The 109966-nt window shown below is 41.7% G+C and overlaps 1 protein-coding gene and 1 long non-coding RNA gene across 11 annotated transcripts; both read left to right on the top strand.

Moving 5' to 3' along the window:
• Positions 1–22746: 22746 nt before the first annotated feature.
• INTS6L (integrator complex subunit 6 like) lies at positions 22747–74471 on the top strand. Of its 10 annotated transcripts, XM_019919051.3 has the most exons (19): positions 22755–22930; positions 23134–23219; positions 23361–23438; positions 45194–45343; positions 46149–46238; positions 46455–46638; positions 46898–47026; positions 49417–49580; positions 52057–52209; positions 55996–56128; positions 61580–61674; positions 62639–62749; positions 64958–65176; positions 66215–66338; positions 67694–67836; positions 69451–69685; positions 71425–71796; positions 72673–72766; positions 73491–74471. In XM_019919051.3, exons 2-19 carry the CDS (start codon positions 23148–23150, stop codon positions 73591–73593), a joined length of 2649 nt encoding a protein of 882 aa, XP_019774610.2. In that variant the 5' UTR covers positions 22755–22930; positions 23134–23147; the 3' UTR covers positions 73594–74471. The 10 variants fall into 10 exon arrangements, 9 of the variants coding, with proteins under 9 accessions (XP_019774609.2, XP_033705202.1, XP_019774610.2 ...); XM_033849311.2 differs by having other exon boundaries at positions 22753–23219; positions 72703–72766; XM_033849310.2 differs by having other exon boundaries at positions 22755–23219.
• Positions 74472–75801: 1330 nt separating this feature from the next.
• On the top strand, positions 75802–80517 carry LOC141277665 (uncharacterized). Its single transcript, XR_012329423.1, has 2 exons — positions 75802–78054; positions 78427–80517. It is a non-coding gene; the product is annotated as an uncharacterized lncRNA (long non-coding RNA).
• The last annotated feature ends 29449 nt before the right edge of the window (positions 80518–109966 follow it).

The following is a 109966-nucleotide window of genomic DNA, read 5'->3' as shown; positions in this document are numbered from 1 at the left end:
CAGCAAAAACATCCCAAATCATCTATTTCTCCCCCCCTCCGCTACTCCACCAGGGTACACTAAGAGCCTCCCATGGGAATCCCCTGCTTCCCATCCTGCCCTGCTACAATTTTGGTCTAGACAGCAGCTGTGTGAATCAGATCACGCACTTCCCCCGCGCCAACCTTACACTGGCTTCCCACCACATTCAGGAAGAAACCAGGCTTCTTCCTCTCTCCCACAAAGCCCTGCATGAACTGTCCCCCCCACCCGCACTCCTCATTAGCTGCTCCGCCACGTGTTACTGTGTTCCAGCCTTCTTTCAGTTCAAAAGCACCAAGTTCTTCCTTGACACTGGACACCCACGTTGGCTATTGCATCTGCCTAGAAAGCTCTCCTCTGCTACTCTTTTTTTCAAAGTTTGCTTTGCCAAGGCCTACAGGTCACACCTGATAATGCTTATCATTCCCAATTTGGCTGTGATTTTTTATTTATTTATTTATTTATTTTTGGCTGTGTTGGGTCTTCGTTTCTGTGCGAGGGCTTTCTCTAGTTGCGGCGAGCAGGAGCCACTCTTCATCGCGGTGCGCGGGCCTCTCTTACTGTGGGGCACAGGCTCTGGACGCGCAGGCTCAGCGGCCATGGCTCACGGGCCCAGCCGCTCCGCGGCATGTGGGATCTTCCCGGACCGGGGCACGAACCTGCGTCCCCTGCATCGGCAGGCGGACTCTCAACCACTGCGCCACCAGGGAAGCCCCGAGTTCTGTTTTAGTTTCCCTCTCCTCTAAGGATATACCGACTCTAGGAAATAGCCTTTCTGTTCCTATATAAGAGTTAACCCTCTAGCTTCCTCTCTCTGCTCCTAAGTGGCCCTGCAGAGTCGCTGCTTCCCGTCCCCAGAGTTCTCCAGGGGCTCTGAGCCCAGCGCTGGGCATCTGGAGGGAAAATGGCCTCACACCTCCCTCCGCTCCTTTCTTGGGTGTTCTGTCACTGTGATGTGGGGTCAGAGGTCAGAGGTTAGGCAAGTCCTCCTTCACCTTTGGCCTTGGGGGTCGGGGGTCAAGGCGGCCGGAAGCGCAGGGGCTTCTGGGAAGCGTCTGTGGCTGACGCGGCGCGGCTGTGGGTGCGGCGGCGGCGGCTTCTCCTCTAGCCGGGAAGCGGAGACGAAAGCCCTAGAATAAGGTAAGAAATGCACGCGGCCGCGGACAAGCTGCGCGGAAGGTGAAGCTCGCTCCTTAGGGTCTCAGAGCTGCACGGGGTGGCTGCGGTCCCTAGCCTGTCCTGTCTCATTTCCCACCAGGGAAGCCTGAGCCCGAGCCCTCGATGCTCTCCGGGATGGGGTTGTGCCGCTGCTGCTGTCCCAGTGACAGAGCAGCCCACAAACTCCTGAGGACAAATGCCTGGACACTTTTTTTTTTTTTTTTTTTTTTTTTTGCGGTACGCGGGCCTCTCACTGTTGTGGCCTCTCCCGTTGCGGAGCACAGGCTCCGGACGCTCAGGCTCAGCGGCCATGGCTCACGGGCCCAGCCGCTCCGCGGCATGCGGGATCTTCCCGGACCGGGGCTTGAACTCGTGTCCTCTGCATTGGCAGGCGGACTCTCAACCAGGGCGCCACCAGGGTAGCCCTCCTCTGCCACTCTTCAACTGACTAACTCTCAGACATTTTCCAAATCTGCTGGAATGCTGCTTCCTCAGAGAGGCCTTCCCTGAGTTTTCAATCTGTTAGTATCTCCTGTTATTCATCCTTACAGCACATCACATTCTTTTCTTTCATGGAACTTCTCATGATTTATAGGTATATATTTATTAGTGTGTTCATTTGTTTGGTGTGTGTATTCCCTATTAGAATGCTGTTTCTTCAGGGTCGAGGGCTTATTCATCAAGAAATATTTGGTGAATGAATGGATGCTTTCATCCTGCGAACTACTTTGAAAGGGTTTCATAATGGAGTACTTTGGAGGATGCTATGAAGACTGGATTAGTGAAAAAGACATGGGAATATCAGTAGAACTACTCTGGACAGAATAGAAAGAAAAGCGGTAGTGCGATAGGGCAGGGTATCTGTTGTTTCAGTGAGTGATTCTGGGGTGATTTCTCAGGTGATTCTGGGGCAGATGATCCTAAAGTGGGGCTTATTCTTTAGTTGATGATACAAACACATAATTAGCACTGGGTGCTGGGGATACAACAGAGAACAAGATAGACAGTCCCTGCCCTCACGGAGTTCACATTGTAGTGAGCAAATGACTGTCTAATACAATGCGCTTGGGCTGTAACAGTGGCTCTTCCTACTGCGTCTCCACCCTTGCAATTAGAAGCCAAGCAAGGACCAACAAGTACGACCCTCACCTGATCACGTTGCTTCTTCCTGCCTTCTCACTGTTTTAGAGTGAATCCTGACCAGGTCATTGCCCTTCCTATTTTCACTGTGTTTCCCAACCATGAATGAACAACAAAACTGTTTAGAGAGCTCTTGAAAATACTGACATCCTGGGCTCTCCTCCCTCAGACGTTGTTCTAATTGTTCTGGGGTGTGGTCTGGGCATGTAGACTTTTTTAAATCCCCAAGGTGATTTTAATGTGTAGCCAAGGTTGAGATACTTCATTAGAAAGAATACTGCAAGACATAATAAAGCTTGGGTATCTGTGATTTTAACAAGCCCTCTGCCTTGCCTGAACACTTCAACCCTAACCGGAAGTTCTCCATGTGCAGTACTCTGAGTGCCTGAATGTGCTGGAGAGCTTGTGAAATGCAGACTTCTCGATTCTACACCCAGAGTCTGAGATGAAGCCCATGCGCCTGCATTGAAACAAGCATTCTCCATGGCTCTTAGGCACACGACAGTCCGAGAACCTTGGGTCTTAGAGACTGACCACTCCCACCAACAGTGGGTGCAAAGCCCTGTTCTAGGTGGTGTTGTGGATTACAGAAAGAAAGAGTACATTAAGGACCTCACAACCTAGTAGAGGAGAGGAAAGCTGGGTGTGGATAGCTGAAAGTCAAGGTACAGTAACAGAGATGACATAGCAGAGATATTTAGGTAGAAAAATATTAAATTGCTGATATTCAAATATTTTAAAGATGGGGAAAACTTTAATAGGTCAAAATAGGGCTGGAGTGGGGAGGCCCAGACACCCTCACCAGCCCCCTTTTCTGGTCTGGTGCATTGGGTCTCAGTAGTGTCAGGTTTTAAGGGTGGAGTTTTCATTTCTCTGGGATAAATACCCGAGTGGCATTTATCATGGGTAATATGATGAGGTTTTTTTAAAGTCTTTATTTTTGGCTGCGTTGGGTCTTTGCTGTTGTGCGCTGGCTTTCTCTGGTTGCAGCGAGCAGGGGCTACTCTTCGCTGCGGTGCGCGGGCTTCTCATTGCCGTGGCTTCTCTTGTTGCGGAGCACGGGCTCTAGGCATGCAGACTTAAGTAGTTGAGGCTCACAGGCTCTAGAGTGCAGGCTCAGTAGTTGTGGCGCACAGGCTTCGTTGCTCCGCGGCATGTGGGATCTTCCCTGGCCAGGGCTTGAACCCATGTCCTCTGCATTGGCAGGCGGATTCTTAACCACTGTGCCACCAGGGAAGCCCTATGATGAGTTTTTAAGAAATTTCCCAACTATTTTTCAGAGTGGCTGTGCCACTTCACATTCTCATCCACAATATGTAAGTGATTCAGTTTCTCTGCATCCTGGCCATCGTTTGGTATTGTTACTTTTTTGTTGTTTCAATTTTAGCCATTCTGATAGGCGAGATTTCATTGTTGCTATAATTTATATTTCCCTAATGGCTAATGATATTGAGTATCTTTTTATTTGCTTATTTTCCATCTTTGTATCCTCTTCAGTGAAATGTCTGTTCATGTGTTTTGCCCATTTTCTGATTGAATTACTTGCTTTTTTACTGTTGAGTTTTGAAAGTTCTTTATATATGCTAGACACTAGTCCTTTGTCAGATGTGTGGTTTACAAGTATTTTCTTTCAGTCTGTAGCTAGTCTTTTCATCTTCTTCCCAAGGTCTTTCACACAGCAAACTTTTTTTTGCTTTTTGATGAAGTTCAATTTACTGATATTTTCTTTTTTATTTTTGGCTGAGTTGGGTATTTGTTGCTGCACGCGGGCTTTCTCTCGTTGTGGTGAGCAGGGGCTACTCTCCGTTGCAGTGCACGGGCTTCTCATTGCAGTGGCTTCTCTTGTTGTGGAGCACGGGCTCTAGGCATGCAGACTTAAGTAGTTGAGGCTCACAGGCTCTAGAGCGCAGGCTCAGTAGTTGTGGCACCTGGGCTAAGTTGCTCTGCAGCATGTGGGATCTTCCCAGACCAGGGCTTGAACCGTGTCCTCTGCATTGGTAGGCGGATTCTTAACCACTGTGCCACCAGGGAAGCCCCCATAAAAATTCTAGAATAATCTTGTTTATATTTGCCAGAAATCTTGCTAAGATTTTGAATTGTGTTAAAGCTGTACATCAGTTTGAGGAGAACTGAAGTATTTGCTATGCTGAGTCTTCCAATCCATGAACACAATATTCTCTATATTTATTTAGGTAGTCTTTGATTTCTTGATCAGTCTTATGTAGTTGTCAACATACAAATCATAGTCCTTTACATGCTTTGTTAGATTTACACTTAATTATTTCATTTTTGAGCAATTATAAATGGTATTGTATTTTTAATTTTGGTGCCTACATATTCATTGCTAGTATACAGAAATGCAATTAATTTATATTCTATCTTGTATCCTGGGAACTTGATGAACTTACTTATCAGTTCTAAGAGTTTTGTGGTAGATTCCTTGGGATTTTCTACATAGACAATTATATCATCTGCAAATAGAGACAATTTTACCTCTTCCTTTCTGACCTATATGACTTGTTTCCTTTTCTTGCCTTATTACATTGTAGAGAACTTCCAGTACTATGTTGAATAGCCACAGTAAAAGCAGACATCCTTGCCTTGTTCCCCATCTTAGGGAGAAAGTATTTATTCTTTCCTCATGAAGCATGATGTTAGCTGAAGACTTTTGCAGATATTCTTTATCAAGTTGAGGAAGTTACCCTCTATTTCTATTTTCCGATAGTTTTTTAAAAATCATAAATAGTTGTTGGATTTTGTCAAATTTTGTCTGCATCGATTGATATGATCATGTGATTTTCCTTCTTTATCCAATTATTATAGTGGATTACATTGATTCATTTTTAAAACTACTGACCCATCTCTGGAAAAAAAGTCATTTGGTTAAGGTATAGACTTGTTATATCTCTGGATTCTATTTGCTAATATTTTCTTAAGTATTTTTTTCATCTAAGTTCATGAAGGCTATTGGTCTATAATTTTTGTTTTTGTTTTTGCAACCTCTTTGTCTGGTTTTGATATCAGGGTAAAACTGGCCTCATAAAATGAGTTGAAAAAGTGTTCCTCTCTTCTATTTTCTGGAAGATGTGGTGGATTATTAGCGTTAATTGTTCGTTAAATATTTGGTAAAATTCTTGAGTGAGATCATCTGGGCCAGGAGATGTCTTTTAAGGGAGACTTAAAATTACAGAATCAATTTCCTTCATTGTTATCGTGCTATTCAAATTATCTGTTTCATATTGGGTGAGTTTTGGCAGTTTGTGCTTTCCAAGCAATTGGTCCATTTTATCTAAGTTCTCAAATTTACGTGTGTAGAGTTGTTTGTAGTATTCTGTTATTATCCTTTTAATGGCTACAGAGTCTGTAGTGATATTCCCTGTTTCATTCCTGATATTAGTCATTTGTGTCATCTCTCTTCTTCTTCATTCTTGCTAGAGGTTTTTAAATTTTATATACTCTTTAAAAGAACCAGCTTCTCTTTTCATTGATTTTCTGTAATGTTTTTTCCATTTTCAATGTCACTGATTTGTGCTCTTTATTATTTCCATCATTCTTGCTTTGGGTTTATTTTGCTCTTCTTTTTCTGGGTTCTTAAAATAGGAGCTTGGATTACTAATTTGATACTTTTTTTTTTTTCTAACATAAGCATTTAGTGCCATAACTTTAGTGCCCCTTTAACACTGCTTTAGCATGGTCTCAAAAATTATATGTTGTATTATCATTTTAATTCGGTTCAGTGTATTTTTAATTTACCTTGAAACAACTTCTTTGATCTATGAATTTATTTAGAAGTGTGTTCTATAGTTTCCCAGTGTTTAAAAACCTTCCTGTTATCTTTCACTTATTAATTTCTAGTTTGATCCCATTGTGATCAGAAATCAAACTCTATTTGCCTTCAGTTCTTTTACATTTGTTGAGGTTTGCCTTAGGGCCCAGAGTATGGTCTATCTTGTTATTATGTTCTATGGGCGCTTGAAAAGTAGATGCATTCTGCTGTTGTTGGATGGAGTAGGCTCTAAATGTTGATTAGACCCTTTTGGTTGATAGTGTTGAGTTCTTCTGTATCTTTGCAGATTTTCTGCCTGGTGGTTCTATCAATTGTTGAGAGAGTGTTGAAATTTCAACCATAACTGTGAATCTGTCTATTTTTGCCTTTCAGTTCTATTCTTTTTCTGCTTTACAAATTTCTCAGCTCTGCCATTTGATGCATACACAGTTGGGATTGGCTCTTTTATCATGTAATGATCCTCTATTCCTGCTACTTTTCTCTGTTTCATTGTTCCTGCCTTCCTGTGGTTTTTAAAACATTTATTAGAATTCTATTTTGAGTTATCGATAGTGTTTTTAGTGTATCTCTTTGTACAGCTTTTCTAGTGGCTGCTCTAGGTATTTTATTATGCATGCGTAGTTTATCACAGTCTACTGGTATCATCATTTTACCAGTTCAGGTGAGTGTAGAAACTTCATCTCCCTTTATGTCCCTTTCATTTCCCCCAACTATAATATAATGGTCTCAAATAATTGACAACCAGGTCAAGGTAGTGTTGTAGTTTTTGCTTCAAACATCAGACATAATTTAGAAAACTCCAAAGGAGACAAAAGTCTATTGTATTTACCATATTTTTTGTTCATTCTGTTTTTCTCCCTTCCTGATAATCTGAGACTCCTTTTATTATTTCCTGTCTGTTTATAAAAGTTTCTGTAAACATTCTTTCCCACTGGCATCATATTCTCTTAGTTTATCTTCATCTGAGACTGTCTTGATTTCACCTTCATTCCTGGAAGATATTTTTGCTGAAAACAGAATTTTGGACTGCCAGTTCTTTTCTTTCAGCACTTGAAAATGTTGTCACTTCCTTCTGCCCTCCATGGTTTCTGATGAGAAGTCTGCTGTTATTTGAATTAGTTTTCCCCTGTTGGTAAGGTGTCATTTCTCTCTGTTTGATTTCAAAATTTTCCTTTTGTATTTAGTTTTTATTGTGATTTATCTTGGCCTGAATTTCTTTGGATTTATCCTGTTTGAGGTTTGTGCAGCTTCTTGGAGTTGTAGGTTTGTTTCTTTTGCCAAAATTTTTTGGCATTATTTTTTAAAATATTTTTTCAGCTCCTCCTTCTTCTCTGTTGGGACTCTATTGACATAAATGTTAGATCTTTTGTTATAGTCCAAATGTCTCCATCATAAGAGTTTTTATAAAAGGAAATTTTTATTGCTCTATTTTCAGCTTCAATGCTTCTTTCCTCTATCCTGTCCATTCTGCTGATTGGCCATCAATTGCATTTTTTATTTTTGTATTTTTCAATTCTAAAATTCTTTTTTTTTTAACTTCTTTCATTTCTTTTCTGGGATTTTCTTATTTTTGTTTCAAATGTGTCCATAATTGCTCCTTGAAGCATTTTTATGATGACTCCTTTAAAAGCTTTGTTGGCTAATTCTAACATCTCTGTCATCTTGGTGTTGGCATCCACTGATTGTCTTTTTCCATTATGGGAGAGCTTCCTGATTCTTTGTATGACAAGTGATTTTTTTTAATGGACATTTTTGTATTATGCTGTGAGACTCTGGCTCTTATTTAAGCCTTCCACTTTAGCTAGTTTCTTCTGACACTGTTCTGGCCGGGGAAGGGCAGACATGGCCTCTTTACCTACAGATGAAGGTAGAAGTCCAGGTTCTCCACTTGGCCTGCATTGACACCTAGGGTGGCTCCTCATTACTGTTACGCAGGGATGCTAGTTCTGCCTCTCAGACTCTTCACTAGGCTTCCTTTGACTTCACCCTAAAGGGGGGTCAGGAGCCTTGTTACAGGCTGTGGAGGGTGGAAGTCTAGGTTCCACACTAGGCCTTCACTAGCATGGGTGGGTTGGGGCCACAGTCTTTTCTGTGGGGTTTGGCTGCAGTAGAGCGTTCATTGTCTGAAAGGTTTCTGTCTTGCTAGGCTGCCCCTCTCCTTGTCCTTTGGCTGGAGAGAGCAGGCTTTCCTTGGGGCTTTTCTGTCTTTGCCTTTTCTGCCTGTGTACCCATCCTGGGATCTAGGAGGCAAAAAGAAAACCAAGACAATTCACCATTGTTTAGAGCCTTGCATCCTCCAGGTTCCTACTCCTTCTGCCTTTTTCTCTCCACCTTTCAGTGTCTTCTTGGGTTTGTTTTTATAAAAAATGTCCAGAGTTTTAAACTGTACTTCGTGGGAGGAAGAGGGGAAAGCACATCTACTCCATCTTTCTGGAAATGTGTTTTGAAATTCAGAATTTGGGGTATTTTAAGATGGCAATTGGATGCACAGTGGTTCTCACACTTGAGTGTGTCAGAATTGCCTGGAGGGCTTATTAAAGCACAGTTTTCTGCCTGCATCTCTCAGAATATTCTGATAGGGGAGGTGTGGGGTGGGGCTTGGAAATTTGCATTTCTAACAAGTCCTAGCCAATACTGCTGGTTCAGGGACCACATTTTAAGACCACTCCCTTAGGGATATCTAGCCTGATTATTCTCCATTCTGAATGCCCATTAGAATCACCTGGTAAACTTAATTTTCAAAAAAAGCATGTCCAGTCATCACCTACCCCCCACCCCTCAGATACTTTTATTCCATTGGTCTGAGGTGAGAACTGGGAATCTGGTAGTTTTAAAAGCTTCCCAGACGTGAATGTTCACAGCAGCATTATTCATAATAGCCCCAAAGTGGAAATAACCCACATATGCATCAACTGGTAATTAAAATGTGTTATATCCATACAGTGGAATAATATTCAGCCATGAAAAGGAATGAAGTACTGATAGATGCTACAACATGGATGAATCTTGAAAATATTATGTAAAGTGAAAAAAGTCAGATACAAAGGGCCACATACTATATGATTCCACTTATAGGAAAGATCCAGAATGGGCAAATCCATAGAGCCAGAACTTAGACTAGTGGATGTCAGAGCTGTGGGATTGGGAGAAAATGGGGAGTGACTGCTAATGGCCATGGGGTTTCCTTTTGGGGATGATGAAATGTTTTGGAATTAGAGAGTGGTGATGGTTGCACAATCTTGTGAATATGCTAACTGCCACTGAATTGTACTTTTTAAAAAGATTAATTGTATGGTATGTGAATTATATCTCAATTAAAAAACATTCTTCCTGGGTAACACCTAACACATTCCAACAATTGGCAGCATTATACTTCACATGAAGTTGCAAATGCTGACAGGAGTTACAGAGATTTTAAGTGTCCAGGTAAAGGGTTTGTGTTTATTTCTGTAGATCACAAATTTAGTTTTCTGAATATGTCTGATTAGAAGAATTATCTGAGAGCTTGTTAAAACTACAGAATCCCAGACCCCTTCAATGAAGATTTAGATTCTGGGTCATAATTAGATTCAGGTCTGGGGTGGTGCCTGAAAATCTATCAACAATACCCAGAATGATTTTGATGTTCAAACAAGTTTGGGAAATACAGTCTTAAGTGATGGGTAGCCATTAAAGGTTTTTTCTCTTTTAATTGAAAATTATGTTATTTTCTGAAATGTCTCCTTCTTTCAGCAGCTTATTTGAATAGTGTTAATTTAATCAGAATTTTGATTTACCACAGATGTTTGCCAAAGAGCAAGGAAGTGTTCTTATATTTGAGCTACGTTAAACAATGGGAAATGGTCTGTGTATTTGTAAAGTCCATTTGATGTTAAGTCTAATTATGTCTCTAGTCAGCTCCCACAGTTAACAGATGTGAATTGATGTCAACCGTAATTTTCTAACTGCTTTCTCATTGTTTCCTCCATCGTGTTCCTTTTTTCTTTTATCCATGTGTAGCACGTTTCTAACACTCACACCATTCATGCAGTGTTTTTCTAAGTGAAAAAATCTCTCCCTTTTCTGACAATAATAGAACAAAATTTTTAACTATAAAGAAAAAAACTAAAGTTCTCCATAGACTTGCCTACTTCACAGAAAGAACTATTAAAGCTGTGGTATATGTACTTCCAGACATTTTATGCATATACATAAATGTGAAATCATACTATGCCTTCTGTCTTTTTCACTTAATTTGGTAAACAACTTTTTAAAAATTAATTAATTTATTTTTGGCTGCGTTGGGTCTTGGTTCCTGCACGTGGGCTTTTCTCTAGTTGCGGTGAGCAGGGCCTGCTCTTCGTTGCGGTGCACGGGCTTCTCATTGCGGTGGCTTCTCTTGTCGCGGAGCACGGGCTTTAGGCGTGCGGGCTTCAGTAGTTGTGGCACGTGGGCTCAGTAGTTGTGGCACACGGGCTTAGTTGCTCCGCGGCATGTGGGATCTTCCCGGATCAGGGCTTCAACCCGTGTCCCCTCCATTGTCAGGGGGATTCTTAACCACTGCGCCACCAGGGAAGTCCTGGTAAACAACTTTTTAAGGATTTATCTACCTAATAGCTGTCCAGTATGTATGTATACACCATAATTTGCTTAATCAGTACCATTTTGAGAGACTGAAGTTATAATCCATTTTGTTGCTAATGTGATTTTTTTGGCCTTTGGAATAAAGATCTAAACATTTGAAAAATAAAACCATGAATGTACTAGGAGAAAATAGAGAACATTTTTTTATAATCATGGATTGGGGAGAGCTTCTTAAAACACAACAAACCCAGAAGCCATAAAGAATATGTCAATCAAACTTGACAGCAGAAAAGTTAAAACTTTTAACAGACACCATGAACAAAGTTGAAACACATATCGGGTGTGGAGAAAAGGGAACATTCTTGCACTGCTGGTGGGAATGTGAATTGGTACAGCCACTATGGAGAACAGTATGGAGGTTCCTTAAAAAACTACAAATAGAACTACCATATGGCCCAGCAATCCCACTACTGGGCATACATATACCCTGAGAAAACCATAATTCAAAAAGAGTCATGTACCAAAATGTTCATTGCAGCTCTATTTACAATAGCCAGGAGATGGAAGCAACCTAAGTGTCCATCATCGGATGAATGGCTAAAGAAGATGTGGCACATATATACAATGGAATATTACTCAGCCATAAAAAGAAACGAAATTGAGTTATTTGTAGTGAGGTGGATGGACCTAGAGTCTGTCATACAGAGTGAAGTAAGTCAGAAAGAGAAAGACAAATACCATAGGCTAACATATATATATGGAATCTAAGAAAAAAAAATGTCATGAAGAACCTAGGGGTAAGACGGGAATAAAGACACAGACCTACTAGAGAATGGACTTGAGGATATGGGAAGGGGGAAGGGTAAGCTGGGACAAAGTGAGAGAGTGGCATGGACATATATACACTACCAAACGTAAAATAGATAGCTAGTGGGAAGCAGCCGCATAGCACAGGGCGATCAGGTAGGTGGTTTGTGACCACCTAGAGGGGTGGGATAGGGAGGGTGGGAGGGAGGGAGACGCAAGAGGGAAGAGATATGGGAACATATGTATATGTATAGCTGATTCACCCTGTTATAAAGCAGAAACTAACACACTGTTATAAAGCAATTATACTCCAATAAAGATGTTAAACATACACACACACACACACAAAACACATATCAACTGGTCGGATTAAATATTTACAACAGAATTAAGAGTCATACTGTATAAAAAGCACGTAGAAAGTATTAAGAAATACTGAAAATTCAATAGAAAAATGGATAAAGGATATGAGTCAATTCATAGAAAGGGAAATATAAGTGGCTCATAAATTCTGAAAAAACTATTCAACTGCGCCAATTAAATAAATACAAATTAAAGCAACAATGCAGAAGTATGTTTTATTATTAGCTTTGCAAAAATTAAAAATGATTAATAGTAGCCTGTTTTGGCTGGAGTGTGGGAAAATGGGCACCGACACAGTATTATGAGGGTGAAAATCGACACCACCACATGAGAGGGACAGTTTAGCGCTCCCTGTCAATCCATAATTGTCCACACCTTATGATCCAGTGGCTGCATTTTCTAGGACTCTAATCTACGGAAATGGCACAAGTCCATAAAGATATTTGCACAACAGTACTCATTGCAGCACTATTTGATAGCAAAATGTAGAAACAGCCAAATGTTTTTCAATAGGGAAATGGTTAAATAAATTATGGTGCAATACTGTGCAACTTTTAAAATGAAGTAGAGCTGCATTGTGCTGTCATGAAAAGATAACCAGGAAGTAATGTTGGGTAAAAAACAAAATTGTAAAACAAGATGTGTGCTGTGATCCTATTTTTATAAACAATGTTTTTCAAATGTATCTATCATGTATGTGTATATAACACGTAGCATGCTCTTTCTCTCTCTCACACGCACACACACACACACACACACACACACACACGCCTAGAATACACACAAACACTCACATTTACCTAGAAAAATGTCTGGAATGTAACATAGCAAATGTTAACAGTAATTACCTCTGGTGAGTGAAACATTCACTTTTTTGCACATGTCTGTATGGTAACAAACCTGAATTTGTTACAATGAACAAGCAAAGCATTATTTCTGTAAACATATGTATAGAGAGAGTGTATATATATTTAGAATATATATATGCATACATATATTCCAGATGAAATTATAGAATTCATCTAGAAGGTATGTTTTTGTGAAAGTTGACAGTTTTAGAGCAGGGGTATGAAAATGAGGAGAGCTGGGCTTTAGTTTAATCTGGAGAGAGACAGTACTGAGGAAAAGGATAGATGGCAGAGACACTGTAGAAAGGAAATCTATAGGACCTGACAACTAATTACATGTAAGTGGACAGACGAGGGTGAGTTAAAAATAGCTCTGTCACTGAAAGAACTTGGAGATACCATTAACCTGGGTAGGGAAGCTAGAGGAGCTGATTTTGAAGGGAAAATTGTAACTTCAGAGTCTAGACAGATGTATTAGTTACCTATTTCTCTAAAACTTAGCGGCTTAAAATAACAATAATCATGCATTACCTCTATGGTTGCTGGGGGTTGGGATCTCAGGCTAGACACAGTAGGGAAAACTTGTTTCTGCCCCATGATGTCTGCTGGGAGCTGGAATCATCTGATGGCTCTTTCACTCACATGTCTGAAGATTGATGCTGGTGTCAGCTGGGGGCGTAGCTGGGACTGTCTGCCAGAATACCAACATGTGGCCTCTTCATGTGGCCTGGCTTCCTCACAACATGGTGGCTGAGTTCCAAGAATAATCATCCTGACAGAGAGACAGAGAGAGAGAGAGAGAGAGAGAGAGAGAGAGAGAGAGAGAGAATCGATCCAGGTGAAAGCCATTGCCTTTTATGACCTTGCCTTGGACATCTCCCAGCATTTCTTAATATATATTTATTTATTTATTTGGACGTGCCAGGTCTTAGCTGTGGCACATGGATTCTTCATTGCCGCATGCGGGATCTTCATTGTGGCATAGGGAATCTTTAGTTGCAGCATGCAGGATCTTTAGTTGTGGCATGTGAATTCTTAGTTGGGGCATGTGGGATCCAGTTCCCTGACCAGGGATTGAACCCAGGCCCCCTGCATTGGGAGTGTGGAGTCTTAGCCACTGGACCACCAGGGAAGTCCCTGGCCATCTCCTAGCATTGCTTCCACTGCATGCCATTGGCCAGTGCAGTCACAGCCCCCATCCCCAGATTCAAAGGCAGGAAGCATAGACCCCATCTCACAGTGGGAAGAATATTAGTAACATTATAAGATAAATACATAGATGTGGCCATCTTTGGACAATACAATCTCTCACACTCCATCATATCTTAAGGTGAATTAGACTATTAATGGCTCTAAGTAATGGATTATCACTTTCAGAGAGATTTGTATTTAGCTAAGGACCCCAGTAGTCCTCCATGGCTCAACCTAAGTGAATAAGTCATTGAAGGTGAGGAGGCTACCTCATTAAAAGTGGGAAGCATGATTCGAGGAAGAGTATTTTATCTTATTTTTTTGGAAAGACTTATTCTTTTTTTGTTTGCTTTTGTTTTTAAATATTTATTTATTTATTTATTTGGCTGCACCAGGTCTTAGTTACGGCCCACGAGATCTTTAGTTGCGCCATGCAGGCTCTTAGTTGTGCCATGTGGGATCTAGTTCCCTGACCAGGGATTGAACCCGTGCCCCCCGCATTGGGAGTGCAGAGTCTTAACCACTGGACCACCAGGGAAATCCCCGAGGAAGAGTATTTTAGTCTTTAATATAAAAGGCTCAATATAGAAAGACAACATAAAATTAAAAAGTCTCAAAGTCTTTAATATGGCACACAAGGTTGTCTATGATCTGGTTCTTGCCTAATTCTTAGATTTAATCTTCCAATTATTCCTTAACTCACACCTTAAATACAAAGTATGTCAAAATACCAGGTATGCCAAATTTCGAGAAGTTCATCAAACACACTATCCTAGGTCAGGTTCCCTGGAAGCAGAGCCTGGGAGAAGGATCCAGGTCCTTGCAACTTACTAAAGGAGAGCTCTCAGGAAGAAGGACAAGAGAGAGAGAGAGAGAGAGAGAGAGAGGCAGGGTAGTGCAGGGAATGGAGCTAAGCAAGAATGTGGCCTCATTTGGAGTCTAGCTTTGGCCAGATCCCTAAAGCTGTGAAGCACGAATGACACCACAAGGTGATCCCATTCTGAGGCAAGGGGGCTGTGTCATTGGCTGCAGGTTGGGGGAGGGGAGGCGGGCAGGCTCTGCCCACATGGCATGGAGCCTAACCTCTGGGCCCAGGCATCTCTCCCTCCTGAGGGGAATTTTCCAGAGCAGGGGGAGCAGCGGTGAGCCTCCAGCAGCTTGTGTTCACAAAAGGGGACGTGGGCTGGGCACCAGCAGGGGCCACCAGGCACAGTCACCTGTTTCAAGGCCTCAGAGCCTGGCTCATACTAGTCCTTTATCCTGGGATACAACTGCCTCTCCTTTTCTTCACTGATATCACCTCCTCCAGGACGCTTTCCATGATAACTAGCTGGCTACAGTTTACCCTTCTGGGCTTGAATAAAACCCTGTTACAACTATCTCTCTAGCTCAGCATTTATCACATTGTATTGAAAGTATCTGTTTACATAACCAGCCTCCCTCAGTGGAGGAGAAGCTCAGATGCACAGGAACCACGTCCTGCTCATCTTTTAGCCCCAGGCATTTAGCAGAGTGCCAAGCAGAGCAGGCCGAAGTACATATCCGGGTAACTGAACACCAGGTAAGTGACTTCCTAGGTGACGGTGCAAGGCCCTCCAGCTCTGCTATCAAGAGCTCTTCCGTCCCCACATAGTGGGGGGGGGATGGAAAACCTGTCAATATATTTGGAACAAATTAAGTGATTTATGACAAATAAACTAGCTGTAAAGGTTCTTGCTACACCTAAGTACAAATACAGTTCTACCATTGTTACATTTTAGAAGGTATGCGCTAACGTGGTTTAAATGCTGTCAATTAAAAAAAATAGCCTTAAGGAGAGGGAAGAATTATGAAATCTATGCCTTAGCAGGAATAGAAAAGTTTCTCTTTTTTATGAGTGGAAATAGCTTGGTGTAAGGGCTGTTGAAGAATTTTCCGCAACACTAATCCTCCCCAGAAGTTAAAAAAGAAACTAGAGGTATGTCATTGCCATGCGCTAACTAAGATGCAAAGGGCCTAAACCAAGGGAAAAGGAGTGAGATGAATTTGAGTTACACCTACAAGGTGAAAACTCCCCAGTACCTGATGGCCTGGTGGATGGGGGAGGGGCGGAGGGCTCCAGTTGGCTGTGGTTACTCCTTGTGTGTGACGTGCCCCCTGGAGCTCCACAGAAGGAGTGAGGATGCTCTTGCCTTGTGAGTTCCTCACTGAAGTCCCATACCACAGGGGACATGGGGCAGTGGCCTCAGGGCGGTGAGATAGAAGGAGGGGGGCATCACAGAAGATATGAAAGGAAAAGAGGGAGATTCCACGATTGCCACCCAGAGGCTCCTACCCCCTGACTGGTGACAAGAGGTTATCCAAGTGGCAAAACCCGCTGGGGAGCTTGTCTGGGGGCTGCTCTGGGCCAAGTTTCATCATCAGCTCTTTTTATTTTTAGCCTACGCCACCTCTCAGAGTAACCAGGTCTATAAATGTCCATACCACTTGCTGTGCCTGGGCCCAGGGCAGAAGGGAGCAGCTAAAAAGCCTTGTGCCAGGCCTTGTACTGGAAAATTCGCTGCCCTCGGTTGGCAGATGCCTGGATCTCTGGTGCCCCAGGTTACCTCCTGGGCCACTGCCCTCAGTTCTCTGGGCATCCCACCATAGCCATCACCCCTCACCAGCTCTCCTCCAATCAGGCTTCCTGAGCACAGGCCAAATCAATAGGTGTCAGGAGGCAGATCACAGCAAAGCCAGGTCCCACACAATCCCACAGGATGGGTTATCCAAGGCCAGTCTGTCAGGGAATAAGAGAGCGCTCTCCCAGGCCTGTGGTGCTGCCTGGAGCTGGTGGACTCCCTCCCACCCTCCTTTCTCTCTTCTGGCCCCTCTGCACCCTGCTGGCGAGCTGCTCCCATGCTGGGCTCCTTCAAATGTGTTCAGGCTCTCAGGCACCCCGCACACCCCTCTCATTCTGGTATTGCTCCTGCAGAGTCGGGGAGGGAAGCTTGGGCTCCGGCATTGGGCGGCTGACCACCTGAGCAACCTCAGTTTCCTCCCCTGGCAAAATGGGAAGAAAAATAATAGCCCTTACCTCTCAGGAAGGCTGCCCTGGTACATAGTGCTTAAGAAATGAAGCACTCACGACTCTAGTCAGAGGGGGGCAGCTTCTCCCCACTCGGAGACTTACTTTTACTTTTATACTTCACTCAGCCAGCTTGTGCCCTTGTGTGCAGGGCACTGGGCTTTTTTTTTTTTTTTTTTTTTTGCCACCGCACGGCATGTGGGATCCTTGTTCCCCAACCAGAGATGGAAGCCGTGTCCCCTGCACTGGAAACGCTGACTCTTAACCGCTGGATCACCAGGGAAGTCCCATTGGGTCTATCTTGTTCACTGATGTATATCTGCCTCTTGGAAAAACTCCCGGCACATAGCAGATGTTTAATAAACATTTGTTGAATGAACACACCCCACCCCCGCTCCAAATATGCATCTCTTCCTTTGTCGCCTGTGTCAGCGAGTGGACCCACAGTTTCCGCATTGCCGGATAAAATCCCAACTCCTCAGCAGGGCCTAGTAGGCCTTACATGACCTGATTCCTCTCACCCCCCCCGCCCCGCAAGCTCATCTCTAGCCACCTCTCTCCTCATCCTACTCTCCCCGCACCCCGCTCCCCTACACTCTAGCAATACAGAACTTTCTTTTTTCCATTGGTTTTCTTTCAATGTCTCTCACCATCTGACCACCTCACCATTGCCTGCCTAGAACATTCTCCCTCCTCGCCTGCCCCATTCCTTACCTCCTCGAGCCCTCCTTCACCAGGCTACTTCCTACATTTCCTGCAAGTCATATCCTTCAGGAAACCTTCTCTGTATGTCCTCCTGACCTCTCCAGCCCTTCTAGAATACACGTTCCTTCCACTGCTCCCAGAGCACTATGCATTTCCTCTCTCATAACACTTAATAAAACATTGCATCTACACTTTCGATTATTTTCCCCACTAGAATGTAATGTATGAGGCCATGGACTATATCTATTCTTTTATTTAATGCCTACACAGAGATAACTCTGTGCTAAGCACTTCTGTAAACTCTGTAAATATTAATTCATTTAATCCTCATAACAATCCTACGAGGTACTATTGTTACCGCCATTATACAGATGATGAAGCTGAGGCGGAGTTAAGTAACTTGCCCAAGGTCACAGAGCTAGTAAATGGCAGAGCTGGGATTCGAACCCCCAAATCCAAGTTCTTAAAACTGTTATAACGTGCTGTGTCCCTTGTTCACCAATATATTCTCATTGCCTGTCATATAGAAGGTCCACCCAAGGAATGTTTGAATAAAAGAAAGAATGGCTAAATGAATAAAGATTGTGGAAATAACACAGTCCTTTTTGGGACCAGTGGGAGGAAAAGACTGAGACAGAGATTAAGTCAGAGAAGTTGAAAGCAAATAGTCCAAAAGGGGTAAGGAAGATTCCAGGACAAGTGGCAGGTGATGAAAGGCAAGGTGGCGGGGGCAGGGGAAGCTCAGAAAGGCAAGTGACAAATGGCTCTACAGTCGACAAAGGAAAATATAGAACAGACCATTGGATTTGGCCAGGAGCTGGCCCCTGGGACCTCAGAGTAGTTTCCAAAGAGTGCTAGGGAGAGAAACCAGATTGCATGGCCTTGAGGAGGGAGTAGATGGTGGAATTTGGAATTTGGTAGGGGGTAGTGATCAGGTTAAGTAAGGTCTTTTTGTCAAGATGCGGTGATTAGGGCCTGCTTAAAGGCAAGAGGTAGCAAATCTTTGGCGAGTGAGAAATCAAAACAGCCCTCACCAAAACAGAGAGTCTGTTGTGTGGTGGTGGACCGCCCCAAGGCCAGCCACAAGAAATGGAAACATGCACAAAGCATGCTAACATTTGTTGTGAACAGAATGAAGGCCAGGAGAGCAGTGCTTGATAAGAATTCCTTCCTCAGAGATATCTGGTAACCTCAGACACGAGGTACAATAGAAAGGCCTGGAATGAGGGGCTATGGTGAAGTATTAAAGTGAATTGATTTAGAGGCTACGAGTGGAAGAAAAGCAAAAAAAAAAGAGTAGAGACATGAAGAGAAAAGAGGAAACTATTTTCAAAAGCTCAGGAGTTCAAAAAAGCAGGAGAAAACCAGAAAGAAGACAGGGACATTGGTGTAGGTCATAGAGCTGCGGCGAAAAAAGAATTCTGTTAACTGGCCAGAGGTGGCAGCGAAAGTGGGCCTGAAAGTTGGAAGCTGCAGGGGTTCTGCCTGGGGGCGGGGGCGCGGTCAGCTCCAGGGCTTGGTCTGAAGGGGCCTACTGGGCCCCAAATCCCAAAGACCCTGCATTCACAGGGACAGGGAGCTGCTGGGGTGGGGTGACAGGCAGGGCCGGGCACCCCGAGGAAAGGGGCACCTGGGAAGACGATGAAAGAAGGGCAGCCATAGCACATGCAACTGTTTCTTTCAACAACAATTGATTGAGCTGGTACTTGGCACCAGGCATTGGTTATAGGCTCAGCCTGCTCTCCAGGAGTTTACATTCCAACAGCAGCAAAGCCAAAGCACAAGTCAACCTATAACAAGGGGGGCGGCGCTGATATTCTGTAGCAGAGAAAGATGTAGAAAGGGCTCTGGGGGTCTTAGTGTTGGTGTGTGTCAAAGAAACGCATAAAAGTACCCACCCCAGCATAATGCAGGGTTTACTTTCCCCTAGGAAGTGAAGGAGAGGCTTCAGGCTAAGGGCTTGGAATTTGGTTTAATCTGAATAAACTCGTAAATCCACCAGATGGTTATTTCTTTTATTGGGGTATAGTTGATTTACCATGCTGTGTTCGTTTCAGGTGTACAACAAAGTGAATCAGTCATACATATACATATATCTACTCTTTTTTAGATTCTTTTCCCATATAGGCCATTATAGAGTATTGAGTTCCCTGTGCTATACAGTAGGTTCTTATTAGTTATCTATTTTATATATAATAGTGTGTATATGTCAATCCCAATCTCCCAATTTATCCCTCCCCCCGGTTATTTTTTGTATATTGTCACTTTTGTAGTTTATAATGAAGACGTGGCTGTTGTCCCACTGGAGCACTGGGTGACTAAGACTGTGCTTCCTTAGCATTTTTTGGAAAACTGTTTCAATAGTATTCACCTTGGAGGGTTTTTTTCTTTTTTCTTTTGGTAAGTTTGTAATTTGTATTTGGGATACTTTGTAATTTTTAACATAGCCTCTTTCCTGATTATAAAAGCAAAGCATACTCATTGTAAAAAGTTAGGGGAAAATTGTAAAGAAGATTTTAAAATGTCATCTTAAAATACTGTCTGTGAAGACATAGAGAACAGACTTGTGGTTGCCAAGGGGGGGGGATGGGAGAGGGATGGACTGGGAGTTTGGGGTTAGTAGATGCAAACTATTACGCATAGAATGGATAAACAGCAAGTTCCTACTGTATAGCACAGGGAACTATATTCAATATCCTGCAATAAACCATAATGGAAAAGAATAGGAAAATGAACATTTATATGTATAATTGAGTCACTTTGCTGTACAGCAGAAATTAACACAACATTGTAAATCAACTATACTTCAAAGAAATAAACAAACAAAGAAATAAATAAACACTGTGAACTGGGGAATATCACAGTCCATACACATTTATAATATATCATATACATAATACATAAATATTATTTATATGTTTATAATTAAATATCTTGATTATATTTATTATATAAATAAATATATGTTTGTTTATAAATATATGTGTGTGTATATATATAGCTCCTAATAGGAAATCTTGTATTTTTTCACCAAAGGATAGTCTAAACAAGCAGTCAACCCCATGCATGTGATCCAGTGGGCTGAAAGTGCTATATTATGACTTGGAGTTGACTTCAACAAAAACTGTGAATGAGGCAGAGTTTGTTTCCAGGTAATAATCTCATCCCCACCTAATGCGAGGCAGAATTCTTAGATGGTCCCCATGATCTCCCCTGCGTGATGTTATGTCCTGTGTAATCTTCTCTCCTTGAGGGAGTGTGGGTAAGATCTGTGACTTGCTTTTAGTCAATAGAATATGGCGAAGGTGACGGATGGCACTCTCATGATTAAGTTACATCATATAAGGCTCCATCTTAGAAGACTGCAGTGAGTGATTTTCCTGTTGGCCCTGAAGAAGCAAACAATCATACTGTGAACAACCTATGGGAGGGAGGTAAGTGCAGGTGGACCGGAGGGTGGCCTCCACCAAGCAGACAGCCACAAGGAAATGAATTCTGCCAACATCCATTCAGGATTCAGCTTCACCTTGGAATCTGATTCTCTCCCACTCACACCTCCAGATGAAAACACAGCCTGGCTGACACCTTGATTGTGGTCTTGTGAGACTAAGCAGAGAATCCAGCTACACCATGCCTAGACCCCTGACTCATGGCAACTGTGAGATAACAAATGTGTCTTTTTCATCCTTATTTCCCCATTAATTCCCACCAGCTGTATCCCAGATGGGTCTGAATTGTGCTATACATGTTAGTATCTCTGGCTGAATTTTTGTTCCCACCATTCCTTTCAATCCAGAATCCCTCCCTTCCTGCTAAGTGCCTCATCTAGGAAACCTTCTGAACTTCGAGACCACTGGACCATTGCTTCCACTGCATTTTTTTTTTTTTTTTTTGCCACACCACATGGCTTGTGGGGTTTTAGTGCCCTGACCAGGGATCGAACCCAGGCCCTCGGCAGTGAGAGCGTGGACTCCTAACCACTGGACCACCAGGAAATTCCCCCACTGCACTTTTTATTTGCACCACTTGTTTGTCCCTGATTCATACATTGCTATATGGCCTCTTCTGAAATCTTATTTTTATGAAAATGTTATTGAATATGGATTTTATATATATTACAAGGAACATATCAAATGAAGTTGTAAACTCACTGAAGTTCAGGATTCCACGCTGTGCACAGCATACTGCTGGGAATACACACCTCCATATTTAAAATTCGAGTTACATGAAGCAGTCAGCCAAGCGTGATTGGCCACTCATTGAGACTCTCCGTAGAGCCAGACCTGAGAACATCCCTCAGTGTTGTCGTCATCTCCCTGAGCTGCACTTTCCTTTACTGAAAATTGAACATAATGCCACCTACCACAATTATTTCAAAGACTAAATGAGACTAACGTGGGTGGCTGACACTTCATAGGTGCTCAATAAATGTGAGATGAATCAGAATCCAGGATGGCAAACCTTCCATGTGTAAAGGCTGCGCAGACACAACAGTGGGTGGAATTATCACAGGCAGGGCAATACTTCAAAGTGCTCAATGAAACTGAAGAAGCTTGTGCACACAAAAGGCCAGTTTAGGTAACTGTGTTTAAGTTTTAGTTTCCTTTCTCAGTAGATATACGCGGAATGCAAGGCCAGCGACCGACTTACAAACACTGATCAAGCGTGGGGAGGGATCTGAAGGAATGCGAGTAGGTCTTGCCAGGAAAGAAGTTTGCTGCTTCTGAAATGTTTTGGTCTTAGCCACTGGCAGGATTGATCGATTGCAGTTAGCAAAGCGTCTTCTGTACAGCCTGTCCAAGCATCTGTTTCTGTACCTCTGCACAACTGTTGCTCAAATTCACTCTTCCTTTCGAATTATCATCTTTGAAGAGCAAGAGAAAAGTCCATCCAAACCACCCTACGTATCTTAACAGCTTCCAAGTCCTTTAAAGGAGGGTCCTTAACATTTCCCCTTACCCCCTGCCTGGGTTCAAACTTCAACTCCCAGGGTTCGCCCAAGTCCCTCCCCTTGCCCTGTCATCTAATGAATATGCAAATAACATATAATTGGCAGCCAATGGCGTGGGTTCTGGTCACATGGTGCCCATGGTAGGTGAGCGGACAGAAGTTGTGTGTTGGTGAACAGAGACAGCTCTCAGTCTGGGGCGAGCGCTTCATTGAGCTTGGACCGATGCTCGGGCAATAGTCCCTGCGGCGGCAGCGGCGGCGGCGGCAGTAGTGGTGGCAGAAGAGAGGAAGGGGGAGGGCCCCGAGGGCTACACACGCTCACACTTTCAAGTTCCCTTGGAGGGAGAAGAGGTGGGGCTGCAGAAAGAGGAGGCCAGGAGCAGTTCCATCTGTCCCGTCCCGTCTCCCCCTCTTACTCTTGCTCCCTGCACCCTGGCTCTGCGAGAGTTGAGGGTTCGGGTGGCAGAACGCGGCAGTGAGGGCAAGAGGGCCAGGAGAGTGGGGACCGGAGCCAGGGGTACGGGGGAAGATGCCCATCCTGCTGTTCCTCATAGACACGTCCGCCTCTATGAACCAGCGCACTGACCTGGGCACCTCCTATTTGGACATTGCCAAAGGCGCTGTGGAGTTATTCTTGAAGGTAAAGGGAGGGGAGGGGAGAGATGGGGAGAGTTCCCTAGGGATGGGGGTGGTGGTGGATTTAGGTGCTTCTGTAACGTTGGTATCGCCCCCTCCTCCCCCCTTCCCTTCGCGGCCCCCTCCGTCATCCCTCGTCCCGCAGCTGCGCGCCCGGGACCCGGCCAGCCGCGGAGACAGGTACATGCTGGTCACCTACGACGAACCCCCGTACTGCATCAAGGTAAAAGGGCCATCCAGGGGGTGGGCCGGGCGGGAAGCGGGAGCCGGTCGGCCTGGGCAGCCGAGCCCCCCTGCCCCCGCCCGAGGCGGTCCTGCGTCGCCTGGCGGGGCGGGCGGGGCGAGGTGGGGGCGAGGGCGGGGGTGAGTGGCGCCTCCGCGGCTTCCGAGGAGCTGCGGCGCCGGGGGTCGGGGAGGGGGCCGGGGGAAGGGCGGCCCCGGGGAGAAAGCGCAGGAGAGCCGGGCCGGTGGCGGCGACGAGCGCAGCCGCCTCGGAAGATGGCGGACATTTTGCTTTTGTATGAGCCGGAGAGGGAGACCGAGGGCGCTGCTGAGATGGAAAGGAGGGAGGGGAGGGAGGAGAGGGGAAGGAGGGCCCGAGACCCGGAGGGAGGCTGCGGGCGGGCCCGCCCCTTCGGGGCGCACCGCGCGCGGTGGAGGCCGAAGGGCCGGACGGAGCCGGCGACTCCGCCCCGAGGTGCTGCGGGCTCGCGCGCGGGTTTTCCTGGAGCCCTGGCTCCGCCCCCGGCCCCTCCTTCCCCCCCTCCTCCCTTCCTTCGCCGCTTCTCCTCCCCCTCTTCCTCCAGCTCCCCTCCCCTTCCTGCTGAGAGCGTGGCAGAGCCGGCCGCCGGCCTTCAAAGATTAGACTACTGCTTTTGCGCTTCTGTGGTCTCTAACCCACCCCCACCCAATGGAAAATCAGTCCGCGGAGCCAGCCTCCCAACCCCCAGGCCCGGAGAAACTCTTTTTACTTCTTCTCCGGCATCGGTCCGGTTAAGCCCGGCTCTGTTACCTTAGCTACTGTTAGTGTTTCATTGGCGATTCCACCCAAGCCGCGACAGGGTGGGGCGGGGAGATGCAGAGTCTGAACCCGCGGGGACAGAGCTTTTTAGGGACCTGGCCTACCTACTGACATCATAAATTAGGTTTGTGTTAGTCACGTAGGGATTTGTCCAGGGAAAAGAAAGGAAGGAAGGGGAGGACTCGCTGAGCGCGGTTACAATAGTCAAATGCGATGACTTGATCCACAGGGTTCTGACCTACAGGAGAGAAGTAGGGAGCACTTCACCTCCCTACCCTTGTCCTAATGGTGAGGAGATAAAGAACTGCTTTGCCTGCAGTGGCCCGATAAAATAGAACTCAGACTATTAAAGCAACCTGCATAAGAGTCCTGCTTGCATATTGAAAATTTTAAAATACATCACCATAATCCTTGACGTCTTTCGCTAGATACCCTCTTTTTCTCAGAATTCTCTTAACAGGGTCGGGGAGGCACTGGATGTGTTGTAATCCGTTTTAGCCGAGTGAGGTGTTTGAAAGAATGGAACCTACCAAACTGAATAGTTGGCTATAGAGAGCGTTCCTTCAGAAATAAAACCAGAGAGGCTTTACTTTTGTAACTCGTAGCTTCGGTTAACAGTTTGATTAGTAGGTTCCCCTGAAAACCGGTCTGGTTTTGATGCTTTGTTTTCCGTTTTTGATTTATCTATTTAGAAAAATGGAGCAAGTAGACATCTTTAAGAATGCCATAAGCTTTTTAAACATGTCAGTTTCCTACAAGGGTGTGACCATTTTTTCCACATAGAAAAGCAGATGTTTGTCCATCCTAAGTATGAAAGTCTATACCCTTTGAGTACTAATACAGATAAGAACCCACCGTTTGTAGTGTGGCCATTTGAAATCCTCCTTAATTTGAAGTAGTTAAAAGGATAAACTACAAAGCAGTGTGCCTTTTTTTTCTTGAAAGGAATAACTTATTTAACATTTTCCTGAATGCCAAGACTCATAGTTTAAACATGATTTTTGATCTATAAAACTTTTATGGCAATATTTACAGAATCTTTGGAAAAGAAAAAGAAAGTCTGGCCACCTTCTTAACAACCATCATTACAGCTTTTTACCTAGCATTGTAATCATAATGTACATATTACTTTGAGTTCTGCCTTTTCCACCTATTTTGTCCTGTGAATTATTCCCGGTTGCCACATAGTCTTCATACTTAAAATTTTTAGTGGCTATGTAACTTATCCATGGTATTTTAGAGGCTCCAGATAGTTCTGTGAACAGAGGGGAAAAGTTGAATTTTGTTTTTAGTGGAAATTTCATCTGTCAGCTCTTTTTATCTTGCCATCTTCTACACTACATTTTTTCCTAAAGTAAAAAACCTTCTTCCAAGCTGACTTTGATCTTTCTCTTCTTATGCAGGGCAGGTGTGGGAAGATACTTTGTATAATACTTTCAGTTGCTAATCGTGAGTTATCTTCTTTAGTCTTCTCTAAAGTCATTCAGGTTTTTCCATTTTAATCTTACATGATAACTACACGTGCTAGGGAATGGTCAATGATCTTAATGATGTTCTTGTCATTTTGCTGTCTATACCTGAATTTCTAATGATATGCCATATATTTTTTTTTTAAACTATTTTTTTTTTTTTTTTTTTGGCGGGCCTCTCACTGTTGTGGCCTCTCCCGCTGCGGAGCACAGGCTCCAGACGCGCAGGCCCAGCGGCCATGGCCCACGGGCCCAGCCGCTCCACGGCATGTGGAATCCTCCCGGACCGGGGCACGAACCTGCGTCCCCTGCATCGGCAGGCTGACCCCCAACCACTGCGCCACCAGGGAAGCCCAGATATGCCATATTTTGGTAGCATTTTCTTTCTGTGAGTCCCTTTTGGTCACTCCCTGCTGCCCACCCCCGTCCCTCCCCTCAGCATGTGGTAACTATTTGTTCTTTTGCTTTTAGGATCTAGCCATTTTGGAAGGTCTGAAATTTTAGAACATTTGGTGAATTTTTCTTAAAATTTAGTCTAATCTTTCACTTGCTAATAGCTGGGAGCCATAAATGTCTGTTTTCTGTCATACTGATTATCAAATAGGTCTTTATTTGACTGTCAGCAGGCGTCTTAGTTGCTACTTGAAACTGCACTCTTCGCTAGGACCCTGAGGTCCTTTCAGCAAAGTGATGTTAGATAGGGTTTTATTTGTTAACTTGTTTTTCTGCAGAATAACGTGAAGTGTATTTTTGGATTTCTGTACAGTTGGAGGGCCATTGTTTATCTCTTGTCAAAGTAACTGCCTACTTATTTCTCAGGTCTTGGTTATATCCAACTCTAAACACTGCAAAACCAATTTTTTTTTCCTAGTAGAAGATTCAGTTCTGCTGGTGGCGTAACAGGCGTGAGTTGTGCATTTGGTTGGAAGGTTTTTTTCCTAATAGGCGTGGAACTATTCCCAGTATATCCACTTACAAGCTCTGACAATAAATCTTGTTGTGAAAAGTTACTGTGACTGGAATTCTTCACTAAAGTATACTGTTGAGCATGTGAATATAGTATTTCACCCAGGACTTAGTAGCTTCTTACTGCATACCCCTTAGGACATGGCTATGTGCTCTTTTAAAATTAGTCATACCTGTAACTTGCAGTCAGCTGGGCATGGATGGAATTAAGTTTGATTTGGGGAACCATATAAAAAGCATATGAAATGCAAGTATTTTGTGCTACATCTGTTTCAAGTGTTGCTTTGTAGACAGGTTTTATACATAGTGTCACAAATGTTAACACTACATTTATACAATGGTATCTTTAGTGTACACAGCTGGGATGAAGCCTTTTAATATTTTTAAATTTCCAGTGTATCCTTATAAGACTAATACATGGTTTTAAGAAGTGGGGTGGGGTTTTTTTTTTTCTTTTTCTTTTTTTGGTATAATAATTCTTAATAGTTTTGGCTGAGGTTCTGCTGTCTTGTATGTTTTGTTTTGCTATGAGTCATAATTTCCTTTTATTCAGTGAATAGCAGAGGTAAGCTTGTCGCTACTACTAACTCTGAGCAAATTGAGGGCACCAAGAAGAAAGTGAGCCGTGAGACTGGAGTAGATAATAAGTATTCAAAATGGTTTGATGTTTGAAGCTACTTTCTTAAAGCGATTTCTTTTTTATTGAAGGAAATGCTTTTTTTCTAAACATAAAACTGAGTCATTTTTCTAGAAATAGCTGAAACACATGTATAAATCATGTACAGACTTTTTTTTAATAAATAGGGAGAGTTGTTTCAAAGAAATATCCCAAGTCTGTAATTTGAAACAGAGAGCATTTGAAAAAGTGCAATTTTCCCTTGAGTGTTGCTTTTTCACATCCTGTAGCCAGCCTTGCTTACTGGTATCTGTGTGCCTTTGTCAACATGTATCAGCAAAAGGCAGTATTTTGGCTTACAGATCTAAGAAGTAAACCTATGCTCTTTAAATGATCTGTGTTCCAAGCATTTAGTGGTATTTTTAACTAAGGCTTAACTTTTTCATATGCCCATGAGTATATTTTATGGGGTTTATTTGGAAAAGGAGTGACTTTTAGGGGAGCCTTTCATTGTGGTTGGAAGCTAAGGAAGTGGTTTTGGGTGAAACAGTGGCAACGTGGCTGGTGAGAACAACTGGAGGCAATGGAAGGTGCATTGAAAACTCAAAATGCCACAAAAGTGGGGCATTGACTTTTATAATTAGTTGTTCCTCCCCTGATCTTGCTTCCTTTTCACCTTCCTCATTGGCCATTTGAAGCGTGTGATGATAGTAATTTTGAAATGAAAAAGGGGGAAAGAAATCATCAACAAAATGAAAAGGCAACCTGCTGAATGGGAGAAAATCTTGTCAAATTATATACCTGATAAGGCGTTAACATCCAAAATATGTACAGAACTCAGTACCAAAAAACTAAACAATCTGATTAAAAAATGGGCAGAGGATCTGAATAGACATTTTTTCAAGGAAGATATACAGATGGACAGCAGGTACATGAAAAGATGCTTAACATCACTAATCATCAGGAAAATGTAAATAAAACCACAATAATATCACCACAGGCCTGTTAGAATAGCTGTTAACAAAAACACAAGTAACAAGTGTTGGAAAGGATGTGGAGAAAAGGGAACTCTCCTCCACTGTTGGTGGGAATGTAAATTGGTGCAGCCACTATGGAAAACAGTATGGAGATCCCTCAAAAAATTAAAGATAGAACTAACGTATGATCCAGCAACTCCACTTCTGGGTACTTATCTGAAGAAAATGAAAGCATTAACTTGAAAAGATATAAGTACCCCCGTGTTCATTGCAGCTTATTTATAATAACCAAGATATGAAAACAACCTAGATGTCCATTGATGTATGAATAAAGAAAATGTGATATATGCATACAATGGAATATTATTCAGCCATAAAAAAGAAGGAAATCTTGCTATTTGTGCCAACACGGATGGACCTTGAGGGCATTATGTCAAGGGAAATAAGTCAGACAGAGAAAGACAAATACCATGTGATCTCACTTAAATGTGGAATCTAAACCAAAACAAAATGAAAACAAAACAAGCTCATAGATACAGAGAACAGATTGGTGGTTGCCAGAGGCAGGGGGTGGAGGGTGGTCAAAGTGGGTGAAGGGTGGCAAAAGGTACAAACTTCCAGGTATAAAATAAATAAGTCATGGGATGTAATGTACAGCATGGTGACCATAGTTAACACTGCTGTGTTGTATATTTGAAAGCTGCTAAGAGAGTAGATCTTAAAGGTTCTCATAAGAAAAAAGAAAAAATGTAATTTTGTGTGACAATGGATATTAACTAGCTTTTCTGTGGTGATCATTTTGCACTATATACAAATATCAAATCATTATGTTGAACACCTGAAACGAATACAATGTTATATATCAAGTAAACATATATACATACATACATAAAAAGTAAATGCTTCCAGACTTCTATCCAACCTGTGAATTAAATATAGTTTACTGGAAAGAATTTTAAGAATGAGGTACTCTGCCTGATAGCTCTTTTTCTTTATGTAAGAGTAGAAGGAGGAATTAGAACTTTAGTGAAAGCTTATATAGAGAACCCTCCATCGGTCATGTGTATACTACTATGTTTATCTGCACTTTTGTTTGTTTGTTGTTTTCTTTTGCAGCGAATAAAATATTTCTTGTTAAAAAAAAAGAAAGAAAAGGGGAGATTTGGGGGTAGAAGACTAGATCCCTGGTCAAGGGAGTAAGTGCTACTTTCACATTAGGTACCAGCTGGGAGATGACTAGGGAGTGCTGAGACAATTATGGAGTCCTGTCTGTTCTGTATCCTAAACCTGTCTTGTATCCATTCATTCTTATTTGCTCCTCCCTTGTTTCAACTTTCATCTGGACCATTGTTTCAGCAGCCACTCAGTTGGTCTCCCTCCTTCTGGTCTTGCTTGCCACTGATTCTTCACCCTCATCACCACTAGATTGCTGATTCTTAAAATAGAGTAAATTCAAAAGTCATTCCCCTACTAAAAATTCTTCAGGGACTCCCCATTATATTTCAGAATAAAATCCAAACTACTTAACCTGGTTTTGCCAACAGTGTCTCTCCACACTCTTCAGAGTCACTTGTCCAGACTCACTCTGCCTCTTGCTTCTGTGCCATTGCATATGTTGTTCCCTCTGCCTGGGACACACTGGTTGGCCTGACATGCCTCACTTCTTCATTCTACATTCTCAAAAGTCATCCTGCCCCTCTGCCCACCCCTACTCCAAACAGTGTAACAACTTCCACTATGATCCCTTAACCCTCTGTCTAGAACTTAACCCAGAAAATGCTTCCTGCTTCTTCCTGCAATCCCTTCCTCCCCTGAAGGTAGCCGTTGGTCTGACTTTTACCACCATTGTGGTGATATGACCAAAATGGTGTTTCTGGCAGATAAGTCTGACATTGGATTGCTACTATAGCAGTCTAGGCTTTCATATACCATGTGTTCATTCAGCACCCTCTGTGGACTGTACTATACTATACTTGGGGCCGAAGGTGACACCAGGAAAGACTTGGCCCAAGGGGAAACTGGAATAGTAAAAGATACGGTCCTAGCCCTCAAGGGTCTTGAGAAGAGTCATTGGAAAAAGGTGACTGGAGAATGTGGATTAAGATACGGGAGATGTCAAGAACAGTGGACTCTGAACCAACAGATTGCAGGTGAGGGAGGGAGAATTGACAGGACCCAGTGATGATTCAGTTTATCCAGTCAAGATTGCAACTAGTTAAGACTGGATCGCAAAAGGGCTTCGAAACCTACAAGCTAGAGTTTGTACATTTCTCCTGGAATGAAGAGCTATGAGGTGGATTTGAAGACAAATAGGATAAGGCTTGTTGTCTGTGTGCTTGCATGGTTATTATGCAGAAGCGTACGTTGAGGTGGGCTGGGGGAGATGAGAGAATGAGAGGTGGGGGAGATCTAAAATATGTAGTTGAAGTTGCCTAGTTTTGCATTAGTGCTGGCCACTTGAGAGCTTTTGACTTTGAGGTTAGGATGGGGGTAGGAAGGGTGGCAGAAGGGCAGGGCACACATAAGGAAAGGGCAAATATTGTCCTTTTCAGTTTGCCTTTGCTTCAGAAATATAACTAGAACTGTTCAGAAGACAGGGTTCTCAGTTTCACAGAGTGTTCCAAAATGGCAGCTGTTCCACGTCTCAGGGAGAAATGTGCTTTCCAGAGAAGGGCAGGACTGAAGGACCCTCTGAATGCGGGGAGGAGGGGACAGGGATGAAGAAGTGAACCAACCGGCTTAATTTAAGTACTTAAATGAAAAACTCTTTGTAAACATGGCTGTCAGTTCCCTTTTACTAAGAATGTAGATGAGAGATCCAGGCAGTCTCTTTGTGTGCCTATTGGAAGGTTGGAACACGCTATCTCCTGGATGCAGTGTTCTAAATGGTGATTAGGTTCCCAGACCTTCCTCCCCAGGAAAGCCTATTTAACCCTTCATGCCACTTAGCCACAGAACTATTGTGTTTGCTATTGTTTCTACTGGGAAATGGAGTTGGGTTTCCAAGGTGCTTTGTTAAAAACACATCCTTTCCCCCCCTTCTTCCTCACAACTCCAGGTGGACTAGTGGTCCCAGAGAGGGGTGGGTACACTCTAAGAGCTCCATCAAAGACGGTGAAGGGCTGAGGTGTCCGTGAGGGTAGGCATGGCTCTTCAAAATATACCAGTCACTCATGTCAGACTGGCTGTATTTGCGCCGTTCAGTACAGCATCCACTAGCCACGTGTGGTTATTGAGCCCTTGAATAGGTGGCTAGTTTGAATCAAGATGTGCTGTAAGTGTAAACTAAACACGGGATTTTGAAGATTTAGTACCAAAAGTATATAAAATATCTCATTAACAATTTTTATATTGACTACAAGTTTAGACAATACTTTTGATATATTAGATTAAATTAAATATATTATTAATCTCACTTGTTCCTATTTTTTAAATGTGGCTACATGAATATATAAAATTACTTATGTGGCTTTCACTATGTTTCTGTTGGACAACAGTGTTGGTCTCTATTTTTTCTTAACATATTTATGATGTTCATGTCCTAGAAATTGTTTCTGAAGGGGGATTCTCCCTCTCAAAGTTCTGTTTTAAGTGAGCACCTCCATAATGGAGTCATTTGTGCATGAGAGGTTATCATACAGTTCAGAGTTGATGGGTTGATAACCCTTGGCCCTGGGGTAAAAATATGAAAGCATCCCATTCTTGTTTGTATTGAAAGCCAGTTTGGTTGCTTAGACTTTTGGATACAGTTGGTGATCCAACTGGTTGGGTTAGAAGTTTTTTTCCTGGGCTAAGTAGAAAAGAATATATATGTGAACTCCTAATGTAACTACAGTAATTCAGAATTCTGTTTGTAATATGTGGTCACCAGTGGCACAAAATGTTCCATGCTTTTAGTGCTATTAGAAATATGTAACATATCCCTTATTAGATTTACATAGCTACTTGGCCTAAGAATTCCCAGGAACAGTATTCATCAAGAGAAGGAGGATAAAGGATAAATTCTTTAGCTTGGCATAGTGTAAAACCTAAGAAACAAAGAGGGGTTTGTATCACTGCTCTTGTTGAAGGGTTTCTTGAGGTTCCCTAGCAAGGCCCTTGTCTTATATCATGGGAAGTCATCAGTAGCATTAAAAGGAGGGGGGAGGTCCAAGTGGGGCCATGGGCGGGCTCCCATGATCATTACTTTCTCTAAGCTCAATCCTCCTAAGGGGGATTACAGGAGTGACAATGTTATTTTTTGTTACTGTAATGGCTCCTATTTAAGGAATAAATACCAATGTCTAATTCTGAGCCTCGGTGAGAGTACAGATACGTTGATGAATAGCATGTATATGATGTGGAACCATTTTGTAGCCCTAGTTTTAGATCCTCCTAAAACCTATCTTATAGTCAAAGGTGTTATCTGGCTTTTACAGATATGATTCGACTTATATCTACTTCCTTATAATAATGAACAATAATATAATAGCTTTCTAATAATAGCAGCTGACATTTTTGAATAATACTTATGTACAGGGCAATGTGCCAATGAATGTACAGTGCTTATTTCATTTATCTTCCCAACCAGCCTAAATCACAGGTACTATTATTATCCCCACTTAACAGATAAGGAAACTGGGGGCCAGAGAGGTTAAGTAACACAACTGAATAGTAACCCAGGTCTGTCTCTATTCCAAAGTCTTAAGTAATGAGCCACTTCACTTTCCCTGTCAATTATGGTAGAATATTCCTTTTAATAACTTCTCAGTGGTATTTTCTCATTATGGTATATGTCCTGGGATCATGCTATTATTTATCGTTGCTTTTGATAGGACAGTGTTTGATACTAGAGCAAGCACTCGATGAATGAAAATGACTACTGCCAGTGTTACCATTTTTATTATTTCTCTGATTCTTTGTAGGTGAATATCATGGTGCATTTGTTTGTGAATCACTTTGGTCTTTGATATCACAGTTATGCCCCTACTCAGGGAAAGAGATGGAGTTGTTGGGACTCTCAGTTGATGGAACTTGAGATAGCTGGGGAGTAGAGGTTGAGTACTGGGGCCTAGGCCGAGTAGGCCCCATGGGAGGAACGGTAGGCTTGAAAAAGCAACACGGTGGTTTTTGGCGATCTAATGGCCTTCAGAAACAGATACATCATCTTCACCCTGTCACTCTCCTGATAAATGTTTCTCTTATAGGGAAAAGAAAGACAGTCAATGTACTCCACAGTAGCCATTTAGTTTCCTTTAATCCACAGCCCGTGGGAGAGGCAGAAGCCATTTTGTTAAAGGCCTGAGCATGCCATACTGCCTTCGCCGAGTTTTCTCTCTCAACCTGTGCCTGATCTAATGGTCCGCTCCCCATTTCAGCCAGATCTCCCATTCTCCTCAAGCCACACCCCTGCCATAGGCAGATAACTTTTCCCCCCTTCCTGCTTAGTTAGGTTGGTAAGGGATGGATTTCAGAGGATTGGAGGTGCTGCCAACTTAGCCACTGGGGTCTTAACCAGAGAAAAGTTACATGAAGGCTTTTGTGCCAGATGTGCCAGATGTTCTCAGAAAAAGTAGAATTCTGTATCTTAAACCATATGTGCGTGATTATCTTAATATATATGTGCCTGTATCTTCAACCATATGCACCTACTCTTTCGTTAGTTATATCCTGCCCTGTTAAGTCGAATAGTTCACTAAACTTAGTACTAAGAACCAAACTCTGGACTTGAATGTTATTGAACAAGACATTTGTTTGTGTGAGTAAGGAGTAGTACTACTGAGGAAAGTAAATATAGTTTATTAAGGTCTTAGGATTTACTATATAGCTACTTGGGCTAATTTACTAATGTTTATTCTTTTTGTCCTTGCCTATATTTGAAACTGTTAATGCTTCTTCCTTCCAGAAACTTATCACCTCCTCCCTTCTGTTTCTCCACCCCTGTCTCTGATAATTCTTTCCCTATCTGCCAAATTCTTTCCCTTGCTGAATGCCTCCTACCTCATTCATGATTTCAAATATTCCTTCTACTCCCCAACTTCAGCTTCTTACCCGGGCATCGCTAGCTGACGACGGGACATCTCCACTTGCCTGTCTCTCCTGCCATCAGCTCATAGTTAGCATGTCAAACAGACCTGCTTATGGCTCTAAAACTATCCCGTCTTCTATATTCCCCATCTTTTTGTCACTCAGGATTGCACAGTGGACGTTATTCAGCTTTGATCCTGTCCTTCCATCTTCTTCTGAGGCCTATCCCTTTGCAATGTCCCTTACATATGTTCCTTCAACTCAATTTCTGCTGCCAGCACTTCAGTCCAGGTCCTGACTTCTGTGCTTTGGCCACTATAGCAACCTTCTTATGTAGTCTTCCAAGTGCTTCCCAAATTCCTACTCTCTACCCATACCAACTGCTAACTTTCTAAAAAAGGTGGTTTCATCATATCACTCCCCCGCTCATAAGCCTTCAGAGACTCCCCAGTGCCTATGGAATCAAGTCAAAATTGCTCAGTCTGCCATTCTGAGCTCTCTAGGACCTGCTCCATGTGTCTGTATAAACGTATTTCCCATCATTTCCCCACAGGAGCCCTGCCCTTCAGCCAGACCTCTCTCTTCCACCCCCTGAGTTTGTCTTCCCACTCCTGATGCCAACTCTTAGACCATCAGTTAACCAAAGGGAGAAGAGAGAGAGAGAGCCAGAGGGACCAGAGGCCTGGGGGAGGAGAGAAAATGAACTGAAAGCATGCCAGCAAGGGTGTGACTTGAGGGGGAGGATGTGACAGAAGGTGCTTTAAAAGCTGTTATAATGATGAGAAGTTGCAGGAGGAAGGGGGAGAGAGCTGGACTCTGACCTTTAGCGGTTGATTAGCCTGAACCAGACCAAGATGTTTTTATTTAAATTGGCCTCAAGATGCTGGGAAGCCCTGCCGTATATTTAACCAGTCCCTCTTTGCCTTTGTCCCTGTGGAAGGGAGCTAGACAGTGGATAATGGGATTCCAGGGAGAATATCTAGTCTTTAATACAGCCATGACATTGGAAAATTGGGGGTCCCTCCTGTTGTATGTCTTGTAGGAGAACGTGCAAGATGTTTGGAGCAAAGTGCTCCTTTTTCTTAAAAGTTTACATGGGTATAGACATTGTAAATTCCATTTCATAGTGAAGTTTTTGAGCTATATGTTAGAAGTCTATTTAAAGTCTTCCTAGGTACTTTCATAAAAATTAGATTTGAAAAAGTGGTCATAGGATAGCCTGTCTGGTAGCTACTGATTAGACACATGACCCTGGGCAAGTCACGTAACCTTTTACGGTGGCAGTTTTCTTATCTGTAAAATGAAGGGATTAGACTAGATTATTTCCACTATTCCTTCTGAAAAAAAGTCAGGAGAGAATTGTATAACTGAAAGGCAGGAAGTGGAATAATTCTGGCTGGGACGTCAGGGGGACTTCAGAATTGCTTTAATTTTTTTTTTTTTTTTTGGCTGCGCCGCATGCCATGCGGAACCTTAGTTCCCCGACCAGGGATCGAACCTGCGCCCCCTGAAGTGGAAGCGCGGAGTCTTAACCACTGGACCTGCAGGGAAGTCCCAAAATTGCTTTAAATTTTAGAAAACAGTTTCTGTAAGTGGTTAAAGTGCTGTATCACGTACCTACTGGTTAAATTGGTCACTCCATCTTATTGGTAAATGCCACTTCATCTTATTGGAGTCATTTCTGTTTGCTGCCAACAGTTTAATGTTTAGCACAGATTCCTAGCAATGGTTACCTCTGAATAGTGGTACTGACAATTTGGTGAAGAGATAGACTAACTTTGTATTTCTGTTGGGATTTTTAACAATGAACGTGCGTTACTTTTATAATGTAAAAAACAGCTCATAAAAAGTTTTTGAGAGAATTTTTTAAAAAGAATTAGTCTGGAGGAAAGAGATGCCGTAAGATCTTTAGAAAGTAAGGAATGGCCATTCTGCTCTCTCCTCTCTTCAACTCTTTCTGTAATGTTTGGGTGGCTTAGTCTCACTCCTGTCCTTGTGTATTTTCCAAGACCACTTTTGTTGATTTTTATCTTGTGTATGTGTTCATAAAAATATCTCCTATCAGAACCCCAAACCTAAGCAATTGAACATGTGCTCAGCACGATAGCGTTTTTTTTTTGTTTGTTTGGTTGGTTGGTTGATTTTTGTTTTTGTTTTTTTCTAATAATGAGTATTGGTCAGTAGCTACAGTTGAAATGGACTGGGAGTGAAAGAGGAAACTTAACATTTATATCTGACCGAGTTTGGTAAATTCTTTGCAGCCCTATGATATTTTCCTTTCAGTAACAGTTCAGTTGCCTCTTGGACAGAGGAGAAAATTTGGTTTCTACATGTTAGCATCCTCTGGTGAGATCAAATTTCTTTTGATCTTACGCTTTCACATGAACTCTGAGAGGTGTGCTACTTCATAATTTTATCTTAATTCCCTTGGGTAAGAATTGAAAAGTCATAAATGAAGTTTGCAGATATTTTAGACTAATCCTGATGATTGTTAATCCACTAAAAAAAAAACACCTTATCCTAGGTATCCTAAAGAGACACAAAATGGTGAACTTTGTGAGGGTGGAATCAAACTGAATCATGTCTTTGCCTGGTTTACTTAAAAATATGTGGTTATGAGAGTCTTTAACCATCTGCTGAAAAAACAATTCAGCAGGCCACAGACTGTCACATAAGTTTCTGCAATATATTAGGGGGTCAATTTCTAAGAATTTTTTTAAAAAGTAGAAGACTCAAGTAAGCTAGATTTCTTTTTTTGTGGTCTTGGCTGGTAGTATTTCCTGAAGCTTGTGGATGAAAATTGGTGGACTGAACCACAGAATGATAACATTCAGAGTTCTCTGGGAGAGAATTGATGTAATCAAATAAAATGGGCTTCGAGTATCTTAGCAAGTTCAGGACACTAAGAAGTGCCCCTGGGGAAGTAAATTTGACAAAAAGGAATCCAAGAGAACTGGATATTCTGTTGTTGTTTTTTTAACATCTTTATTGGAGTATAATTGCTTTACAATGGTGTGTTAGTTTCTGCTTTATAACAAAGTGAATCAGCTATATGTATACATATATCCCCATATCTCCTCCCTCTTGCATCTCCCTCCCTCCCACCCTCCCTATCCCACCCCTCTAGGTGGTCACAAAGCACGGAGCTGATCTCCCTGTGCTATGCGGGTGCTTCCCACTAGCTATCTATTTTATATTTGGTAGTGTATATATGTCAATGCCATTCTCTCACTTTGTCCCAGTTTGCCCTTCCCCATCCCCGTGTCCTCAAGTCCATTCTCTACGTCTGTGTCTTTATTCCTGTCCTGAGAACTGGATAGTCTTAAAACAAGTAATTTTACAAGAGAAAGCTGTATTAGTACATATAAAACACAGAATAATAGAATGTCTCCTTTGAACCTAGAACTGTATCAGTACCTTGAGTCAAGTGAGAAAACCACAAAAAAAGTGAAATCAGACCAAATTGCTACAGTATTAAGGGAAAAATATTGTGTCAGATAGGGTCAGAAAATATAGTGCGAGAAGAGTTTTCAAAGTTGATACAAGAAGCGAGACAATCCTATTCTTTCAATGATATAGCATCTTCCTAATGTGTATTTCACAGTTTTAACAACCTCCTTTATAGGTGCTCTAGCTGTAAACACAATTTAAAAAGACATTTTATATGGAGACACACCAAAAAAATAAAATAAAATAAAATACTAAAAAAAAAGACATTTGAACATATTAAAGTGATTTCAGCTGTTACAGTGTTCTGTTTACCTAAGAGGGCAAGTAAACCTCATCTTATATGTATCAGAATTGGAGTCCATTTTAGTTGTGAGAAGAAAATTCTCGAAGTTGAAAACTTAACTCGCACAAATATTCCATGTAAAGCTAAGGGCAAAGACCAAGGGAAAAGTCATTTGTCTTCTCAGGAGACAGAGTTGATTGGAAAAGCAGGGCTTCTTATTTTTCATGTCATCCTGTCCCACTGGTCACTTTACCAACACAAGAACAGTTTGTGATGACAAAGATGATAGAATGTTAAATTGGAGAAGAAAGTTAAGTTAGTTGAAAAATGCCATTGAAGTTGATTTATTCAAATTGTCTGTGTTGTTGCAGAGCAAGTTTCTCCCCAACTTCTGGAGAGCAGATGGAAAAAGGAAAATAGTTTATCTTTCAACAAGAGAAATGATGGCCCTGCTAAATTTAGACTCTTTGGCTTTAACTTGCAACATCTGGGAAAATACTTAAATCCGTTAATCATCTTGTTTGTAACCACCTAGAAGAGCCCAAGGTTCGGGATAGCCCTCTATATGAGTTTATGAAGGGCAAATATTACCAGGCTGATTTCATTTCCTTTAATAGAAGTTAAAAAGTCTTGTCAAGGAGAGGGAAACAACATGTATTTTCTCTCTGGAATCCAGCGAGGCTTTTTATTCATTGTGAAGGGCTTGCTAACAAGCTAGGAAGCCTTGGATTGAATTGAACTCCTCCTCAGGGTAGGGTCCAAAGAGGCTTTCGGGTGCATGTGCTCAAAATGGGTTAGTGCAGTGGCTCAGCACCCAGTCAGAGGGACAGAGCAAGTGATGCCCTTCCAGTGAGAGGTTCTCTCGCTGCATGTGAGAGAGCCTGGCTTGTGACAGTCTGTAATAGAGAAGGATTATTTTTGCTATTTGAAAAGATTCACTGCCATTCTCTTTCAGGAGCTGTCACCCTAGAGAATTTTAACTATTCAACTGTTTTTTTATTTATACATATTCCATCTATATGGTCTTTTAAGGGGCGCTTCTTCTGTGGAAAGCTAGACGCAGCTGCCCTAAAAAAATGTTTTTCAGTTACCTTGGATGGAGAAGTTAATACCGTGTTCATTAAATCTGCACTATATACTGAGTCTAACACGATCATTTATATTTTGGAAAAGGATTGCAAGTGACCTTCAGAGATAGAGCAGGCGTTTACAGAAAGGGCTGTAACACCACTGCCACATCCTCTTCAAGGACAGTTGATGTGTTTTTATCTCTTTTACTTGTTTATACTTCCTGGTAAGATTTCCTTGGAGGAAAGAGTTCTTCATTTTAAAAAATAAAAATAAAATAAAAATCAATGAATCAGAGAAATGGTCCTGCCGAAATGGAATGAAGTTCAGGAAGGACAAGTGTTCGGGTGCTGAGGTTTGGGGGAGCCATTAAATAACACCCCTACCTTTCCCTCCTCCATTGAAACCAATGGAGAAATAAGACACAGGAGCCCGCCAGAATTCTAAATAACAGCGTTATTCCTGAGGAAAGCTAGACTGGAGGGTATAACTTAGATGTGTGTTCATAAAAAGCTTCCAAATAGTTCACATGTTGACAGACCTCCACTATAGTTCTGTCATAGGGGCAAAACCTACCCTTTAAGCACCATATGGCAGAGAACATACCAGATAAGGACATGGAAATAGGGGTGCAGAGGGTAGTAGAAAATATTTCTTTTAGGCTTTGCCCTTCTGAGGAAAGGAGTACAGACTCTCTCCTTTTTGTGGTGATATGAGTAGGGAATAAAAGGCTAGTGGGCTAGTCCGTAGAGCTGCGGGGAGAACCCAAGTCATTGACAGACTGAAAGGCCCATACTCTTCCTGCTGATATTCAAAGATGTCTTTAGTTGGCTATACAAATTTAAACCAGACCTGAATTAGCATATTTATTAAGATATGAGGCATTTTCTTTCTGTTAGTCAGATTTATATAAAGGATGGATACAAGGTATGGAATGATAGGATATGAAAACTGGAAGGGACCTTAGAGTTGGTTTTCAGTTTTTTCATTGCTTAGGTGAGGAAACAGCCCCAGTAAGGGGAAACGACTTACTCTGGACCACTTGTTTTGCCTGTTAGTTACAGCCAGGATTAGACCAGGGTCTTCCAAGTCCTAATTCACTGCTCCCCACACCCAACTGGTCTGCGTTCTGACATCAGGGAAAGTAGACTTAAACTAATGAAATTTGGAAATTCCATTAAACTTATGAACCTTTAAGCTAGTATAACAAGACATGTCTATGAGGTGAATATGTAGAATAGGTAGAAGAACCTCTAGTATAGTGGTTTACATTGGTGGGTTCTAAAGTTAGGCTACCTGGGTTCAAATCCTGGCTGTGTCATTTATTAGTTGTTTTGACCTGGACAAGTTGTTTATCCTCTCTGAGCCTCAGTGTGCTAATCTATAAAATGGATATAATAATAGCATCTACTTCATGGGGTGGTTATGAGGCTCAGATGAGAAGGATAGGTATAAAATGCTCTGCTTAGCATAAGTGAGTTCCTGACACATAGGCACTGATTAATATTACCTATGATTATTATTTATCATCATCATCATTATTCTCATTTTACTTCTGGGAGACTTTAAAAACTTGACCTGTGAAGACAGTAAACTCTTAGTTTAGGATTTCATTCACCCCAGGTTATTCCTTTGTCCTAAACCTCTGTTCTTTAGTTGTCTCAGGTTAGAAGTCTTGTAATCATCTGTTACTCTGTCTCATTTAGGCCTATGGTCTGTCTGTCACCAAGTCCTATCTTGGTGGTTCAAAATGTTTCTCAATTAACCCCTTCCTCAGGCCTAGATGCCTATTCTAACCTCCTAGCTTATTGTTCCTGACTACAGCTTCTTCTCCAGTCTATCCTATAATTCACTGCCAGACTGACCTTCCTGAGACACTGTTTGATCCTGTTTCCCCCAGCCTTGGAAGCTGTAATGAGCCTATTTTATGCTGAAGCAAGGCCAAGTTCTCCTGCCTGACCTTCAGTTCCCTCTAGATGATCTCTGTCCAATAGATATATAATGCCAGCCATACACAGCATTTCAAATTTTCTAGTAGCCACAGGTGACACTTTTAGTAATATACTTTATTTACCTAAAAGCATTCAAAATATTATCACTTCAACATGCAATCAGTCGAAAAATAAATAATGAGATATCTTCATTCTTTTTTGTTGTCGTTCTAAGTCCTCAACATCCCATGTGTATTTTACATTTATATCACATCTCAAGTCAGACTAGCCATGTTTCAAGTTCTCAGTGGCTGGGGGGCTACTGGATCAGATAGTGCAACTCCAGACTGTGCCTCTCTGACTTATCCACTATCCCCCCAACAAACAAGTCATACTCAAGTCTTACCTCCTCCTGGTCTGTTAAAACAAAATAGAGATGGTAATACCATGCCTATTTTATAGGATTGTCTTAGGCAAATGTGAAGTATGAAAATGCTTTGTAAGCTGTAAATCTCCATAAAAATGTATGGAAGTTATTATCAGGAGTAAAGGTTTTACTGACATGAGAGTAGGATATCTTTGGAGCTACTTGAAATAAAAGACTGTATGAAAGAAGGTCAACGGGCTGTCCTGAATTCATTTATGAAAAAATCAACTGCAAGCAATGAATGAAGAATATAAACATACTTTCTCCCACTAGAACTAATAATTATCTTTTTGGAAGAATTTTTCACATTAATAAGGTTCTCTAGATATTTAAATCACTCTGTAGGCCTTTTTTCCCCTTCAGCATTCTGAGGACTGGGCTTAGGGGCATTAATTCTTCTCTTGAAGGAGCTAAACTGCTACCAAGAAGTTTATTGCTTTGGGTTGTAAATGTAGCCCATACACTGTGTAGTACTGTGATAGGAATACCATTCAAATTTCAAGTATTGTCTAATTCATTGCAAAGGATTGGAATTGACCTAAAATTGAATGCCAGTGATTCAGGTGCAGAAACAATTTGTAAAATGTTTTCAATTCATATTAGAAAAGAAATTTTAAAGAGCAGTCATTCTGACAGATTGATTAGTAACAATTAGGACACATTATTCTAAACACAGATGAGTTATAGGGTGCTTGCTTAGGTGGTACTCAAACCTTATCCCAACCCTTTACCAGATCAAGTAGTTCACTGATTTTTCTTTAGTCATGCCTTGAACTATCTTGTGGCTCTCAGGAGTTCAACACTCGCTGCAGATGTAACTCTGAGTGTACAGTGTAGAAGTTAGATTGCTAAATGAAGCCATTCTGGAAAAAAAAAAGTCAACTTTGTAAAGTGGCTTCTGGGTGAAAGACCCCACCATTCACAGGCTTGCCCAAGCAAGAGAACTCAACCTAATGTATGACCCTTTTTCTCCCTCACCCCTGCCCCTAATTAGCTACTAAATCCTTCTGACTCCACCTCTGAAATACTTCTTTAATCTGCAGCCTCCTCTCCATCCCCGCTGCCCTCGCTCAGGCTTTCATCACTTTTCTCATAAGCTATTGCAACATTCTCCAAACCAGTTTCCCTGCCTCAAGCTTCAGCTTCCCCTCCACCCCACAATTTATTCTCCAACTCCCAGCAGAACGATCTTGCTAAAATACAGATCTGATCATGCCACGCCCCTAATTAAAAACCTCAGGTCATTCCCAGGGCCAACAGATAAAATCCAGACTACTGAGCACAATGTACACAGCACGTTATAGTCAGAGCCCAGCTTATCAGCTTTGCCTCCTGCTGCGTACTCAGAGTGATGATAATCAAATTACTTGCGGTTCCCCAGGAAGCTCCGTCCTTTTATGAACTCTGTTCTCTTCCTTTGCCCTGCCCCCTCCACTCCTCACATCAGTGTGGGGATCCCATGATCTTCTCCTCATGCCATTAGACTTCTTCAAATGCCCCGTCTTCTGTGACAAGCCTTCCCTAACTCCCTGGTCATTTGTTCTTTCCGTCTCCATAACTGCATTCCTTATTCCTTTGCGGCAGGAACTCCTCAAGGGCTAATTCCTCTTGATATCTCCAGCATGTAGCATTCTGCCCAGCATAGCATAGTTGGTCCATAAAAATTTGTTGGATAAATAAAGGAGAGAATTGATGCTATCCCTCTCCCTCACCCGCAGCTGTAGACCTTCTCTTCTACCCCAAATAAGAAAGCTAAGTTTTGAATTCAGTGTGATTTATAATCACCTGCTGATATTTCTAAGTATTTGATTAGGACAATTCAAATCATAATCCTTCCTTTTAACTAAAGTTTAGTTTGTCTAGTTCAGTAAGATTTTCCTTGGGTCACAAGGAATTATTCACATCCTCTACTTTTCCCAGCTACTATAAGTCATATGTACAATCTGGCCAAAGGAATGATACATGGAAAGGTTCTACCTTTAGATCCTTTGACTTACAGGATATGTTAGGAAACACACACACACACACACACACACACACACACACACAGAGAGAGAGAGAAAACTCACATTTAAAAATAATTAATTTTATTTTTGACTGTGTTGGGTCTTCGTTGCTGCACCCGGGCTTTCTCTAGTTGCAGCGAGCGGGGGCTACTCTTCGTTGCAGTGCACAGGCCTCTCATTGCGGTGGCTTCTCTTGTTGTGGAGCACAGGCTCTAGGCGCGCGGGCTTCAGTAGTTGTGGCTCGTGGGCTTAGTTGCTCCACAGCACGTGGGATCTTCCCGGACCAGGGCTTGAACCCGTGTCCCCTGCTTTGGCAGGCGGATTCTTAACCACTGCGCCACCAGGGAAGTCCCTAAAAGCACATTTTTAATTTCACAGAATCCAGACTGTTGGACTAGAAAGGATCTTATCACCTTCACCTTATATGGTTATGGAGGTTGCGTACTGTTCAAGCCTGGGGGGCTCCATTCTCATGGGTCACAATGTGAATGGCTCTCCAGGGTTGTAACATGCACAGCCTTACACGGTATCCCTGTTTATCTAATCCTCTTCATTTTCAGATAATGAAACTTAGGTCCTAAGAGCCGACAGGTTTGCTCAAGGTCATGCATATGCTTCATAGTAGGGTACAGGCAATGGGCCCCTTTTCTGCCTTTCAGTCACTCTGACCCAGATTGCTTTAGGAGGCTATGAAACTAGAAAAGATAGTGTTTGCTATAGTTGTGTGGATAATGGTCTTTAGCTGAACATGAAACTTCAGTCATTTCGTTTAGCTCTGCATTATTTGCGCTAGCTTTCCACCTCCAGCTCTACTGGTCTGGTTGGCATGACTTGAACCTTCAGCATATTACACTACTGCCCACAGGGCTACCAAGACTCAGGTGCCTGTTTGTCCCACAAAGTTGCCAGGCTGTGCTGTCTACTGTCTCCTTTGCTGGCCTATTCCTCTGTGACCTACTGTTAGCTGCCATCTTCTTTTGGCTTCTCTTCTTGGCGTTTTGTGCTGCTTTGTCTTTATAGCCACATTGCTGACTAGTCAACGTGGTCCTTTCCTTCTGTTCTACAAATGATTCAATCAGAGCATGTTGGCTGTTGACCTTGGGTCTTTGCTGCTGTTCATAGCTGCTGGGGGTGCCTAGGCGATGCTGCTTCTTTGTCAAAACTTTTTGTTTCTTTTCTTTCTCCTCTATTCTAGAATTGCGCCTTTCTGAATGTTTAAAGATGCCAGAAGGATTGTCTCCACATAGTTGTGGCTCCATTCCTATAATTCCACCTATACTCTTGTTTAAAGTGAAAATATTGTTTGGGAGAAAAAACTCTTGGTTAGAAAAGTTCATGTAAATCAGACACTCAATAGCTAATTGTCTCTATCAAGGACGATGAATTTAAAAAATTACTCCTTCCTCTGCCCCATGCTCTGTGCTCATCCTCAGTGTCAAACTAAGGTAAATACTGAGGTGTTTTGGTAGGTTTGATTGAGCCTGAATAGCAAATTAGGCTTCTTGAGCCAAAGCCCTCCAGCGATAATGGACTGAATGCATTGTTTGCATCTTTGCTCTTGATCATTAAGGCTGGCAGATCTTTCTGAAACTAATGGCCTGCTTGTGTTCCACTTGATCAGTCGAGATATAGAATAGAAGTAGATTAAAGAATTATTAACTTGTTAGAGGTTTGATACTTGCTATTTGGTGGTTGTTTGCACTTTATATATTGTTCATTGTATAATTGGGAATTTCTTTGTAAATGTTTGGTTTGCAGGCTGGTTGGAAGGAAAATCACGCAACATTCATGAGTGAACTAAAAAATCTTCAGGCTTCTGGACTGACTACTCTTGGTCAGGCTCTAAGATCCTCATTTGATTTGTTAAATCTCAATAGATTAATATCTGGAATAGACAACTATGGACAGGTAAAAAATAATTTGAGTGAGTACAGCTAATTTATTTTGGTGACTTGGGGTAAGAATTTAAAATTGGGCATGGCTACCAAGTTTTCTGCTCTTTTTTATAACGTCCAAAAGGAGGTCCGTGTATCTTTTAAATACATACTTTAACAAAAATCGTTTCGGGGGAGTCTTTTATGTGGCTTGACCACAAAATATTTAAAATTGCCTACACATCAGATCATCAGCTATCATGGGATGAATACATTGCTGAGAATATTGGAACAAGACAATTGAAGAGAAACTTTCAGAGTCCTTAAGTCCCTCGTCCCTCTCAATTCAACAAAAAAGCTCTAGTATAAGAGGAAGGCAGAATAGCATTTGCTGATGTTATCATTACACTTTCCCACTGTAAAAACTCTGCTCACAATAACCAGTCACTGGCCAGGTTGCAGAGCATAAGTCAGGATTCTGAATGATACCCGGGTATGGAGGATGCTGCCAGTATAATCCCTTTAATATCTTTCTTTTATGATTACTTGGAAAGCAGAGGGAGAGGGGGATTTGGATGTTATAGTTTGGGGAGTTCCTGAATTATAAGAATTCCTCAGTTTATTCTGAATGTTACCTCTGCAGGGATTGTTATTTTGATTCCCACCCACTTCAGTCCCTAATCTTTTCCTTCTTATTTATCCAGGCAAATTTTATCACACACTTGAAAGATCACAGGCGAGGCAAATGTAAAAGTTGAAATACAATGGAGGCAAATGTAAAAGTTGAAATACAATGCTATTACTTTACACAGCTCTAATACTTTTAAAATGTATTTTAGGGGAGAAATCCATTTTTTTTAGAACCATCTATTTTAATTACCATCACAGATGGAAACAAGTTAACAAGTACTGCTGGTGTTCAAGAAGAGGTGAGATTTCTTTTTTTCAAATTTCATTTAAATGGCAGAGAACATGCAGCTATTTCAGTTAAGAATAAGTTTGAGCAAACGTTCCATCTTGGTAATCCTTGAAAGATTGCCTCATTTTATTGAGGACATCAAAGAAAAGTGAACTCCATAACCCTTGAACTGATTCATTTTTGTATGGGTTGTTATGATGAAACTTTTCCAATTTTGCCTTATCAGCTTCATCTGCCTTTGAATTCTCCTCTGCCTGGAAGTGAACTAACCAAAGAACCTTTTCGTTGGGATCAAAGGTTATTTGCCCTGGTGTTGCGTTTGCCTGGATTGGCTTCTACTGAACCAGAGCAGCTAGGGAGTGTACCAACTGATGAATCTGCCATTACACAGATGTGTGAAGTCACAGGAGGTATTGGCAATATTTACTATTTCTAAAGGAAAAATTCAGGGCAGCAGAGTACCATTTTTCTTGAATGCCACATCCAGTCTTTACTTCTTTTCCTTCCGAATCTTTCAACTCTGCTGCTTAAGCTCATCATTAGTGTGATGTCTGCTGCCAGTGTACTTTTGATTATTTCAAGTTGTATTTTAGGATTTCAGATGCTTGTATAGTTAAGTAGTGTTTTATTTGATCAAACTTGTACTATTTGTTTTTCCTTCTGGTATAGGTCGCTCCTACTGTGTTAGAACACAGAGAATGTTGAATCAATGTTTAGAATCTTTAGTTCAAAAAGTTCAGAGTGGTGTAGTTATTAACTTTGAAAAAACGGGACCAGATCCACTTCCTATTGGAGAAGGTACGGTAGATAACCTTTTTTTTTTTTTTTTAACCTTAAAGTGTTATTATAGGAGAGTGATCTGAAATTGAGAAAACATTGAACTAATCACAGTAGATGCGGTCTTCACTAGCCACACACAATCAAGTGGTTACAAACATCCATCCAAACAACTACCATTCATTCATTGCCTGTGGATACATTTCAGGTAGCCAAATTCTAGCTTTAATTCAATGTCAAATATTCCTCAGAAAATTCTCCCTTTTCCCTACCCATTTCATATTCCAGGTCCCAGTCTTGGGATGACGCTGAATTCTTCACTTCTCTATTCATGAAATATCTGGAGATTGACTACAGAGTGCCATTTAACCAGCCATCTGCTTTTGGTCTTGTGAGCGCCAAACGTGCCAAGCTATCTTGATGAGATCTGTGAATGTTTAGCCAGGAACTGCTAATATCCTATAAGAGCCTACACCAGTATTTTCCTGGCCACTTTTTAACTGCAGAACCTTTTCTCTTCAAATGAGATTTTATGGAAACTTCAACATCTCAAAATATGAAAGCTGAGCTACTTTTGTATTGGGAAAGGGAATCATACCCCATTGCACGGCTTCCTCAGAGCTCTGTTCCAGGCCATCGCTACTCCTCATTCCTGTTGGTTCACACACACACATACATACATATGTGTACCTAGACTCCATTATCACCACAGTGCTTGCCTGATCTGATCCATACATTTTAATCGCTGTGGCCACAATTAGTGGTAGCTGCCTGGAGAAGCAAAGGGAGTAAGTGCAAAGGGGCAGAAAGACCCACATTTCTTGCTGAAGCAGTGGATCCTGTGGTTCCTGACCTTTTTGCTATTTAGTCCCCAGAACCCTTTGAGAAGCTATTAGAAAAAATAGAGACCCCTCTCCCCAGGAAAATGGACATGGGCAACACACACACACATAATTTTGTGTTTCATTTCAGGGGTTCTTGGACTCCAATTTAAAAACACCTGCTGTAGGGATTTCCCTGGCAGTTCAGTGGTTAAGACTCCGGGCTTTCACTGCCAAGGGCTCAGGTTCTATCCCTGGTCAGGGAACTTAGATCCCACATGCCACGTGGCCAAATTAAAAAAAACACAATAAAACCAAAACCAAAACAACAACAACAAAACACCTGCTGTAGAAGACTGAGGCTTCACAGCCCATTTTAAAGTAATTAAATTAGTTGTAAAGGAAGGACATGTTATATTGGTAACGATTGACCACTCAGGTCTATAATTTTGTGTTCATTACCTTCATGTGAACAGGGAACTTTCCTACTGAAAACCAATTAGATGGTGTCACGTAAATAGCTCAGACATTCTTTCTTGCTCCATTTCCCCTTTGTCCAGGGTTCTTAACCTTTGAGATTCTGATGAAAGCTAAGAACTTTCTCCTCAGAAAAATGCACATCCCCAGAATTGTGATCTCAACTTTAGAGGGGGTGTCTTGGTCCCCTGAAGCACTACATGTATTCTCTAGAGCTCCATGGGCCGCAGTAAATCCCCTGCTCTAAAGTAATTACTTGTTTAAAGTAATGCTTAAGTAAATCAAATGATATTGAAGAAAAAAATGAGACTCAAATCACTAACACATATCTTTTACAAATATAATTTAGACTAATAAATCATCCCATTAAAGGTTATGTAGCTCTGTCTTGCCCTGTTTTCTGGGGGCAAATGAAATATGCTAGTTCAAATAATTAAAATGCATTCAGGATATATTATTCAGCATTATACGATGCCCAGTTTCCATGGGATTTTAATGATGGGATGGGCAAACTATAATGAATTAGTCCACATAAACGTGATGCATTTGCTTTGTGTTCCCTCCCCAACTATATACATAGATTGGTTGTCAGCATTCCTTCTACCTTTTGGTGAATTTGCCTTTGTGGTCATTGGGTCTAACTGTTTAGTAAAGAATACTTTTTTTCATCTGTTGGAAATAGAAAATCTAAATAGAATTTATGACCTATTTTGTCAGATTCAAAAATGTAAAACTATACCAGGGAATGAAAAATTTCATTTGCCTAATTTGGAAAAATAACTGTTGTGGTTTAGTGTGTTTAATTTATGTGTCCAAATCTCAGAAAATTTAAACTAACTTTGTAACAGTTTTCCGTATAACTACATATTTTGGTTGTAATTAAGGAACTGGGGGGGCAGGATGTTGGATTAGAGGGGATGGATTAGATGATGAAAAGAGTTGCTAGAGAGAACATTCAGAAATCCTAGTAGAGTCACTTTTTACTTCCATCTTTCATGAATCACTGTTTTGGTTTTGTTTTGTACTTTGCTTTTAACTGAAAAATCTGTACAAGAAGATCAGAGGCTGTGAAAGGAAATTCATGCCTTAGTCTGTCTTTTGTTTAACTTTTAGATGGACTTATGGATTCATCCAGGCCAAGCAATTCATTTGCTGCTCAACCGTGGCATAGCTGTCATAAGCTCATTTATGTGCGACCTAACTCTAAGACTGGTGTTCCTGTTGGACATTGGCCAATTCCAGAATCTTTTTGGCCAGATCAGAATTTACCTTCACTAGTAAGTGTCATAAAACAAAAAGGTAAACATCATTCTGGATTTTCAATTAGTTGATTGCAGAGAACCTTTTAAAATAGCTTGGAAGCTTTTAAGTTGTGCTTTCTATTTCTTACTGGAAAGTCTAGCTTGTACCTAAAAGCAAGAGAGCACCTCCTTTCTGTTCTGGCATTCTTTCTTTCAGTTGCCTTTGCCACTTGACCTGCCCTCTTCAGATGTTAAAATATTGTTATTTGCGATGCTGTTGCAATCTGTGACTTGGTTTTTATTTCAGGGCCAGAGCCGCTGACTTGATTTACATGGTAAACACAATCTCTAAAAAGGGCAGGCATTGGTTTTCATGTACATCCCCTGGAAATTAGAACTTAGTTTGCACCTTGTATAGGTTCTAGAAACATATTCAAAGCAGAGGTCATTCTACTTCCTCCGAGGGAGCCATTAGACATGTAGTGGGACTTTGTGGGCCTACTTCTCAGGTTTTTGTAATCAGTGGACTTGAGTTCCTTGGCAATGCACCTTTCAACAATGGGTAATTAAGCAATATTTTTTAAATGATCTCTAAGCAAGGGTTTATCTTTTTGTTCACTGTATTTGGTGGAAGAGGGTTTGATATTGTAGTGGCTCCTAGCACCACATGTATTGGCTTGGGAGGGGGAAAGGCGCGGTATCTAGTAATAAGGGAAACCATATGAAACCCACTCTCCCTTTCATCGTCCTCCCTCCCCGCAGCCAATATAAAAAGGCCAGAGTAATCCTTGAGGGACGGAGGGGGCACAAAAAGGTCACTGCTCTTCCAGCACCTTCTTGGTTCAGCTAATCTATAGTCTATCTAGGTTTTAGACATTTCTGACATGAACTGCAGTTTCTCCTGGATTGCTATTTTGAGGCTCCTGCATTTTTTTCAAAGGTGGCCACAAAAGGCCTGAATGTACGACTGAAGAGCCATCTTCAGCCCCTGCCGTGGGTGAGGCTCTGTCTCCTAATCCTGTCCCTTGGGGCACCAAGGTGGCACGCTTGTCAAACCTCAGGGCCCAGTTACTCTCAGCCCCTTCAAACCCCAGACTGAATGTTTTCGTTACAAATTTGCTTCATTATTGCTGGTGACAGGGTTTCACTCATGTCTTTTTTTTTATGAAGTTCTATTTTTTAAAATTAATTTATTTTATTTTTGGCTGCGTTGGGTCTTCATTGCTGCGCGCAGCCTTTCTCTAGTTGCAGCGAGCGGGGGCTACTCTTCATTGTGGTGCGTGGCCTTCTCATTGCGGTGGCTTCTCTTGTTGCGGAGCACGGGCTCTAGGTGCGCAGGCTCAGTAGTTGTGGCACGTGGGCTCAGTAGTTGTGGCTCGTGGGCTCTAGAGTGCAGGCTCAGTAGTTGTGGTGCACGGACTTAGTTGCTCCACAGCATGTGGGATCTTCCCGGACCAGGGCTCCAACCCATGTCGCCTGCACTGGCAGGCAGATTCTTAACGACTATGCCACCAGGGAAGTCCCCACTCATGTTTTTTCATAGATATAAATCTAATAAGCCAGATATATTTTGCAAGTTTGATTAAAATAAAAAACTTTTTAAAAACCAGAAAGAAGGAATTTTAGGAAACTCACACATAGCTCGTAGCTTCAGCTTTAAAAGCACATTGGAAGGCTATTTTTCTCAGCTTCCAAAACATCTTGTAGGTTTGTAAATCATAAAGCCAAATGAGCATGTTTTTCCCTTTTATGAAGGAAACAGGTGTTTTGTCGTATTCACATCAGCCTTACAGATCTCTCAGCAAGAGTAGGTAGAGCTACATCTCACTCTTGACCCTGGAACTTGTCCTAAATCTTTTTCTCTCCATTCGCCCTTGCTGCCACCATTTCTCTCTCTGGTGCTCTCCATCTCCACAAGCTAAAGCCATTAATAACATGGCTGCTCCATCAATCTGCTCTGGTACCCCAGGTACACGGGCCTTTCAGCCCAGCCAAAAGCATCCCCAGCTCTAGCTGTTCAAGGAAGTGTGTGGGTGTGAGAAATGTTATAAAAATTCAGCTGCAAAGAAAATTTCAACCAGGCTCTGGAGTTGTGACGGGCTCCTTTTCAGTCTCTATCTTGCCTTTTCCATGCCTTTACAGTTGTTCACCTTGCTTGTTAGTGGCTCCAACTCTGTCATTACCGCATTAGAAAACTTCATGGATTTCTTCTTTCCTAGCGGTGTCTGGCCTGTCTGAAACCTCATAGTACAAAGGAGTGAAGGGCAGGTAGTCCTTGGAGGTTGCAAAAGTGGATCTGAATTTCAGAGTTCTTAATATTCAAAGCAGTTTTATTTTTTACATCCCTGAAACCGTAGTTATGAGTGTTATAATTTACCTTTCTCAATTCATCTTTCTCAAAACAGTAGTCTGTATCTCAGCGATGGTTTAACAAAACATAAAAGGGTTGCAGAATTATCAGAAATGTAAACTCTCTTGATAACGGATTATATTTTCCCCTCTTGTTTTTTAGCCTCCACGAACATCTCATCCTGTTGTGAGGTTCTCCTGTGTAGATTGTGAGCCAATGGTAATAGACAAACTTCCCTTTGACAAATATGAACTTGAACCTTCACCCTTAACTCAGTACATCCTGGAACGAAAGTCTCCCCATACCTGCTGGCAGGTACTTATCCTTTGTTGTCAGCCAAATGTCTGGAACCACTCTGAGATCTTTGAATTGTTTTAAGAAGTTTCAAAGGTTAATCTGGGAATAGTCGAGCTGAGTCTGTTGATAATGTTTCTCACAAATGCTGTCAAATAAGCAAGAAGGCCAAGCAAATAATTTCAGACTGATATGAATCACTAGCCTACCATACACTGCCATTTAAGGAAGTATGATCTGATGAAACCTATGTATTTGAGGATTTGGAAGACTCCCTGAAAGCCTATCCAGGGACCCCAGGTTAAGAATCCCTTACCTAGGTATTTCCCTGGTGGTCCAGTGGTAAAGAATCTGCCTTCCAATGCAGGGGACGCGGGTTCAATCCCTGGTCGGGGAACTAAGATCCCACATGCCGTGGGGCAGCTAAGCCCGTGAGCCACAACTACTGAGCTCGCGTGCCTCAATGAGAGAGCCCGCGTGCCGCAAACTACAGAACCCATGTGCCCTGGAGCCTGTATGCCACAACTAGAGAGAAGCCTGTGCACCGTAACAAAAAGATCCCTCATGCCTCAACAAAGATCCTGTGTGCCACAACTAAGACCCAACGCAGCCAAAAAACATAAGGAAAATAAATAAATTTTAAAAAAAGAATCCCTAGCCTAAATGATGTAATTCTATTCAGCTATGGATTCTTCAGCTGAAGCAATGTTCTCAGTCCTTATTGTGAACTTGACAGATTGGAAGTACAAGATTTTTTTCTTAATTAAAAAAAATATTTAAAAATTTAATTTTTAAAATTGGGATGCAGAATCTTAGTTTCCTGACCAGGGATCGAACCCGTGCCCCCTGCAGTGGAAGTGCGGAGCCCTAGCCACTGGACCGCCAGGGAATTCCCAGTACAAGATATTTTTGACCAAAAAATAAATAAATAAATAAGCCTGAAACTACTTTATGTATTTGTGTAATGTAATCAAACCCTTCTTCCTGTAGTACAAACCACATTGGTGAGTGTAGTGTGGATTTTCCTTGGATGAAGCAAATGCACAGGCAAATGCACATACACTGGCTCTTCCAAGGGTTATACTTCAGCCGGAAGGGCTTGCTGATTTGTTAGTAGACTCACCTTTGGATTTTAATTTGTGAAAATCCGGGCGTGGCAGTCACAGCCTTTTTAGTTGAATATAATAAGGAAGCCCTACACTGTAAGGATATTTGTTCTGTTTCTAAACTACAGCACCGTATAGCAATCAGTAATTGTTAGGTTCTACTTAGGCAAAAAACACTTTCAGACTGCCATCTGTTTCATCCTAAAATGCGAAATCATTGCTACTAGTTGCCTTTAAGCTACTTGAATTCTCCAAAGATGCTAAAACTGGGTAGAAAAAAAGGAACAGGCATAAAGCAAGGATGGAAAAGTGCAAGAAACAGAATGATCTCATAAATATAATATTGAGCGAAAGAAGCCAGACATAAAAGATCACATAACATATGATTCGACTTTATATAGTTCAAAAAGAGGTAAGACTGCCTGACTCTGTTAAAGGTCGGGACAGTGATTTCTCTTGGGGGTACAGAGTAGTGACCAGAAAAAGACACGAGGGGGTTTCTGGTTAGGTTCTATTTCTTGATCTGGGTGCTGATGACACACGTGCATTCATTTTTGAACATTCATTGAACTGTATACTTATAATTCATGCACTTTTTTGAACCTATGTTTATATTTCAATAAAATACACCAAAAATGTGCTAGAAATGTAGAGATAGGGATGATAGAATGCTAAGTTAAAATCAAGACAGAGGCTTGAATTTATGAATTGAAAAACATTTTGGAATAAAAGCAAATAAAATTATAAATTATACTTCCTCCCTAAATGAAACCCTCTTTTCTATATGGCACCTTCCTTGTAAATCTCCAAAGGAACTTAAGAAATCCTTAAGATCCCTGCAGCACCCCTCAAATATGCCATATGTCTTTCTCTTGCATCTTACGTTACTTTGGTTTAGAGTAGTTTAATGCGATGAATTAGTGGGAGTGAAAAAGAATAAGATGAACCAGGAGCTGGGAAATTTGGCAAAATCATAATGGAGACTGGATTCTAACCCTAGCTCTGCCACCAGCTATGTGGTCTGGGATCAGACACTTTCTCTAGACTAGATGGTCTCTAATGATCCCTTTGAACCCCCAAATTCTATGAATTTGCAGGTGATAAGAAATTTGGAAAAACTCAGGGGGCTTATGGGAAGGAAGGAAGGAAGGTATGAAGGTGGGAAGGGAGGGAGTAAAGACAGAAAGGGAGTGAGAAGGGAACAAAAAACAGTGCTTTGGGGCTTCCCTGGTGGCGCAGTGGTTGAGAATCCGCCTGCCTATGCAGGGGACACGGGTTCGTGCCCCGGTCCGGGAAGATCCCACGTGCCGCTGAGCGACTGGGCCCGTGAGCCATGGCCGCTGAGCCTGTGCGTCCGGAGCCTGTGCTCCGCAACGGGAGAGGCCACAACGGTGAGAGGCCCGCGTACCGCAAAAAAAAACCCGTGCTTTTCCTTTCGGGGGAATTACAGGTCTGATCCTTGCTGGCCGTAACTTTTTTATCCTTTATAATGATTTTCCCCCTTTTCTATTATACACACTTAGGAAACTGGAGGAAATCCAACATGTTTTATTACAATTATCTGTTTCTATTAAGGTTCAGATTAAGACATGAAATCTAGTAGGTGAGTCATGTTTTAGCACACTCCATTCTTTTGTGGAGGCATCCATTGCATAGGAAGGGTTTATTCTTAGCTACAGCTAAGCGTAGCAAGAATTTAGTGAACTGGTAGGTGATATGGCTGGTACCAAGAATTAGCAAAGTAAGTGGGTTCTGTTCACCATCAGGGTTTGACTTTTGTCTTAAATAATCCTGCTGAAGGGCTTTAGGAAAGGTAAAGGTCTAGGTCCCTAAAAGTACATACTGATGCCCTGATTTGGGCCAAAGAGTAAACATGGAGCACAAAGAAAACATGATAGCCAGAGGACTCCAGAAGAGCATATGAGGTCTATGGAACCTGACAATATAATACATATCAAATCAGGAATATCATTAAGGAATAAGATGTTAGTCATATGGAATAAAGATTAATGTTTTCATTTTTATTGAATGTTTGCTCCACCAGGATCATTTACAAGAGAAAGTGCTTTCCAGATTGAACCAAAGCATCTCCTTGCTCAATATAATTGCATCAAAATAATTATCAGCAATGCCTGGCTTGTAACAGACTCCTCAATAAATATTTATTGGATGAAAAATGAATAAATGGGTAGGGGAATGGGGCATAAAAGGGAAGTAGAGCAAAACTTAATAGTAGTACACATGAGTGTTAGCATAATCCTTTAAATGGGCTTTGTTTTTGTGATTGCATGCTTCAGGCATAGGGGCATGTTCCATTTTCCTAACAGTCTCCACTCTGGTCACCACTTGTTCTTTTGAGAAGTCAATTTGTTTTAATGGCTGGTATCACTTAGTGGTATTTCAGCCTTATTTTCCATCGTGCTAACCAAGTAAATATTTGGGTATTGTTGATGCAGCCTGTGGTCTCTGAATCGTTATTGCATAGTACGGTTTCATTTCTTAACGCAATTTGCAGAAGAATTGCAATCTGAACATTCTTCTTTAGTATGATATGTTTTGACATAAATATAGTGAAAGCACTATTCCCATTTTTAAATTACAATTAAATTGTGCCAGAGATGTCGGTGTGGAATGTTGCTGTGTTTAGTTTTACATAAAATCCTTATTGTCATAACTGTACATTACTTCACCGTCTTCTCAGGTATTTGTCACTAGCAGTGGAAAATACAATGAACTTGGATATCCATTTGGTTATTTAAAAGCCAGTACGACTTTAACTTGTGTAAACCTCTTTGTGATGCCGTACAACTACCCAGTTTTACTCCCTCTTTTAGGTAAGTCAAGTATGTGCCATTTAGTCATCTTTGAAATACAACAAAAAAGAAAAATCGACAATGAACTAAGCATTTTAAATGTAGTCAAAGAGTAATGGATATCAGGATATATAAAAGTCTAAAAACTTATTTGGAAGGATAGAATTTGCATCCTGTTTTCTGTTTTGTTCATTTTCCTTTCGTTGTTTTTACATCAAACAGAAGAGACTCTTCACCTCGGGGCGGGGGGGGGGGGGGGGGGGGGCGTGATTCTTATGCTGCTCTTTGGGTTGCAAGCTCCAATGCTGTCACCGCTCTTCTCTCCAGTTTTAAGTGCACTTGGCTTTTGGTAAACTAGTTTGGACCCCCCAAAGTTGATTGGGGTTAACACTTCAAGAATCTGATGGTTTTCTTCAGAAAATAGTGCTTCCGTGGGGCTGCTGGCTTGCGCTAAGTTCCTCCACAAAAGAATATTGAATGCTCTTGAGGCGTGTGTTTTAGGCAGAGTAGCAAGTTAAGGAAATAGATACAAGAGTGAATTCTGCAATAACTGCAGTTGTAGAAGCTGTGGTTTCCATGGCAAGATTCTAAAAGGAACAACTCCAGAAGCTGTTACTCAGACATCACTGAAAATGTGTGTGATTTTTTTTTCTCATTTAAAGAGCCACATCTGTTTAGAGTAATACAGTACCACACGGTATCTTTCTCTTTGTAAAGTTGTGAACATTTTTAGTTGCTGAGGTTTCTTAATTTTTGCAAAAAGGATCAAACCTTTGCTAAGTTTTAATATAGTCATTGAAAGCATAGATTTTTATTGCTATCAATATTATATGTATTAAATGTCCTGAAAAAGCAATTCCTTTGAATGTTGCAAGTTAAGAAGGTTAAGAGTGGGTCATCATAAATGATTGTTTTAGATAGCCTATCTACTTTATTTCTTAGTCATATCTAAAAATATCTTCTAACAGGTGATTTTCACATATAGAATATATGTTATGTCTTTGAGATTAATAAGACTGCCGATAAAAAAGTACCTGTATTTTGTGGATTTATTTACCCTGTTTTCTTAAATGTACCTTTATGATCTCAAGTTTTCACAACTAAAAAGTGAAGGATCAAACTAGCTAATCTTCACTTAGACTGTTAATAGTATTATTTTTCTATTTTTTAAGTACACTTTTTATTTTGAGATAATTGTAGATTCACATGCGGTTGTAAGAAATAAGAGAGAGATGATACCAAAATCGCAGCCAACAGAGGCAAAAATAAACACATGGGACTACATCAAACTTAAAGATTTTTGTGCATCAAAGGATACAATAGAGAGAAAAGGCAACGTATGAAATGGGGAAAAGTTTGCAAATCTTATATCTGGTCATTTTGGCTAGGGGCTCTATCCACCCCTGCCTAGAGCATCATTATCCCTTTGCAAACATCCCAAACCAGAAACCCCAGAGGCATCTTTGATTCCTCCCCCTTCTCTGACCCCACACATCCACTTGAGGGCCACCCCATCCTTGACTCAGTTCCCATTCTTCCCTTTGGCTTCAAATATCCATTTCTAGGCTTCTCTATAACCTGTATCTTTCAAGGAGCATAGGGTTTTCACACCCTTTGAGGCTGAGGTTCTTGTGCCCCTGAATCCCAAACTTGGGTTTCATGTTGAGGTTCTGAAATAGCTTCCACCAATACTTCCACCATTACTTCAGTTTCTGGATTGTGTAGCCTCCATGGTAATTAGCAGTCTGAACTGTAGGGCATAGCTGCCCGGATAATGAATCCTGGCTCTGCTGTTTGCTAGCTTTGTGACCCTGGATAAGATACTTAACCTCTCTGTGCCTCAGCTATTTCATCTGTAAAGTGGGAATAATAATAGCGCCTACCTCAAAAGGATTTAGTTGGGATTAAATGAATTAATAGAATTAAATTGCATCAAACTCACCTGGCAAACAGTAAGTGCTATTGTCTGATTAATAGTACTATTGTCATTATTAATATCTAGGTTACCTTAGTAGCTCTTGAAGGCACTGTTATTCCATGCTAAGGATATAATATAAAGATATAGGACAGGGCTTCCCTGGTGGCGCAGTGGTTGGGAGTCCGCCTGCCGATGCAGGGGACACGGGTTCGTGCCCTGGTCCAGGAAGATCCCACATGCTGCGGAGCGGCTGGGCCCGTGAGCCATGGCCGCTGAGCCTGCGTGTCCAGAGCCTGTCCTCCACAACGGGAGAGGCCACAAGAGTGAGAGGCCTGCGTACCGCAAAAAAAAAAAAAAAAAAAAAAAAAAAAGATATAGGACAGTTTTGCAGTTTTAGTAGGCAGGGCATTTAGTAAAAAGTCATGAGGTTAAGTCACACACACTTTATGATGTCTGGAACATCACTATAGTACTGCAGAGTACAATAACTGTCCATAAAAGTGACCCCTGTTTCCTCTTTATTAATTCAAGATTTCCATGAAAAGTAGTCAAGAAAAGTTTAGTTAAGCATTAAAATTTACCTGGGATAGATAAGTGAGGCTTAATTGGATCAATGAGCTACCATAAGAATCATGTTAGTAGGGTGGCAGGTAACCAGATTATCACAGTTGGCAAGATTATCTTTCAATCAGGAAATCAGGAACATTTTTTTTCTATTGAGGATCAGTAACTACAGAAAGTAAGGCATTTGTAGCAACTTGTCTTTTTTTTTTCTTTTCTTAAGTATGCCACATTCAGTCACCTTTTTTTAAAAAAAATTAAGAACTGGGGACTTGTGTAAAAAATATAGTTCATCTCCATATTAAGACTAGTTATTATCAGGAGGAGGAAAAGAGAATAACCGAAAGAGGATAATCTGATGTTTATTTATCATTATATATCCGGTGCTTCACAGTTTACGCTATTTATAAGGTTTTTGTTTTTTTGTTTGTTTGTTTTGTTTGTTTTGTTTTGTTTTTTTGCGGTACTCGGGCCTCTCACTGTTGTGGCCTCTCCCGCCGCGGAGCACAGGCTCCGGACACACAGGCTCAGCGGCCATGGCTCACGGCCCCAGCTGCTCCGCAGCACATGGGATCTTCCCGGACCGGGGCACGAACCCGTGTCCCCCGCATCGGCAGGCGGACTCACAACCACTGCGCCACCAGGGAAGCCCTATAAATTTTATGTAGTGTTTTCACGTACATAACCTAGTTCCTCAGAACAGTCCTGTGGGAAAAGGCAGTTATCATTAAACTCATTTTATGGATGAAATGGAGGCACAAAAAGGTGAAGTGATTTCTCAAAGCTCACTGAGCTAAGTACATAGTATGTGTCTGAGCTTGAACTCAAACCCCTGCCTTTTTGAAGCAGGAAGTGGGGAGAAAGGAACCGGAAGAGAAAATATCTGTAGTTTCTGAGGTGTTGGCAGTGTCATTTTACTCTCGTTCCACACTCTCATCTTTCAAATGTGGATGAGCTGATTGTTTATGATATTTTTACTGTACCATCCCGGAGACTGCATGTGAATGGAAATCTAATACCATGGAAATCATTTTCTGAGCTACAAAGATAGTGACTAAAGCCGTGTCACCCTAACTGCTCTCTACCCTTGATTAGTCTGTGGAAGATTTTCTTTTTTCCTCTTGCCCCCATTAAAAAATAAATCCGACAAGAAGTAATTAGACTAAATTGGCTCCTGGGTGGAATCATTGCAATTGGCATTGTTAGAAATATTAAGACTATTATTGACTCTCATTGTCTAATCTATTTATATCTAAATGTCTCTTCAGTCTTGTGGTATTTACATTTGTCAGTTAGTTTCCAAAATCTGCCTAATTCCCTACAGACTTCACACAAAGACATGGTATAACAGGATATTTCTACAGTCTCCCGTTCCTTTCTGTCAAGGTATGAATGGTCTTTAAAGGACCTGCATGTTACAATGAGCCAGAAATCTCTTCAGATCTTTTTTCCTTTGTTCTTTCTACCCTGTACCAAAAGAACAAAAGACCTACATTATATGACTTTGTAAATTCATTTAAATTAGTTTCAGCAGGAGTGAATAATTTATTATAGTAGTAAAAGGAAGAAAATATGTAGTTGCTTTTCTTAACCAAATAAATTCAGAAATTCAAAGAATAGCACTATTTGTAGAGAAATTGTGCATATGGCATAGGGATGGTTTTGTTCCTGGAAGGAAAGCATTTGTTTTTTGGATAAAAGCCAGTAAAACATGAAGAAACAATATAGAGAGTGAATTTATAATATCTTTGATATTTATAGTAAGTGTGGCAGGTTCATGTTGGTTGATGTCTGGGGATATCAATTTTGAATTATTATATTAAAAAATTTCTTATCCTTGGAAGGAAATAATGAGATATTTTGGGAATTTTCCATGTAGTGTATACAATGCATTTGGATTATTTAAATAATTAAATTTGAGTGCAAAAATATAGGGGATATCTGCTTTTTTAAGGAAAATGTCTTTAGTTATATTAATAATACACTATATTCAAGAACCATACTTAGTTGTACAGAATTTTCAACTTCAACATACATCTCTACTTGCTTTTACTAGTGCCATCAGCCAATTGTTAACTAATGTTTGAGAGACCCAAAGTTTGGCTCAAAATGCCTGACCACTGAAATCAAGGAAATGAAGAGGGGGGAAATATGGATAAACAAAATATACACTGATTAAGGAGAATCCAAAACGTAATTTAGAGCGTGCCATCATTGCCCAGAAATTACTGAGGTATAATTGACATATTCTATTAGTCTCAGATGTGCAACATAATGATTCGATATTTGTATGTATTGCAAAATGATCACCACGATAAATCTAGTTAACATCCATCACCACACATAGTTCCAATTCTTTCCTTGTGATGAGAAATATTAAGATCTACTCTCTTCGCAGCTTTCAAATATGCACTACAGCGTAGTTAACTGTAATCATCACGCTGTACATTACATCCCCATGACTTATTTATGTTATAACTGGAAGTCTGTACCATTTGACCCCCTTCACCCATTTCACCCATCCCCCCACCCCAGCAACCACCAATCTGTTCTCTGTATCTATGAGTTCGTTTTGTTGTTGTTGTTCTTGTTGTTTTAACATTCTCTATTTAAATAAAAGAAATATTCCATCCACCAGTGACCATGGATTCCTTCTCAGGTGAAAATTACTACACTAGAGTTACCAATATGTAAGATAATATTTCACATAGATCAGAGTCCGTGTTTTAATATTATATTTTATGTAGCTTCACAGATGGAAGATGAATATGTAACCTGAGAATTTATTTCATTTTCTAGAAAACGGCTATATATAATTTTTTGGTACATAGTACCATAAAAAGATAATCAAATAAACTCCAGTGAAATGTTCATCTAATGTAATTGAAACTGGAAATTTCTAGGAAATTATATAATAGATGTGGGTTGCTTGATTTAGATCTTGGGATTTAGGACTGGAATAGTATAATATTTTCTTGGATTTTCTCTTGCAGATGACTTGTTTAAAGTTCACAAGCTTAAGCCAAATGTGAAGTGGCGACAGGCTTTTGACAGCTACTTAAAAACTCTGCCTCCATACTACTTATTAGTATGTATTAACTCTATCCAATCAATCAAAAACTTCACCCCTGAAATAAGATAGTTTTATTTTTAATTTGTAAATTTGGGTCGCCATTGTCTTCTCAAATTATGTGTAAGAGCTTGGAGATGTCATGGCGGCACAAAAGAGGTCTGCTTATTTTATTTCCTTTAACTGCCATGGTTATTGTTATAAAACACATCTATGTTTCTCTTATAAAAACTAACCTTGTGAAATTATAATTTTGGAATTTAAGAAAAATAGGACTGGATTTATGTATTATATCAACTTCCCTTTTTAACTCTAGAAATTCGCACTATTGGGTTTTCCTCTGAAAAAAACACAAACAACCTCAAGACATTATATTTACTTATGGCTTGTTAAATGTGTCCTAGACACAGCATGAAGTAGGGGCCCTGGTTAGAGGGAATCCAAAAAGAGTAAAAAATCACTTGGTGTCATTTGGATTTTTACAATTTGAGAAAAATATTCATAATTATTTTGAACGAGTCATATAAACTAAATCAAGATTATCAAAATCATTTCAGAGGTAGATGTGGTAAACTTTAAGCCAAGTTTCTAGAGGTGAAAAGGCAGAACCTTAAGTGGTACCATTGGTGTCACTGGGAGGAGAAATTGGGGTGTGTTAGTATTTACCATGGCAGGAATGGGGTGCACAATAAAATGCAATGTGAAATGATTTTATGACTTGGGAATTAAGACTGAAAGCAATTTACCTGTTTGAATTTGCTGTTACTTGCTCTTCTTATCCCACTCTCTTCTGATTTTTTTACTTTCTGCTCTTTACTTTTCTGCTATTTTCATTGCCACTTTTTAATGTTCCATGTTTGGTTTTATGTGCAGCACCTTGACTTCTAAGAAATGAATCATGTCCCTTTGCCCCTTATAACTGAAGTTTGAGTATTTTAAGATTTATTCTATTCTTACTGTTGTGTATTTTGTTTCCTTATAGCCATTAAAGAAAGCACTAAGGATGATGGGAGCTCCAAATCTGATATCAGATAATTTAGATTGTGGACTTAGTTACAGTGTTATCTCTTACCTTAAAAAACTCAGCCAACAGGTAGTATTGGTAAAAACAAACAAACAAAAATCCTTTGCCCTCAGAAGTGCATTTCCTTATTCTTTAGTATAACTGTAATTTTCAAATTAAATGTGTATATATTTCTACACTTCATGGATTAGTAATAATGTGATTCTCTATGGCTTCTAGCTTCACCATTAAACTGCAGTTAAGGGTCTGTCAGTATCATTTGATGCTGTGCCATTTCTCCTTTTGCTTGCCAGTTTGTTCTACCCACAAGCTGGTTGATATTTTGTGGCCTAGGAGGGGCAGAGGCTTAATAGAATTATCCATGGGTCACATTTTGTCTATCCTCAACCTAGTTTCTCCTCAAATCACGTTGGGCTAGAGCACCCCCCTTTTTAGGTCAGCACACTGAGGCATGGTGTGATTAATGACTTGCCTGAAATGCGTTTTTAGGCAATAAATATCAGTATGCTTTTTCTTGGAGAGGGGGAGATGAGACCAGTGTTCCTCGCACTGGAGGGTGACAGGCCCTCCATCTGTTCCCCCACCTCATTTGCATTATTCACCTTGTCCCTTGCCTGCCCCTCTCTATTAGTACCTCATCCTCCACTCACCCCTACTTATCGTACTTCTCACCTCTACCTAGCCCATTCTTGCAGGGTGGAAATGTTTGAGAACTACTGAGTTAGAGCTTTACTGCCATACAAATGTGTTATGTTACATGACAAATTAATGCAGCAGCTTTACTTTCTTCTTGTGCACAAATGTATTCCCAGGTAGGGAATAGTAGTAGCATTTGCAGTGACAATAATGCTTCAAGTTGGATATGTTTCAAAGTTGGGCCTTTAGAAAACAGAGCAAATAAGTGTCAGAGCAAATAACTGTCAGATTTCTGACACCAAAGAACCAAAATGACTCCACAATTTGGGATGCTGACACACCTTGCTAGGAACTGGCAAAAACTTAAGTATAGTCTGGAGTTTACCAGCTCCTGCCAGACCACTGTGCTCATAAATGCAAAAGAAAGTAAAGGCAAACCCAGATTTCTGATCTATCAAGTGTCCCCTTAACCCCTTTCCCTCTCTGCTAATAGATTTTTGTTGTTGTTGTTAAATGTTTTGTTTTGGTTATTTATTTATTTATTGATCTATTGATTTATATTTTTTTATTTGATGTTTACCTTAGGCCTTTAAGGCTGTGTCAGCAGGGTATGGCCAGAAGGAAGAATAGTGAACAGAGTTGAAACTCATGCAAGTTCTGGGGCTTTCTGGGACACGTTGCTTGTACAGTTTTATCAATGACCTTTCAGGACCAGTTTGTGGAAACAGACCCTTCATTTGCTCTTATCCCTTATTTCATGACTAAGTTTTTAAAAAGATAATAAACCTACTTAATTCCAATAATTAGGGAAAATTTATGAGTATCTCTGACCAAGCCACAAGAAATTCAAAATTAATTTGGGCTTACTGGACATTGGTGGAATTCCACCTTTTAGAGAAAAAGAAAAGATCGTTACTAATTTATACTAGCTCTAATTACTAATTTAATTACTAATTTAATAACTCTATGTCACCAGTGTTCTTTGAACCATCTCAGATGTATGTAAATCACGAAATATGCCCAAATATATTGCTACAATACATTCTCAAGCAATATTTATCAATATGGTATAATAGTGTCTATTAAGAGGATTTTTTTTCTTGTGAGTTAGTAAGAAACTTACTGAGTACATATTACAAATTATTTACGTGGTAATATTTGTTAAGCATTACTTTTGGGGGGGTGGTCTGATATTAGAACTAAACACTATAAGTTTTTTTCAGATGTAATGCAATCTATGTAATCTGAATTTTAGTACTAGTGTACTTTTATAAATACAGAGTTTTACGCTTTATGTCTGGGTCCGAAATGAATATGTTCACTTAGACTAGATTTTACAGTAGCAAAATGTGATTTTACATGTAATTCTTACCCATGGTTTTCATTCTCTCCATGATTCAATCATAATTTTGACACTAGACAAGAGAAAAAATAAAGTGTATTATTTGTCTTTCTAGCCCCCTCTCTCTGTTTGCTGTGGTAGTACAGAGAAGCACAGGAAAATGTTTAATTATCCGTTTTTCTGTGATTTGCGATTGAAATTTGTTCAATGGGGTTCTTAAAGTATTATCTTTCTTAAGTAGTAAAAACAATAGTGATAATATAGATCTTTTCATAACGTACTATGTACTTTCATTTTAGACCAAACTAGAGTCAGAACGAATACTAGCATCAGTGGGGAAGAAACCTCCCCAGGAAATTGGAATCAAAGTGAAAAATCATTCTGGAGGTGGCGTGTCCTTGACTCACAATAAAAATTTTAGAAAACTATTGAAAGAAATCATAGGAGAAACAGCACCGAGACTGGCAGAATTGAATACCAAAGAATTTGCCGGCTTCCAAGTAGGGCTCTTAAACAAGGTAAACTGTGACATAAATAGATTGTTTGGGGTGGGGGGGTGGTAAGATCTGTGAAAGATAAAGGGGAGAAGGAACACGAGTAAGCAGAGAGAGCTTTCAGATCCCTTGCAGAACATTTGGTCCTAAACAAAATGTCCATAAGACATTTGGTCCACACCAAAAGGTCCTTGAAATCTGGTTCGATCCAAAACATATCCATGAGCATATTTGGTTCATGCCAAATGGTTTTGGACAGAACCAAATATCAAGGACCCTTTGGTGTGGACCACATGTCTCCATGGACATTTTGGACAGGACCAAGTGTGACCAATTATCAAGGATCTCTGGCGTGGACCAAATGTTGTACAGACATTTTGGACAGGACCAAATGTCTGCTAACCGTCAGATTACGCTGCTGAACTAACACTTGTGAGAGGGTGGGGGAAGGAAGGAGGAATGGGTATGAAGAGCCTCAGACATCAGTATAGCTTGTAGAAAATCTTAACCAGCCCAGAAGGGAAGCCTGGCACCACGATTTCCCATAGAGGAGGTCCACATTGGGCAGAACTGGCCAGGCCCTAACATCCCCCATCATCCTCCATCACTGGCTGGGGGCAGCCTGGGGAAGAGCACAGCCTGGGCTCCAATGCTGCCCCAGATCCCAAAGGTACTGGGGCTGGAGGTGGTCAGATCACTGCAGCCCTTGTAGGATCAGCCACTGCTTCCCGGATGGACATCCCAGCAGCTCACCTCCGTGGCTGCCGGCGGGCTACATCTAGATTACAAACAGTGGGCCTGCAAGGCTGCCCGCGGCACAAATCTCAGGATTTGATGTTTTAAATGACATATTGAAAAAGGATATTCCCAGTGGCTTTAATGCTCTGTGGGTGTATTAGAATTCAGAACAGAGCCAGCGAAGGCAAATTTTCCACTGGCAAAATTCTACTGTAGTTAGTTGTAATGAATATCCCTCTCTTCACTAAGATTTTAAGAGGATTAGGAATTATATTTCTATATTAAAAGCCTCAGGAGTAACTGAAATTGTTTCATTTCAAATAGGATTTGAAACCTCAGACGTATAGAAATGCTTATGATATTCCACGTAGAGGTCTTTTAGACCAGTTAACCAGAATGCGATCCAATCTGCTGAAAACACACAAGTTTATTGTTGGACAAGATGAAGGTAAGTGAACAAAGAAGTACTTTTTGTTGATTAGGAAAATGTCAAGTATGACTCTCACGAAGATGTTTATTGCATAACGAGTAAGTTATTTTGTAATCCTTTAATATTTATAATGCCTCTTTTCCTGAATCCCTTCAGCTACCCAGGCACAAGTTTATTGTTCTCGGGTTTAAGGGGAAGTGTGCATTAATCGGTGCATATATTATACTACACGTTGTAGCTCTTGTAAGTCTCAGAGCAACCCCATGAGATAGATGCTGTTTTTATGCCCATTTTTATGGACATTGGAACTGAGAGTGAGCATTTTAGTAGTTTGCCCAGGTTTAGTGAGTTGGAAAGTGGCAGAACCTAGGTCTATCAGATTCCGGAAATTGCATGCCCCGAAGCTATACCGCCCAGCCTACTGTGATGAATTCAATGCAAATTCCTCATTTACAGGAAAAGAATGAACCTGATATTCTCTAGGATAATTGGTGATGGTGTGTAATTCCCCTTTACTCCATTTTGCTCGATTTAAGCAGGGTCATTTGTCCATTAAAATGTGCAAATCTTAGCCTGGCCAACCTCCTGAAATTATACGCCATTTTGTTTTTGTTTTTGTTTTTTTGGCAGGGGGGACTTTTCTAGGAAGAGAGCCTGTAGATCTAATCAAATTTTCCAAGAGGGTGAGGCCCGCTAACCAAGATTCTCTGGATGATAAGAGAAAACCATGGAGCCTAGGCTCCTTTTTTTTTAAATAAATTTATTTTTAAAATTTATTTTATTTTTGGCTGCGTTGGGTCTTCGTTGCTGTGTGCGGGCTTTCTCTAGTTGCGGCGAGCAGGGGCTACTCTTCGTTGTGGTGCGCGGGTTTCTCATGGCGATGGCTTCTCTTGTTGCGGAGCGCGGGCTCTAGAGTGCAGGCTTCAGTAGTTGTGGTGCACGGGCTTAGCTGCTCCGCGGCATGTGGGATCTTCCCAGACCAGGGCTTGAACCCATGTCCCCCGCGTTGGCAGGTGGATTCTTAACCACTGCGCCACCAGGGAAGCCCTGAGCCTAGGCTCTTGAAAACACAAAATATGGGGGTTTGAGTTGGGATGGTGGTATAGGGAATGTCAGCCCATTCTCAAACTTGGTATGAAGAGTGAGGGAGTTGTTCTTGCCCTAGGGATTTGAGCTTGTAGGCCGTAGTGATGGTAGACTGAGTGATGAGTGGGATGAAGAGAGATGATTTTAGATCCAGGCTGCTAGATTCGAGATTTTAGACTGTCGGTTGCCAAGATACACAATGCTAAATCAGACTGTGATCATGTCCTCTCAAAAGGACCACACACTTCTGCTGTATAGTATCTGTTGCTTTTCCGGTGATTTTGCAGATTCCCTTCATAGTGTTCCAGTCGCACAAATGGGTAACTATCAAGAATATCTAAAGACACTGGCTTCTCCACTTCGAGAGATTGATCCAGATCAACCAAAAAGACTACATACTTTTGGCAATCCATTTAAGCAAGATAAGAAGGTGGGATATCTATTTCTATGTCTGCCTAGATCGTGATATTCTTGCAATAATTCCTTTCTTCTTGGCAACGTGTATGTAACTCAGAGGTTCTCCTTCTGTTTGTTTAAGAGATAAAATATGCCTCCAGGGCTCTTTGTGAATGGAAAGTGGGAGCCTCCTTATGCAAGAGTGTGTTGGTTAAACAAAGTGATAGCTGCCATTTACTGCGTATGTAGTAGGCGCTATTTTAAATGATAACATTGAATGCTCACAGCTGCAGATGAGTACTAGTCTGCCCTATAAAATGAAATCACAGCTCATAGTGGTCAAATGGTTCACCCCGAGTGACACAACTGATAAGAGCCAGGATTTGAACCCCCGTCTTTCCAGCTCCAGAGTCTGTATTTGTTCCCACCTCCACACACTAATTCCTTTAATATTGAGATCACTGTTTATTTCCTCTGTTTACATTATTCAGCTCTCTAGTGCTGTATCTAGACAGTTATAAAAGTATTCCTCTTGAAATATGAAGTACTAAGTGGTGTTGCCTTATTGGCTTGTTCTACATGTGAGATGTGTGTGTGTGCATGCGTGCGTGTGTGTGTGTATCTCTGTGTGTATAAGTGAGAGATATACTGACTTGACCATATAAGCATGAAGACAAATGGAGATTATATCTGCATTCATAGAGGAGACCATTGTTACAAACGTGCAGACCGTGAAATAATGTCTTCTGTAGCAAAAGTAGACTGAAAGGTATTCTGCTTCACCTGAATCTTCAATTAACTGGAGTTTTTCTTAATCTTTCTGTGTCTTGGTTTCCTCATTTGTGGCACTGGAGATAACTATGACACCTAACTAATAGAGCTCTGTGGAGTATTGACTTAGTACCTGTACACCATTTAGAACATTACCTGACACGTGGTACATGCTCAGTGACTATGTTTTCCCCTTTATGTACTGTTTTGCTTTGGGAAATGCTTTGGAAAAGTCATTTATTATGATTTTATTCAAATAATGGGAGTGCGCATTCTTGGATTATCCTTGGATGAGAACAGCTTTTAGTTAACCTTCTATACTGCTGGCTCTCATCCTTTATCTAGTCCCAAGGGTGAAAAGCCCCCTCCCTCATTTCTGTCCAGCACCAAGGTGGACATATTTGAATCTCTGTGAGATTGCTGTTGGGGGAATGACATTTTCCATCTACCTGCCCATCACCATTTTCATGCAGCATTCTATACAGTGACTATCAATATTTCTTAAGGATGGGTTTAAAGCACACAAAAGGGAATGAATTCCCTTACCAAGGGTTGATGCAGAATGGTTTGTATCTTCTTCAGAAAGGTCACTGTGGGTTTATTCCCACTTTGGAACTCTCATCGCGTTGCTTATTCCCCAAGCTTTCTGGTTAATCATGATTGTGTTATGTTTGACCTTACAACAAGTTTCCTCCTCATTCCACTTAGACTAGATTGAAATTGAGTAGCGTTTTCTGAGAACAGTCTCTGTGGGGTATGGCAAATCTTTGGCCGATGATTAAGATCTATATTGCTGATGTAGCGTATGATTGGATATGCATGTGAAGAGTTCGTGCAGTGTTGTCTTTAATGGAATATGTTCATTGATGTTTTCTAGGGAATGATGATTGATGAAGCAGATGAGTTTGTAACAGGGCCACAAAACAAAGTGAAACGTCCTGGAGAACCCAGCAGTCCTCTGTCATCTAAGAGAAGGCGGAGTATGTCCCTGCTGTTGAGGAAACCACAAACACCACCTACTGTAACTAACCACGTGGGCGGAAAGGGACCACCCTCAGCCTCGTGGTTCCCATCTTATCCAAACCTCATAAAACCCACCCTTGTACATACAGGTATAGAGTAGTGGTTGTGATTTCCTTATGGCCCCTAGAGGACTAAGACACTAAACAATTTTCTTTTCCTTTGTATTCATTTCTTTTGTATTCAGTTTTTGTTCGTTAAGTAAACCGTTATTAAACCATCTATGTGGTAGGTACCAAGGGCCCCGTGGGGAGTGGAGACTGTGTTTCAAGGATCTCAATATGTATGAGGGGAGGAAGATCCTTACTTTCATAGTAATTAACACAAGTTGGAGAAATGGCAAGAGATACGCCTGTTTGCTTTGCCAGGGCAAGGCGGAAGGATGTGCAGCCATTTGGAGTTGCTGAGTCAATAGGAGCAAATGGGCTCAATGAGGGATGGGTCTGCATGTGTGCTCTGTGTCCCCAATTCCTCTCTATGCTCCAGCCCAGTGCAGACTGAACCAGCCTCCTCCATTCCAATGGATGATGCCCAATACAAATCCCACATCCCACCATTTCTCTCCACTTTTCTGATCTGGGCTGCCCTCATGTCACCAAGCTACTCCAATAACTTCTTATCTGATTTCCCTACTTCCCGTCTTCTGCACATCTAAGTCACTTCCTGCCCTGCAGACAAAGTGATCACGCCAACACAGAAATGAGATCACGCCACATCCATGCTGAAGACCCATCATCACCTTTCCTAGGCACTCAGAACACAATCTGAGCTCCCGACCCTGGTCTCCCAGCTGTGCACGACCTGGCCCCGCCATCCTCTCCTAACACGTGGCCTGTCGTCTCCTCCTTGCTCTCTCTGCCTCTATCCTTTGCTCTGTGCTCCCTGGCCAGTCCCCTCCCCGGGGCTCTGCACGTGCCCTTGCCGCAGCCTGGAGCTCTTCCTCTGCATGTGCACAGGCCGGCTCTCTCTCCTCCTCCAGGCTCTGCCCAAAGGACACCTCCTCAGGAGGGCCTTCCCGACCACGTGGTCCGCTGGGGCTCCCCTCCTGCTCTCTGTCCCATCCCTGCTTGCCTCTTCCCTAACACGAATTCCAACCGTAATAATTCTGTTGGATCGTTGTACACTTACTGCCTGGCGTCCCCATGAGCATGGAAGCTCCATAAGGGCGGGGATTGCTGGCGTCTGTCCTGTTGGCTGCCGCTCCCCGGCTCCTGGCACGGCGCCCGGCACAGAGCAGGACGAGTCAATGGAGAAGAGGTGTCAGACCTGGAGTAAAAAGAAACTCAGGTTTCTGAGAGAGAAAAGATGCATGAGGAAGATCTTATACTGACAGGGATTTGGGGTGGGGTGACGGGGGCCATACAGAGCCTTCAGGTCTAGTGGCCACCACCTGTGTTTCCTCAGAACTTTGGAGGGAGAGAGGCGGGAGTTTGGCGGGGGGGGGGGGGGGGGGCATGTAATCTGATGTCAAGCTCGGTAGAGCATGGCATTTCATAGGTAAAGGACAGCAATCATGCCACCAAGTGAGACTTGCTGCTTTTCAGCTTGTAAAGCACGAGCTGCAGCTCAACCCTCAGCACCAGGGACCTGAGCCTCTTTATTCGTTGTACTGTCTTACGTGGTTTCCATATGTGTTCATGGTGCCATGAAGAGAAGAAAGTGCGTTTGTCGTATTACTTCCTGAGCCCAATTTGAGGGGTCTCAGGCTCCATCTGGTACATCCTCTTGCTTTATGAAACAATTTCCTCAAAACTGAGGAGCACCGGGTGGTCCCTGTGGGGTTGCCATAATGCACCTACGTCACAGCTCCACTTGTTAATTTGGTTTCCAGATGTTACCGTCACTCACGATGTTCATGAGAAGATGGAAAATGGTCAAATCTCACCCGATGGCTTCTTGTCAAAATCTGCTGCCCCAGAGCTTATGAATATGGCAGGAGATAGTATCCCGCCCGACCAAGTGGATTGCCTGTCTGATGATTTCACTAGTCTCAGGAAAGATGACCTGATGCACAATCCTGGTAGTAATGCAGTCATAGGAGGAACCAAGAACTGCAGCGTCTCTGTAGATGATCGAAAAGTCTCGGTAACATCTGCTTTGGAAACTGGGCCAAATACATCGCAAATAACTCCTGCTATGGCACAAGGAATCAATGCTGATATAAAACACCAGTTAATGAAGGAAGTTCGAAAATTTGGGCGAAGTAAGTAGTGAAAAACCATCTATCAATAATATAATGGAGGTCCCTTTCCTTTTAGGATTCAGAATAGATTCAAGGTATCTCTTGAGGTGCATTTTTGGGAAGTACTGGGTTTTCACATAATTTAAAATGATTCCTCTGGCTTTACCTAAAAAAGACCCAATACACCTTTCTCTCTCTTTTTCCCCTTACTTACTGTAATAGTTTCCTTTTGCTGCTGTAACAAGTTATCACAAACTTCGTGGCTGAAAACTGTATTATCTTCGAGTTGTGGAAGTCAGATCTGAAATGATTTTCACTGGGCTAGCAAGAAGGTGTTGGCAGGCCAGGGTTCCTTCTGCAGGCTCTAGGGAGAATCTGTTTCCTTGCCTCTTCCAGCTTCTACAGGCTGCCTGTGTTCCTTCGCTCGTGGGCCCTTCCTCCATCTTCAAGCCAGCAACTTAGCCCCTTCTCTCCTCTCTAACCTCTGCTCCCACCCTTACATCTTTTCTTTCTGACCAGCTCTACTGCCTCTCTTTTATAAGGATATTTGTGGTTACGTTGGGCAACATGTATAAACATGGATAATCTCCCCATCTCAAGAGCCATAACTTAATCACATCTGCAAAGTAAGGTCTCTTTTGCCATATAAGGTAACATGTTCACAGGTTCTCAGAATTAGGACATGGACAACTTGGGGGGCCATTATTCAGTAGACCACATTTAATTAGTGTTTAGAGTTTCCGTAGCAGATATGTGCGGATATCTTGATCTGAGTGTTTCAAATACAAACTATACCTAACTTTCCACACACAAGGAATGATTACTGATGATGTGTAAAGACTGAATTTTATTTTTCATCCATATTTTTAAAAATACTAATTTTTTTAATATCTTCAGAGTATGAAAGAATTTTCATTTTGCTTGAAGGAGTGCAAGGACCTCTTGCAGTGAGGAAACAATTTATTGAATTTACCATCAAGGAAGCTGCAAGGTGGGTGTAAAGAGGAACTCTTCATTGTGTTTTTTGAAGCAGGAGGGCTGCCCAATGCAAGACAGGCGGAGGGATTGGTGCTGCCTTGCTTTTCTTTTTTTTTTTTAATTAATTAATTAATTTAATTTTGGCTGCGTTGGGTCTTCATTGCTGTGCACGGGCTTTCTCAAGTTGCGGCGAGTGGGGGCTACTCTTTGTTGCAGTGCATGGGCTTCTCGTTGCGGTGGCTTCTCTCATTGCGGAGCACGGGCTCTAGGCGTGTGGGCTTCCGTAGTTGTGGCACGCGGGCTCACTAGTTGTGGCACGCGGGCTTAGTTGCTCCGCGGCATGGGGGATCTTCCCGGACCAGGGCTCAAACCCGTTTTCCCCTGCATTGGCAGATGGATTCTTAACCACAGGGCCAACAGGGAAGTCCTGCCTGGCTTTCCTAAGCCCTGGCCCTCAGTCATAACTACGGCTGTCTGCAGAGGCGTTTAGATCAATACTACCTGAGGCCAATTCAATCATCCAGGTCTGTGGAGCCTTTTGCACTCCTCACAGTCTGAGGTGGGCTTGGGCTCTCAGCTGGTAATCTCGATATTAGCTAAGCCCTATCTTTACACGGACATACATTTTCTATTTCCCATGTGAATGGCCAGTCCCACGTTGTATCCCACACGGTGCCTCACGCATCATAAATGCTTTAAGGACCTTTTGGATAATAAAATTTCTTTTTCGTTTTTAGGTTCAAAAGACGAGTCTTAATTCAGTACCTTGAGAAGCTACTAGAAAAAATAGAATCCCATCACCTTCTCAACAACGTTAATCACATCAACAGCAGATCATGATGTTAACGCAATGACCAAGGAGGAAAAAAGAATAAGTGTTCTGTGCTGTAGGATAGAATGGGATATTGTTGATTATCCTATGATGTTTTAGTCAAGGGAACTGCCTTCCAGAGGCTAAGAAAAAGCAGTGGAGCTTTTTGTTTTCAGTTTATCTGGCAGGAAAAGCTGGCTTTTGCCCTATGAGTTTTCTTTGAAAGTATTAATTGGTTATTTTGTTGTTACTTTTCCCAATTGAGGAAGGTGATGTTATTAATCCAGCAGGCTAAAATCAGTAAACCCTGTCGCCCCTACCACATGTGATAAGGGTTCACTCTTGAACTTGGCCGTCCTGGGCATTTCCAGAGTGACTAGGGGCTACGTGCAGGTGGGGCACTACTTGGTGCTCTTACTATGTCCTTTAGAAAGAATAGGTGTTCAGAGGCCAACTGGTAATCTTGTGTGTGCTGAACAAAGTTTTCAACCATTCCTAGTTGTGCCTTAAAACCATGCAAGATTCAGGACAGTTTGGATCAAAGAGTAAGAAAGCTGCTATTTGGGTAAGTTATTTCTCCATGGGAGAGGCAGGGGAAGTCACCAAACAATCTACCTCCAACTCTGTTCTATTTTGTCTAGAGACATTACAAAGTGCACCTGAGGCTGCCTCAACCCCTGACATTTGTTCTCGCATGTGACGACAGAAAGTCTTCAGGGGGACTTGTGCATTCTGTGCTTCAGAAGCACTAAAAGACAAAATAATGCATATATTTCCTTTAATGTTTATACAAAGGTTTATATGGAGCAGTATTGTTATCTTTCTATTAATTTGCAAAAATTTAAGTGTACAAAGAGATTTTGACTTGCATATATAAAATAAATCATTTTATTGATTTTTCACAAGGTCCCTGATGCTAGAGAAATTTCTAGTTTTCTGTTTCTTCTGATTTGTTATTCCTTTCAGAAAAAAAAAGTGCACACTGTTGTTGTTTTTATTAATAGATTTATTTTATTTCTTTACTTCTTTATTTTTTGGCTGCGTTGGGTCCTCCGTTGCTGCACTCGGGCTTTCTGTAGTTGCCGCGAACAGGGCCTACCCTTCATTGCGGTGCGCGGGCTTTCATTGCAGCGCCTTCTCTTGTTGTGGAGCACGGGCTGTAGGCGCGCGGGCTTCAGTAGTTGTGGCTCAGGGGCTCTAGAGCGCAGGCTCAGTAGTAGTGGCACACGGGCTTAGTTGCTCTATGGCATGTGGGATCTTCCTGGGCCAGGGCTCGAACCCGTGTCCCCTGCCTTGGCAGGCGGATTCCCAACCACTGCACCACCAGGGAAGCCGCCACACTGTTAAATTAAGATGTTAGCAGAAGGATGTAAACTTCAAAACGTCACTCACGGAACTTAGTGATATTGGTGAACGTGGTGTAGGGCACTCTGGGTAGGGTCCTCCAGGAACACTGGAAACACCGGGAAAACAATGATCGGAATCAAGTTTATTGGAACTCTGGAAGATCATCAGAGGTTTACAGCAACCAAGCGAATGTTAAGTCTGAAGAAGAGCCATGAAATGTGACAGGAGAATTTGCTGGCATTTTAAGTTATTCTTGCCCCAGCCCTTGCCTAGTAGAGCAGCTGTCTTGACGATGTCAGCGTGTATTCCAAGTGAGGGTTCCTGGCTCAGGTGGGAGGAGAGTAAGACCTTACTCCCAAGGAATTGTGTTTGTCTAGAAGGCTCCCTGAAGGACTGACGCAAGGGGATTTTTTGCTTTTCTGTTGTCTTAACTCTAAGCTCTTTTAGAGTGGAGAAGCAGCTATGTGAAGGACGTTCCTCAGAAACATTGAAAGGCAAGTGAATAAGCTGCCGATGCTTATGGCAAACAACAGACATGCCAAAATTCTGGAAAGAAAAACTGAGGAGTGAGATACTTTGGAAAAGTAAGGCTTTGAAATGCTCCCATGTATATCTGGGTATCTAGAAAACCATGTGCATGCCCAGGGCAGGACTCAGTCAGAAAAGACCGGAGAAGACAGTAAGATTTCACCTCTGGCTAATCTTTAGGGTCAGCACAATAAATGACTAGAACAACTAGTTAGAACATCAGTAAGGAGGGACTTCCCTGGTGGCGCAGTGGTTAAGAATCCGCCTGCCAATGCAGGGGACATGGGTCTGAGCCCTGGTCCGGGAAGATCCCACATGCCGTGGATCAACTAAGCCCGTGTGCCACAACTACTGAACCTGTGCTCTAGAGCCCACAAGCCACAACTACTGAGCCTGCGGCCACAACTACTGAAGCCCATGTGCCTAGAGCCCGTGCTCCGCAACAAGAGAAGCCACCACAAGAGACGCCCGCTCACCGCAATGAAGAGTAGCCCCCGCTCACCACAAGTAGAGAAAGCCCACGCGCAGCAACGAACACCCAACGCAGCCAAAAATAAATAAATACATAAAATTATATTTAATAAAAAAGGAGCTCAGTAAGGAAATAGAGGCCTTGAACAGCACTATAAACCAATTAGGTCTAATAGACACCTATATAACACCCCACACCACAAGAGCAAAGTACATATTCTTCTCAGGTACTCATGGAGTATTCTCCAGGGTTGACCATATATTAAGCCACAAAACAAGTCTCAATAAATTTTATAACATTGAAATCATACAACAAATCTTCTTTGCCATAATGGAGTCAAACCAGAAATCAGAAACAGAAGTTGGAACCTCACCTCATACCATATACCAAAATTAATTAAAATGAATCAGTACCTACCTATAAGAGTTAAAAACACAAAATTCTAAGAAGGAAACTTTGGAGTAATAGTTTTTGACCTTGGATTTGGCAATGGTTTCTTAAATAAGACACCAAACACACAAGCAACAAAAGAAAGATATAGATAATTTGACTTCATTAAAATTCAAAGCTCTTGTGCGTCAAAGGACTCAATCAAGAGAGTGTGACAGGGCAGCCCATAGGATAGGGGGAAATATTTGCAAAGCATATATCTGATAAGGGTCTAGTGTCCATTATATAAATAGAATTCTTTCAACTCAACAACATAATCTAAGGAAGAAATAGGCAAAGAACTTGAAAAGACATTTCTCCAAAGAACATATACACATGGCCAACAAGCCCATGAAAAGATGCTCAGCACCATTAGTCATTAGGGAAATGCAAATCAAAAGCACAATGAGATACCATTTCACACCTACTAGGATGGTAATAATCAAAAAGAGAAAGAGCAAGTGCGGAGGATGCAGAGAAACTGGAATGGAGCACTGATACATGGTACAGCATGGATGAACATTGAAAGCAGTATGCTAAGTGAAAGAAGCCAGAGGAATCAGAGCACATATTGTATGATTCCATTTATATGAAGTATCAAGAACCGGCAAATCCATAGAGATTGAAAGTAGATAACTGGTTGTGAGGGGCTGGGGAAGGGGGAAATGGGAATGACTGCTGATGGCGTTTCCTTTTAGGATCGTAGAACAGTTTTAGAACCAGATAGTTCTGTGATGGCTGCACAACGTTGTGTGAAGGTACTTTATGCCATTGAGTTGTACATTTTAAAATGGTAAATTTTACGGAATTCCCTGGCAGTCCAGTATTTAGGATTCCGCGCTTCCACTGCCAGGGGCCTGGGTTCGATCCCTGGTCGGGGAACTAAGATCCCACAAGCCACGTGGCGTGGCCAAAAAAATAAAAGGGTGAATTTTATGTACAATTTACAGCAACAAAATGCTCCAGAGCAGCCCAGCTGCCATCTGACACCACTTGATGCCATATGGAGCCATGCTCAAATTCCGGACATACAAAATTATAAGATGTAATAGTGGCTTGTTTTGGTTTTTTTTTTTAAATCACTGACTTCTGGTTTCTGGTTCCTCATGTAAAGAGCTTGGAAGCCACCACTCTGTCCAAACAAGTAGAAGACTGAACAGACTGGATCTGTAAGAGTGGGAGGACATCGGGCAAACCTCCAATATTGGTGAGACGGACAGACAAATAATAGGGAGTCATGGCTTACTGGAGCAGAGATTCATGACTGAAAACCACTGTGAGAACCAGTGCCGGGGTAGGAAAACCTGAACTATAACTGACAAATTGCTAGGTGCTCAGTGTGGACAGTCTGAGAATTAAAAACTCCAACTTTTGGTTGTCAAGATGTCAGTTCTTCCCAACTTGATCTATAGATTCACTGCAATCCCAATCCAGATCCCAGCAAGTCCTCTTGTGGATATAGATAAACTGATTCTAACGTTTATATGGTGAAGCAAACAGTATTGAAGGAAAAGAACAAAGTTGGAGGACTGATGCTACCTGAGTTCAAGACTTACTGTAAAGCTACAGTGAAACCTAAATGTCCATTGACAGAGGAATGGATAAAGAAGATGTAGTACATATATACAATGGAATACTACTCAGCCGTAAAATGAATGAAATAATGCCATTTGCAGCAACATGGATGGACCTAGATATTGTCACACTGAGTGAAGTAAGTCAGGCAGAGAAAGACAAATATCATATGATGTTGTTTATATGTGGAATCTAAAGTAAGGTACAAATGAACCTATTTACAAAACAGAAATAGAGTCACAGACGCAGAAAACAAACTTATTGTTACCAGGGGAAAAGGGGGGAAGGGATAAATTGGGAGATTGGGACTGACATACACATACGACTATATATAAAATAGGTAAGTAATAAGGACCTACTGTGTAGCACAGGGAACTCTACTCAATACTCTGTAATGACGTATATGGGAATAGAATCTAAAAAAGAGTGGATATATGCATATGTATAACTGATTCATTTTGCTGTATAGCAGAAACTAACACAACATTGTAAATCAACTATACTCCAATAGAAATTAATTTAAAACTAAAGCTACAGAGGTGCGCGAGGAGAGGGGATTCAGAGCACCGTCTAAATGAGCTCCAGAGACGGGCGTGAGCCATGGCTATCAGCGCGGACCCCAGAGACGGGCATGAGACGCTAAGGCTGCTGCTGCCGCCACCAGGAAGCCTGTGTGCGAGCACAGGTCACTATCCACACCTCCCTTCCGGGAGCCTGTGCAGCCCGCCACTGCCAGGGTCCCTGGACCCAGGAACAACTCACCCGGGAGAACGCACGGCGCGCCTCAGGCTGGTGCAACGTCACGCCGGCCTCTGCCGCTGCAGGCTCGCCCCGCACTCCGTGCCCCTCCCTCCCCCCGGCCTGAGTGAGCCAGAGCCCCCGAATCAGCGGCTCCTTTAACCCCTTCCTGTCTGAGCGAACAACAGATGCCCGCCGGCGACCTACACGCAGAGGCGGGGCCAAATCCAAAGCTGAGCCCTGGGAGCTGTGAGAACAAAGAAGAGAAAGGGAAATCTCTCCCAGCAGCCTCAGAAGCAGCAGATTAAATCTTCACAATCAACTTGATGGACCCTGCATCTGTGGAATACCTGAATAGACAACCAATCATCCCAAATTGACGAGGTGGGCTTTGAAAGCAAGATTTATGATTTTTTCCCCTTTTCCTCTTTTTGTGAGTATGTGTATGCTTCTGTGTGAGATTTTGTCTGTATAGCTTTGCTTCCACCATTTGTCCCAGGGTTCTGTCCGTTTTGTTTGTTTGTTTGTTTTTAGTATAGTTTTTAGTGCTTGTTATCATTGGTGGACTTGTTTTTTGGTTTGCTTGCTCTCGTCTTTCTTTTTTTAAATTTTATTACACTTTTATTTTAAATAATATTTTTTATTTTAATAACTTTTATTTTATTTTTTCTTCCTTTCTTTTTTTTCCTCCCTTTTCTTCTGAGCTGTGTGGCTGACAGGGTCTTGTTCCTCTGGCCAGGTGTCAGGCCTGTGCCTCTGAGGTGGGAGAGCGAGTTCAGGACACTGGTCCACCAGAGACCTCCCGGCTCCACGTAATATCAAACACCATAAGATGCGGTCCTGCCCACCAGAAAGACAGGATCCAGCCTCATCCAGCAGAACACAGGCACCAGTCCCCTCCACCAGGAAGCCTACACAACCCACTGAATCAACCTTAGCCACTGGGGACAGACACCAAAAACAACGGGAACTACGAACCTGCAGCCTGCAAAAAGGAGACGCCAAACACAGTAAGATAAGCAAAATGAGAAGACAGAGAAACACACAGCAGATGAAGGAGCAAGGTAAAAACCCACCAGACCTAACAAATGAAGAGGAAATAGGCAGTCTCCCTGAAAAAAAATTCAGAGTAATGATAGTAAACATGATCCAAAATCTTGGAAATAGAATGGAGAAAATAGAAGAAACGTTTAACAAGGACCTTGAAGAACTAAAGAGCAAACAAACAATGATGAACAACACAATAAATGAAATTAAAAATTCTGTAGAAGGAATCAACAGCAGAGTAACTGAGGCAGAACAGATAAGTGACCTGGAAGATAAAATAGTGGAAATAACTACCAGAGAGCAGAATAAAGGAAAAAGAATGAAAAGAATTGAGGACAGTCTCAGAGACCTCTGGGACAACATTAAATGCACCAAGATTTTTTTTTATAAATTTATTATTTATTTGTTTATTTTTGTCTGTGTTGGGTCTTCGTTGCTGCACGTGAGCTTTCTCTAGTTGCTGCGAGCGGGGGCTACTCTTTGTTGCGGTGCGTGGGCTTCTCATTGCGGTGGCTTCTCTTGCTGTGGAGCACAGACTCTAGGTGCGCGGGCTTCAGTAGTTGTGGCACGTGGGCTCAGTAGTTGTGGCTTGCAGGCTCTAGAGAGCAGGCTCAGTAGTTGTGGTGCACAGGCTTAGTTGCTCTGAGGCATGTGGGATCTTCCCGGACCAGGGCTTGAACCCGTGTCCTCTGCATTGGCAGGCGGATTCTTAACTGCTGTGCCACCAGGGAAGACCCTAAATGCACCAACATTTGAATTATAGGGGTCCCAGAAGAAGAAGAGAAAAAAAAAGGGACTGAGAAAATATTTGAAGAGATTATAGTTGAAAACTTCCCTAATATGGGAAAGGAAATAGTCAATCAAGTCCAGGAAATGTAGAGAGTCCCATATGGGATAAATTCAAGGAGAAACACACCAAGACACATATTAATCAAACTATCAAAAATTAAACACAAAGAAAACATATTAAAAGCAGCAAGGGAAAAACTGCAAATAACACACAAGGGAATCCCCATAAGGTTAACAGCTGATCTTTCAGCAGAAACTCTGCAAGCCAGAAGGGCGTGGCAGGACATATTTAAAGTGATGAAGGAGAAAAACCTACAACCAAGATTACTCTACCCAGCAAGGATCTTGTTCAGATTCGACAGAGAAATTAAAACCTTTACAGACAAGCAAAAGCTAAGAGAATTCAGCACCACCAAACCAGCTTTACAACAAATGCTAAAGGAACTTCTCTAGGCAGGAAACACAAGAGAAGGAAAAGACCATACTTAATCTCTAAATAGAGGCAATAACAAAATCATGATTCTGTCTAACCTGATGCATCTCTCCCACAACCAAGAAAACACTAACCTTTCTCTGAAAGAAGGCACCTAGAGGGGTGGGATAGGGAGGATGGGCGAGAGGGAGACGCGAGAGGGAAGAGATATGGGAACATATGTATATGTATAACTGATTCACTTTGTTATAAAGCAGAAACTAATACACCATTGTAAAGCAATTATACTCCGATAAAGATGTTAAAAAAAATGTGTCTTGGCATATTTCTCCTTGGATTCACACCCCAGTTTAATATCCTGTATCTTAAACACTGAAAAATAAAATTAACTAATAATACATCTTGTGTTAGAAGATAAGGAGATGAGAGGCTGTCAAAGTCAAAATTATTTGGTTAATATATATGTGAATCAATTCATACAAAAACAAAGAAGTAATACAATCATTACAGTCCTTGTTTACGCATATGGTTATGTGGTTACTTCTACTATCCATCCCACATTTTTTTACCCTCACAAGCCCTTTCCCTGGTGATTGTCGTTTTCGTGATGGGGTGACCCAGCGTTTCACTCCGGAGATTCATGGCCATTAGGAGTCCTGAATGAATTAGGATGGTGTAGTTTCCGTTGACTTTAATCAGTGGGCGTGAGAGCACTGACAGGTCTCCTACAGGAGCTGTTACAGTGTTGAATAGAAGGGGTGATGGCTGGCATCCTTGTCTTGTTTTTTATCTTACATGGAATACTTCCACTTTTTCATATAGGAATAACGTATGCTATAGATTTCTGGTGTGTAACCTTCTTAACATACTTGCAAATTTTTCTTTATGAATAGTTGTTGCATTTCATCCCATGTGTTGTCCGCATTCATTGGGATATTGTATTACTTTCCTCTTTTAATCTGTCAATAAAATACGATGGTTCTATTGCCGGTAAGCTCCAAATTCACCTTTTTGTCCTGCTTCCATGAAAATGTTCTGGGTCCTTTCCATTTTTTTCTTGTGGCAGTTGTTACTGAAGTTTACCACTAGAGGGAGCCAGAGACAGTGAAAAGCTAGAGTTTTGCTTCCTGGTCCTGGATTGCTGGCACAGCTGGCTTCCGCTGGACACCAGGCTTCTCCAGCTCCAGCCTCTGCACCTCACGTGGCTTCTCCAGGGCCCGGCTGGTGCAGGGCAGTGTGGCCAGCACCACTCCATAGCCAGCAGCTTCCTTTAGACCTCCCTGGGGCAGTAATATATCAGAGTGTTTCTGGTGAGACACTTCCCCATGTACAACATTGCCAGTCACCTCAGGAAGATTTCCAGCAAATTCCAGAGGGCAGATTTCCAGAAAGTTCCACTGGTGTGGCTCCACTACAACTTTATTGACATTCTGTGAGTTTCTGCCAGGCTCCTCCAGCCAGGTGAGAATTTCAACACTAGGAGAGGCGATCATTTTCCTTGGGTGGAAAAGTATCTCCTGTGTGGGTTAGTTGAGTACTTTATTTCAGCCCTGTAGTGAGGTGCTGTCTCCAGGGCACTCCTAGCTCAGCCATGTTTCGGGAGGGACTTTTCCTTGGGTGACCTATCTCAGCCTTGGGACAAGGGATTTTGCCTTGGGTGCTTCATCTCTAATTTCAGAGGGTGGCACCGCAAAAATTCTCTGCCACACATTGAGTCACAGCTGGGCCTCTCCAGCAAGATCTAGACTTCCACCCTTGAGGGGGTGGTTCCTTGTATCCTCACTCTAAGCATGGTGAGGACTTTTGCTGGTCTTTCATCTCAGCCTGAGGGTGGTTACTCTTCCTGGGAGAGGGCTCTTACATGAATGCTCTATCCCAACCCCAGGGGTGGATGGTTGGTTCCTCGTGGGCTCTGTCTCAATCTCTGTGGGGTGGGGCTATTTCTGAGGTGCTCTATCTCAGTCCTAGAAGGGAACTTTCCATAAGTGCTCTCTCTCTCTCAGTCCTGAGGGATGACATTTCTTGGGGGCTCGATCTCGCCCTTGGGGAGGGATACTTTTCCTTGGATGCTTTGTATTAGCACTGTAGAGGACTCGGTTATGTTGAGGATGCTTTCCTTGGTTGCTCTATCTCTGTCCTGGGGTGGGGGATGACTATGCTTTCTCTAGGTGCTGTATCTCAACCCTGCGGGGGACACTTCCTTGGGTGTTCATCAGGGTGAAGTTGGGGGGTGCTTTCCTTGGATGCTGGACCTCAGCCTGGGTTGGGAACTCTTCATTGGGTGCTCTATCACATGTTTGGGAGGGCAGATTTCCAGCAGGTTCTGCCACTGTGGTACCACAATGCCTTCCCTGTCATTCAGTGATCCACTTCCAGACTTTTCCAACAAGGTCTGAGTTTCAGCTTGGGGAGGGTGCAGTGGGATTCTCATGGGCGCTATATCTCAGCCCGGGAGGAGTACTCTTTCTTGGTGGCTCTATATCATGTTCTAGAGCATGAAGTTCCAGCAAATTCCACTGGTGTGACACTACAACATCTTCTCTGCCACTATGCGAGCCACAGCTGGGCTTCTCCAACATGGTCTGGATTTCTGGCCATGGAGTGGAGGGGAGTGACTCTTTCTCTAGTGGGGGGTGCTCTTCTCTGGGTGCTCTGTTGTCCATCTGGGGTGGGAGGACATTTCCTTGGACGCTGCAGGCTGTGGCTTCTTCACTGAGTGCTCTCTCAGCTCGGGTGGGGACAATTTTCTTTGGATGTTCTACCTCAACCTGAGGCTCTTCTTTGGGAACTCTCTCAGCTGTGGGAAGGGTCAAATCAGTGGCTGCTTTATTTTAGTCTTTGTTGCCCGGCATCAGCTCTTCAGTTGGGGGGGTGGGGGTGGGGAGTATCCTTGGGTGTACATTTCAGCTGTGGAGGGATATCTAACTCGGATATTCTGTCAGTCTGGGATAATGGCTCATCATTAGCGTGCTTTGTATTACTTTTGGGGTGGGAGCTCTTTCTGTGGTTCTTTCTCCGTCCTGGCAGACAACTCTTCCTTGGGGACTCTATCTCAGCCCTGTTAGGTATAGGCTTTTCCTTGGATTCTCTATCTCAAACCCTAGGTGTCTTGTCCTTGGTATTCTCTTTCAGCATTGCTGGGATTTTCCTTAACTCTAAGGAATAGGACTTTTTCTTGAGTGCTCTATCCCCTGGGGAGGATTCTGCTTTGTGTCCTCTAACTCTATCCTCTACAGAGGATCTTACTTGGTGCTCTGTCTCAACTTGGAGGGGATAGGGTGGTGGAGAATTGTACTTACGGTACTCTCTCTTTCCCAGGAGGGGTTTGAAGTCTTCTTCAGGGGCTCTAAGTCATCCATGAAGAGGACTCTTCTTTGGGTCTCTATCTTAGCTCTGTAGGAAAGACTCTTCCTTGGGAGCTCTATCACAGCTCTCCCTGGTGCAGGGGCAGTGTGGAGGGACTTTGCCTTCGGTGCTCTATCTCAGCCTGGGCAGAATTCTTCCTTGGGTGCTTCGTCTCAGCTCTGAGCAGGAGAGTCTTCTTTGTGGTATCTAACTCAATCTTTGGGGTGTCCTGCCTTGAGTGCCTTAACTCAGCCAAGGTTGGGGGGGACTGGCTTTCCCTTGAATGTTCTGTCTCAGCAATGGCTGGGGGATGGGGGTTAGGAGATGGATTTCCTTGGGTGCTATAACAAATTATCATAGACTGGGTGGTTTATCAACAACAGAAATTTATTTTGTACGGTCTGAAAGCTGGAAGTTTGAGATCAGGGTGCCAGCATGGACAGGTTCTGGTGAGAGCTCTCTCCCAGGTGTGACTTCTCCTTTTTTTTTTTTCCTTTACCTCACACCCACATCCATCTGATCCATCAGCAAGTCCTATTAGCTTAAATCCAATGAGATGACCATGTGGTTTTTTTCCTTCAATTTGTTAATATGGTGTATCACATTGATTGATTTGCGTATATTGAAGAATCCTTGCATTCCTGGAATAAACCCCACTTGATCATGGTGTATGATCCGTTTAATGTGCTGTTGGATTCTGTTTGCTAGTATTTTGTTGAGGATTTTTGCATCTATGTTCATCAGTGATATTGGCCTATAGTTTTCTTTCTTTGTGACATCCTTGTCTGGTTTTGGTATCAGGGTGATGGTGGCCTCGTAGAATGAGTTTGGGAGTGTTCCTCCCTCTGCTATATTTTGGAAGAGTTTGAGAAGGATAGGTGTTAGCTCTTCTCTAAATGTTTGATAGAATTCGCCTGTGAAGCCATCTGGTCCTGGGCTTTTGTTTGTTGGAAGATTTTTAATTACAGTTTCAATTTCAGTGCTTGTGATTGGTCTGTTCATATTTTCCGTTTCTTCCTGGTTCAGTCTCGGCAGGTTGTGTATTTTTAAGAATTTGTCCATTTCTTCCAGGTTGTCCATTTTATTGGCATAGAGTTGCTTGTAGTAATCTCTCATGATCTTTTGTATTTCTGCAGTGTCAGTTGTTACTTCTTTTTCATTTCTAATTCTATTGATTTCACTCTTCTCCCTTTTTTTCTTGATGAGTCTGGCTAATGGTTTATCAATTTTGTTTATCTTCTCAAAGAACCAGCTTTTAGTTTTATTGATCTTTGCTATCATTTCCTTCATTTCTTTTTCATTTATTTCTGATCTGATTTTTATGATTTCTTTCCTTCTGCTAACTTTGGGCTTTTTTTGTTCTTCTTCCTCTAATTGCTTTAGGTGCAAGGTTAGGTTGTTTATTCGAGATGTTTCCTGTTTCTTAAGGTAGGCTTGTATTGCTATAAACTTCCCTCTTAGAACTGCTTTTGCTGCATCCCATAGGTTTTGAGTCGTCGTGTGTCCATTGTCATTTTTTCTAGATATTTTTTAATTTCCTCTTTGATTTCTTCAGTGATCACTTCGTTATTCAGTAGTGTATTGTTTAGCCTCCAAGTGTTTGTATTTTTTGCAGGTGTTTTCCTGTAATTTATATCTAGTCTTATAGCGTTGTGGTCGGAAAAGATACTTGATACAACTTCGATTTTCTTAAATTTACCAAGGCTTGATTTGTGACCCAAGATATGATCTATCCTGGAGAATGTTCCATGAGCACTAGAGAAAAATGTGTATTCTGTTGTTTTTGGATGGAATGTCCTATGAATATCAGTTAAGTCCATCTTGTTTAATGTATCATTTAAAGCTTGGGTTTCCTTATTTATTTTCATTTTGGATGATCTGTCCATTGGTGAAAGTGGGGTGTTAAAGTCCCCTACTATGAATGTGTTACTGTCGATTTCCCCTTTTATGGCTGTTAGTATTTGCCTTATGTACTGAGGGGCTCCTATGTTGGGTGCATAAATATTTACAATTGTTATATCTTCTTCTTGGATCGATCCCTTGATCATTATGTAGTGTCCTTCTTTGTCTCTTCTAATAGTCTTTATTTTAAAGTCTATTTTGTCTGATATGAGAATTGCTACTCCAGCTTTCTTTTGGTTTCTATTTGCATGAAATATCTTTTTCCATCCCCTTACTTTCAGTCTGTATGTGTCTCTAGGTCTGAAGTGGGTCTCTTGTAGACAGAAAATATATGGATCCTGTTTTTGTATCCATTCAGCCAATCTGTGTCTTTTGGTGGGAGCATTTAGTCCATTTACATTTAAGGTAATTATCGATATGTATGTTCCTAGTCCCATTTTCTTAATTGTTTTGGGTTCGTTATTGTAGGTCTTTTCCTTCTCTTGTGTTTCTTGCCTAGAGAAGTTCCTTTAGCAGTTGTTGTAGAGCTGGTTTGGTGGTGCTGAACTCTCTCAGCTTTTGCTTATCTGTAAAGGTTTTAATTTCTCCATCAAGTCTGAATGAGATCCTTGCTGGGTAGAGTAATCTTGGTTGCAGGTTTTTCTCCTTCATCACTTTCAATATGTCCTGACACTCCCTTCTGGCTTGCAGAGTTTCTGCTGAACGATCAGCTGTTAACCTTATGGGGATTCCCTTGTGTGTTATTTGCTGTTTTTCCCTTGCTGCGTTTAATATGTTTTCTTTGTATTTAAGTTTTGACAGTTTGATTAATATGTGTCTTGGCATATTTCTCCTTGGATTTATCCTGTATGGGACTCTCTGTGCTTCCTGGACTTGATTAACTATTTCCTTTCCCATATTAGGGAAGTTTTCAACTATAATCTCTTCAAATACTTTCTCAGTCCCTTTCTTTTTCTCTTCTTCTTCTGGAACCCCTATAATTTCAATGTTGGTGCGTTTCATGTTGTCCCAGAGGTCTCTGTGACTGTCCTCAGTTCTTTTCATTCTTTTTCCTTTATTCTGCTCTGCAGTAGTTATTTCCACTCTTTTATCTTCCAGGTCACTTATCCGTTCTTCTGCCTCAGTTATTCTGCTATTGATCCCATCTAGAGTGTTTTTCATTTCATTTATTGTGTTGTTCATCATTGTTTGTTTCATCTTTAGTTCTTCTAGGTCCTTGTTAAATGTTTCTTGCATTTTGTCTATTCTATTTCCAAGATTTTGGATCATCTTTACTATCATTATTCTGAATTCTTTTTCAGCTAGACTGCCTATTTCTTCTTCATTTGTTAGGTCTGGTGTGTTTTTATCTTGCTCCTTCATCTGCTGTGTGTTTTTCTGTCTTCTCATTTTGCTTAAGTTACTGTGTTTGGTGTCTCCTTTTTTGCAGGCTGCAGGTTCGTAGTTCCTGTTGTTTTTGGTGTCTGTCCCCAGTGGCTAAGGTTGGTTCAGTGGGTTGTGTAGGCTTCCTGGTGGAGGGGACTAGTGCCTGTGTTCTGGTGGATAAGGCTGGATCTTGTCTTTCTGGTTGGGAGGTCCACGTCTGGTGGTGGTGTGTTTAGGGGTGTCCATGGCCTTATTATGATTTTAGGCAGCCTCTCTGCTAATGGGTGGGGTTGTGTTCCTGTCTTGCTAGTTGTTTGTTATAGGGTGTCCAGCACTGTAGCTTGTTGGTCATTGAGTGAAGCTGGGTGCTGGTGTTGAGATGGAGATCTCTGGGAGATTTTCGCCATTTGATATTATGTGGAGCTGGGAGGTCTCTTGTGGACCAGTGTCCTGAAGTTGGCTCTCCCACCTCAGAGGCACAGCACTGACTCCTGGTTGCAGCACCAAGAGCCTTTCATCCACATGGCTCAGAATAAAAGGGAGAAAAAGTAGAAAGAAAGATTTAGTAGAAGTAGAAAGAAAGAAAGGAGGGAGGGAAGGAGGGAGGGATGGAGGGAGGAAGGAAGGAAGGAAGGAGGGAAGGAAGGAAAAAAGAAAGAAAGAAGATAAAGTAAAATAAAATAAAGTAAGATAAAATATAATAAAGTTATTAAAATAAGAAAAAAATTATTAAGAGAAAAAAAAAAGACGGATAGAGCCCTAGGACAAATGGTGGAAGCAAAGCTATACAGACAAAATCTCACACAGAAGCATACACATACACATTCACAAAAAAAGGAAAAGGGGGAAAAATCATAAATCTTGCTCTCAAAGTCCACCTCCTCAATTTGGGATGATTCATTGTCTAAAGGGGGGAAGGACGGAAAGAAAGAAGATAAAGTAAAATAAAATAAAGTTATTAAAATAAAAAGTAATTATTAAGAGAAAAATTTTAAAAAAAACGGACGGATAGAACCCTCGGACAAATGGTGGAAGTAAAGCTATACAGACAAAATCTCCCACAGAAGCGTACACATACACACTCACAAAAAGAGGAAAAGGGGGAAAAATCATAAATCTTGCTCTCAAAGTCCACCTCCTCAATTTGGGATGATTCGTTGTCTATTCAGGTATTCCACAGATGCAGGTACATCAAGTTGATTGTGGAGCTTTAATCCGCTGCTTCTGAGTCTGCTGGGAGAGATTTCCTTTTCTCTTCTTTGTTCTCACAGCTCCCAGGGCTCAGCTTTGGATTTGGCCCCGCCTGTGCGTGTAGGTCGCCGGAGGGCGTCTGTTCTTCGCTCAGACAGGACGGGGTTAAAGGAGCCGCTGATTCGGGGGCTCTGGCTCACTCAGGCCGGGGGGAGGGAGGGGCACGGAGTGCAGGGCGGGCCTGCAGCAGCAGAGGCGGGCGTGACGTTGCACCAGCCTGAGGCGCGCCGTGCGTTCTCCCGGGTAAGTTGTCCCTGGATCCCGGGACCCTGGCAGTGGCGGGCTGCACAGGCTCCCCGGAAGGGGGGTGTGGATAGTGACCTGTGCTCGCACACAGGCTTCTTGGTGGCGGCAGCAGCAGCCTTAGCGTCTCATGCCCGTCTCTGGGCTCCGCGCTTTTAGCCGCGGCTCGCGCCCATCTCTGGAGCTCCTTTAAGCAGCACTCTTAATCCCCTCTCCTCGCGCACCAGGAAACAAAGAGGCAAGAAAAAGTCTCTTGCTTCTTCGGCAGCTCCAGACTTTTCCCCGGACTCCCTCCCGGCTATCCGTGGCGCACTAGCCCCCTTCAGGCTGTGTTCACGCCGCCAACCCCAGTCCTTTCCCTGGGCTCCGACCGAAGCCCGAGCCTCAGCTCACAGCCCCGCCCGCCCCGGCGGGGGAGCAGAGAAGCCTCTCGGGCTGGTGAGTGCCGGTCGGCCCTGATCCTCTGTGCGGGAATCTCCCCGCTTTTCCCTCCGCACCCCTGTGGCTGCGCTCTCCTCCGCGACTCCGAAGCTTACCCCCTCCACCACCCGCAGTCTCCACCCGCGAAGGGGCTTCTAGTGTGTGGAAACTTTTCCTCCTTCACAGCTCCCTCCCACTGGTGCAGGTCCCGTCCCTATCCCTTTGTCTCTGTTTATCTTTTTTCTTTTGTCTACCCAGGTACGTGGGGGGTTTCTTGCCTTTTGGGAGGTCTGAGGTCTTCTGCCAGCGTTCAGTAGGTGTTCTGTAGGAGTTGTTCCACGTGTAGATGTATTTCTGGTGTATCTGTGGGGAGGAAGGTGATCTCCGCGTCTTACTCTTCCGCCATCTTCCCGGAAGCCTCGACTTCTCCTTTTATCCTCCATCGTGGAAAGAGAGCCAGTTAGCTCTTTGGCCTCTTCTTATGATGGCACTAATCCCATTCCCATGAGGGTGGAGCCCTCATGACCTATTACCTCCTAAAGACTCCGCCTCCAAATACCATCACACTGATATTAGGGTTTCAGTATATGAATTTTGAGGGGTGGGCACATTCAGTCCACTGCAGGTGGTCTATTTCAGCTTTGGAGATAGTGACAGCTCCTTATATCTGCTCTTTCTATATTTAGAGCTCTCTTGACTTCTTACTAGACAATCTCTTGATTCTCTATTCCCCATTATAGTCAATAATTCTTTATATTAAATGTTCACTGTTCAAATTACTATCTGGTTTCTGTCTCTTGACTCAACACAGTCTGAAACAGAATTGGTGCCGTGCACGGTCCCTAAGGTAGACCCTTAGGATGAGATTTGGGAACTTATTTGATTGTGCCTTTGGGCTTGAGCACAGTGCTCTGCTTCTTGCTAATGGGAAATGGCATGAAAGTAATCCATGGCATGAAGTGACATCACAATTTGTAAAACTGTCATGATGGATGATTGCCATAAAGTGCCAACTGAAGTAGCGGGGAGCCAGTGTATCAAAATGGTTCCAGCAATGCACAAGAGTTCACTTGCATCATATCCTCACAAATATATGGTGTAGTCTGTCATTAATTGTAGCCATTCTGGTGGGTGTTTAATGGTATCTCATTATGGCTTTAATTTGCTTTTCTCTGATGATTAATGAGTTGGAGCATCTATTTATGTTTAGTAGCCATTTGGATATGTCCTTATGAAGTACCTTTTAAGGAATTTTGCCCATATTTGGATTGTCTTTTTCTTATCAATTTGTAGGAGTTCTGAGTTCAACTCCTTTGCTGGATGTATATACTATGAATATCTTCTATGAGTCTCTAATTTACTTTTTTTTTAACATCTTTACTGGAGTATAATTGCTTTACTTTTTCAGTCTCTTAATAGTGTCTTTTGATGAAAAGAAGTTCTTAATTTAATTAAATCTAATCTTTTTTTTCGTATCTTGTTTAAAAATCTATGCCCAGAGTCAGGTACCACAATGTTCATTGCAGCTCTATTTACAATAGCCAGGACATGGAAGCAACCTAAGTGTCCATCGACAGATGAATGGATAAAGAAGATGTGGCACATATATATAGTAGAATATTACTCAGCCATAAAAAGAAACGAAATTGAGTTATCTGTAGTGAGGTGGATGGACCTAGAGTCTGTCATACAGAGTGAAGTACATCAGAAAGAGAAAAACAAATACCGTACGCTAACACATATATATGGAATCTAAAAAAAAAAAAAAGTTTATGTAGAACCTAGGGGCAGGACAGGAATAAAGACTCAGATGTAGAGAATGGACTTGAGGACGCAGGGAGTGGGGAGGGTAAGCTGGGACGAAGTGAGAGAGTGGCATGGACATATCTACACTACCAAATGTAAAATAGATAGCTAGTGGGAAGCAGCCCCATAGCACAGGGAGATCAGCTCGGTGCTTTGTGACCACCTAGAGGGGTGGGATAGCGAGGGTGGGAGGGAGACACAAGAGGGAGGGCATATGGGGATATATGTATACGTATAGCTGATTCACTTTGTTATAAAGCAGAAACTAACACACCATTGTAAAGCAATTATACTCCAATGAAGATGTTAAAAAAAAAAATCTGTGCCTACCCCAAAGTCATGAAGATGATGTCCCAAGTTTTCTTCTAGATCTCTGACCCATCTCAAATAAATTATTGTGTATGCAATGAAGTAAAGGACAAGGTTCATGTTTCCTGTATGGTTATCTAGTGAACTTATTTTTTTTTTTTTTTTTTTTTTTTTTTTTTATTTTTTTTTATTTTTTTATTTTTTTATTTTTTTAACATCTTTATTGGGGTATAATTACTTTACAATGGTGTCTTAGTTTCTGCTTTATAACAAAGTGAATCAGTTATACATATACATATGTTCCCATATCTCTTCCCTCTTGCGTCTCCCTCCCTCCCACCCTCCCTATCCCACCCCTCCAGGCTGTCACAGAGCACCGAGCCAATATCCCTGTGCCATGCGGCTGCTTCCCACTAGCTATCTACCTTACTACGTTTGTTAGTGTGTATATGTCCATGACTCTCTCTCGCCCCGTCACAGCTCACCCTTCCCCCTCCCCATAACCTCAAGTCCGTTCTCTAGGAGGTCTGCGTCTTTATTCCTGCCTTACCCCTAGGTTCTTCATGACATTTTTTTTTTCTTAAATTCCATATATATGTGTTAGCATACTGTATTTGTCTTTTTCTTTCTGACTTACTTCACTGTGTATGACAGACTCTAGGTCTATCCACCTCATTACAAATAGCTCAATTTCGTTTCTTTTTATGGCTGAGTAATATTCCATTGTATATATGTGCCACATCTTCTTTATCCATTCATCCGATGATGGGCACTTAGGTTGTTTCCATCTCCGGGCTATTGTAAATAGAGCTGCGATGAACATTTTGGTACATGACTCTTTTTGAATTTCGGTTTTCTCAGGGTATATGCCCAGTAGTGGGATTGCTGGGTCATATGGTAGTTCTATTTGTAGTTTTTTAAGGAACCTCCATACTGTTCTCCATAGTGGCTGAACCAATTCACATTCCCACCAGCAGTGCAAGAGGGTTCCCTTTTCTCCACACCCTCTCCAGCATTTATTGTTTCTAGATTTATTGATGATGGCCATTCTGACTGGTGTGAGATGATATCTCATTGTAGTTTTGATTTGCATTTCTCTAATGATTAATGATGTTGAGCATTCTTTCATGTGTTTGTTGGCAGTCTGTATATCTTCTTTGGAGAAATGTCTATTTAGGTCTTCTGCCCATTTTTGGATTGGGTTGTTTGTTTTTTTGTTGTTGAGCTGCATGAGCTGCTTGTAAATTTTGGAGATTAATCCTTTGTCAGTTGCTTCATTTGCAAATATTTTCTCCCATTCTGAGGGTTGTCTTTTGGTCTTGTTTATGGTTTCCTTTGCTGTGCAAAAGCTTTGAAGCTTCATTAGGTCCCATTTGTTTATTTTTGTTTTTATTTCCATTACTCTAGGGGGTGGGTCAGAAAGAATCTTGCTGTGATTTATGTCATAGAGTGTTCTGCCTATGTTTTCCTCTAAGAGTTTGATAGTTTCTGGCCTTATATTTAGGTCTTTAATCCATTTTGAGCTTATTTTTGTGTATGGTGTTAGGGAGTGTTCTAATTTCATTCTTTTACATGTACCTGTCCAGTTTTCCCAGCACCATTTATTGAAGAGGCTGTCCTTTTTCCACTGTACATTCCTGCCACCTTTATCAAAAATAAGGTGTCCATATGTGCATGGGTTTATCTCTGGGCTTTCTATCCTGTTCCATTGATCTATCTTTCTGTTTTTGTGCCAGTACCATACTGTCTTGATAACTGTAGCTTTGTAGTATAGTCTGAAGTCAGGGAGCCTGATTCCTCCAGTTCCTTTTTTTGTTCTCAAGATTGCTTTGGCTATTCGGGGTCTTTTGTGTTTCCATACAAATTGCGAAATTTTTTGTTCTAGTTCTGTGAAAAATGCCAATGGTAGTTTGATAGGGATTGCATTGAATCTATAGATTGCTTTGGGTAGTAGAGTCATTTTCACAATGTTGATTCTTCCAATCCAAGAACATGGTATATGTCTCCATCTATTTGTATCATCTTTAATTTCTTTCATCAGTGTCTTATAGTTTTCTGCATACAGGTCTTTTGTCTCCTTAGGTAGGTTTATTCCTAGATATTTTATTCTTTTTGTTGCAATGGTAAATGGGAGTGTTTTCTTGATTTCACTTTCAGATTTTTCATCATTAGTATATAGGAATGCCAGAGATTTCTGTGCATTAATTTTGTATCCTGCTACTTTACCAAATTCATTGATTAGCTCTAGTAGTTTTCTGGTAGCATCTTTAGGATTCTCTACGTATAGGATCATGTCATCTGCAAACAGTGACAGCTTTACTTCTTCTTTTCCGATTTGGATTCCTTTTATTTCCTTCTCTTCTCTGATTGCTGTGGCTAAAACTTCCAAAACTATGTTGAATAAGAGTGGTGAGAGTGGGCACCCTTGTCTTGTTCCTGATCTTAGTGGAAATGCTTTCAGTTTTTCACCATTGAGGATGATGTTTGCTGTGGGCTTGTCGTATATGGCCTTTATTATGTTGAGGAAAGTTCCCTCTATGCCTACTTTCTGCAGGGTTTTTATCATAAATGGGTGTTGAATTTTGTCAAAAGCTTTCTCTGCATCTATTGAGATGATCATATGGTTTTTCTCCTTCAGTTTGTTAATATGGTTTATCACATTGATAGATTTGCGTATATTGAAGAATCCTTGCATTCCTGGAACAAACCCCACCTGATCATGGTGTATGATCCTTTTAATGTGCTGTTGGATTCTGTTTGCTAGTATTTTGTTGAGGATTTTTGCATCTATGTTCATCAGTGATATTGGTCTGTAGTTTTCTTTCTTTGTGACATCCTTGCCTGGTTTTGGTATCAAGGTGATGGTGGCCTCGTAGAATGAGTTTGGGAGTGTTCCTCCCTCTGCTATATTTTGGAAGAGTTTGAGAAGGATAGGTGTTAGCTCTTCTCTAAATGTTTGATAGAATTCGCCTGTGAAGCCATCTGGTCCTGGGCTTTTCTTTGTTGGAAGATTTTTAATCACAGTTTCAATTTCAGTGCTTGTGATTGGTCTGTTCATATTTTCTATTTCTTCCTGATTCAGTCTTGGCAGGTTGTGCATTTCTAAGAATTTGTCCATTTCTTCCAGATTGTCCATTTTATTGGCATAGAGTTGCTTGTAGTAATCTCTCATGATCTCTTTTATTTCTGCAGTGTCAGTTGTTACCTCTCCTTTTTCATTTCTAATTCTATTGATTTGAGTCTTCTCCCTTTTTTTCTTGATAAGTCTGGCTAGTGGTTTATCTATTTTGTTTATCTTCTCAAAGAACCAGCTTTTAGTTTCATTGATCTTTGCTATTGTTTCCTTCATTTCTTTTTCATTTATTTCTGATCTGATTTTTATGATTTCTTTCCTTCTGCTAGCTTTGGGGTTTTTTTGTTCTTCTTTCTCTAATTGCTTGAGGTGCAAGGTTAGGTTGTTTATTCTAGATGTTTCCTGCTTCTTAAGGTGGGCTTGTATTGCTATAAACTTCCCCCTTAGAACTGCTTTTGCTGCATCCCACAGGTTTTGGGTCGTTGTGTCTCCATTGTCATTTGTTTCTAGGTATTTTTTGATTTCCTCTTTGATTTCTTCAGTGATCACTTCATTATTAAGTAGTGTATTGTTTAGCCTCCATGTGTTTGTATTTTTTACAGATCTTTTCCTGTAATTGATATCTAGTCTCATGGCGTTGTGGTCAGAAAAGATACTTGATACAATTTCAATTTTCTTAAATTTGCCAAGGCTTGATTTGTGACCCAAGATATGATCTATCCTGGAGAATGTTCCGTGAGCACTTGAGAAAAATGTGTATTCTGTTGTTTTTGGATGGAGTGTCCTATAAATATCAATTAAGTCCATCTTGTTTAATGTATCATTTAAAGCTTGTGTTTCCTTATTTATTTTCATTTTGGATGATCTGTCCATGGGTGAAAGTGGGGTGTTTAAGTCCCCTACTATGAATGTGTTACTGTCAATTTCCCCTTTTATGGCTGTTAGTATTTGCCTTATGTATTGAGGTGCTCCTATGTTGGGTGCATAAATATTTACAATTGTTATATCTTCTTCTTGGATCGATCCCTTGATCATTATGTAGTGTCCTTCTTTGTCTCTTTTAATAGTCCTTATTTTAAAGTCTATTTTGTCTGATATGAGAATTGCTACTCCAGCTTTCTTTTGGTTTCCATTTGCATGGAATATCTTTTTCCATCCCCTTACTTTTAGTCTGTATGTGTCTCTAGGTCTGAAGTGGGTCTCTTGTAGACAGCATATGTAAGGGTCTTGTTTTTGTATCCATTCAGCTAATCTGTGTCTTTTGGTGGGAGCATTTAGTCCATTTACATTTAAGGTAATTATCGATATGTATGTTCCTATTCCCATTTTCTATATTGTTTTGGGTTCGTTATTATAGGTCTTTTCCTTCTCTTGTGTTTCTTGCCTAGAGAAGATCCTTTAGCATTTGTTGTAAAGCTGGTTTGGTGGTGCTGAACTCTCTCAGCTTTTGCTTGTCTGTAAAGGTTTTAATTTCTCCATCAAATCTGAATGAGATCCTTGCTGGGTAGAGTAGTCTTGGTTGCAGGTTTTTCTCCTTCATCACTTTCAGTATGTCCTGCCACTCCCTTCTGGCTTGTAGGGTTTCTGCTGAAAGATCAGCTGTTAACCTTATGGGGATTCCCTTATGTGTTATTTGTTGTTTTTCCCTTGCTGCTTTTAATATGCTTTCTTTGTATTTAATTTTTGACAGTTTGATTAATATGTGTCTTGGCGTATTTCTCCTTGTATTTATCCTGTATGGGACTCTCTGTGCTTCCTGGACTTGATTAACTATTTCCTTTCCCATATTAGGGAAGTTTTCAACTATAATCTCTTCAAATATTTTCTCAGTCCCTTTCTTTTTCTCTTCTTCTTCTGGAACCCCTATAATTCGAATGTTGGTGCGTTTAATGTTGTCCCAGAGGTCTCTGAGACTGTCCTCAGTTCTTTTCATTCTTTTTTCTTTATTCTGCTCTGCAGTAGTTATTTCCACTATTTTATCTTCCAGGTCACTTATCCGTTCTTCTGCCTCAGTTATTCTGCTATTGATCCCATCTAGAGTATTTTTAATTTCATTTATTGTGTTGTTCATCGTTGCTTGTTTCATCTTTAGTTCTTCTAGGTCCTTGTTAACTGATTCTTGCATTTTGTCCATTCTATTGTCCATTCTATCTCCAAGATTTCGGATCAACCTTACTATCATTATTCTGAATTCTTTTTCAGGTAGACTGCCTATTTCCTCTTCATTTGTTAGGTCTGGTGCATTTTTATCTTGCTCCTTTATCTGCTGTGTGTTTTTCTGTTTTCTCATTTTGCTTATCTTACTGTGTTTGGGGTCTCCTTTTTGCAGGCTGCAGGTTCGTAGTTCCTCCTGTTTTTGATGTCTGTCTCCAGTGGCTAAGGTTGGTTCAGTGGGTTGTGTAGGCTTCCTGGTGGAGGGGACTAGTGCCTGTGTTGTGGTGGAAGAGGCTGGATCTTGTCTCTCTAGTGGGCAGGTTCACGTCTGGTGGTGTGTTTTGGGGTGTCTGTGGCCTTATTATGATTTTAGGCAGCCTCTCTGCTAATGGGTGGGGTTGTGTTCCTGTTTTGCTAGTTGTTTGGCACAGGTTGTCCAGCACTGTGGCTTGCTGGTCGTTGAGTGAAGCTGGGTGCTGGTGTTAAGATGGAGGTCTCTGGGAGATTTTCGCCGTTTGATATTATCTGGAGCTGGGAGGTCTCTTGTGAACCAGTGTCTTGAAGTTGGCTCTCCTACCTCAGAGGCAGAGCCCTGCCTCCTGGCTGGAGCACCAAGAGCCTTTCATCCACACGGCTCAGAATAAAAGGGAGAAAAAGTAGAGGGAATTAGTAGACGTGTGAGGAAAGAAAGAAGGAAAGGAGGGAAGGAATGAGGGAAGGAAGGAAGGAAGGAAGGAAGAAAGAAAGAAAGAAGCAAAGAAGGAAAGAAGGCAAGAAGGAACGAAAGGAGGGAGGGAGGGAGGGAGGAAGGAAGGAGGGAAAGAAGGAAAAACAAAAAGAAAGAAGATACAGTAAAAATAAAATAAAGTATAATAAAGTTATTGAATTAAAAAATTCTTAATTAGAAAAAAAAAAAAAAGGACGGATAAAACCTTAGGACAAATGTTGGAAGCAAAGCTGTACAGACAAAGTCTTACACAGAAGCGTACACATACACCCTCACAAAAAGAGGTAAAGGGGGAAAAATTATAAATCTTGCTGTCAGAGACCACCTCCTCAATTTGGGATGATTCGTTGTCTAAAGGAGGGAAGGAAGGAGGGAAGGAAGGAAGGAAGGAAGAAAGAAAGAAGCAAGGAAGGAAAGAAGGCAAGAAGGAACGAAAGGAGGGAGGGAGGAAGGAAGGAAGGAGGGAAAGAAGGGAAAACAGAAAGAAGATACAGTAAAAATAAAATAGAGTATAATAAAGTTATTGAATTAAAAAATTCTTAATTAGAAAAAAAAAAAAGGGACGGATAGAACCTTAGGACAAATGTTGGAAGCAAAGCTATACAGACAAAGTCTTACACAGAAGCGTACACATACACCCTCACAAAAAGAGGTAAAGGGGGAAAAATCATAAATCTTGCTGTCAGAGACCACCTCCTCAATTTGGGATGATTCGTTGTCTAAAGGAGGGAAGGAAGGAAGGAAAGAAAGAAAGAAAGAAAGGACGAAGGTAAAGTATAATAACGTTCTTAAAATTAAAATTGATTATTAAGAAAAAAAATTTTAAGAAAAAAACATGGACGGATAGAACCTAGGACAAATGGTGGAAGCAAGACTATACAGACAAGATCTCACACAGAAGCATACACATACACATTCACAAAAAGAGGAATAGGGAGAAAAATCATAGATCTTGCTCCCAAAGTCCACCTCCTTAATTTGGGATGATTGGCTGTCTATTCATGTATTCCACAGATGCAGGGTACATCAAGTTGATTGTGGAGCTTTAATCCGCTGCTTCTGAGGCTGCTGGGAGAGATTTCCCTTTCTCTTCTTTGTTCTCACAGCTCACAGGGGCTCAGCTTTGGATTTGGCCCTGCCTCTGCGTGTAGGTCGCTGGAGGGCGTCTGTTTTTTGCTCAGACAGGACGGGGTTAAAGGAGCCGCTGATTCGGGGGTTCTGGCGTACGGAGGCCGGCGGCGGGGAGGGAGGGGCACGGAATGCGGGGCGGGCCTGCGGCAGCAAAGTCCGGCGTGACTCTGCACCAGCCCGAGGCCCGCCGTGCGCTCTCCCGGGGAAGTCGTCCCCGGATCCCGGGAACCCGGCAGTGGCGGGCTGCACAGGCTCCGCGGAAGAGGGGAGTGGAGAGCGACCTGCGCTCGCACACAGGCCCCTTGGTGGCGGCAGCAGCAGCCCCAACGTCTCCCGCCCGCCTTGGGGTCCGCGCCTCCAGCCGCGGCTTGCGCCCGTCTCTGGAGTCAGCGCCCTCAGCCGCGGCTCGCGCCCGTCTCTGGGGTCCGCGCCCTCAGCCGCGGCTCGCGCCCGTCTCTGGGGTCCGCGCCCTCAGCCGCGGCTCGCGCCCGTCTCTGGGGTCCGCGCTTTCAGCCGCGGCTCGCGCCCGTCTCTGGGGTCCGCGCTTTCAGCCGCGGCTCGCGCCCGTCTCTGGGGTCCGCGCTTTCAGCCGCGGCTCGCGCCCGTCTCTGGGGTTCGCGCTTTTAGCCGCGGCTCGCGCCCGTCTCTGGAGTTCCTTTAAGCAGCGTTCTTAAACCCCTCTCCTCACGCACCAGGAAACAAAGAGGGAAGAAAAAGTCTCTTGCCTCTTCGGCAGGTGCAGGCTTTTCCCCGGACTCCCTCCCGGCTAGCTGTGGTGCACTAACCCCTTCAGGCTATGTTCAAGCCGCCAACCCCAGTCCTCTCCCTGCGCTCCGTCCGAAACCGAAACCCTAGCCTCAGAGCCTCAGCTCGCAGCCCCGCCCGTCCCGGCGGTTGAGCAGACAAGCCTCTCGGGCTGGTGAGTGCCGGTCGGCACCGATCCTCTGTGCGGGAATCTCCCCGCTTTGCCCTCCGCACCCGTTGCTGTGCACTCCTCCGCGGCTTCGAAGCTCCCCCCTCCGCCTCCCGCAGTCTCCGCCCGCGAAGGGGCTTCCTAGTGTGTGGAAACTTTTCCTCCTTCACAGCTCCCTCCCACTGGTGCAGGTGCCGTCCCTATTCTTTTGTCTCTGTTTATTCTTTTTTCCTTTTGCCCTACCCAGGTACGTGGGGAGTTTCTTGCCTTTTGGGAGGTCTGAGGTCTTCTGCCAGCCTTCAGTAGGTGTTCTGCAGGAGTTGTTCCACGTGTAGATGTATTTCTGGTGTATCTGTGGAGAGGAAGGTGATCTCCGCGTCTTACTCTTCCGCCATCTTCCCTTACTCTCTCTAGTGAACTTATTAAAAAGGAGATTATTTCCACATAGATATGCAGTTAAATTTTTCTGCAAATTTACGTATTTCACCTAAGTTTTCAATTTTAATATAAAGTTGTTCACAGTATTTACCATCCCCTTTTAAAATCTTTGCTGGATCCATAGTTATGTCTCCTTTTTCATTCATAATGTTATTTATTTGTGGATTCTTTCTCTCGATCAGTTTCGCTAAAGGTTTGTCTATGTTTTTGTTGCTTTCAAAGGACAAACTTTTGGTTTTGTTGATTTTCCCTATTGCAGTCTCTTTTTCTATTTAATTAATTTCTGGTTTATTTTTACTAGCTCCTTCTTTCTATTTTCTTTGGGTTTATTCTACTGTTCTAACTTCTAATGCTGGGCACAGATAATTAATTTTCAGGCTTTTTCTTTTCTAACATACAAATGCAAGACTATACAATTCTCTCCTGGGTCCACTTTCACTGCAGCCAAAACATTTTTAAGAAAACATCATTCATTTCCAAGTATTTATTTGATAGAGTGTTTTAAAATCTCTGAATACATTTTATTGTTGTTGCGAATGACTTCTAATTTCATTTTGGTTGGAGTATGGTCTTCATGAAATTAAATATTTTAACATTGTTGAGACTGAAGATCATTTTTATGTGTATGCGCGAGAAGAATTTATATTCTGATTGTTGGATGCAGGCTTCTGTAAATGGCCATAAATCAAGCTTGTTAATTGTATTGCTAATATTTATGCATTTACTAATTATTTTTTCTGTTTCAACTAACAATAATTTAGAGAATTGTGTTAAAAATCTTCCACAATAAAGGTGGATTTTTCAATTTCCCTCAGTACTTTTATTTATTCTCTTCATATATATATATATATATATATATATATATATATATATATATATATAAACATCTTTTTTGGAGTATAATTGCTTTACAATGGTGTGTTAGTTTCTGCTTTATAACAAAGTGAATCAGTTATACATATACATGTGTCCCCATATCTCTTTCCTCTTGCGTCTCCCTCCCACCCTCCCTATCCCACCCCTCTAGGTGGTCACAAAGCACCGAGCTGATCTTCCTGTGCTATGCGGCTGCTTCCCACTAGCTATCTATTTTACATTTGGTAGTGTAGATATGTCCGTGCCACTCTCTCACTTCGTCCCAGCTTACCCTCCCCGCTCCCTGCGTCCTCAAGTCCATTCTCTACATCTGCATCTTTATTCCTGTCCTGCCCCTAGGTTCTTCAGAGCCATTTTTTTTTTTAGATTCCATATATATGTGTTAGCATACGGTATTTGTTTTTCTCTTTATTAGGTGCATTCAAGTGTACAATACAATTGTGAAACGTTTCTGGTGAAATAAACGTTGGTTATTTTACAGTGAGCTTTTATACTCCAATTATGCATTCTTAAAGTGTCTTTTATCTGATATTAGCATGACTACCTCAGCTTTCTTTTGATTAATTTTTGCCTTTTATGAAATATTAATTTCTTTACATTCAATCATTCTGTGTCCTCAAGTTTTAAATGTTTCCCTTTTAAAGAGCATAAAACTAGAATTTTTAAAAACTCCATTCTGGCAACCTTAACTGGCAAATGTGCTCTATTTACATTCATTATCATTACACATAATATTTGGACTTCTATTTAGCAAGTTACTTTGTGCTTTTTCTTTGTACTTCATGCTTACGTTCTCCTTTATTTTTAATTTAAATTTTGACAGTGAATGAAGCATGAATGAATGCTGTTGTGGATTTTTTTTCTTTTCTGATAACTAAGCCTATTTGTAGTTTGCATTTTTTATTTGCTTACATTGGGTCCACTTTGGCTTGATTTTTGTATTTGGTGTGAGAAACGTGTTCAACTTTATTCTTTTGCTTGTAGACATCCAATTCTCCCAGCAACATTTGTTGAAAAGACTATTCTTTCCCCATTGAAAGGCTTAGCACCCTTGTCAAAATGTAATTGACCATAAATTAAGGTTCTATTTCTGGACCCTTAGGTTTATTCCTTTGACCTATATGTCAGTCCTTATGCCAGTGCCATACTTTTTTTTTTTACACAGTCTTGATTATTTTAGCTTTGTAGTAAGTTTTGAAATCTGGAGATGTTTGTCTCCCTACCTTGTTCTTTTTCAATGTTCTTTTGGTTTTTTGGCTATTTGGGTTTCATTCATTTTCTTATGAATTTCAGAGTTACTTTGTCAATTTCTGAAAAAAAAGAAACCTAGCTGGGATTTTGATAGGGATTTTATTACATCTGTAGATCAATCAGGAGAGTATTGCCAACTTAACAGTAACAAGTTTTCCAATCCATGAACATGGGAAGTCTTTCTAGTTATTTATACCTTCTTTAAATTCTTCCTGTACTGTGTAGTTTTCAGAGTACACGTTTTGTATTTCTTTTAATAAATTTGTTCACAACTGTTTTATGTTTTTAAATGTCATTGTGAATGAGATTGTTTTAACTAAATTTTCTGATTGGTTATTGATGGTGTAGAAAAATAATTGATTTTTGTATATTGCTCTTGTATCCTGCAACTTTACTGAGCTTATTTATAAATTAGTTTGGATATATTTTTAGTGGATTCCTTAGGATTTTCTATGTACAAAATCATGTTATATGCAAATCGTCATAGTAACAATTCTTCCTTTCCAAACTGGATGCATTTTATTATGATTTCTTGGCTAATTTTCCCTGCTAGAACTTCTGGCACAATATTGAAAAGAAGTGTTGAGAACAGACGTCCTTGCCTTGTTTCCAATGAGAGGGGAAGCATACAGTCTTCCATATCATAGCTTACATATTTCATAGCAATGTTAGGTCTGGGGTTTTTGTAGATGCCTGTTATCAGGTTGAGGAAGTACCCATCTATTCCAAGTTTACTGGGTATTCTTATCATGAAAATGTTTTGATTTTGTCAAATGTTTTTTCTGTATCTATTGACACAGTCATATTTTTTTTCTTGTCCTTTCTTTTGTTAATATGATGTATTACATCAATTAATTTTCAGATATTAATCCAACCTTTCATCCCTGGCATAAATTCTGTTCTTGGTGTATAATCCTTTTTATGTGTAGCTGGATTTGGTTTGTCAATATTGTGTTGAAGATTTTTTTCATCTATATTCATGGTGTTATTTTTCTTGTGATGTCTTTGTCTAGATATGGTATCAGGGTAATACTAGCCTCATAGAATGAGGTAGTGTTCCTTCCTCCTTTCTTTTTTTGAAGAAATTGCTAAGGATTCCTATTATTTCTTTCTTAAATGTTTGATAGAATTTACATGTAAAACTGTCTCATCTGGGCTTGTGGAAAGATTTTTAAGTTTCTAATTTAATCCCTTTCCTTAGTATAGTTCTACTTATATTTTTTAGTTCTTCTTGAACCAGTTCCATAATTTGTGTCTTCCAGGAATTTTAAAATTTCATCTAAATTGTCTAATCTTTTGACATAAAGTTGTTCATAATATAATCCCTCTAATTTCTTTAAGGTCAATATTGATGTTCCCACTTTCCTTCCTGATTTTGATAATTTGAGCACTTCTTTCTTTTTTCCTTGGCCAGTCAAGCTGAAGGTCTCTTGATTTTTTTTTTTTCATCTTCTCAGTGAACTTTTGATTTCATTGATTTTCCTCACGATTTTTCTGTTTTATAATTCATTGATTTTCCACTCTAATCTGCATCATTTCCTTTTGCTTGCTTTTATTAAATATATAAATTTAAAACTTCAAGGGTAACTAAAATTATTTGCTTCCATTAAAGCGGGATTCGAGACCTCAGACATATAGAAATGTTTATGACACTGCACGTAGTATTCATCTAGGCCAGTTAACTAGAAGGAGGGCTGATCTGCTAAAAACAGACAAGATTTTGCATGAAGGTGCTCATTGCGTGAGTAGGTTATTTTGTAGTACTTCAATATTTCAAATACCCATTTTCACTGAATCCCTACATCCACCCAGGTCCAAGTTTATTTTTCTCAAGCTTAAGGAGAGGTGTGTTTTAATCAGCACACACTCTACCTTCTTCATGCTTTATTTCTTGTAATCCTTAAAACAGCCCATGAGGTAGATACTGTTTTATGTCCATTTTATGGAAATAGAAACTTCTAGTAAGGCTCTAAGTAGTTTCCCCAGGTTTAGCCAGTTGAAAAACGGCAGAATCTAGGTCCATAAGATTCAGATACTGCATACTCAAATACTATATTACAGTGCCTACAGCAGAGGATTCCTTGTTTACATGGAAATAATGAAACTGATAGTATCCAGGATAATTGGTGTCAGTCTGTAATGCCTCTTTACTCCATTTTGTTGATTTTAAGTGCAATCATCTGTCCATTAAATTGACCAGCTTTCAGAGCTGGACACAGCCCTGAAATTATATTCCAAGTTTTGCGTGTAAGGTGACGTTTCTGGGAAGAAAGTCCATAGATTTAATCAAAATATCCAAAGAGGTCAATGCCCACTACCCAGGGTTCTCTGAGGTGAGAGTGCCATGGAGCCTAGGCTCTTTCAAATAAGGAAGAAGAATGGCCTTTTAGTTGGGATGGTGCTATAAGGGAGGTCAGCCCATTCTCAAACTTGGCTTGAGGCATAAGGGAGTTGTTCTAGACCTAGTGGTTTGAGCTGCTAGGCAGTAGTGATGGTGGACTGAGAAATGATTTAGATGAAGAGAGATGATTCTAGCTCTTAGAACATGATATAGATCCTAGATATGAGATTCCAAACTCTATTTGGTGCCATGATATATGTTGCTAACACAGTCTATGGTCATGTCCTCCCTAGAGGATCGTACATTTGAGCTGTATAGTATTAATTTCTTTTCCAGTGATTTTCCACTTTCCCATCAGAGTGTTCTACTCACACAAATAGTTAACTATGAGGAATAGCTGAAGACATTGGCCTCCCCACCTCAAGAGATTGATCCAGGTCAACCTAAAAGGGTTTACACTTTTAGCTATCTGTTTAAAAATGATAAGAAGGTAGGGTAACTATTTCTATTTGTGTCCAAATTTTGATATTCTTAGTATAATTATTTTCTTCTTCAAAGGATAAATATAAATCCTAGGCTTTACTTCTACTTATTTAAATGATAAAATATGACATAGGGATTCTTGTGTAAACAGAAAGTGGGAGCCTCCTGATCCAAGATGTGTTGGTTGAACAAAAATAATAGTTATTTATTGGACTAGGACCTGGTGGTGTTTTTTATTCTTTTTTAAATTTGAGGTATAGTTAATTTACAATGTTGTGCTAGTTTCAAGTGTACAGCAAAGTGATTCAGTTATACATATATATATTCTTATTCAGATTCTTTTTCATTATAAGTTATTACACGATATTGAGTATAGTTCCCTGTGTTACACAGTGGGTCCTTGTTGTTTACCTATTTTATATATAGTAGTATGTTAGGAGCTGGTGTTTAAATTATAACATTTAATGCTCACAACTGTTCTGTAGATGAGTATTACTATCTGTCCTTTAATAAGAAGAAATCAAGGCTGACAGTGGTCAAATGCCTTGCCCTGAGTGACACAGCTGATAAGAGATAGAGCCAGGGTCTATATTCTTTCCCACCCCACAGTAACTCACTTAATATCCAGATTACACTCTACTTCCTGTTCCCATTATTCAAGCAACTTGTGCTCTATCTAGACAATAACTGAGTGTTCCTCTTGAAAAATGAAGTACTAGGGAATTCCCTGGCAGTACAGTGGCTAGGATTCCATGCTTCCACTGCCAGGGGCCTGGGTTTGATCCTGGTCAGGGAACTAAGATCCTGCAAGCCGCACGATGTGGCCAAAAAAAAAAAAAGAAAGAAAAGAAAAATGAAAAAAGGTGCAAAGAGGACTATATCTGCACTCATGGAGGAGATCATTGATATAAAGGCACAGAACATAAAACAATCTCTTCTGTAACAAAACTAGATTGAAAGTTATTCTACTTTACCCCAAAACTCTTCAATTAATTGGAGTTTTTCTTAATCTTCTGTGCCTTAGTTTCCTCATTTTTAATAATGCAGATAATAATCACACCTAACTCATAGGGTTTGGTGAAGGATTGAGTTAATACACATAAAGCATTTAAAACAGTACCTGGTAGAGAGTAAATGCTCAATGAAAATGTCTTCGCCCATTCTGGGCTCCTCTTTTATGGGAAATGCAAATGGTTTGGGAAAATATTTTTGTCGAAACTGTATTCGGATAATGCAGAGGCATATTCCTGGGTTATCCTTTGATGAAAACAACTCTCAGCTAACCTATTCTACCCTTCGATTTCATGTTTCATTTGCCACCAACACTGAAAAGCACTCCCTACACCTGCCCAGCCCCGAAAGTGACATATTTGCATCTCCATAGATCACAGATGGGGAGATTTACATTTTCAATATTCTACCTTTCACCATCGACATGTACCATTTCATAAAGTGTTAATCAGTATGTTAATTGATTTAAAGCACAAAATGACTAAAAAGATATTTCCTTTATTCCTCACCTAACAAGCACTGAAGCAAAATGGTGTGTATTTCTCCAAAGAGATAAGCATGTGTTTTATCACTTTGGTTAATGAGAACCAGTCATTCCCCAGCATTCTTAGTAATCAGGGTTGTACCATGTTTGGCTTTGGATAACACCTTGTATTTTACCTTTTCCTTATTTCACTTAGACTAGATTAAAATTGGATTGCATTTTCTGAGAACACAGTGTGTGTTGGGTGGCAGTAAATCTTTGGCCCATGATTTAAACTTCTTTTAATGACATAAATGCATGGCTGTATATGGGTGTATGCGTATGAAGACTGTGATTTTCCAATGATTGCATTTTGTCTCTAATGGAATATGTCCACTGACGTTTTTCAGCAAACAAAGCATGATGAAGCAGGTCAATTTGCAGCAGAGCATCAAAAACAAATGAAACATCCTGGAGAACCCAAGAGCCTCTCATCCTCTAAGAGAAGGAGGAGAATGTCAGCGTGGTTCAGCAAACAGGAAGGAGAGGGGGAACCCCATCTCTAGGGTTCAGCCATGTCAAAGGAAGCTTATAGTTATGTCCTTGGAGGATGGACAGATATGAGCATGTTTGCCAGTAGAGGGGCAAGGCCCTAGTTACGGCCAACCATTTGAAGTTGCTGCAAGAGTTAGAATAAAGCAGGTTCCTGAGGCAGAAGGAGATGACGGGCTAAACAAGAGGACGGGTCTGCTCACGTTCTGCCTGTCTTCACACTCTGTTCATGCTTTAACCCAGTGCAGTCTGGCTCCTTCTTACTGTATTCCAATGAAACAGGGTCAAGGTCACCAGCATCTGCTACACTTCGGCATTAATTTCTCAGCAGCACGTGATACAGTTGTTCACTCCCTCTTCCATGGAAAACTTTTAGGTTCCCCAGACACCACATTCTCCTGGATTCCTTGCCCCCTTACAAGTGACTCATTTTCTTTCTTCCTTTTCTGGTTTTTTTCTCTTCTTTCCCACCTCTAAGTATTGCAGGGACCCAAAGCTGAATATTGGGCTCCTTTCTCTTCAATCTACTATCTCCCTAGGTGACCCCATGCAGTCTTACAACTTTAAATATGATTCACACTACAAGAACTCTCACCTTTGTACCTCTAGACCACAACTTGCTCCTGAAATTCAGGCTCATATACAACTGCTTACATGGTATCTCCAATGACTATCTACTACATATCTAAAATCCAACCGGTTCTACGTGTTTGAACTTCTGACCTTTCCCTCTCCAAAAATGCTCTACTTTCAGCCTTCTCTATCTCAGCTAATAACACCATCCATCAGGTGTAACATACATAAAGGTGTAACAACCTGCTGTCCACAGATATGGAGGGCATGGGAGGGTTTAGAAGCCCTAGTATTTAAAGTTTGTAGATATCCATAGTATAAATAGTCCCACCATGGCCTAGGTTAAGCTACCAATGTGAGGTCACTGAACCAGGATCAGGAAAGTTTGGCCACACTCCATTCTTGCGAGCAGTTGCCTAATACCTGCGCACACTTGGTACTATGACCTACCCAGTAGTTTAGGCTAAAACACCCAGATTCACTCGAGATTCCTGTTATTATTATTTATTATTCTCTCACTTCCATCCTTTAGCAAGATCAGCAACTTGATGCCCAATAAAAATCCCGCATCCCACCATTTCTCTCCATTCCTCTGATCTGGGCTGCCCTCATGTCACCAAGCTACTCCAATAGCTTCTTATCTGATTTCCCTACTTCCCCTCTTCTGCACATCTAAGTCACTTCCTGCCCTGCAGACAAAGTGATCACGCCAACACAGAAATGAGATCACGCCACATCCATGCTGAAGACCCATCATCACCTTTCCTAGGCACTCAGAACACAATCTGAGCTCCCGACCCTGGTCTCCCAGCTGTGCACGACCTGGCCCCGCCATCCTCTCCTAACACGTGGCCTGTCGTCTCCTCCTTGCTCTCTCTGCTTCTGTCCTTTGCTCTGTGCTCCCTGGCCAGTCCCCTCCCCGAGGCTCTGCACGTGCCCTTGCCGCAGCCTGGAGCTCTTCCTCTGCACGTGCACAGGCTGGCTCTCTCTCCTCCTCCAGGCTCTGCCCAAAGGACACCTCCTCAGGAGGGCCTTCCTGACCACGTGGTCCGCTGGGGCTCCCCCTCCTGCTCTCTGTCCCATCCCTGCTTGCTTCTTCCCTAACACGAATTCCAGCTGTAATAATTCTGTTGGATCGTTGTACACTTACTGCCTGGCGTCCCCATGAGCATGGAAGCTCCATAAGGGCGGGGATTGCTGGCGTCTGTCCTGTTGGCTGCCGCTCCCCGGCTCCTGGCACGGCGCCCGGCACAGAGCAGGACGAGTCAATGGAGAAGAGGTGTCAGACCTGGAGTAAAAAGAAACTCAGGTTTCTGAGAGAGAAAAGATGCATGAGGAAGATCTTATACTGACAGGGATTTGGGGTGATAGAGTGTGAATATCAGACATCTTGACATTGAGACTTTCAGCTTTTCAACTTGTAAAGGGCATTGAGACAATAAATCATGAGTGTCAGAGCTCTGTGAATGTTTGCTTAGTAGTTGAACTGTCCAGCTCATTTCTGTATGTATTGAGAGTGCCAAGAAAGAAAAAGTGCTCTATTGTACACTCTTTGCTCAGTCCTATTTGTCTGTTGTTTGCCATAAGCATCGGCAGCTTATTCACTTGCCTTTCAATGTTTCTGAGGAACGTCCTTCACATAGCTGCTTCTCCACTCTAAAAGAGCTTAGAGTTAAGACAATAGAAATGCAAAAAATCCCCTTGCGTCAGTCCTTCAGGGAGCCTTCTAGACAGCTTTAAACAAACACAATTCCTTGGGAGTAAGGTCTACTCTCCTCCCTCCTGAGCCAGGAACCCTCACTTGGAATGCACGCTGACATCGTCAAGACAGCTGCTCTACTAGGCAAGGGCTGGGGCAAGAATAACTTAAAATGCCAGCAAATTCTCCTGTCACATTTCATGGCTCTTCTTCAGACTTAACATTCGCTTGGTTGCTGTAAACCTCTGATGATCTTCCAGAGTTCCAATAAACTTGATTCCGATCATTGTTTTCCCGGTGTTTCCAGTGTTCCTGGAGGACCCTACCCAGAGTGCCCTACACCACGTTCACCAATATCACTAAGTTCCGTGAGTGACGTTTTGAAGCTTACATCCTTCCGCTAACATCTTAATTTAGCAGTGTGGTGGCTTCCCTGGTGGCACAGTGGTTGGGAATCCGCCTGCCAAGGTAGGGAACACGGGTTCAAGCCCTGGCCCGGGAAGATCCCACATGCCACAGAGGAGATAGGCCCGTGTGCCACAACTACTGAAGCCTGTGTGCCATAACTGCTGAAGCTTGCATTCCTGGAGCCTGTGCTCCACAACATGAGAAGCCACCGCAATGAGAAGCCCTCACACCGCAAGGAAGAGTAGCCTCTGTTCGCGGCAACTAAAGAAAGCCCGCGCACAGCAATGGAGGACCCAACGCAGCCAAAAAA

This window comes from Tursiops truncatus, chromosome X (genome assembly GCF_011762595.2).
Source record: "Tursiops truncatus isolate mTurTru1 chromosome X, mTurTru1.mat.Y, whole genome shotgun sequence".
In the NCBI taxonomy this organism is placed as follows: domain Eukaryota; kingdom Metazoa; phylum Chordata; class Mammalia; order Artiodactyla; family Delphinidae; genus Tursiops; species Tursiops truncatus.
Note: the sequence above shows the minus strand (reverse complement) of the source record. Positions and strands in the feature narration are given on the sequence as shown.

What these genes read in the sequence shown, in the direction of transcription:
- INTS6L (XM_033849310.2), top strand. Translation starts at nt 23,109, where the DNA reads ATGCCCATCCTGCTGTTCCTCATAGACACGTCCGCCTCTATGAACCAG. An exon ending in CTCCCCATACCTGCTGGCAG is followed by an intron (nt 52,210 to 55,995) that starts GTACTTATCCTT and finishes CCGTCTTCTCAG; the next exon opens with GTATTTGTCACTAGCAGTGG. An exon ending in ACCATCAAGGAAGCTGCAAG is followed by an intron (nt 72,767 to 73,490) that starts GTGGGTGTAAAG and finishes TTTCGTTTTTAG; the next exon opens with GTTCAAAAGACGAGTCTTAA.